The following is a 144179-nucleotide window of genomic DNA, read 5'->3' as shown; positions in this document are numbered from 1 at the left end:
ATCATGAGAGGTCTTGAATGAGTAGATGTGACTCAGTTATTTACACTTTCGAATAATAGAAGGACTAGGGGGCATTCCATGAAGTTAGCAAGTAGCACATTTAAGACTAATCGGAGAAAATTCTTTTTCACTCAACGCACAATAAAGCTCTGGAATTTGTTGCCAGAGGATGTGGTTAGTGCAGTTAGTGTAGCTGGGTTCAAAAAAGGTTTGGATAAGTTCTTGGAGGAGAAGTCCATTAATGGCTATTAATCAAGTTTATTTAGGGAATAGCCACTGCTATTAATTGCATCAGTAGCATGGGATCTTCTTAGTGTTTGGATAATTGCCAGGTTCTTGTGTCCTGGTTTGGCCTCTGTTGGAAACAGGATGCTGGGCTTGATAGACCCTTGGTCTGACCCAGCATGGCAATTTCTTATGTTCTTATGTTCTTAATGGTCTCCAGAAGCTGTGATTGCCTTCCAAAGACTCAAGAAGACGTTCCTTCAAGAGCCTCTGCTACACCATCCAGATCTCCAATGACCTTTTATCACTGAGGTAGATGCTTCAGTCGTCGGGGTAGGAACCGTCCTTAGCCCTCACGCTGACAACCATACCCTATATCCCTGTTCCTTCTTTTCTCGGCGTTTTTCTCCATCTGAAAGAAACTATGGAATAGGAGACAAGGAACTCTTAGTGATTAAATTAGCATTTGAGGAATGGCACCCATGGCTCGAAGGCACTCAAGATCAAATCATGGTTTACACCACCTTGAATACTTACATCATGCACAGCGTCTGAATCACAGACAGACTCATTAATCATTATTTTTCAACCGCTTCGACTTCCTCCTGAAGTACCGCCCAGCAGACAAGAACACTCGCATGGATGCTTTATCCCATTCCTTTTCAATGGAGGATGTTCCCGACATCCCGCGTCATATCATCAACCCCAATATGGTACTTCTCTCTGCTGCTCACAAGTTCCAGCCGGGAAAACAGTGGTTCCACAGTCCCTACAGAAGAAGATACTCTGATGGGCCCATGATTCTCTACTCGCAGGACGTCCCGGGCAATCTCGAACCTTAGCTACTCTACAGAAGTATTACTGGTGGCCCTCTATGAAAAAAGATGTTCAGGCCTATGTAGAGTCATGCCCTACCTGCGCTAGACAGAAACCACCGCCGGGTCATCCTTGGGGACTTTTTCAGCCACTACCCTCTCCAACTGAACCGTGGACACATATTGCCACGGACTTCATAGTTGACCTACAAGTGTCCAATGGCAATAACACCATCTGGGTCACAGTTGACCATTTTTCAAAAAGGCCTTTTTTGTGGTGCTACCCGGGTTACCTTTGGCTCCTGAATTGGCAAAACTATTTATATGTCTGGTCTTCCGTCTCCTTGGCTTGCCAAGCCATATTCTCTCCAACAGAGGGGTCCAATTTACAGCCAAGTTTTGGAAGGCTCTTTGCAGAAAATTTGACATCTCGCTGGATTTCACAAGCGCTTACCACCCACAGGCAAACGGACAACCTGAAAGAACAAATCGCACATTAAAACTATTTCCTCCGAGCTTGTTAATTCCAGGCAAAGCAATTGTTCCGAGTTGCTCCCATGGACCAAATTTGCATTGAACTCACATCCATCAGCGTCTACAGGGTCATCACCCTTTCAACTTGTCTATGGACGACAACCTTTACCTCCTCTACATTGTCGGTACCGTCTCCAGCAGCCCAGGTATCGGCACAAGAACTGCATCAACTCTGGCAGCACACCAAGGAGCTTCTTCAGAAGGTTGGACAGAAGGCCAAAAGATTCTATGATGCTCACCACTGAGCCACTCCACAGTTCCAACCTGGAGACAAGGTATGGCTCAGTACCCACTCCATCCACCTAAAACTGCCTTCTGCCCAATTTGCACCTAGATTCATTGGACCCTTCCCAGTGCTTCGCTGCCTGGGTCCCATCACCTACAGCTTACAGTTACCTGCCTCTCTGCGCATTCACAATGCCTTCCACATCTCCCTTCTCAAGCATCTCATATTATCGGAGTTATTGAAGAAGACACCTGAACCACAACCTTTTTTATCTGAAGAGGACATCACCTACCAGGTTGAGGATATTTTAGATGTGAGAAAGCACGGAAGACTCTGGGAGTACCTCATATCCTGGAAAGGATTTGGTCCCGAGGAGAATAGTTGGGAGCCTGCAAGCAACATTCTCAGCAAGGAGTTGATCCGGCAATTCCACGTTTCTCATCCTAGGAAACCAAAATCCCTGGGGAGGGGCCCTAAGAAGGGGGGTACTGTTGTACCCGTCGGTCACAGTCAGCTGCTACCTCTCCTGCTCACCTCTTTTTTCACTGCACCATCAATTCTGGGATGAGTGGTGGCCTCCACCAGTCACCCCGACCTCCCTGGCATTTCCAGGATGGCATGGGCCTGCCGACCACCATCTTGCTTCTGGAGCCACATAGACGTGCGTGCGCATGGGCCAGCTATATACACATCATGGCGGGAACCTCAGGGGCGTCCCCTCCGGATGACGTATCTCACTCCCTGTACTTAATCAGACTGGTCCTATGCACTGACAAGTTAGCAAGGAGTTTCCTCGTTGCTGAATCCACTACACTTGGACTTCCAGTTCCAGTTCCTGGCTTGCTGTGAATGCTCTGAGTACACGCTCCTCGGGGGCTCTTCCATGTTCCTAGGCTATCCGCTCCTTGGAGGACCTTCCTGTCTTTATACACCTGTTTGTTCTACTTCTCAGGACTTCCTTGGAACCACGTCTCGTGAGTACTTCTACTCTACCTAACTTTGCTGAGGTTCCTTGTGGTGTACCCTGTGCCTCGGGCCACTACCGCATCCTTCTCAGCAGGATTCGCTTCACCTTTCCCTGCGCTGCAGATTGCTGCTTCTACTTCATCAGGAACCTTCTGAGCTTCCATACCTCTGACCACCTCACCATCACCACCATTGTACAGTTATTCTCAGCATACCCCGTGCTGCGGGCCACTACCGGATCTGCACACCTGACGTAATTGCTTCATCATAGAGAGGATCCAGTAATGGCCCACACTGTGGGCCATTACTGGATCTGTTCATCTGAGGTAATTGCTCCACCATTGAGAGGGCTCCCTGGTGTACCTTGCTCCGCAGACCACTGCAGGATATTTACATCTGAGATATCACCCTGGGCATACCCCTTTCTCAAGAACTGTATCTCCACTGCAGTCCCCGCTCCATGGGTTCTGCTCCAGAACTATTCTTTGACTACAGTCCAAGCTCCATGGGTTCTGCTTCAGAACTATTCTCTACCTGCAGTTCCCCGCTCCTTGGGTTCTGCTCTTTCTCTCCTTTAATAAAGCCTCTCTTGCAGCAGTGTCCTAAGCCTCTGAGACCGCGCCTACCGACAGTGAGGCCCACAGGGCTCCTCTCTGTGGGTAGGGTTTCCACTTTGCCATCACAGCCCGTGGCGGCAAAGAGGAAACCCGACCCCGACCAAGGCCACCAGGGGAGCTCATTCCCGTAGTTGCAAAAAAAGAAGGCCCGCCGGAGGAAAGCTGCGGCGGAACTGGAGCCCATCCTTGCAGTGAAGGAAGAATACGTTTTTGGTGAGAGCGGTGTGTCTGTGTGTGAATGAGTGCCTGGGTGAGAGCAGGTGTGTCTGTGTGTGAATGAGTGCCTGGGTGAGAGCTGGTGTGTCTCTGTGTGTGAATGAGTGCCTGGGTGAGAGCTGGTATGTATCTGTGTGTGCATGAGTGCCTGGGTGAGAGCTGGTGTGTCTGGGTGTGTATGAGTGCCTGGGTGAGAGTTGGTGTGTGTGGGTGTGCATGAGTGCCTGGGTGAGAGCTGGCATGTGTGGGCGTGAATGAGTGCCTGGGTGACAGTTTGTGTGTGTGGGTGTGAATGAGTGTCTGGGTGAGAGTTTGTGTGTGTGGGTGTGCATGAGTGCCTGGGTGAGAACTGGTGTGTCTGGTTGTGAATGAGTGCCTGGGTGAGAGCTTGGGTGAGAGCTGGTGTGAATGGGTGCTGGGGTGAGAGCCTGGGTGAGAACTTGTGTGTGTGGGTGTGAATGGGTGCCAGGGCGAGAGCTTGTCTGTGGGTGTGAATGGAAGCCTGGGTGAGAGCTTGTGTCTGTGGGTGTGAATGGGTGCTTGGGTGAGAGCTTGTCTGTGGGTGTGAATGGAAGCCTGGGTGAGAGCTTGTGTCTGTGGGTGTGAATGGATACATGGGTGAGAACTGGTGTGAATGGGTGCTTGGATGAGAGCTTGTCTGTGGGTGTGAATGGAAGCCTGGGTGAGAGCTTGTGTCTGTGGGTGTGAATGGATGCATGGGGGAGAGCTGGTGTGAATGGGTGCTTGGGTGAGAGCTTGTCTGTGGGTTTGAATGGAAGCCTGGGTGAGAGCTTGTGTGAATGGGTGCCTGGGTGAGAGCTTGTGTGTTTGGGTGTGAATGGAAGCCTGGGTGAGAGCTTTTGTGTTTGGGTGTGAATGGAAGCCTGGGTGAGAGCTTGTGTCTGTGGGTGAGAATGGATACATGGGTGAGAGCCGGTGTGAATGGGTGCTTGGGTGAGAGCTTGTGGGTGTGAATGGAAGCCTGGGTGAGAGCTTGTGTCTGTGGGTATGAATGGATGCATGGGTGAGAGCTTGTGTGTGTGTGTGTGTGTTTGTGTGTGTGCCAGGGTGAGAGCTGGTGTGAATGGAAGCCTAGGTGAGAGCTTGTGTGTGTGGGTGTGAATGGATGCCTAGGTGAGAGCTTGTGTCTGTGGGTGTGACTGGATACCTGGGTGAGAACTTGTGTCTGTGGGTGTGAATAGATGCCTGGGTGAGAGCTTGTGTCTGTGGGTGTGAATGGTTGCCTGGGTAAGAGCTTGTGTCTGTGGGTGTGAATGAATGCATGGGTGAGAGCTTGTGTGTGTGGGTGTGAATGGAAGCCTGGGTGAGAGCTGATGTGAATCGGTGCGAGAGCATTTGTGTGTGATCAAGAGCTTGTATATAAGAGACCATGAGTGTGATTGAGAGAGAGAATGGTCAGGAAGATGACTAGTGTGCATATGTGTGAGAGAGAGAGACTGGTCAGGAAGATGACTGGTGTGAGAGAGACCAAGACTGGTCGTGAGGTCTAATTGGAGGTGTGTGTGTGTGAGTGACTGGTTGTGGGCGCTAAGGAAGTGGACAGAGCTTCAGCAGCCCTAAAGAAGAGGACAGAGCTTCAGCAGCCCTTGCTGCTTCTGGTGAGTGCTATTGGCCTGGAAGGGAAAGGAGTAGGAGAGTTGCTGGAGAGGGTAAGTAAAGGTGGCTTTTTAAATTTATTTTTCTTGATTGACTGCCATTTTAATTATTGGGTATTATGCGATGTCTGCTGTTTTGAAATATTTTATTGATATTTGGACATGTTTTAATAATTTTTATGAGTTTTTAATTATTGGATATTATTCTGTTCAGCAGCTGTTTTGTAACATATTTAGTATAGCTTTACAATTATTTCTGTGTGGGGCTCTATAGCAGCTTGCCTTATTCTGTTTTCCCAATAGGAAATGTATTAGTGTTTAGGGCCTGGTTTAATAGTTGTATTTCTTAGATAGAATTGTTACTTTTTTATTTATTTATTTAAAGGTGTTTTTTTTAACCAACATTTGTAGGTACATCTGTTTTAGTGTGTTCCATAATATAGGTGTAACTTTGTGCGGGTTAGTTTGAGTGCATTATTGCAGATCCTGAGTCTGTTAGGTGCTATATTTCTCTTTCCATTTCTCCAGGTTCGCACTGCGTGCAGAGTGGCTTTTTTGGTTTTCCATTCCAGTTTCTGTCTCCATATTTATAATTTGTGGTTTTTCTGTACTTGGTGAAGGGTGTGTGATCGAGGTGAGGTATTTAATTAACTAGCATGTAGGCATTTGTATCAATCTTATTTGTTGTGTTTTCTCAATAGGATATGCATTAGTGGTAAATTACTGTCTTTTCATAAGAAAGGCTATTTTGCCTGGTAGTAAAAGGAGTTTGTTTTACTTTTACTGGGATGTCATCAGAACCAGAATATCTTTTTTGTATGGCGAGTTGTACAGGGTATTGCCCTAGATCTGCTCTGCACTCATTACTCGGGGTTGAGGGGATTCCTGTGGATGCAGAGTGCATGTTTACATTTAGCCCCGTGATGGTCACATATTCAGTGAGTCTCACGTGTCAGAACCATCTGTCAGGTATGTCCAGGCCAAAAAAAGGTTGAGAACCACTGCCCTGGAGGAAAGGCAGGTAGGGAAGATATGAAAGAGACATTCAAATACCTTCAAGGTTTCCATGCAGAGGAGGTGATCCTCTTTCAAAGGAAAGGAGGCTCTAGAGGGTTATGGGATGAGGGTGAATGGGGTTAAACTCAGGAGTAATCTAAGGAAATATTTTTTTGTTGCGGTCTCCACCGCTTCCCCACGCTTAGGGCTCAACCCTGCCTACCTCCGCTTCAGGAATCGCCGCGTTCCGTCCGCTCTGGACCCCGGGGGCTTCTCTCACTCCACGTGGCGGCCGCCATTACGTGCCTGCTTCTCCTCCGTCTTGCGCGTGCGCGAGGACGTCCGTCTTGAGCGCTCAACTCCCGGAAGCCTGGCCCCCCCGTGTTGCTGACGTCACGCCCAAGTCCCGATATAACCGGCGCTCAAACTATCTCTCATTGCCTTGCAACAAAGTTCACAACTGCATAGTTGTTCTTAGTTGCGTTCCTGGTGATGTCCACGTTTCCTGCTTCTGACTCCGGTTTGCTTCCGACTCCGCTTCAGCCTGCTGCCTGCCTCTGACCCCGGTTTGCTTTCGACTCCGCTTCAGCCTGCTGCCTGCCTCTGACTCCGGTTTGCTTCCGACTTCCCTTCAGCCTGCTGCCTGCCTCTGACTCCGGTTTGCTTCCGACTCCGCTTCAGCTTACAACCTGCTTCAGCTCCGGTTTGCTACAGACTCTGCTTCAGCTTACAGCCTGCTTCAGCTCCGGTTTGCTACAGACTCCGCTGCCGCCCGCTGCCCTGTCTTCAGCTGGCCCTCGGCCCTGTACAGCCGGTTCCCTGCTTCCCGGGTACCTTGGACTTCCTGTTTACTCTGGTCCCGGCCTAGCCCATCTCTGCCTCTGGACTCTCTGCCTATTCTCTAAGTCCCGAGGTCCCAGTGCCCTACGGGCTCCTCCTGGGGGGTTCCTGGTTCCCGGGTGAACACCTCCTGCCTGTGGCTCCGCCTCCCGGCCTACCCTGTCACCCTAGGTAGGCCGGCCCAAGGGTCCACTACCCCGCCAGCAGTGCCCGATTGCAACAGTTTGCAAGGCCATGGACTCGGCGGAGGCCCCAAGCCTGCAGGCCATTCCAGGGATGGCACAACGCCTCCAGCAGCAACAGCACTGTATCAACACACTCGCTGCTACCGTGGAACAGCTGGTCTCCCGTCTGGAGGCCTCTCCTCCGGAACCGCCTCCAGCTCCCCTCCCGGCACCAGCATCCAGTTCAGCTTCAGTGACTCAGTTACCCACGCCTACTCGGTATGCCGGAGATATCAAGACATGCCGTGGCTTTTTAAATCAGTGCTACGTGCGTTTTGCTCTCCTGCCTGCGCAGTTTCCCTCAGACGCAGTTAAAGTAGCGTATATATTCTTGCTACTGGATGGTAAGGCCCTCGACTGGGCTTCACCCATGTGGGAGCGTCAGGATCCCTTGCTACAGAATCTACAGGAATTTGTCCTCAACTTCCGCCTCGCCTTTGATGATCCTGCACGCCAGACCACAGCAGCCTCGGAGCTCTTGCACCTCAGGCAAGGGACACGCCCGGTGGCCGATTACACCATAGACTTTCGCACGCTGGCCATGGAAGTTGGTTGGCTAGATGACTGCCTTAGGGGAATCTTCCTGGAGGGACTTGCTAGTCGCATCAAGGATGAGTTAGCAGGTCGGGACCTCCCGGAGGACTTAAATGACTTGATCGACATCGCTGGCAGGGTGGATCGTCGCCTTCAACAGTGGGATAAAGAGACCCGCTCCTATCGCAAGGCATCACCACAGTCGTCCACTGCCTCCAGAACCCTGGCTCCTAAGGTTCTCCCGGCCTCTGTCAGCAGTGGGGAACCCATGCAATTGGGTAGATCCCCACTGACCCCTGAGGAAAGGAGGAGAGGCCGCTCGCTAGGCCTTTGCCTCTACTGCGGAGGCAAGGGGCACTTCCTCGCCAATTGCCCGGAACGTCTGGGAAACGACCGTGCCTAGGTTATACCGAGGAGCTACACCTAGGCTCTACAGGATCAGCTCCTCTATGTACCTTGCCAGTAACTCTGAAATACCCCGGTGGGGAACTCCAGATCCGCGCTTTCATCGATTCTGGTGCTGAGGGGAATTTCATTGTGACCGACCTGGTGAATCAGCTATCTCTCCCCACGCTACAGAAGGTTCCTCCTCTGCGGATTTCTTCAATCCGGGGCACCCTGCTCCCTGGTGTCATCACCTGCTCCACAGGCCCCTTGACTCTCCAAACAGGCCTGTTCCATTCGGAGGAGATCTCCCTCCTGGTCCTGGAGCGAGTGGTGCATCCCTTGGTCCTTGGACTACCCTGGTTGCGACAACATTCGCCTGTAATACAGTGGGATAACTTTCAGCTGACCCGTTGGAGTCCCTATTGTTTTGAACATTGCTTGCATCTCCCACGGCCACCGAAACCCTTGCACCTCTGCTCCTCGCTTCTGCTGCCCGAGTAGTGGCCGGGCACCACGCCTCCCCGTGGCCGGGTGTACCCCTTGTCTTTGCCCGAGACTACTGCCATGTCCCAATATGTGACTGAGAACCTTGCCAAGGGCTTCATTCGCCCTTCTTGCTCGCCTGCCGGAGCCGGTTTCTTCTTCGTGGCCAAGAAGGATGGCTCCCTCCGTCCATGTATAGACTATCGTGGCTTGAATGCCATCACTAAACGAGACCGGTATCCGCTTCCTTTGATCCCTGAGCTCTTGGACCGCCTCCAAGGAGCACGTATCTTCACCAAACGACGAGGTTATAAACCACCTCCGAGGGGCCTATAACCTCGTCCGCATTCGCCCCTGGGATGAGTGGAAGACGGCCTTTAATACCAGGGATGGGCATTACGAGTACCTGGTAATGCCCTTTGGACTCTGCAACGCCCCAGCCATCTTCCAGAACCTCATGAACGAAGTTCTACGCGACATGCTCCACTCGCATGTCATCGTCTATCTCGATGACGTGCTCATCTTCTCCAAGGATCTGAAGACACACCGTCGCCACATCACACAAGTCCTACAGGCTCTCCGAGACAACCACTTGTACGCCAAGCTTGAAAAATGCGTTTTTGAGGCTGAGGCTCTGCCCTTCCTTGGGTACATCATCTCCTCCACAGGTTTCCAAATGGATCCCAAAAAAGTAGCTGCTATAACTAGGTGGCCTCAACCCAAGGGTCTCAAGGCCCTCCAGAGATTCCTAGGTTTCGCTAACTTTTACAGACATTGTATTCCTCAATACTCGCACCGAGTCGCTCCTCTTACGGCCCTGACCCACAAGGGAGCCAACGCCAAGAACTGGCCTGACGCTGCAGTTGCAGCCTTCACCGACTTAAAAGAAGCATTCCTCTCGGACATCTGTCTCCGTCACCCAGATCCCACCAGACCTTTTATTGTCGAGGTCGACGCTTCTAGTATTGCATTTGGAGCAGTCCTCAGTCAACACTCTGACTCCGGACAGCTCCTGCCATGTTCCTACTTCTCCAGGAAGTTTTCCCCCACCGAGATTAATTACTCCATTGGCGATAAGGAGCTGCTGGCGATCAAACTCGCCTTTGAAGAATGGAGGCAATGGCTCGAGGGGGCCTGACACATGACCACTGTGTATACGGACCACAAAAACTTGGAGTTTCTGTCTCAGGCTCAACGACTAAACCCTCGCCAAGCCCGCTGGGCCCTGTTTTTCAGTCGTTTTGATTTCGTCTTACAATACCGGCCGGCGGCCAAGAATCTCCGAGCTGATGCTCTCTCCCGAACTTCCTTCTCCGAGGAAGACCAAGAACCTCCTCAGTATATCCTCGACCCTAGTAAGGTTCGCCTGTCTGCCCTGACGGTCCTCTCCCAAGACAGGACCGTAGTTCCTCGACGAGATTGCTTAAAGGCTTAAAGGCACTATGCTGGGCTCACGACTCCCTCACTGGAGGGCACGCAGGACGCGAGAGAACCCTGGAACTCATCAACCACTTCTACTGGTGGCCCAACATCCGACAAGATGTGCGCACTTACGTGAGTTCCTGCCCCACCTGCGCCCGTCAAAAGCCCAGTCCTGGTTCCCCGTGCGGTCTCTTACAGCCTCTGCCGGTTCCCACAGAGCCCTGGACCCATCTCACTACAGACTTCATGGTGGACTTGCCCCCGTCTCGCGGTCAAATGGTTATCTGGGTTACCGTCGACTGCTTCTCTAAGATGGTGCACCTGGTCCCGCTGTCCAAGTTACCCTCTGCACCCGAACTAGCTCTCCTTTTTGCCCAGCATATTTTTAGGCTACACAGCCTTCCGCAGGACATTGTGTCCGACCAGGGACCCCAGTTTGTTGCACGCTATTGGAGGGCTCTCTGCAAGTGCTTCAAGGTAAAGCTCAGCTTCTCTACAGCTTTCCACCCACAGAGTAACGGACAGTCCGAAAGGATGAATCGGTCTCTGAAAACCAATTTTCGAGCCTTCACCAATGAAAAACAAGACAACTGGTTGGAGCTACTGCCCTGGGCCGAGTTTGCCTCTAACAATCAAGCTCATGCAGCCACCGGGCTATCACCATTCCAGCTAGTCTACAGAAAACAACTGAGACCTCCACTTCCTCTCGCTATCCCCAGCGCCTCACCAGCCGCCCAGTTGACGGTGCGCCAGCTACAGACATTGTGGCAGAAGACCCAGAATAAGCTACTCCGCTCAGCCTCTTCCACCAAACAGGCGGCCGACCGCCACCGACGACCAGCTCCTACTTACCAGCCAGGAGACCGGGTTTGGCTTAGCACCAAAAACATCCGTCTTCGCCTCCCCTCACGAAAATTTGCGCCCAGATTCTGTGGGCCATTTCAGGTCGCCAAGAGAGTGGGGTTAGTGTCGTATCGGCTGAGGCTGCCATCCTTACTTTGAGTCCACAATGTCTTCCTCGTATCCTTGCTTAAGCCCGTAGTCCTCTCCCGCTATCACCGCAAACCTCCGGATTCTTCATCTACCACCATCGACAATGACCCCACCTACCAGGTACGTCCTGGACGTTCGCTTCCACAACCGCAGATGGGAGTATCTACTGGCATGGGAAGGTTGCGGTGATGAGGACAACACCTGGGAACCCAGCCGCAACATTTTGGACAAGTCATTGTTGCAGCAGTTCCATCAGGACCACCCAGAGAAGCCCGGTCCTCTCAAGAGGGGCCGTAAAGGGGGGGGGGGGGTACTGTTGCGGTCTCCATCGCTTCCCCCCGCTTAGGGCTCAACCCTGCCTACCTCCACTTCAGGAATCGCCGCATTCCGCCCGCTCTGGACCCCGGGGGCTTCTCTCACTCCACGTGGCGGCCGCCATTACGTGCCTGCTTCTCCTCCGTCTCGCGCGCGCGCTAGGACGTCCATCTTGAGCGCTCAACTCCCGGAAGCCTGGCCCCGCCCGTGTTTCTGACGTCACGCCCAAGTCCCGATATAACCGGCGCTCAAACTATCTCTCATTGCCTTGCAACGAGGTTCACAACTGCACAGTTGTTCTTAGTTGCGTTCCTGGTGATCTCCACGTTTCCTGCTTCTGACTCCGGTTTGCTTCCAACTCCGCTTCAGCCTGCTGCCTGCCTCTGACCCCGGTTTGCTTTCGACTCCGCTTCAGCCTGCTGCCTGCCTCTGACTCCGGTTTGCTTCTGACTCCGCTTCAGCCTGCTGCCTGCCTCTGACTCCGATTTGCTTCCGACTCCGCTTCAGCTTACTGCCTGCTTCAGCTCCGGTTTGCTACAGACTCTGCTTCAGCTTACAGCCTGCTTCAGCTCTGGTTTGCTACAGACTCTGCTTCAGCTTACAGCCTGTTTCAGCCTCCAGTTTGCTACAGACTCCGCTGCCGCCCGCTGCCCTGTCTTCAGCTGGCCCTCGGCCCTGTACAGCCGGTTCCCTGCTTCCCGGGTACCTTGGATTTCCTGTTTACTCTGGTCCCGGCCTAGCCCATCTCTGCCTCTGGACTCTCTGCCTATTCTCTAAGTCCCGAGATCCCAGTGCCCTACGGGTTCCTCCTGGGGGGTTCCTGGTTCCCGGGTGAACACCTCCTGCCTGTGGCTCCGCCTCCCGGCCTACCCTGTCACCCTAGGTAGGCCGGCCCAAGGGTCCACTACCTTGCCAGCAGTGCCCGAATGCAACATTATTTACATGGAAGATAGTGGATACATGGAAAAGCTCTTTGGAGGTGGTGAAAACAAGGGCAGTATCTGAATTCAAGAGGGCATGGGATAAATAACATAGAGGATCTCTGAGGGAGGGGTAGGGATCATAAAGCTGAGTAGTTGGTATGGATAGGTAGATTGGATAGTACATAATAGTCTTTTTCTGCTATCATTTTTAATGTTTTTTTTATTTTGTTTTGCTTTGTTTTTTGTCTCTGTCAGTTTATTTTTTTTAATGTGCCTATACAAATGTATTAACAACATGTTTTCTGACTTTTAGGAGAACATAAAACTAGTACATTTTTTAAATAAAGGATTTTCTAATACACAGATTAGATTTTCTTCCTGCAAAATTGCCACTGTAACATATAATTGTAATATGTTATCAAGCAAAAAAGCAGGACAAAAAGTGGGAAGGAAATTAATAAAATTAAATGCATGTTTTAAGATTTTATTATATGGCATGAAAAGCTTGCCCCTGTGAAAAACCCTCTTTGAGTAGCTAATGTCAGATCGTCCTCTAAAAGAACTGAACATTACCTCCCTCTAGTGGCTAATATTATTTCTTTCTGCTTTTTTGTCTCTGCCCTTTAAAACTGATGCCCTTGAAACCAAAGCTGAATGTTGATTATTTCAAAATAAATATTCCTCGATAATGTTTCGATTTTCTGTTGCAAAATAAGTCTATTTTTACCGTTTCCTCCATTTTCTTATTTGTGATAATATTTACGGATTATTGATCATTCAGTGGAGACTACTGATATAATTTTAAAATGATTTTTTTTATTGGTAACTCCAGAATTCCTCGAATTGATTTTTCAAACATTAACTAGGTTTTGCTGACTTTTTGTAGCTAATGTTAACAAACGTGTTTGAAAGGAGGTAAACCAATCAGCTACTGAGTGCTTTTTTAACCCAGAAAAATGTCCAAAATTACATTTTAGTGTTAAAAATAAGCCTTTTCATCAAACTCTAAGATGCATACAATATGCATCTTAGGTTTTAAGATATACTCCTTTCCTGAGCTTCAGCATGAGTGCTAAAATAAAGTTTTCTCCTTTACTGCGTCTACAGGTTCGCTCAGTAACATTCACTCCTGCCTGCCTGGAGAAAAGGAAAGCTGATTTGCTTTTGGATTTTCACATGTCCATGTATACCTTTACCTTTTGTTCACATGTCAGAACGCTGACTCCGGCCAGTTAACGTTTATCTTTCATACATAGAAATTATATTGTTAAAAGCATAGAAACTGTTAACACAGTATCTTGACAACCGAGAGCGAATCAACGTTAAAGGTAAGTTCATGTTTCATCCCTCAAAAATTAGCTACAAATATGTGCCCAGTTACAACAGTTGGTTATAAATAATCATCTTATGATCATGTATGCTACAAGTCATTCCACTCTTAGTCGAGGTATACATTGCGTGGGTTCTCAGCACCTTGGAGAGCTCCCAGATCAGCTAGTGCGCATGCTTCCCAGACCATTCAGTGCTGGCTAGGGTGAATGCGACGGCGCTCAATGGGAAATATAAAAGGATTGAAATACTCCAATTCGAGTGGAAGCTCTCTCTTTCCAGAAGGCAAAGCAAAGGCAGCTGAAAAACGAAGCTCATTTAAGAAAAGTAATTGAACAAGTCAACGGATGTAATTATTAACCCTGATGCTTACTTGAGGGAACATGGGAAGTCATAGCACGGATAGTGATTTTACCAATGTACATATGCACTTATTGTGTGCGAACGAAGGGAGGAAACTTTAATTTCTGAGATTTTCAGCTGGAGTTAAAACATCCATTCGTGATTGCTTGTCAAGGACAGACGTCTGCAGCTACCGGCTTCCTTGTTGCTCTTTTTTTTTCTTTCTGTCAAAACTTTGCAAAGTTCATTTGTCAGTGCAATTGCAGACTACCACACAGGAACAAAAAAGTATCCTGATTTTCTAGAACATGGGATGGACGACAGCTGCAATCACAGTTATGGCTCACTAGTAGCAAGTATGCAAGAAGCAGAGAAAAGAGACTTATTTGGGATGTTGCCGAATTTCTTTGAAGAGAAGCATTTAAACAGAACTAACGATTCTCTGCAGGACTTTCTTAATTATGAAAAACCTGAGGGTTACGGAGACAGTTTTGCAGTTGTCCGGATCATCATTTCCATTGTATATTCAGTGGTGTGCGCCCTGGGACTGGTTGGTAACCTTCTTGTACTCTATCTAATGAAAACCAAGCAAGGATGGAAAAAATCACCCATCAATCTTTTTGTGACCATTCTTGCAGTGACGGACTTCCAATTCGTGTTGACTCTTCCTTTCTGGGCAGTGGAAAATGCCCTTGACTTTGCCTGGCTGTTTGGCGACACCATGTGTAAGATAGTATCCTATGTGACAGCCATGAACATGTATGCTAGCGTTTTCTTTCTCACTGCGATGAGTGTAGCGCGATACTATTCGGTAGCTTCTGCGCTGAAAAGCAAAAGGAGACCGATCGGATGTTCTGCCAAGTGGGTGAGTGTCCTTATCTGGGTCTCTGCCATCCTGGCATCCCTGCCCAACGCTGTCTTTTCTACGGCATCAACGGTATCAAATGAAGTACTGTGCTTGGTTAAGTTTCCATTCGACAATGAGAGAGCCCAGTTCTGGTTGGGACTTTACCATGCTCAGAAGGTCTTAGTAGGTTTTGTGATCCCCTTGATGATCATAACCATCTGCTACCTGATGCTGATCCGTTTTATCTCGGACAAAAATGTATGTACGTCCACCACCAAGAGAAGATCCAAAGTAACTAAATCAGTGACTATTGTTGTCCTGTCTTTTTTTGTTTGTTGGCTCCCCAATCAGGCTTTGACAACTTGGGGGATCCTAATAAAACTGAACGTAGTCCATTTCAGCTATGAATATTACACTAGTCAGGCATATATTTTCCCCATTAGTGTGTGCCTGGCGCACTCCAACAGCTGTCTCAACCCGATCCTGTACTGTCTTATGAGAAGGGAGTTCAGGAAAGCTTTGAAAAACCTCTTTTGGAGCATCACTTCTCCTTCTCTCACCAACATGCGCCCGTTCACCGCCACCACCAAACCGGAGCAGGATGAGCAAGCTCATTGTATGGTGCCCCTGCACCCAGCTGAACCAGATGTTACATATTACCCCCCGGGAGCTGTCATTTATAACAGCAGATACGATCTTCTGCTCCCTAGTAGCTCCACTGAACAACGATACTGATGCTCCTCCATCCCTTTCCCTATGTATTCATGCTCCACATCCTGACATCCGGACTTTAATTCCTGGAATCTAATGAAATTGGTCAGACCGCTTGTATGCCAAGTGTCATGTAACCCAGGCGTTAAGCAAGATGTAGATATGGCTATGCCAATTAAAAAAACAAAACAACAGCAACCTGTTATACTCATGAACATAAAAGCAAAAGTTAGAAATGCATATCTATAAATTTTAGTTTTAAGGTGTTTTTTTTTTCAGACGTAATCTATGAGCAAGTGCCGCTTGTTCAGTTTTAACTTTCGTCTTCTCTTGTGATCTAACTTAAAGACTATCTAAAGTTTGGATGATGAAGATCACTACATAGCATGCGTTAGAAGTTATTTTTATATTTCATGAAAAAAAGTTAATGCTGTCAGTCATAATATATTGTTGAGGACAATCTCTCCCAAAATTACATTTTGGGCAAAAACATTCAAAGTATGTGTTTTATTATTTGATTTTTTTAACGAAGTATTAATAGATAATGATTCTTTCCATAGAATGCTGTGAGACACAGAATAAAATAAATACAACTTTTTTTTATTTACGGCCCCTGTCTATATTTAAACGTATTCAGGGTTTTATAAATCTCAAGTCAGAATCTTGAACGTTACAACGTATAACATTTTAGGAAGCGTGTGGAAGAGTTTAATATACTTAGTACTTGCTTCTAAATTAATTTTGTTAGGAGGAATTAAAACTATGTGCGGTCTAGTTTCAAACATGACCATCGAAGGTAAACATCCCCTTAATGTCCTATTTTTGCATGCCAGTGTCCGCTGTTGATCTTTTTTATATGGAATTTCTGTGGTCTCTTTCATCCATACTTCCATTTGAAGTTTTCGAAGCTCTAAGTATTTCTATCAATACAAAAGAGAAACACTGTTTAACCGATAGAGTGAGGTCAGAAACACCCTAAGAACTTAACACTGGGTCTTTCTCCTTCAAGAGAATAAATACTCTCGGGATGCAATAAAGGTGAAACCGATAATGTGCCAGCGAGAGTTCTCGGAGGCTTTAGGGAGCTTTATAAAAGTAAAGACTGAGCTTCTGAGTTGGAGCCTCGATGGCCGTAGCCCTTCGGGGGGGGGGGGGACAACTGGTTGCATATCACTAGATGCAATTCATCTGACCTACAGTGACAAAAACTTATGCGGAGAGTTATAGCATTGCAGGTCACCTCTACACGGCGCTTTGATTTCACTCCGGTCTCACTCTCTGGTGCTCTATTAATATTATCAGATAATTTGCATGGAAAATGATTTTCTGTTGTCTAATGTGTTTTTATTTGACTAACTGGAAATGGTTTTGCAAGCTGCACTACTGAGGAGAGCATTTCTTCCTAAAGTCATGATCCAAAACATAAATTTCTCAAATTATATATTTCCTGAACTTTGTATTCTATTCCATGGACTATTTGTTAACAGCGCTTCTAGTTCCCTATCCCGGCAACACACCTCCCCACTTTAATTCCTGTCATACATACTGTAGAGTGGATGATGAGATTAAAATATTCCTATCTCTAAGGATTTTAATAGATACTTGTTTAGGTCAGATAACTGGTCTACTAAATTATAGTGCATTTGAGGGTCCCTCTTTCCTTTTCCCAATGTTATAAATGTTTTTCAGACTGAGGACTGGTGTTTTGCTTTGTTTTATGTTGAGTTGAACCACTTCAATTACATCAGTCTAGAGTAGGGATCTGCATTCGTTTCAAAATGAAATTACAAATGCAACAACATTTTTTATTTCATTTTGTTTTATTGGCAATAAAATGAAATAATAATGCCAAGAAAAATTGCATTTCATTTTTATTTTGTTTTCATTACATTAAAGTCTATGGGGTCATTAAAGTCTATGAGGGAACATTAAATAATGCATGTTTTGTTTTTCCACTCAACACAGCCTGGAGTCAATGGGGAATGGGGCAAAAGCAGGACCAATCACTTGTAAGCAGTTTTCCAACTAGCCTTTTCTGACTTGTCTCTTTCTTTCATTTTTTGGTTGAAAGTGAAACAAAAGTTAACCTTGAACAGACTCAATTTTGTCACTTGTGTAATAGATTTCAGATTTATAAAACAGGTTTTGACACTCCTTGCTTCAGAATGGAGCATTCCAGAAAACGTTTTTAAAAAGAATTGAGAGAAAGAAAGTATGCTATCACTCAGGGGTTCAGATTGCTGTGTTGCTACTTTGTGTGCACTTTGTGTGCACAGTGCACTTTGTGTGCACTGTGAACTTCAGTGTTACTGTAAACTACTGAAGAAGAACATAATATCAGGCACAAGCACCCAAGCACCCAAGCACCCAAGTTTTATTACAGAGGTTTCTTAATAATAACAGAATATAAAGTGGCACTTTAACCATTTTCCTGTGTAATTATTTCAGCACATAAAGGGACCTAATAATGTCACTGGACATAGCAGAAGCTGCACTTCCTCTCTCACAGTGAACAAGAGACACACAGTATAAACATTAGGGATGTGAATCGTTTTTTAACGATTTAAATTATCGTCCGATAATTTTAAAATCGTCATTAATCGGTAAGGGACTCGATACAATAGGAATTCCCTTGATTTACCCTGGAGCTTCTGGATTTAAGCTTTCTATCTAAGAGCCTAAATTTGGCTTCCAGAACCTCCCTCCCACATTTTCCTATGTCGTTGGTGCCCACGTGTATCACGACAGCCGGCTCCTCCCCAGCACTGTCTAAAATCCTATCTAGGTGACGCGTGAAGTCCGCCACCTTTGCACCAGGTAGGCATGTTACCAGGCGATCCTCATGCCCACCAGCCACCCAGCTATCTACATTCCTAATAATCGAATCACCAACTATGACGGCCGACCTAACCCTTCCCTCCTGGGCAGTAGGCCTTGGGGAGATATCCTCAGTGCGAAAAGACAATGCATCACCTGGAGAGCAGGTCCTTGCTACAGGATCCTTTCCTTCTGCACCAGGTTGATGCCCTTCAATCATGAGACCTTCTTCCTCCAAGGCAGCACCAGAGCTGCCAGTCTGAATTTAGGACTTGGCTACTATGTCCCTGAAGGTCTCATCTATATACCTCTCTGTCTGTCTCAGCTCTTCCATGTCTGCCACTCTAGCCTCCAGAGATCGGACTCATTCTCTGAGAGCCAGGAGCTCTTTGCATCGCATACACATGTACAACTTCTCACCGGTGAGTAAAAATCATACATGTGACACTCGATGCAAAAGACTGGGAAGCCCCCCTCTTGCTGTTGGGCTGCTGCCTTTATCTCAATTTTAGTTTGCTATAGGAGTAGGAATGTGTCTAATAAACGTCCTTTAAATGTATTTGTGAATTCACTATGTCTGGTAGTGGCCTACAAGGGACTGATCAAACTCTCAATAAAGTTTTTGTTGGGTTTTTTTTTTTGTTTGCAAGTGGCACCTGCCTATAAATTAAAGGATGAGCTAAGGGTGGGAGGGTTGGGAAATCCAAACAATCTAACTTCAGTTAGTCAGCCAGAGTGACTCACTGCTCTCTTGATTATCAAATGTTGGTACCTAATCAAACCAAATCACACTACCTCAAAACCTTTCCAAGCTGAGTAACTGACCTGAACTTTTCAACCTTTTTACTTAGGTATACACTGCTCCTAGCTTATTTCTAGCTTCTAGCTACTTTTTTTGTTTAATACAAACACTCAGTTCTGCTTACTAGTTGCCTTACAGACTTTTAAAAATAAACACACTAACTACTGCTTACTAGCTGCCTTACTGATTGACCATTTAAAAATACAAACAGTCTAACTTGTTTATTCGCTGCCTTACTGACTATTAAAAGCACAAACACACAAACATACTAAATAATATTCCCAAATAGTTAACTTTGCCCCAATACTATTAAGAAAGACAATGTCCCAAGCAAAAACTTACTGATTCCTTTCAGCCACCAGCAAGGTGATCCTCTCCTCTCAGTGCTCCCACTGACTTCCTTTGCCTGACTTCCTTTGTAGCTGAACGCCACTATATGCCATTTCACCTGATGTCCCCATATGTGTGTGTGCGTGCCTCTGCCTGCAATTTAAAGGGCCCGTGGTGAGAAAAGCCCCGCAGATCTCTTTGATGACATCATCACCTCATCGTGTCTTCAGCCCTATTAAAGAGCTTCCCTGCCAGTTCAGCTTAGCTGTCACAAGGATCTTCATGGTCATCCATGGTGTCTTCATGCTCCAAGGTCTTCCATGGTCATGCGTTTGTGATGATGAACTTCATGTTCCAGCCTTCTTGTTCTTCATGTTCCTGATCTCTTTGTTCTTTATCAGAGCTCCTTCATGTTGCCTGTTCCATGTTCCTGGTTTCTTGTCAATTCCTCATACAAATCTTCTGAGTCTTGCCTCATCCAAGTCTTCTGTCAAGTTCTGGATGTTGCAGTCCTTGTTCCCAAGTTCTGCCTTCCAGCTCCTCTCTCATCCTTCCTACAGGTATGCCAGCATTGTGGTCTGTGACCAGCCCATGGCAGGTTGTGTAGGGTGCCTCCTGGTACAAGGCCTGTCTTCAAGTCCATCTTCACTGGGTCAAGGCCTCGGAGTCCATCCTTATTTTAGAGTTCCAAATTCCAAGTCAAGTTCCAAATTTCAAGTTCCTAGTTCTGGTCTCATGGAGCTTGTCCTGCCAGTTGATCTCCTTGTTCCTCATTCCATGCCATTTTTCTCATTCCAAGCCATGTTCCATGCCATGTTCCTTGTTCCAATGGATGTCTTAGCTCTCATCCATGTCCATCTCACCCCAGAGCTTGCCTCGCTCCCGGCGTGGTCCATGACTAATACGTGGCAGGTTGTGTAGGGCGCGCAGTGAGACAGCGTGGTCTGAGACCAGCCCTTGTGCTGTGGTGCAGTACCTGTTGAAGCTGAACTCGAACTTGCACCTTGCCTTCATGTTCCACCTTGCCTTCATCCATGTTCCACGTCTTGTCCTCAGCCTTTGTCTGTCCTGGTGCACAAGCCTTTCCCAAGAGGCAGGTCTGAAAGCACTATCGAGTAGAGATGTGCAATTGTTTTTGCCGAATTGGCTATCCATTTCTCCTTCCATGTGACAGGGGCCGACCAATGGCATGGTTGCCCCTGTCACATAGTAAGGGCAAAGGGCCACCGGTGCCATTTTGTTTACTGGCTGCCGATGGCCTGAGAGCGGGAGATCGCTCTCGGGACCCCCTCTGGACCACCACGGATTTTAGGCAAGTTTTTTTTTTTTGGGGGGGGGGGGGGGTCTGGAGGGTGAGGGGTTGTAAATAACTAAATTTTAAGGGTTGGGTGTTTGTTTTTTTTCCAGCAAAAATTGCAGAGAAAAAAAACCAACCCAATGGAAAACGAAGTTTTCCATGGGTTGGCCGACACATAGCCCAACCCGAGATGCAAAAACGAAGCACATCTCTACTATTGAGTGGCCGGAGGGCTACCCCAGAGACCAGCATTGCATTGCTGGATCTCATTCTGTGCATGTAGGTTCAGCAGAGGCCTGAAAGCTACGTTCCAAGTCCAAGCTACATTCCAAGTCAAGCTATGTTCCAAATCCAGCCCATGCCTAGGTACATTTGCCTCCGATGGTGCTTATTTATTTATTTATTTTTTTCATTTTAACAATTAACAGCAAGATAATTCTTACTTTGAAAACAGAAATGCAATCTTAATGTAAATAACAAATACCACAAAAGGTTACCAAAATCCCAGCATTCCCCTTTAAGGTAATACAAAACCAGCCTGGGGGGTGAAATCAAGGAGAGAAGTTTACAAGGAAACAACAATTGCATGTAACTGGCATTAATGTGGATTACAAAGGGTTCATATCCATTTTAATGATCCTCTAACCTAGCACTATTTATGGAGGTTATAATAACCTTCCTAGCATTAATAAAGGATTTCCACTGCTTAGGATAAAAAAAAACAACAAAGCATTCCAACGCTGACTTCACGACACACTAACAAGGGTATCTCAAAATGAAGGAAAAACCCAAAGATATTATCTGAGCTCTCAGGGGTAGAAAGTCTCGCCTCCTATCCTGGGTAGCCCGAGCGAAGTCAGGACACATATATATCTGTAAACCATGGAAGTGAACTTCTAAATTCCTGAAATACCTCTTCAAGACTTCACTCACATCCCTTTCTGTAACAAAAGAGACCATTAATGTTGCACACTCATAGAACTCTAGTGTAGAGTCCTCAAGAAACTGTGTTAAATTATCCGAAACTGCTTCTCTGTTCTTAGAAGAGCTAGGCAAAAAGAAAAAAAACGTATTTATACTGGGGACTTCTCCCTCTTCAAATTTCAAATTCTCCTGGAAATATTTTTTTAAAGTAACATAAGGGGATTCACCCACTATCTTAGGGAACATAAGAAATTGCCATGCTGGGTCAGACCAAGGGTCCATCAAGCCCAGCATCCTGTTTCCAACAGAGGCCAAACCAGGCCACAAGAACCTGGCAAGTACCCAATTATCCTCCTTGTAAAATAACACAACCACCAGAACCACATCAGCCAGGACATTGGTCCATCTGCTTCCCCACACTGAAAGCGGAGTCATCTCCTTTCCCACGCTGCATGCAGGGCCATTGGGTTTTCCACCCTGCATGTAGGGCCCTCGGGTCCCCAATCTGCATCTACAGTCATTCGGTTAATTTGGCAGCCAAATGTCAAATGTCATAACCTCCATTAAAGTTTCGGCCACCTTAAAACCTTAGAGCCGAGTAAAATCCTCCAGGCGGGAATGAGTGAATGTCTCGTAATATAGTTCTCCATTTGTTCCAGTCTGCATGACACAATATTAAGGTCTTTTATCACTTTTGCATCACAGTCCAAGGACCTCTACAAATCTGTTCCCATTAATTCAAGATGCGGTTTCATCTCTCTCATCTGTGCTTCATGCAGTTCCATTTTTTTGATCCAAACAGTCCAACTTATTATTATAATCACCCATTGAATTCTCTAATGCAGCAACTAGGTCCCAGATTGCGTCCAGCGTGACTGTAGCTGGCTTTGGGGGCATTTGAAAATGGTGGTGTTGAATTAACTCACCCATTTTCACCACTGGAGATATTCCAGCCAGTGTTTCTTTCCTCCCTCCAGCTGCTGCTCCTTCCAAAGCTTCCAACTTCCTCTCCCCCGACATAGGAGGCACTGAAGTTAACCCATCAGCTCCCGATGTCTCAAGGAGTTCTCCAGGCTGTGTTAGGACTGCGGCGTCTCCTCCTCTCTGGCCCCCTCCCGGAGTCGCAGCTGTCGCGTCATAGCTCCTCAACCCGGCAGCCAGAGGGAAGTCTGAGGAAAGCGCAATCACAGGCATTCGAGGATCAGTGGGGCTGAGAGTAATCTCCCCAGTGAAACTGGTGCTCCCTCGTTGATACTCGCAGCGGGGGCTTCTCCCCCCATTTCTAGTCCCTTTGCAGGTACAAACGAAGTTATGAGCCTGTTGCGATCCCCCCTGCTGCTGCGCTGCAGGAGGTCTCTTACCTTCCTCCAGAGGCCGCTCTGAAGCCTGGGCCTCGCCTGCGCATCATCCAGGACTTGCTCCAGGGCCTGAGAGGCCTAGCTGTGCCTGTGGCTTGCATGCCTCAGCGTTTGGACTTCCTGTTGGGCGACGCCCTTCCCTAGGGGCTGGCCCGCAGCTCTCTACCCTAGTTATAGGACCAGCGGTGGGCGGTCCTGGCAAGCTCCTCCCAGGGAGTTGCCTTCTACCTCCAGTATTTAAGGACCTTCTGTTCACTGTGTCTTGGCCTTGGATTTGAGCATTACAGTCGCCTGTAACCTAGCCGATCCAGGTCCTCCATGTTTGATGGCGCCTTGTCCTGTCTCTGCTTATGTTCCTGATGTCCAGTGTCTCTGCCTTGATGCCTGTCTCTGACCCTGCCTAGATGTTTGTTCCTGTGCCTGCCAGCCGTAAGGGCTTCGGATGTGAGTTTCCCAGCATCGGAGTCCTGTTCGCCTGGGTCTTCCCCGCGCCCTCCTTCTCAGCGTGGTCCGCGACCAGCCTCCCAGGGCTGTGTAGGGCGCGTCTGGGACAGGGTGGTCCGTGACTCAGTCCCACGGGTGGGCTGAGTAGGGCGCCCTGATGGACAGTGCAATGTTCCCGTCCAGCCTTGTCTCCAGTGTCTGCTTCAGCCCTTGCCCGGATGTCTTCCTGTCTCTACCTTGACCTGGTTCCTGAGCCTTCTGTCCTGTTGGGCCCTGGAGTGGCCAACAGGAGGGATTCGTCCCACGGGCTCTTGAGCTTCTGCCAGCCGAGGGGGCTTCGGATGTGAGTATCCCAGCATCGGAGTTCCTGCTCGCCTGGACCTTTCCTGTGTCTCGCTTCAGCCCTTGCCCTGATGTCTCCGTCTTGCTTCAGCCTGCTTCTGCCCCGTCTGATGTCTTCAGTTTAAGGACTCTGTCTGCCCTCGCCTCTGTCCGGCCTGCTGCCCATTGCCGTTCTCTGCGGCAGGTCCGAAAGGGCCGGGAACAGTCGGAGGACCGTTCATTAGTCAACTTCTCCGTGTTGGCTACCATGGGCATGCAGGTCCGGCTGAGGGCCGGACTTCTTGCTTCTGTTCCTGCCTGCCTGGCTCACCATGCCTGCTCAGCTCACCTCCCACGGTGTGGCCTTGGGCTCCTCCTGGGGTCCTGCCGTGGCCCAAGGGCTCACCACCCGCCCGAGACGACCGCGCCCGCGCGCGCTCGTAACAGAGCCGATGTGTATTAGGTAGCTCCGGCTCTGAGGGGAAAACTCAGAGTTTTTCTGTTCTTTTAGCAGGCATCTTTAAGGAAATCTTTAAACAATAGCAGCCCAGCGTTTCGGCGACCTGTTCACACCACCATCTTGCCACCGGTCTTCCTGATGGTGCCTATTTTGGAGCCTCGCCCTGAGGTTGTGCCATGGTCTCGAGCAAGCTACCACACCCCACACGCATAACACTGGGATGAGGAGTTAGAGTTAGTTAAGGGAAACTTAAAAGGGAGAGAGAAGAGAAGAAGGTTGGGAAAAGAGCTGTGTGGGACAGAGAGTATAAGAACATCTTGCTAGTGGCTGAAGAGGATCAGTAAATTTTGCTTTGGGATATCTTAGGACTTAAAATGTTTGGAGAGAGGTGAAATAGTGTGGTATATTCTTGAGACTTTGAGTGTGTCTAAGATAATAAGTAAACCAGAATGAGTTAATTCTAGTGTCTGTCTTCCCTCCCTCCTACCCACCCCTAGCTCATCCTTTGATTTATAGGTAAGAGACACTTTCTCATTAAAAATCAATCAGGCTATTATCTAAATCATACTATTCCACCAGCCCTTATTGAGAAGTTACTCATCCCCTTGTAGTTCATTACCAGATTAAGGTTTGATTTTAAAAGGCTCGCAGAGGCTTCGATGTGCGCGTGCTTCTTGGTGTGCACATATGGACATGCTGATTTGATAGCATGCACATTTTGACAATTTTATATCGGCACGTGCATGCACGTGTGGGTGCTAATTCACGTGTTTAAGAGGGGGATTTTAGTTAGAAGCATGCGGCAACATGATCGGGCCTTCCCCAATTCTCTTCCAGTCTGCTCCATTATTGGAGTATATCCAACTTCCCTAACCACCTAACTACCCTTCTTCCCTTTTACCCTCTCTGCCCCGACCCCTAAACCCACCTCCCCAATTCACTTAAATTTTTTTATTTTTGAACTTGCCTGTTCTCATGAGCAGCAGTAAGTTCTGAGTGCTGGCAGGCTGCTGGCACGTGCTTCACCAGGACAGCGCCTAATGGCACCCACCCTGCCCAGACCCCATTCTGGCCCTTAGCTGAAACCCAATAGTGACAGGTAAGTGAAAGTCCAAAATTAAGAAACAACTTTCACAATCAAATTACACTAACAAATGTTTTCACATAATTGAGTAATATAATTTTTGAGAACACTCAAATTAAGGAGGAAAAAGACCTCAGAACCAAATATGCAAAAAGTTCTGTATGGAACAGCATATGTATATCTTATGGTAATACAGTCATAAGTCTAAGAAAACCTCTATGTATAACTTTATTATGATGTGGAAAAAACATTTTTATGTATATTTCTTTTTTTAATTTAAAATAAAAAAATGTTTAATACTGTGCAAATAGGGGCGGATTTTCAGACTCCGCGAATAGGCCTACTTTTGTTTGCGCTCCAGGCGCAAACAAAAGTACGCTGGATTTTAGTAGATACGCGCGGAGCCACGCGTATCTGCTAAAAACCTGGATCGGCGCGCGCAAGGCTATCGATTTTGTATAGCCGGCGCGCGCCGAACCGCGCAGCCTACCCCCGTTCCCTCCAAGGCCGCTCCGAAATCGGAGCGGCCTTGGAGGGAATCCTCTAACGCCCTCCCCTCACCTTCCCCTCCCTTCCTCTACCTAACCCACCCGCCCGGCCCTGTCTACACCCCCCCCTTATCTTTCTCCGGGGATTTACGCCTCCCGGAGGGAGAAGTAAATCCCCGCGCGCGAGCGGGCCTCCTGCGCGCCGGGCCGCGACCTGGGGGCGGGTACGGAGGGCGCAGCCACGCCCCCAGACCGCCCGGGCCGTAGCCACGCCCCCACACCCACCCCCAAAACGCTGCCGACACGCCCCCGAAACGCCGCGACGACCGGGCACGCCCCCCGACACACCCCCGACACGCCCCCCTCGGAGAACCCCGGGACTTACACGAATCCCGGGGCTCTGCGCGCGCCGGTAGGCCTATGTAAAATAGGCTCACCGGCGCGCAGGGCCCTGCTCGCCTAAATCCGCCCGGTTTTGGGCGGATTTAGGCGAGCAGGGCTCTGAAAATCCGCCCCATACTGTGTAATCATTATGGGGTAGATTTTCAAACTATGCGAATAGGCCTACTTTTGCTGGCGCATCAGGCGCAAGCAAAAGTACGCTGGATTTTAATAGATACGCGCGGAGCCGCGCATATCCACTAAAATCCTGGATCGGCGCGCGCAAGGCTATCAATTCTGTATAGCCGGCGCACGCCGAGCCGCGCAGCCTACCCCCATTCCCTCCGAGGCCGCTCCGAAATCGGAGCGACCTCGGAGGGAACTTCCTTTTGCCCTCCCCTCACCTTCCCCTCCCTTCCCCTACCTAACCCACCCACCCGGCCCTGTCTCAGCCCCCCCCTTACCTTTGTCGGGGGATTTACGCCTCCCGGAGGGAGGCGTAAATCCCCGCGCGTCAGCGGGCCTCCTGCGCGCCGGGACGCGACCTGGGGGCGGGTCCGGAGGGCGCGGCCATGCCCCCGGGCCGCCCCGGGCCGTAACCACGCCTCCGGGTCCGCCCCCGAAACGCTCCCGGCACGCCCCCTAAACGCTGCGCGGTTCGGGCCCGCCCCCCGACACGCCCCCCTCGGAGAACCCCGGGACTTACGCGAGTCCCGGGGTCTGCGCGCGCCGGTGAGCCTATGTAAAATAGGCTCACTGGCGCGCAGGGCCCTGCTCGCCTAAATCCGCCCGGATTTGGGCGGATTTAGGCGAGCAGGGCTCTTAAAATCCGCCCCTATGTGTATCTTCACTTATGAATTCCTGATTCCTCAAACCTTGAACAATGAAAAACTCTGATATCAGGTCAAAAAACTGAAAATCCAGCTGCCCAAAACTTTAAAGCTTGAGAATAAAAGATTTTTTAAAGCGGCATCTTAGGGCAGCTTTTGTATCTCATTAATTGCCCCACAATGCTTTTCTGGAGACTGCAATACTAAAGGTCTGATATAAGAGGTGACAAACTGAATCTTCAAAACTGACGTAAGCCAACGTTTCCCCCTCAGGCTGTCTCAAGCCTCTGTCCTGAAAAACCAATACACATAGGGGTAGATTTTAAAAGGATGCGCGCGGGTGTGCACGTGCACGCACTACATGACGTGCAGACATGTACACCCAATTTTATAACTTGCTCGCGCAGGCGCGTGCAAGTTATAAAATCGGGGGTCGGCGCACGCAAGGGGGTGCACAATTGTGCACCTTGTGCGTGCCAAGCCGTGCTGCCTTCCCCCGTTCCCTAAACCCCCCCCCCACCCCACCTTCCCTTCTCCTACCTCCCCCGCCCTTTCCCCCTACCTTTTTTTTTGTTTTCGTTTTTGTTCCAAAACTTACTTCAGCCCTGGGGCTGAAGTAAGTTGAGCGTGCCGGCCAGCTGCTGGCACGCGATCCCCAACACAGCAGCAAATGGGCGCTGTGCCAGGAGCCCCTGACTCTGCCCTGCCCCACGCGTTTGGACGCGCGTTTTCCATGCACTATTACTACCCCTTACTATATATCTGTGGAGCATGTGGTAAAATCATTTAACTGATATTGATGCTGATCCAGAGGGTTAATAAAAAAATCTGTTTGAAACATGTTGGAACAAAAAGAACAGTTACCACAGTGAAAATGACCTTGTAATCATGTACCTGATAAAGTGCCAATGGCACTTGATTTCAAATTTGCTAAAATTGCTGGGCTGATAGTTTCTTTGATATTTTTGGACCTAGTGTAGGATGTACAAATCATTATATCCTTAAAGCATGGATGTAAATGTAAAATGTTCAACTGTATTTTCATGATGCTGACTAAGGAGCTAAACTACTGTATCTTGTGACAAAGTTGACAACTTCATTAGAGGTGCTGCTGGATCTTGATCTTGATAACAAACTGTCTCTGTTTGTAAAGCGTGCTCTTTTATAAGAGTGTTTTAACAGTTTGTAAGGGTATCCATGTTCTAAAAAATGATCACACATACCTTGAGAGTGTTTTTTAAATTCGCTGATTTTGGTACAGTTTCTTCTGATTCTCCAAAACTGGGAATAAGGTAAACTGTCTTTGAGATGCATGGGTTGAAAACTGCTATATTCCAGAAAAGTGTTGCAATCAGTTGTCCTCCTAAAGAGCATGGTTTCTAGAGGTGTGCATTCGTTTGCAATGACATAGAAAATAAAGATGATATTTCCTATTTCGTTGCATTTCGGAAAATCCATGAAAGGAAAACCCACAAAATTTCATTTGGTTTTCCTATCATTTATTTGGGGTGAAGAAAGGGCACATTTATTTTAAAAACCCTCCAAACCCACTCCAACCATTCAAGTTTAATTAACTACAACCCCCCCCCCCAAAAAAAAAAACTTGCCAAAAGTCCCTGGTGGTCAGGCAGGGGTGCCAGGAGCGATCTCCTGCTCTTGGGCTGTCGGCTGCCAGTAATCAAAATGGCGCCGGTGGCCCTTTGCCCTTACCATGTGACAGGGGCTATCGGTGCCATTGGCCAGCCTCTATCACATGGTAGGAGCAATGGAAAGCTGGCACCATATTTAAAAAATGACATGGGGCATCCATTGCTCCTAGCATGTGACAGGGGCCAACCAATGGCACCGGTAGCCCCTGTCACATGGTAAGGGCAAAGGGCCACCGGCGCCATTTTGATTACTGGCAGCCGATGGCCTGAGAGCAGGAGATTGCTCCCGGGACCCCTGCTGGACCACCAGGGACTTTTGGCAAGTCTTGGGAGGGTCGGGAGGGTTGGAGGGTTGTAGTTAATTAAATTTGAAGGGTTGAATGGGGGGGGTTTTGTTTTTACGAAATTGGAAGAAAAAAGTTTTCCGATCCAGGGAGTCGACCGAAATGGCCCACCCCGGACTTGAAAACAAAACCCCAACGAAAAAAAAATGTATGCACACCCCTAGTGGTTTCTAAAATCCCATCTTCTAATGTATACACACGAACATCAAGAAAAGTGATTTTAGAAAAATTGCATGTCATGGAAAATTGAATTTCTTTTTCACGAGTTAAGCCATGTGTGAACCATTTCAAGTTCATGAACAGATCCAGACCATAAAACAAACACATCATCAATGTATCTCTTCCACATCCTGATGTTTTCCAAAAAAGGGGAACATGCAATCCACTCTTTCTCAAATCTCTCCATGTATAAATTTGCCAACGAGGGCACCATGGTGGTGCCCATTACTATACCAGAGATTTGTGGATATATGATCCCTTCAAAAATGAAGAAATGTTTTGTGAGGGCTAACCTGATGAGCTGCATTATAAAACTTGTGGGAACCTAGTGTGGATGAGGTCTCAATTGTAGAAGATCACCTATGATGTTTAGCAAATACCCCAATATTCAATGGGTAAATATAACATCAGTACATGCTAGAGACATAAAGTTCCTGAATAGAATAAAAGTCTGCTTCATGGAGCGATTGGTTCAGAAATCGACAAGAGAGAGAGCTATTTTAGATCTAATTTATTTTATTTATTTATTTAAAAACTTTTCTATACCGTCGTTTCGTAATACACCATCACAACGGTTGACAATTAGGCACGTACATAAGTTTGGTTTATAAATTTATCTAGAAGGTGCCAATCAATTTTTCAGTTACATGTTTCAATAATATATTCTATATGGAAAGTGGATTGGAATTTCCATTTATATGATTCATAGGATAATCATATATGTTTTATACTGTCTTTCTCATAAATTAATACTTAATTATGATAAAAATAATAAATAAAGCAATTACGCTTTTAGGTGACTTTCAGCTGTATGTAGGTGTTCTTACTCATCGACCTCATTGTGAAAAGCTTTTTTGAAGAGCCAAGTTTTCAAACTTTTTTTGAAGAGTTTTAAATCTTTCATCAATCTTAGTGGAATACAGGATTTAGTGAAAGATAGATCCCTGAGGCACTCCACTGTTTACCTTTTTCCACTGAGAAAATTGACCATTTAAGCCTACATTTTTTAAGATGGCGCCGGCCATCCATTGCTCCTACCATGTGACAGAGGCCGGCCAATGGCACCAATAGCCCCTGTCACACGGTAAGGACAAAGGGCCATCAGCGCCATTTTGATTACTGGAAGCCGATGGCCCAAGAGCAGGAGATCACTCCCGGGACCCCTGCTGGACCAGCAGGGACTTTCGGTAAGTCTTGGGGGGTTCGGAGGGCAAGTCTTGGGGGGTCGGGAGGGTGGGGGTTGCAATTAATTAAATTTGAAAGGTTGGAGTGGGTTTTGGGATTTTTTTTTTTTTTTACAACTCCCCCCCTCCTCTAGTTTCAGGCTTCATTTCAGGGGGCAGACGAAATTAAATTGGCCCGAACCACAGGAAAATGAAATTTCCCACGACGGGCTGATAACAAAGGCTGAACTAAATCACATCTCTATAAACCATGTTTATCTATATGTTTTATGATTTTATTCTTTGCAATCTTTTCCACGATGTTTCTTGGCATTGAAATCAGGCTCACCAGTAGTTTCCCAGGTTACCTCTGGAGCCCTTTTTAAATATCAGTGTTACATTGGCCACCCTCCAGTCTTCAGGTACAACAGATGATTTTAATGATGGGTTACAAATTACTTGTGAAGGGTCTGAAATTTCATTTCTGAGTTGTTTCAGAACCTTGGATTATAAACAATCTGGTCCTAGTAATTTTCTACTCTTCAGCTTGTCAATCTGGCCTACTACATTTTCCAGGTTCACCATGATTTGGCTCAGTTCATCTGAAACGTCACTCTTGAAAAATGTCTCTGGAATGGGTATATCCCCAAAATCCTCATCCATAAACTCCAAAGCAAGGAATTCATTTAGTTTTTCCATGATGGTCTTATCTTCCCTGAGTGCCCCTTTAACCCTTCGATCATCTAACGATTGAACCGATTCCCTCACAGGTTTTCTGCTTCAGATATATTTTTAAAAGTTTTGATTATGCATTTTTGACTATTTTCTTTAGCTGGATCCTTTTTTTCAATTTTTGAAGGAAGATCTTTTGGCTAAAATATCCCTTTTCACCTCACCTTTTAACTATGTCTGTCAATGAAGGGTTGCTTAACATGCTGATGAGAGTGAGGGATGGGAGAAGAGAAGGATGAGTGAAACAAGCCTGCAGTGGAGAGTTCCTCCTAAGGAGGGGTGATGAGGAACCTGCTGGGGAGAAGAGGGATGGAAGAGGATTTGGGAGGGAAACAGAGAAGGGCAGATCAATGGGAAATGGGGAGCAGAGCAGGCTAAGGGGTTGTAGATATTCAGCAGGCAGAATGGCATTTCCCCTCTATACTCAAATCTAAAAGTCAAAGTATGCCAATGAAGGAAAGGGAGGCTTAAAAAAGAGCAGAGGGAGTAAGGAAGGGAAAGAGAAAAGAGGACAAAACGAGGAGAGGCGAAAGAAGACATTAGGAGAATGCGAGAGAAAAGGGCTAAGAGAAAATGGTGTGGACAAGCAAGGGTGGGGTGAAACTATGGTATAAACTATAAATGGGCTGCAGAGAAGGTGAGGAGACTGGTGGGGATGAGCTGAGGTTGAAGAGAAGAATAATTGGGACTTCGAGTGTTTCCATAGCTTTTCTAATGGCCACATGTATATTCTCTATATCTGAATTACCTGCATCTCTCTGGACATTTAAAAGGCTGCTCAGTCACACCCCATTATCGGGCTGACGCAATATCAGCACGCATTAAAGGGGCGCTCATGATTGAGTGCCTGCTCCCTTAATGTGCGCCAATCCACCTCTCTGTGGCACCCAATGCTACATGCAATTGGGTTCCCGCAGTAAAAAGGAGGTGTAGGGGAAATTGCGTGCCCCTAATGCCTCCTTGGCAGTGGGCTTCCAGTAGAGGTGGCTGTTAGCCACTTAGGAAAATGGACGCTCAATATAGAACATCCATTTTCCTAACCTGTGGCTTTTGGCTGTGCACAGGGTAGGAAAACATACTCTAAAATTGAGTGTCCATTTTCCTAACATAATTGCTGGCACACTTTTTTTTTTAGGACATTTCTAGCATTTTATTTACTCCATTTAATATCGCCACAATATTAAGTTGGAGGAAGAACAGAAAATATGTATTTTCTGCTTTTCTGTACAATTTTTGGGCTCCTTGACACTTAATGACAGCTCCAGACGCACTTTTTTTTTTTTTTTGCATAGAGGGAAAATCGATGATAGCCTCATCAACATGCATTTGTATCTGATCAGTGCTATTATCTATGGTGCGATAGAACACACGTTTTGGACGCGCCAACCCCCGTTATGCATCGGGGGGGATATGGACACACATCCAAAACACACATCCAATCGCAGGTTAACCGTGCGCTGCAGCCAGCGCATGGTATAGCATTGGCCCATATGTTTTGGTTTTTTATTTGCTGTAAAGTTTCTGCTATTCTTAATCTTTGGCCCTACCTGCAAAATGTACCAAAGGATAAACAAAAAACAGATGTAATCCATGTTTGCCATAGAAAAGCTAAGACAAACACCTACACACAACACCCCAATGGAATAAAATGGCCATCAGAAATGTGCTTTAACTTTTACTCCTGCCCAAAGCCAGGCATTAAATTTCCCATGGTAAAAGCAAGCACTAAGATGTCTTCCCACTAATGTAGCTCTTAGCTAATACTCTCTTTTACATGCAATTTGCATCCACCTGAGCTAAGCGTACCATGGGTTTTTGCATTCATGAGCAAGGTTAACACCAAAAAGTCCATACTAAAACCGGAGTAAAAACCCATGGTAGGCTCAGTATGACTTATTACATTGAACCCTCCATGCCTTGTGGTGTTCATGCCAGTATTTATGATGTGTTGCTCTGCACCTATGGTTTGGTTTTAAAACCAGTGTTCCAGCTGCTCTGTGTCTTGGTTGGTACCTTTAGGAGTTGTGTCTTTGCTCCTATTGACTTCAAAGTTCTTTTCAAATTCCCTTACAGTACTTACTATTAGTTTATTCAGTATTTAGCCTTCAGTGGCTTATACCAACCATTTTAAGCTGCATTCCCAAGCAAACCAACTAAGAGAAGGCCTAATATCTTTGAGTCATGGACCACTATCGGCCTAAAACCATCCAAGATCTGAGTTTTAGTCTGAAGAACTTGGGCACATGATTGGCAATGAGGAGGCAGTTTTCTGTATGCCACATTGTCTTCACCCATCAGATGGGAAGGGATTGAAATTGGGCTGTTTACTTCAGCATAAACACAACAAAGGAGAATTGATTCCCATCTTCCCTTCCCCCTTGATACCATAAAGAAACTACATCAGGACCACTACACACCTCTTCCAGAGATTTCCTTTGGCTTTGTCCTGCCCAGCAATAGTAAGTTCACCACCTTCCAGCTTCTAGATGTTTTAATTAATGATTTTGCCCTATATATTTAGTTGTGAGGACCAATTGTTACATAAGAACTCCATGGACCTTCTCCAGAAATTGCCTCTGGCTATGCCCTGCCTTGAGACAGTAAGTTCACTATCTTCAGGCTTCTTATTTGTTCAATTAATCTTTTACCCTGTACCAAGGTCTGAGAAACTGTTTGCATGTTAGGACCACTACAGACCTTTTTTCTTTGGCTTCAGGTCACAATTACCCCTCTCACAGTGCCTTGAAGGTTCTAGCAGGTGTTGATGTCGTTTGCCCCTCTCAAAACGCCATGGGGTTTTGATGCCATTGTTTATACTTTTTTGAACCTTTATCAGTACCTGTCACTACTGGTGCTGATTTCCCCTTCTCACAGTGCTTTGGAGTGTTAATGCCACTATCGGTGCTGCTTTGCTGATTCTTTTGGTGCCTTGGGCTGTTCATGCAAGTATTGATACTTTTTTTTGTATTATTCTTTATTTATATATTTTCAAATATATTCAAGTAATACAATCTTGAAATAGAAAAAAGGAAAAGAAAATATAATTCAGTACAAACAATTGAAAAAAAAAAGTTGTATATCCCTTCACATCTATAAGTTCTTAATAAGGGATCCAATATTGAAACATTACAAGAAAAACATTTGAGGAAAAATTGTTAAAGAGCATTATTAATACAGCAGGAACTATAATCCTATAAATAGGGTACTCAACCTTCTGAAGGAGAAATGGGCTGAGCGAAATCAGAGCCCCCAGATTGAGGCACAGGTTTACCATAAAGATAATTGAGAACTATTGATACCTTTAATCTTCTTTTGGTGTCCTGGGATCTTTATGCTGCTGTTGTTGGTGCTCTATGCTTCTCTCATGAAGTGCTGGGGCATTCATTCCACTGTTTGTGCTACTTTGACCCTCAATCAGTGCCAAAGGTGTACCTGAAACTTTTGGGTGTGACTTTTCTCCTCCTATTGTGCCTTGAGGTATACACTATTGGTACCGCTTTGCCCTATTCACAGTGGGGTAAATTTTCATACCAACGTGCGGGCGTACATGTACATGTGCTACTTGGCGTGCACACACATATGCCTGATTTTATAACATGCATGCACAGGCGTGCACGTTAGAAAATCAGGGGTCAGCACACATGGCCTTCCTCTATTCCCTTCCCCCTAAACTAACCTTCCCAACCCTTCCCCTAACCTTTCCCCCCCAGCCCTACTCTAACCCCCCCACCTCAACCTCTGTCTTACCTTTTGTGACTCTCTCCGGGCTGCCTCTGGCCCCGCCCCTTTCCACCTCTGGACCGCCCCTTTTGTAAAGCTCAGGGACTTAGACGCGTCCTGGGCTTTACGCGCATCACCGGGCCTTTATAAAATAGGCTCGGCGCGCTTAACCCCCCCCCCCGCACGCACATTCTCTGGATTTACCGTCCCAGTGCCTTGAGGTGTTCTTGAAATTTTTGAAGTGCTGTTTTTCTGGTGTTTTGGTGCCTCAGGCTATTCATGCCACTATTGTTGATGCCTTCTGCTCCTCTTTTGGATCCTTGGGGATTTCTTGCAACTCTTGGTACTTCTGTGCTCCTCTCACAGTGCCTTGGGGTGTTGATGCTTATTTTTAGCCTGCTTTGTCCTGTCACACTGCCTTGGGCTATTCATACCACTCTTGATGGCCCGATAAAAAAAAACCCACCCCAACCCTTTAAAACTGACCCCTTAGCCTCCCCAACCCTCCCGACCCCCCAAAAAATGTTTTTAAATTACCTGGTGGGCCAGTGGGGGTGCCAGGAGCGATCTCCCGCTCTCGGGCCGTCGGCTGCCACTAATAAAAATGCCATTTTTAAAGATGGCGCCGGCCATCCAGTGCTCCTACCACGTGACAGGGGCCGGCCAATGGCACGGATACCCTGTCACATGGTAAGGGCAAAGGGCCATCGACGCCATTTTTATTAGCGCAGCCGATGGCCCGAGAGCGGGAGATCGCTCCCCGCACCCCCACTGGACCACCTGGTAATTTTAAAACATTTTTGGGGGGGGTCGGGAGGGTGGGGGAGGCTAAGGGGTCAGTTTTAAAGGGTCGGGGTGGGTTTTTTGTTTATCGGATCGGGCGCAGCCAATAAACAAAAAACCAATCGGGCCGGACGATAAAAATTATAAGATTTGAATCGGAACCGGAACCGAACTGATTCCGGTTCCGATTCACATCTCTACTGTCTTATATAGATCCAGGGACGGTAACTTTCAAACAGCCACGCGGGCGTTCATGTACACGTGTTGGCAGGCTCGCGCTAAAGGACGCGGCCATTTTATAACACATGCGTGTATATGCATGCATGATATAAAATTGGTGAGCATGCATACACGTGTGTGCAATTTTATATGGACATGAACATGTGCACGTAATGTGAGCTGTACCATGTAAGTGGGGGGATTTTATTAGATGTGCTTGCCGGCGCAAATACCAGTTTCCCCAGTCTGCTCCCAATTCGCCCAGGTAAAGGATAGGACTTCCTAACCCCCCCTAGTTAATATGCATCCCTTTTACACTTTTTGCCCCAACCCTTAAAAACCTGCTAATTAGCCTCATTTTTTTTGTTTCAATACTTACACGCTGTCCATAGCAGAAGTAAAGCTACATTGTAGGGGACCCCGGCCCGCGCTTCTGCACATAAATACTTCTGCGCACATTTCAAGTGACTTCCTGGAATGCCCATGCCCCGCCCATGCGCCACCCAGACCACGCCCACACCCCACCGCTTTTTAACTTTTTGATTTGTGCACATAATCATGCACTTTTTTAAATCTGTGCAGTGCGTGCTAGCCTGAGAGATGCACATATCTCCCGGATTTGGCGCAGGCCAAGCCTTTAAAATTCACCTTCAAGTGCTTATTAGTGAATGCTGTACAACAGTGGTTCCCAACCTCTTCTGTGTTGTGACAAACCTGGCACAGGGCTCGCTCCATCATGGCACACCATCATCCGCCCTGTCCTCTGCCACCAGACATCATCCCTTCACTCTCCCCACTTTCTCTTCCCTCTCCTCATTCCCTAACATCATTACCATCTCCTTCCCCTCTCTTCCCTCTCCTTCTACCCCTGCAATCATCACCTTTTCTTCCCTTCTTCATTCCCCCACTTCCCTCTCCCAGCATCTTCACCTTATTCTCCCTGCCCTCTCCCTCACCTCCAGCATCATTTCCTCCTACCTTCCATCTCCCTCACCTCCAGCAGCATCATATCCACCTCCTCCCTTCCTTTTCACCCACCCCTGGCATCATTACCTTCTCTTTCCCTCCCTTCCTTCCTTCTTTTCTGGCATCATCATCATCTTCTTCTCTTCCCTCTCCCCCCCCCAACCATGCCTCTCCTATCATTACCCTCTCTCACCTCTTCCCTATCACCATCGCCTTTACTTCCCTCCACCCCCTGCCATCATCTTCTTCTCTTCCCTCTCCCCCCCAACCATGCCTCTCCCAGCATCATCATTCCCCTCTCTCACCTCTTCCCTATCACCATCGCCTTTACTTCCTTCCACCCCCTGCCGTCATCTTCTTCTCTTCTCTTCCCTCTCCCCCCCCCCAACCATGCCTCTCCCAGCATCATCATTACCCTCTCTCACCTCTTCCCTATCACCATCGCCTTTACTTTACTCCACCCCCTGCCATCATCTTCTTCTCTTCCCTCTCCCCCCCAACCATGCCTCTCCCAGCATCATCATTACCCTCTCTCACCTCTTCCCTATCACCGTCGCCTTTACTTTACTCCACCCCCTGCCATCATCTTCTTCTCTTCCCTCTCCCCCCCAACCATGCCTCTCCCAGCATCATCATTACCCTCTCTCACCTCTTCCCTATCACCGTCGCCTTTACTTCCATCCACCCCCTGCCATCATCATCTTCCACTCCTTTTCCTCTCCCGCCACCCCTTGCAACCATCATCACCTTATCTTCCCTCTCCCAACATCACCTTGTCCTCTCTTCCCTAACCCCTGCTATAATCATCACCTTTTCTTCCCTTTCCTCCCCCCCCTCCAAATCCCTGACATCATCATATTTCCTTCCTTTCCCTGTCCCCAAAGTGATACACTTGAGAAAATGTATAGATATACAATACATAGATATGATTATGCCTCTACCTTGCTATGAAATGTGCCAAAAAACTTCAATGTATAATGAAAACAGCTTGCTTAAGAATGCATTGGGAAATTTTGTATCCATTTAATTATCTACCATTTAGCCATTTCAAGGGAATTTGCAGATGTTAGGGAATTGCAAGAAACACTAGGAGAACAGAATAATACAGACCACACCTGGGAACTTTGATATATTTACTCATCTACTCCACATATCTGACAAAGAAGGCAACAAAGCAGCAACCCAGGAATGACACAGCAGAGGCAGAAATCACAATAACTACCACACTCCCTGCAGCGCTGACCAGGAACCCAACACCCACTCCGACAATTATTTGTGCCAGCTGAACCATGCAAGTTAGAGCAGCACAATCCACTCCCTTCCCTCGGCAATCTTCTTTGTTCTCTCCATCCAGGAGTTTCTGTCTCTGCAAAGAAAACAAAAAGTTAAAAACAGACTGTAAAATACCATTGTACATTTATTCATAGAGTATACTTTGCATTCCCCTGCCTGGAAATATCAAATAGGAGCGTCTAGCAATGGATTCTCTGATGATCAATTTCTGAAAAAGGCTCAGTGCTTCATTTAGGTGCCTAATTTTTTAGGGTTTTTTCTAAGCTCAGCCCTTGTAAATTTTAAAAAGGGATGAATTTAAAGAGCCTAAACTTCCAAAGTTGGGCACCTAAATCTTTTGAAAATTGCTCCCTATGTTTCTCTAGAAGCAAACCATCTTGAGTGGGGAAAAAATGCTGCAGAACAAGCATGATGTTCCAAAGGGCTGGGAAGCAACATCAGGAAATATTTATCCGTAGAAAGGATGATGGATGTGTGGAATGGCCTCCCAGGCCAAATGGCACCAAAAAAAAGACATGAATGAAGAAAGCCTAGGATAATCACAGTTCATTTCTGGTTGTGAAGAAGTAAAGGCAAAATCAAAAATCAACTAGGATTTAAGGCAAGGGTATACTTTGGGGCCCTGTTATGCACCAGCCCCCCTCCCCCTGCCAATCAGGATCTCTCTAATGAATATGCATGAGATTATTTGCATGCACCTCCTATGTATGCAGATACTTCTCATGCATATTCAGTAGGGATATACTGAAAACCCAACTAGCTGGGGGAGCTTGAGGACTGGTTTGAACACCCTTGGTCTATGGCACTGCATCAGAAATGCCACTGAGCAGATTAGATGGATTTTAAGCTCCTTATTTGCTACAATATTCATTTTCTATGCTTGTAAATATGGGTGGATGAAGCACTTTCTGGGGGCTCAAGTGCCTAGAGGGGCCCCATATAAGATCAAATTAAGGATAAGGGTAAACAGTATTTGCATAAGTTGCATTGTTTATGTGGCGGGGAAGGATGGAATGTATGACCATAATACCACCCAGAACCCAAGACACCCTTCATCCATCCCTGAAAGAAATAACTTTCAGTTGAGACTGAGAAGTAGATAGTGAGAACACAATCATTTTTCACTAATGAGTAGAAAAAAAATGTTTTTCAACACTATTCTGGGTTGTGTGCATGCTTACATGGCCTGAAATAAAGTTCTGCTATATTATTCCCAAGCTCCATGAAAACAATATATTTTTCATCTCATAAATTTGATGAATGGGACTCTTCCACAGGGTTATCTGAATTCAAGATCAAATAAAACATCAAAATCTACTGTTTCAATGCACTTTTATACAAAGCATAACTGTCAGCAATAATACTTCCCATCCAATATTGATACAGTTGGTGGGTTTTTTTGTTTTAATTGGAGGAAGTCTCCATACACATACACAATTCAGATGAAAGAACTACATACAAGTCTCAACAGATCCATCATACCTTCATCTATTGGTTAATAGGCCACAATAAGAGAAAGGTCAGTGGAGCTTTAACTTGAGGTCTACATACAACATAAAACAGTTTTCAAGCTGCATTTATTTATTTTCTTTTACATTTCTTATTAACTGCTTCCCCGGTTGCAAAGGTAACAACACAACTGATCTTCAGTAGTCATTTACAGGGTCCTATGAACTATCTACTCACATAGACAAAGCCTTGTATGGGTCAAGGAACATGATCACAGAGAGACAGTAGTGGGGGTGAGGCCTTCAGTGTCTCTCAAGGTTTTATTTTGTTAGAGCTCTTGGGAGGATACACACAAGGGACATTTCTCTAACCTCTTGTGGATTTGTAGATAGGGCTCGAACTGGGGATGGGTGGTGGAATAGAAACATAAGCAATTATCTAGGGCCTGAACATCACATGGAACCCCATACAGCCATCAGTGCAGATGAAGATTGCACAGGCCAGATGGCCCTTTCCAATGTTCCAGGGTTAGATTAAAAGGCATCTTCCTATCCTAAGACCACATCTTGTGCCAAACAGCAAACTATATCTCATGCAGCCTGAGCCTCAACTTAAATAGAGAGTCCATCTGCATCTGCTGCAGGGTTTAAAAAAAAAAAAAAAAAAAAGTACCTACATTCCAGACACAGGCAGCTTTCACATTAATCCTCACATAGCCTAATTTCCATGCCCTGTGTTTTTAGTTCAGGGGTGGTTAACTCCGATCCTCGAGAGCCAGGTTTTTGGGATATCTACAGCGAATATGCATGAGATATATTTACATACAATGGAGGCAGTGCATGTAAATCTATCTATCTCATGCATATTCATTATGGATATTCTGAAAACCTGGCCTGTTTGTGGCTCTTGAGGACCAGAGCTGGCCCCCTAGTTTGTTAATTTATTTATGCCATTTTATGCTGCTTGTGTATTTTTCTGTAATCCACTTAGAAAAGTATGTTCGATGTATGCAGAATATAAAATGTTTTCAATAAATACATGTGAATGCACCTCTGCTTCATAGGAATCAATGCGGAAAATAGCAGTACTCAAACACAAATAACAGAAAAGGACAAAGTGCTGGCATGCATGGCCAGCCTGTATCTAAAAGTAAACAAAAACACATTCCCAGCCACACAATATTTAGACTGCATTTTACAGTTTTCCTTTTCACGAAGAGATGGTATTTACTGGACACAAGACATACACCATTCCCTTACACACAGCATGCAATCTATTTCTACATTGTTGGCATGACCTCACTATCGGCCAGTCCTCATCCACACAGTTTATCAAGGTTAGAGATGCTGACATCGAAGCCTCATCTGTCACACACAAGGGTTTCTAACACTCTACACTGCATCCTCAGCACTCATGCAAGAATACAGGGGGTGCTACTTATTAATCTACCCTCTGCAAGCACCCCTGTACTTTACTTTCACTTACACACACACATCCTTCTTGCCATGTCTTTCAAACATGAGTAGATTCACAGAGAACACTGGGGTACTGAAACACAGATATAAGGGAAAAAGCACAAAATTGCTTCTGCAACCAAGTCCATAAGCAAAGCACTGTCTGAATTTTCAAAAAGGCTCATCACCCAGTAAAAATGTTGCTTGCAGAAAATGTTTATGGATTATCATAAGGCATAGGGATAATTGCATGGAGTAGCAGTTGATACCCCTAGAAAAAAACATGGGGGTAACCTGCACAGCATGGCATATGCTGCCATGGGAAGACTGCTGGGCCGACTGGATGCACTATTTGGTCCTTTTCTGCTATCATTACCAGGTTACTATGGTTGCCAGTCAACTGTGTTAGGCATCATGAACAGCCCTGGCCCATTTAAGAACTGGAAAGGTGCCATTCTAGCAGCAATGCTGGAAACAAGAAAAAGGCAGGCATCATGTGCTCATACTCATTGCCACTTGGAAGACCAAGGCCACTAATAAGGCTCTTCTTTTCTGAATATCTGCAACACTGACCTAGGTCCAATGAGAAGGCTGTTACTCATCAGTGTGCTGCGGCAGTCAAAAAAGCAAACAGAATGTTAGGAATTATTAGAAAGGGAATGGTGAATAAAATGGAAAATGTCATAATGCCTCTGTATCACTCCATGGTGAGACCTCACCTTGAATACTGTGTACAATTTATTTTATTTATTTATTTATTTGAATCTTTTCTATACCGTCGTTATGAAGGATCCATCACAACGGTTTACAATAGGGCACATAAAATAAGGATGCTGAGATATATTAATTTACACAGGTGCCGTAATGATTCGGTACATAGTTTTCTAAATGATATAATTGGTTTGTGATACAATACTGTCCAGGAATTATCAGTTTAAAAACAATTCTAACTTTATAAGTGTCAATTTCTCTTCTGGTGAAGAACGAGAAGGTAGAGTAAAAACAGATAGAAATATAGCTACACACTTTATTTGTTCATACCTCTCACTTCGCCTGCCTCACTGTTTCCCCTTCTCTGTTTGGTAGGCTTGCTTGAATAGCCAAGTTTTTAAGCCTTTTCTGAAGGTTTTGTTGTCTTTTTGCAACCTTAACTCTAGTGGAATGGTATTCCACAGTGTGGGTCCTGCCAAGGATAGTGCTCTCTCTCTTACTTGAGTTAGTCTTGCTGTCTTAATTGATGGGATAGTAAGGAGTGCTTTATTCGCTGATCTTATGTTTCTGTTTGGTACGTGTACGCGGAGGTTTGTGTTAAGCCATTCCACTTTTTCGTTATGTATTAATTTATGTATGATGCAAAGTGTTTTGTATTGTATTCTCTGCTCAACAGGTAACCAGTGTAACTCGGCTAGGGTTTCAGTGATGTGGTCTCTTTTACTTTTTCCTGTCAAAATTCTTGCAGCAGTGTTTTGTAAAATTTGTAGTGCTCTGAGTGAGGTGTATGGTAAGCCTAGTAGTAGCACATTACAGTAGTCGGTGCTTGCAAAAATCAATGCTTGTAGAACTGAACGAAAGTTCTTTGACGTTAGAAGTGGTTTGAGTCTTCTGAGTACCATAAGTTTAGCGAATCCTTCTCTAACTTTTAAGGATATATGTTGTTTTAAGCTTAATTCGGTGTCAATTATAACTCCTAGGTTCCGTACTTTCTCCGCTAGTTCGATCTTTTGGTTGTTTTTGAGTGTGATAGTGTTTTGAATGATCTCTGTCTTTTTGCGTTCTAGATGTAGGAATTCTGTTTTCTCTATGTTGATTACTAGCTCCATTTGGTTTAGTAATTGTTTTATGATGTCAAGGTACATGTTAGCGATATTTAATGTTTTTTCAATAGTTTCATCTATGGGAAGTATTAGCTGTATATCGTCAGTGTATATATAGTGTGTTATGCCCAGCCCGGCTAGTAGGTGGCATAAAGGTAACAGGTATATGTTAAAGAGTGTAGCAGATAGAGCTGACCCCTGTGGTACTCCTGTTTGTAGGTGTATTTTTTCTGACATTATGTCTTTGATTTGAACTTGGAAATATCTGTTACTTAGATATGATCTGAACTATTTGATAGTAATGTTACTCAATCCTATTTCCTCTAGTCTATTTAAAAGTATGTCATGATTTACGGTGTCAAATGCTGCTGACAGGTCCAGCATCACTAAAATATAGTGTTTGCCATTGTCAAAACCTCTCATGATGTTGTCTGTTAGTGCTAGCAGTAGTGTTTCTGTACTATAGTGTTTTCTAAAGCCATGTTGTAATGGATACAAGATGTTATTATTCTCTAAGTGCTCCGCTAGTTGCTTTTGTATAGTTTTTTCGATTAATTTGGCAATTAGGGGTAGGTTTGATACAGGTCTGTAATTGCTCAGATTAAGCGGGTCGCTGTTCTTTTTCTTTAAAATTGGCTTAACAATTGCCCCTTTTAGATTATCTGGCATGATTCCTTCCTCTAACGAGAGATTCACTATCTTTGTTAATGTTGGGGATACTGTATTGGTTGGTATTGTGTCATAAGCATGAGGGGCGGGGTTTAGCTTTCTTAGCATAGACTCAATTTCCATTTCAGATACCATATCAAATGTCTTCCATTGTTCAACGTCTCTTTTTTTTCATTTTGATTTCCTGTTTTGTTGTATCTGGAATTTTTGTTTTTAGGTTTTTGATCTTGTCACTGAAAAAGTTGGCTACTTCATTGCAATTCTGGTCGCCGCATCTCAAAAAAGATATAGTTGTGATGGAGAAGGTACAGAGAAGGGCGATCAAAATGATAAAGGGAATGGATTCATGGAACAGCTCCCCTATGAGGAAAGGATGAAGAGGTTAGGGCTGCTCAGCTTGGAGAAGAGATGGCTGAGGGGGGATAAGATAGAGTTGTTTAAAATCATGAGAGGTCTAGAACGGGTTAATGTGAATCAGTTATTTACTCTTTCGGATAATAGAAAGACTAGGGGGCACTCCATGAAGTTAGCAAGTAGCACATTTAAGACTAATCGGAGAAAAATCTTTTTCACTCAATGCACAATAAAGCTCTGGAATTTGTTGCCAGAGGATATGGTTAGTGCAGTTAGTGTAGCTGGGTTTAAAAAAGGTTGGATAAGTTCTTGGAGGAGAAGTCCATTAACTGCTATTATTAAAGCTGATTTAGGGAATGGCCTCTGCTATTACTGGCATCAGTAGCATGGGATCCTCTTAGTGTTTGGGTACTTGCTAGGTTCTTGTGGCCTGGTTTGGCCTCTGTTGGAAACAGGATGCTGGACTTGATGGACCCTTAAGAACATAAGAACATGCCATACTGGGTCAGACCAAGGGTCCATCAAGCCCAGCATCCTGTTTCCAACAGTGGCCAATCCAGGCCATAAGAACCTGGCAAGTACCCAAAAACTAAGTCTATCCCATGCTACTGTTGCTAATAATAGCAGTGGCTATTCTCTAAGGCAACTTAATTATAGCAGGTAATGGACTTCTCCTCCAAGAACTTATCCAATCCTTTTTTAAACACAGCTACACTAACTGCACTAACCACATCCTCTGGCAACAAATTCCAGAGTTTAATTGTGCATTGAGTGAAAAAGAACTTTCTCCAATTAGTTTTAAATGTGCCACACGCTAACTTCATGGAGTGCCCCCTAGTCTTTCTATTATCCGAAAGAGTAAATAACTGATTCACATTAACCCGTTCTAGACCTCTCATGATTTTAAACACCTCTATCATATCCCCCTCAGCCGTCTCTTCTCCTTGGGCTGACCCAGCATGGCAATTTCTTATGTTCTTATGTTCTTACTGATGATTTTATAGATCTCTATCATCTCCCCCTCAGCTGTTTTTTCTCTAAGTTGAAAAGTCCTAACCTCTTTAGCCTTTCCTCATAGAGGGACTTTCCATCTCCTTTATCTTTGAGCTTGCCCTTCTCTGTACCATTTCCAGGTCATCTTTTTTTAGATGTGGTGACCAAAATTGTACATAGTGCTTTGGGAGCAATACAGAGATATTATGACATTCTTCATTTTATTCTCCATTCCTTTCCTAATAATTCCTAACATGCTGTTTACATTTTTACAAACATGGCACACTGAGCTTAGGATTTCAAAGTATTGTCCAAGATGATGCCCAGATCCTTTCCCTGAGTGGTAACTCCTAATATGGAACCTAACAGTGTGAGTTATTTTTCCCTATGTGCAGTACTTTGCATTTGTGTCCATTAAATTTTATCTGCCATGGAGTCCTGCAGTTTCCTGCAATTTCTCACAATTCGCTTTTGATTTAACAACTTGGAATCATTTTTTTTGTCATCTGCAAATTTGACCGTCTCTCTGTCTCCCTCAGCTCCTCTAGTTCTGCCACTCTAGCTTCCAAAGACTGGACTCATTTTCTGATATCCCGGAGCTCTTTGCACCTAGTGCACACATACCACTTCTAATCAACTTGTAGATAATCATACACCTAGCATTTGATACGTAAAACTGGAAGACCCTCATCGTCCTGCTGGAGTACTGTCTGCACCTTAATGCTGTTAATTTAGTTTGCTAAGAGAGAAGGGATATGTAAATTTAAGTCCTCTAAATTTATGTGGTGTATTTAATGTTAATTTGGCAATAACCTGCAAGGGAACATTAATCTGTTGATAAATTCTGGGTCACTCCCATGCTTTAAATAAATCCCTGATTGATTTTTTGATGTGAAAATGTCTCTTGTCCTCTTATATGAGATAAGATTCTAAAAATCAAAGAATATGCTTAGAGGTGGATGGGAGGGAAAGAAAGATATCTTTCCTCTCTTTTTATCGGGCACACACAAATTATATACCTAGTGACATGATGGAATTAGTTAAATCGGATCACTAATGGGTAGGGGTTTTTAGTGTAGAAATATTTGTACACCCTCGTGTCGACACACACACAGACAGCAGACCAGTTGGTCATTTTTGTCACAGTCAGAGCACTGTGAGTGAACTGGTACGGCTTGCTCAGTAAGTATGCAAACAAAAAAAAATAAATAAATAAATCAAACTTAGTGCAAGGGTCAAACACACATGAATTAGTATCCTGCCACGCTGACTCTTTTACACAGGTAAATCAGTAAGATGCCTCTACGTCAAAAATGTCTCCAAATGAGTTTATTTTGCTCATACCTTGACAGGAATGAATCTCATTTATAAACCAGATTATGTTAGGAATGATCTCAGTCTCTCAGCTTTACAGCTAATGCCCTTCTTAATCCTTGCATTGTGTCAAAGAGGTTTTCCTTCTGGAGTTCATAGGTGTAATCTTTACAGGCAACATATCAAGGTGCGCTTGGAAATGCTTCTTAATCAAGCCAGTGGCACCCAATATAGTTGGGACTATTTCTGTATCTTTCTGCCAAATTTTCTTGGTGTCTGATTGCCTCTCTGGGTACTTAAAGGTCTTTGCTTTCTCCACATCATCCACAGAATAGTTGCTGGGTACTGACACCTCTATCAGCATTGCCATTCTTAGGTTTTTCCTTCACCGCAATATCTGGTTTTCAAGTATCAGTCGTCTTCTTGGTTGGAATAGGAATGTCCCTGGTTATCACAGCTTCTTTATTCTCTTCTATTCTGATAGGGTTGTGCTCTCAGTGGGGTTTCTTTTTTTTGGTACATTGATGTTATCACACTTTCACAGTTTCCAGTGAGTAAGTCATGGCCCCTTATTGTGCCTTTCTGTACACAGGCCTTCTGACATCAACACATCACATCTAATGATGAACTGTATAACTGTTTCCAGTTCTGTTTTTCAGAGTCTGCATTTGTCTGTTTTATCTTTTTTTTTTCTATTCTGGTTGTGAACCATCATGTTCAAAGTCTACTATGCTGTGCTGCAATTATCAATCTCTCATCCATAAGTTTGAGTTCATCTCTCCTTAGCCACTGCTGTGTCAAATCTTGATCCACCTTGAGTTTCTGGAGTAGTTCTCTATACTTCCCACTATGTTTGTGCTTCTGCCAGTTATCTTTGTTTGCTGGTCTAATTCTTTAAAGAGATTTTTCTCTTGCTTTGCAAATTCTCTTGCTTCTTTCTCCTCATGTGCTGTGCAGAAACAGTCCACATGCTGCAGGAAGCAATTTCTCTGCATCTTGCCTGCAGCCTCTGGCATGGTGTCGATTCACACTGTAACTCTGTCATAGAGGTTACAAACTTTGTCCTGCTAGTAGGTAGCTCCCCAAACCATGCCTAGGCTTTCCCCTGTAAATTATCCTTTTTTTCTAATCTTGGGTAGCCATGACCAGTTGTCACAAATGGGGGGGGGGGGGGGGGGCGGTGACAACAGCTCTCATTCACACACTGCCAAAACACCACAAAGACCAACTATGGGCAAAATTATAAACATACATACAACAATACCTATATACCCGAGCCATAACACGAGTCTATCTAGAGCCCCTTGTGGCACCCGCCTCACCCAAGCAAGGTGACTGCCCAACCGAAGGGAGTGTCCGGTCTGCCACTGCTCCAGGGCCAATGAGCCCTGCTGGCAGATAACCCCCCTAGCTATGGTGGTATAAACAGTTAGCTTTCTGGAGAGTCTCTACAGACTTTCTCTCTCACAAAGTCTCCAACGCATACATGCAGAAGGGATATTTCAAATGGTATGCATGTGTACTTCTGTCAATCATAAAGGGACTCTCGTTCCTATTTCCCCCACCATTATTCGACGTAACATCATTTAGACCGTCATAATAGGCATCATGGTATGGTATAATTATACCGATGTTACTCAGCCTTATGTTTAATCATTGGTCTGTGCGTACATTATATTTTTTTCTTTTTTCTTATGCGTGATCAATTGTGAAAATATTAAAAATGTCCAAGTGATATACTTTCATAATAAAGTTTAAGATGAACTTATCTATGTATCGCTGTTACGATGACTCTTATTTTCTTTAGTCAATCTCGCAAGCTCAGATGCCCTTAAATTTGTCAGCAGTATGTTCGTTCTGGATACCGCTGAATTTTGCCCGACATTGCACAATGTTTCGGACTTGTGTTCAGTCCTTCTTCAAGGGCTAGAATCTACGTCAAAGAAACACAAGTATTAATCTCTACTATCATAAAGTTTTCACAATTTGTCATCCCGTTTTTTTACTCACTTCTCCGATAGCATGGCAGCTCACAGCATATTTATTTGGCGTTCTTTTCCGGTTAACTAACACCGCCCAGATTTAAATGTCCCGCGGAAATGACGTGCAGTCATACGTCATTTTGTGCTTACAACGAATACCATTCAATGGTGTTGTTTAGCCCTGCCGGCATTACTGTGTGCATTCTAAAAATCCACTGTTGTTCTCTAAGGTTTAAACAAAAATTAGGGTCACCCCCACGTGGATTAACAGGTACTACATCCATGACTCTCCATCTTAACTGTTGAAAGGAATGTCCTTTTTCCATACAATGAATAACCATAGAGGCTGCTACTTTCTCTGTGGTGATGCAGCTTTTATGTTCTATTAACCGTGTTTTTATCTGGCGTTTGGTACGTCCAATGTAGTACAATTCACATGGGCAGATAATTAAATATATTACATTTGTGGAAGAACAGTTCGTGGATTGCCATAATTTATATGAAATCCCATTTTTATCTGACCATGTTGTGCCTTCAATTGTTTGAGCACACATGGAACAGTGATTACACTGCCAGTGGCCTTGAGGTCCCGATATATCCCTCTGCGTTATTGATGTTAAAAATGAATGTACCACATTATCCGCTATATTTTTACCCCTCTTATAAGCTATAATCGGCGGTTCTACTAAAGATTCATGCAATTTCAAAACAGGCCAATGATCGCGAATCACTGAAGCGATTTTCCCTGCTTTATCTGGATACGGGATGGTACAAGCTAAATGAGACTCATCACTAGATGTTCCTTTTTCTAATAGGAGCCACTGACGTTCAGCGTTGAAGGCGCGTTTATACGCTAATTTTATGCATTTAGACGGATATCCACGAACTAATAATCTCTTTTTGAGTTCCTCTGCTTGTACTTGGAATTCAACTTTCGAATCACATAATCTGCGCAGCCGCAGAAACTGTCCTACTGGTAGATTTCTTCGAAGATGATAAGCATGAAAGCTTGTATAGTGAAGCAGAGTGTTCTTATCGCCTGGACAGATATATCCGTGGCAACGAAAAAAGAATACACAACCAAGAAAAGTCGCCTTTGCCGGTTCATCCGAGGACACATCATCATCAGAATCTGATGAAAGTTCGGCACAAACTGGTAATATACCAGAACAACAGCAATTTTATTATCGAGGCAGAGGCAACTCTCGTATGAGTAGATCATCAAATAGACGTTTTTTTCGCACGGCCAGACAGCCACAAGCGCCGGATATACAACAAACACGACCTTGGAGAAGATCACAAGGAAGGAACCAAACGTCATAAATTTATCGCAAGTTCAACTGACACCTGTACAAATTCAGGTATTAGACAAAGGTCTTTCCTTTGTGCCATATTGTTCATATGATGCTTTTCAGTGTCGTAGGTATCTGTATAAATTTTTCAGAAAATTGCAATTAGTTGTGTTTTTTTCTAAATATCCTAGTACCATTGATATATCTATTGTACAACCCAAGTCAAATTGGTTACCTCCGGGACCTATTGACCCAATAGTGAAAACATACATGGAATTAGTTTTAAGGGATATGGTATCCATTGAACAAATGAGGATCACACCACAGTTTAATTTGAGTCGAGAAGAATGGGCGGCTTTACAAACCTTAAAAAGGGATAACAGGGTGATCATTAAAAAAGCTGATAAGGGAGGTTCGATCGTGGTGATGGATCACCAGAAATATGTAGAAATGGTTGAGATGCATGTCCAAGACCACTTCAGCTATGAAATATTAGCACTGATCCGACTGAAAATCTTCAAAATAAGATTAAAATCATTATCGAAGAGGCTCTTGCATTAGGTTTCCTAACCGAGAGAAGCAAGGTTCTTGCAGGTCAAACATCTGGTGTCTCCCACCTTGTACATGGTGCCCAAAATACATAAAGATGCTAAAAACCCTCCGGGACGCCCTATAGTGAAAACCATAGGTTCACTGCTAGAACCTCTGTCGACGTTGGTAGATGCAGTTATACACCCGATGGTTAGTACAGCGATATCATATTGTAAAGACACCAAACATATGTTAACTTTATTACAAAATATACAGAATGTAGAATCAGCACTGTTAGTGACCTTTGATATAAAAGCACTTTATACTTCGATTCCCCAAGTAGCAACATTAAACATTTTGAGAAATGAACTGGACAATCGTCCACGACCTCAGCGGATTCCTACTGATTTCCTGCTAGTAATAGCCGAGCTTGCTTTATGTGAAAATTTTTTTATTTTTCAACAAATTTGGTGCAAACAAATCAGTGGAACGGCTATGGGAGCCACAATGGCGCCTAGTCTGGCTAATTTATATGTAAAGAATTTTGAAGAAACATTGTTATATCCAGCAGTAGAGTTCCAATTCGTGTCCAATTGGACGAGATATATTGATGATATTTTTTGTTTATGGCATGCTGACGTTGAAAGTCTTTTGTTATTTTTCAATTGGCTGAATTCATTAGATCAACATCTTCAATTTACTATCACATATCATAATACAGAAATTAATTTTTTGGACATCCTAATTAAGAAACAAGGAGGAAGTTTGTCGACATCAATATATAGAAAAACATGCGATAAGAACACTCTGCTTCACTATACAAGCTTTCATCCTTATCATCTTCGAAGAAATCTACCAGTAGGACAGTTTCTGCGGCTGCACAGATTATGTGATTCGAAAGTTGAATTCCAAGTACAAGCAGAGGAACTCAAAAAGAGATTATTAGTTCGTGGATATCCGTCTAAATGCATAAAATTAGCGTATAAACGCGCCTTCAACGCTGAACGTCAGTGGCTCCTATTAGAAAAAGGAACATCTAGTGATGAGTCTCATTTAGTTTGTATCATCCCGTATTCAGATAAAGCAGGGAAAATCGCTTCAGTGATTCGCGATCATTGGCCTGTTTTGAAATTGCATGAATCTTTAGTAGAACCGCCGATTATAGCTTATAAGAGGGGTAAAAATATAGCAGATAATGTGGTACATTCATTTTTAACATCAATAACGCAGAGGGATATATCGGGACCTCAAGGCCACTGGCAGTGTAATCACTGTTCCATGTGTGCTCAAACAATTGAAGGCACAACATGGTCGGATAAAAATGGGATTTCATATAAATTAGGGCAATCCACGAACTGTTCTTCCACAAATGTAATATATTTAATTATCTGCCCATGTGAATTGTACTACATTGGACGTACCAAACGCCAGATAAAAACACGGTTAATAGAACATAAAAGCTGCATCACCACAGAGAAAGTAGCAGCCCCTATGGTTATTCATTGTATGGAAAAAGGACATTCCTTTCAACAGTTAAGATGGAGAGTCATGGATGTAGTACCTGTTAATCCACGTGGGGGTGACCCTAATTTTTGTTTAAACCTTAGAGAACAACAGTGGATTTTTAGAATGCACACAGTAATGCCGGCAGGGCTAAACAACACCATTGAATGGTATTCGTTGTAAGCACAAAATGACGTATGACTGCACGTCATTTCCGCGGGACATTTAAATCTGGGCGGTGTTAGTTAACTGGAAAAGAACGCCAAATAAATATGCTGTGAGCTGCCATGCTATCGGAGAAGTGAGTAAAAAAACGGGATGACAAATTGTGAAAACTTTATGATAGTAGAGATTAATACTTGTGTTTCTTTGACGTAGATTCTAGCCCTTGAAGAAGGACTGAACACAAGTCCGAAACATTGTGCAATGTCGGGCAAAATTCAGCGGTATCCAGAACGAACATACTGCTGACAAATTTAAGGGCATCTGAGCTTGCGAGATTGACTAAAGAAAATAAGAGTCATCGTAACAGCGATACATAGATAAGTTCATCTTAAACTTTATTATGAAAGTATATCACTTGGACATTTTTAATATTTTCACAATTGATCACGCATAAGAAAAAAGAAAAAAATATAATGTACGCACAGACCAATGATTAAACATAAGGCTGAGTAACATCGGTATAATTATACCATACCATGATGCCTATTATGACGGTCTAAATGATGTTACGTCGAATAATGGTGGGGGAAATAGGAACGAGAGTCCCTTTATGATTGACGGTGTTTGCAGCGGGACCTAGGTTCCAATAGGTGATATACAAGCTTCACTGAGTAGTATACGTGTGATGCATGTGTACTTGCCACACGATATAAAATTGAGCATATTTTTTTTGCATGTCCAACTTAAGCATTTGTGGATGCAGACCCGATCCTTTTAAAATGTACTTTCTAGTTTGTAACTCAGAAACTATATAATGCTTGAAAGAACCAACTATCTGCTACTGTTTTATGCCTTTTATCTTGCTTAGAAAGACTTAAATAATATTTATTTTGCTAATGTCAACAAGAGTCCTCCAGGGATCTCTTTCAGTCTAGAATTAAAGTAATACTAATTGGTAATCAAATTGAATACAGATCCATGGCTCTAAACTTTACATACAGAAAACCACTTATCTGATGTTGCAGAGGTTAGTGGAGTAACAGATATCTACGTTCCCGTAGCACTGAATTTTTTTAAAAAGGCCTTATTTATTTAGTCTTAAAGAGGCCAATATTCAGTAGGCTATTTAATGGAGAAGTTATCCAGCTAAAGTTAGCCAGTAACTTGTCCTGTATATTCAGTGGGATAAAAGAAATAAAAAGGACAGCGGACCAATCCCCTCCTTCCCTCTCAAAGCATAATACGAATGCCCTGTGAAAGGTGTTAGAGATGCACAAAAAGCCTTTTCCACTGGAAAGGAAACTGAAGAACTAGGGGACATAATATCAGACTCCAGGTTGGGAGTGGGGGACTCAGAACCAACATCAATAAATGTTTCTTCACAGAGAGGTTGGTGGATGCATGGGATGCCCTCCCGGAAGAGGTGGTGACATTGAGAACGGTGATGGAATATAAAAGGGCATGGGCTAAACACCGAGGAACCCTTCAGGCTATGAAAAATGAAAAAAAATGGGGTAATAAAATGAAATGAAAAAATAGGGTAACGTTAACTTTTGGTTAACATTTCTAGATGGGGTAAACTGCATGGTGTGGCAGTTACTACTCTAAACAGTGGACAAGTGAGTAAGCTGCAAGGAGTGGCAGATACTAGCAAAAGAAACTCACTGAGCAGAAGGGATGGACCTTTGGTCTTTATCTGCCATCATTTACTATCAGGCCGATACAGTACAGTGTGCTCCGACGGAGCACACTGTACTTGGATGCGCATTTTCCCTTACCCCTTATTCAGTAAGGGGAGGAAAACGCGCGTCCAACCCGCGGCACCTAATAGCGCCCTCAACATGCAAATGCATATTACGTATGCGCGCGGGATACAGAAAGTAAAATATGTAGCCAAGCCGCACATTTTACTTTCAGAAATTTCTTCCGGCACTGGGAAAGTGCACAGAAAAGCAGTAAAAACTGCTTTTCTGTGCACCTTCCAACTTAATATCATGGCGATATTAAGTCGGACGTCCCGAAGAGTAAAAAAAGTTAAAAAAAAAAAATTTGAATTTGGCCCGCGCTTGTCAGGCCGAAAACCGGACGCTCAATTTTGCCAGCGTCCGGTTTCTGAGCCCGTGGCTGTCAGCGGGCTCGAGAACAGACGCTGGTAAAATTGAGCGTCGGCTGTCAAACCCACTGACAGCCGCCGCCCCTGACAAAAAGGAGGCGCTAGGGACGCGCTAGTGTCCCTAGCGCCTCCTTTTGCCTGTTTTTACCGCCGGGCCTAATTTAAATACTGAATTGTGCGCGCCGGCGCTCTCCCGCGGACTTTACTGTATCGGCCTGTATGTTTCTATGGTGGAGAAGGCTTAGAGGTGCTATGGCCAGTATCTTTTTTTTATTTGGAGGACTGAGATGAGGGAATAGGGTGTTATGCTGACATATTTTAGTGGCGAGAGGTGAGTTGGCTGGGGTATCAGGCCTGCAAGGGTTTTGTTTTTTTTTTTAGCTATCTGGCTATACTCTGAGTAAACTCTTAAACAACCAACAGAGGACTATAGAATATAATGTATACTGATGTTTGGTATCACTTATATGAGCTGAAACCATACATTGGTTATAGCTTCAATGTTTGTGTGTACCATTTTTAATTTTTATAGATTTTCAATTGCAAGTGTTCCCAGTTCAGTGGTGTTTGTTTAATATGAGGTTTTTTTTATCATTAAAATCATTTGTGAACATCTTTTTTGTGATGAAAATCGTCTAAAAATCACTGTCTCCTGACAGAGTGCTAGAAGTGAACATGACATCATAAATCTCTCCTAGTCCCAGGAGAAAATGGTTCTCGTCGAAACACTGTTGCGTCCGTCGGTCTCATATGGCTTCGACCTCTGTGCTTCACCTTTCTTCCTTCTCTCTCCTCAAGCCTTGGGAAGCTGGCTGCCACCGTGTCTGCATGCCGCTCTCACCGGCGTCCCCAGGTCGGCAATGGCAATGGCATTCGCCATGTTATTCCTAAGGGTCTCCTAGGTTGCGTGCGCACACGCCACCCATGTCATGGTGGGAACCTCGGGGGTGTCCCCTTCTAGTGACGTCAGCACATCCTGGTATTTAGCTTGCCCTTATTTTGCTAACAAACTGATTTAGCAAGTATTGGAATGCTCCGGTCTAAAGCTGCCCTGCCGCTTCCCAGCAGCCGCTGGAAGCTCTCTCTCTGCCCTTCGGGGTAATTCATCACTAACCTGGGTACCCTCTCCTCGGGGGCCCTTCTTCTCTCTTTCAGGTACCTATCTAGGAAACCGGGTACTCGCTCCTCGAGGGCCTGCATTCCTTACTCTGGTGTCTGCATCTGATCTGCTTCTGCCTGCCAGGATCTTCTTCAATACAGTCAACTGCTCAGTGAGTACTAACACTCTCAGTCTGTCTCACCTTCAGCTTCAGCGCTTGGAGTCTACATCCGGGTCCTGCCTTTCATCTACCAAGTGTGGGACTGGTTTCCTCTGCCGAGGACCCCTGGACTGTTTCTACTGAGTACCTTCACTGCTGTCCACCCGGGCAATACCATCAAGCTGTATAATATATACAGCTGTGTCTGCGTGTATAGAGTCTAACCTAGTACTGCAGTTCCTCACGGGGCTCCTCCCCATGGAAGTGGCCATCACCACAGTACCCAAGAATCCACTTCAACACCTCAAAACGAAAACAAACACTGGCAGTGGGGCAGACTGCACCATTTTCGCAGAAGTTGCATGGGTTCAAAATGAGATGATGGCATCCTATGTAAAGACTAGATAAGTGTAAAAAACATTTTGGATAGGAATACGCAAACTGGGGTGACCATGTGGGAGAGAGCGGCTAACTCTGTATATCACAGTTATATCTGGGTATGTTTTCTAGAGAACTTCACCTCACACTGAAAAAAACCCAGAATACCTCCATTTTATCTGCATACATTTTAATCTAGTAATGACATCCAGGTAAAATTTAGCTGGTTAGAAGGATCAGAACTTTAAACCTTGAGGCTTGTCTGGAAAAACCTCCATCTGTATAACAATCCAAAACAATACCAGTGCGAGAAGCAACTGTATATGCTCTATTTTCTGTAAGAACACTAGACTAATAATAGTCAAAGCCATGGATTCAGTCCTTATTACAGTTCTGTATACATTCTGGTCAAATAAAAATTTTGTAGAATATTTTACCCTGAACTGTATAATCACTAGGCAGAAGAGCTTACCCTCTAAAATAGAGTGGAAATAGATTAGACAAAATATTGGTAGCACGACCAGTCAGAGGACTGAATACATTGAAGATAAGAGAAATATAGGTTTCAGTCTAATCTAAACGTGGTTTCAAAGACACACAATGTCAGCATCTCAAGGGAAAGCTAATGCACCATTCTGGAAATCTGCTGAAGGAAACAGGTAACCAAAGAAGAGAAAACACCTTCAAGAGCAGCATGAAACTTTTTGAAAGCTTCCATGACAGTTGTAGCAACAAACCTAACAGCAAAGGATAATTCTGTTACTCATTTTCTTCACACAATTAGTATGCGGGCTGGATCCATGATGAGGACACTCTAAAAGAAATGCCTGGAGAGTGTCATTATTTTCTTAAGATGATGTATATGCTATAACAATATGTTGAAACTATTGATAGAAAAGGGACTGTCCATGCCACAGTTATTTATTTATTTAAAATCTTTTCTATACCTTCGTTCAATATATTCCATCACAACGGTTTACAGATAGGCACGTAAAGTAAATTTAAGAGTTAAATTGGGTAATATCAATTAACATAACATAGTGCCAGTAAAATCCGGTTACATAGTTACATAATAAATAATATTTGATGAGTGTCATGAAACTTGTCCATTTATACATGAAGGTTTACCTTACATGTATAATACTTTTGTACTGTAAATTTTATTAAATTAGCAGTGACTTAACACTAACAATATGTACATCTATTTAATTACGTTCTGAGAGCTGATGCTTTTTTTTTCTGCCAGCTTAATCAATCTTTATTCTAATCTCCGTTCTCTTTGTGAAATGCTTGTTTGAAAAGCCAGGTTTTTAAACTTTTTTTTAAAAGTTTGAAATTTTTCTGCAGTCTAATGCAAAGAAACAGTTCTATAGCCTTAAAATAGAAAAATATGCAAACAACCCAAGAACTTTATTCACCATAGTAAGAAACCTCACCAATGACACACCAGAGTCCTCACAAAACCTTCCAGAAAATAGATGCAATGATATTGCAATTTTTTTTACGAGAAAATTAAAAACCTAAAAACAAAAATACCAAATACAACAAAACAAGTAATTAAAATGAAAGATAGAGACGTTACTCAATGGTCGACTTTCGATGAGATATCAGAAATAGAAATAGAATCCATGCTTAAAAACTTAATCCCGCACCCCATTCGCATGACACAATAACAACCGTAGACTTAAAAAAAGTAGGCAACACTGTAGCTCCGACACTGGCAAAGATTGTTAATCTATCCTTAGAGGAAGGATCCATGCCAGACACTAAAAGGAGCCATCGTAAAACCAATTTTAAAAAAGAAAAACAGTGACCCACTGAACCTGAGTAACTACAGACCAGTATCGAACCTACCCTTAATTGCAAAACTAATAGAAAAAACTATACAAAAGCAACTAGCAGAACACCTAGAGAGCAACAACATACTATATCCTTCACAACATGGCTTTTGAAAACACTATAGCACAGAGACACTTCTGCTGGCACTGACAGATAACATTATGAGAGGTTTCGATAACGGCAAACATTACATTCTAGTGATGCTCGACCTGTCAGCAGCCTTTGACACGGTAAATCATGACATACTTTTAAATAGACTAGAAGAAATAGGTCTAAACAACAAAACAATCAATTGGTTTAGATCATATCTCAGTAACAGATATCATCAAGTACAAATTAAAGACGCAACGTCAAAAAGAATAAACCTTCAAACAGGAGTACCACAAGGATCCGCCCTTTCTGCCACACTTTTCAACATATACCTGCTACCACTATGCCACCTACTAGCTGGTCTAAGAATCACACACTATATATATGCCGACGATATCCAATTAATCTTACCCATCGACGATACAATTGAGAAAACATTAAGCATTGCCAACATGTATCTAGATATCATCAAACAGCTACTAAACCAAATGGAATTAATAATCAATATAGAGGACAGAATTCCTACACTTAGAACGGAAAAATACAGAAATTAAACAAAGCCCAATCACACTCAAAAACAACCAACAAATACTACTTGCAGAGAAAGTACGGAATCTTGGAGTAATAATTGACACTGAACTAAGCTTAAAACACATATCTCTGAAAGTAAAGGAAAGATACACTAAACTTATGGTCCTCAGAAGACTCAAACCACTCCTAACAACTACTAACTTTCGATCAGTACTACAAGCGTTGATATTTGCAAACACTGATTATTGTAATGCACTTCTACTAGGCCTACCATACACCTCACTAAGACCACTGCAAGTTTTGCAAAACACAGCAGCAAGAGTTTTAACCAGCAAAAACAAAAGAGAACATATCACGGAAACATTGGTTGAACTACACTGGCTTCCGACCGAACAAAGAATCCATTACAAAACATTGTGCACCATACATAAATTAATACATAACGAAAACGCAGACTGGTTAAATACAGCCCTCCGAGTACACGTCCCTAACAGAAACCTAAGGTCAGCAAACAAAGCCCTCCTGACTATACCATCAGTCAAAACAGCAAGACTAACACAAGTAAGAGAGAGGGCACTATCATTGGCAGGACCCATACTATGGAACTCCATGCCCTTGGATTTAAGACTACAAAAAGACAGCAAAACCTTTAGAAAAGGTTTGAAAACCTGGCTATTTAAACAAGCCTTCCAGAAAGAGAAGGGAGAATAGAAGCCAGGGATGGGCAAAGCACGAACAATTAAACAACCATACACACTGCAGAAATTCACTTAGGGGGTAATTTTCAAAGGAGTTACACATGTAAATATGACATACTATCGTAGCAATTTTCAAAAGCTATTTACTCGAGTAAAGTGCACTTACTTGAGTAAATCCTATGGACAATTCAATGGCATATATTGTAGCAATTTTGAAAAACCCACTTACTTGAGTAAAGTGTATTTACTCGAGCAAAAACCAGTTTTGCTCTAGTAAATGCTTTTTAAAATCAGGCCCTAAGTGTGTAGTTTTTAAGATATAGCACACCATTACTAATGGATAAGTTACATTTGTAAAATTAGCTCTGTAATTAAAACTGAGAAGGAAAGACATGGACATGATTAATCACATTTAACAACTAACATTGATAACAAACTATGTTACCGAACCTTATGGCACCTATGTATACGGACAAATTGTAGTATCATTACTTTTATGTGCCTTAATGTAAACCGTTGTGACGGTTCCCACCAAACGACGGTATAGAAAAGACTTAAAATAAAATAAATAATAATAAATAAATAATCTCGAGAGGCATGGTGTTCCATAGTGTCGGTCCTGCTAATGATAGAGCCTGCTCTCTAACTTGAGTCAGTCTTGCTGTCCTAACTGAAGGGATTGTTAGGAGGGCTTTGTTGGCCGATCTAAGATTCCTCTGTGGGACGTGCACATGCAGTGCTGTGTTCAGCCACTCCACTTTTTCTTCATTAATTAATTTGTGAATTGTGCATAGTGTATGTAATGTACTCTTTGTTCTATGGGTAGCCAGTGTAATTCAGCTAGCGTTTCAGTGATGTGGTCACTTTTCCTTTTGCCAGTAAGTATTCTTGTGGCCAAGTTTTATAAGATTTGGAGTGGTCTTATTGTTGTGTATGGTAATCCCAAGAACAGTGTGTTATAGTAGTCCATGCTAGCAAAAATTAGTGCTTGAAGTACTGTTTGAAAGTTTGTTGGTGTTAATAACGGTTTTAGCTTCCTGAGAACCATCAGTTTGGTGTAACCTTCCTTTACTTTCAGTGATACATGTTGTTTCAGGCTGAGTTCCATGTCAATTATTACACCGAGGTTCCTTACCTTCTCGGCTAGTTCAATTTTCTGATTTTTTAGCATAATTGGAGTTTGTATGATCTCAATATTTTTATGTTCTAGATGTAGGAATTCAGTTTTTTCAATATTGATATTTGGTTTAGCAGTTGGTTTAGCAGTTGCTTGATAATGTCTAAGTACATGTTTGCTAGATTTAAAGTTTTTTCAATTGAGTCAAAGAGTATAACTAGTTGAATGTCATCAGCATATATGTAATGAATGATTTCTAGGCCTGCTAGTAAATGGCACAAAGGAAGTAGGTAGATGTTAAAGAGCATCGCGGACAGGGCTGATCCCTGTAGCACTCCTGTTAGTAGACCAATTTTTTCTGACATTACGTTATTAATCTGTACTTTAAAAAATCTGTTATTTAGATAAGATCTAAACCAGGCAATTGTGTTGTTTTTTAGTCCTATTTCCTCTAATCTTCTTAAAAGTATGTCATGATTTACTGTGTCAAAAGCTGATGACAGGACTAATAGCACAAGAATGTAATGTTTTCCGCTATCAAATCCTCTCAAAATGTTGTCTGTCAGGGATAGCAGTAGTGTTTCTGTGCTGTAATGTTTGCAGAATCCATGTTGTGAAGGGTACAGTATGTTATTGTTCTCTAGATGTTCAGCTAGCTGTTTTTGAACAGTTTTTTCTATTAGTTTTGTGATTAAAAGTAGGTTAGAACAGGTCTGTAGTTGGTCAGGATAAGTGGGTCGCTGTTTTTTTTCTTTATTATTGGTTTGATGATTGCACTTTTAAGTATATTTGGCATTGTTCCTTCCACTAATGATAGGCTTATGATCTTTGTTAGTATTGGGGAAGCTGTGTTAGCTAGTTTTTTTATGTCCATTGTAGGTAAGGTGTCAATTATATGCGGGGCAGGATTTAATTTTTTTAGCATGGATTCCACTTCCAGATTTGATATCTTGCCAAATGTAGTCCATTGTGTTAAGTCTCTTTTGTACATTTTGATCTCTTGTTTTGTTGTGTTTGGGATTTTGGTTCTTAAGTTTGTTATTTTGTCACTGAAGAATTGCGCAATTTTGTTTCACCAATTTATTGCAGGTTCTTGGGGGACTCTATCATTGGTGAGATCTTTAACTATGTTGAATAGTGCTCATGGGTTGTTTGCAAATTTTTCAATTTTTGAGCTGAAATATTGTTTTTTGGCATCAAGAATTACTTGTTTGTAACAAACTAACGGGCGGATTTTCAAAGCCCTGCTCGTGTAAATCTGCCCGGATTTACGCGAGCAGGGCCTTGCGCGCCGGCGCGCCTATTTTCCATAGGCCGCTGGCGCGCGCAGAACCCCGGGACGCGCGTAGGTCCCGGGGTTTTCGGAAGGGGGCGTGTCGGGGGCGGGACCCGATGACGCGGCGTTTTGGGGGTGGGGCGCGGTGCCGGCCCGGGGGCGTGGTCCAGGCCTTCGGACCAGCCCCCGGGTCAGAGCACGGCGCGCCAGCACTCCGCTGGCGCGCGTAGATTTACATCTGCTTCTCTCAGGCGTAAATCTACGGACAAAGGTAAGGGGGGGTTTAGATATGGCCGGGGGGGTGGGTTAGGTAGAGGAAGGGAGGGGAAGGTGAGGGGAGGGCGAAAGAGTTCCCTCCGAGGCCGCTCGGAGGGAACTCGGAGGGAACGCGCTTTTTTAAAAAATCTACCCCTAAATGTTTTCTGAATTTCGTCAAGTTTTCTATTGTTTTGTGCTTTTTCCATGCTTTTTCTTTTTTTCTAAGATTTCGTTTTACTTCTTTTATCTTTTCGTTATGCCAAGGGTTTGATTGACGAGGTTCTTTGATGTGTATATATTTAGTGGGGTTTATTTCATCTGCTATTTTCTTGGTCGTTTCCAACCATGCTGTTGTTGCATCAGCTTTCAGAATACAGCAAGACAGAATTTAGAAGAGAAAAACAGAGATTTTCCCATCCCCTTCCACAGGAAGCTAAGAATGCTCACTGCTACTAGTTTAAATAATGGAACCATACAAAATAAGACCATGAAAGACAAGCAACCCATTTAAACCACTGTATAATGACAAAAGCTCTGTCATCCAGTCAACCGTAAAATTTGCATTCTAATTGATATTACATGGATGATATCACTGGCAATTAAGACAGGGAAGCTTGGAATTTATTTATATTTATTTATTTTATTTTATTTATTTATTTATTTATTATTTTTGATATACCGAGTTTCATGATAGGAATCACATCAACCCGGTTTACAATTAACAATGTGGGTAAAGGCAGAGAGTAACAAAGTAGAGAACATTTCCCAATACAACAACAAATATAGTATGAAACTTAACAAAAATTAAAACAATATTTTGGATGTGAGAAAGTTACAAAAAACATGGACGAATAACTTGGAAATGAAAGGGGAGGAATTGTAGAACGACTATTAGCATTTTAACCAGCTGTATCAATTAATAAATAAGTATAATATTATAAAATATAAAATATAGATGTGTAGCAAAATGATCAGATATGATATTGTTGTGAAGTATAATAAAATGTTGCTGTGACTGCGTGTGAAGTTAGTGGGTTTTTTTTTGTTTTTTTTTTTTACAGTTCCTAACTTTTGTGTTTATGCTGATGATGAGTGGGGAATTTAATCCAGATCTGGGAAAGCTTTTTTAAAAAGCCAAGTTTTTAGTCTTTTCCTAAAAGTTGGAGCGCATGGTTCTTGTCTTAAGTCCGGTGGGATGGAGTTCCAAAGGATTGGACCTGCTGATGAGAGAGCTCTTGAGCTGTAGGATTTATGATGGTAGGTTTTGGCATGTGGAACCTGTAGTGATTCTTTGTAGTGTTCCCTGATGGGTCTGTGATATGTGTTTTTTAAAAGGGATTTGTAGGTCGAGTTGAGTGTGTTGATGGATGTTCTTGTAGATAATCATGATGGTTTTATACATAATTCTGAAGTGGATCGGTAACCAATGAAGGTCTTTGAGGATGGGGGAGATGTGGTCGATTTTCCTGGAGTTTGTGAGGATTCTGGCTGCTGTGTTCTGTACCATTTGTAGAGGCTTGGTGTAGGAAGCTGGGAGGCCTTTTTTGTTTTGTTTTGTTTTGTTGGGTCAACCTCCCCAACAGAAATAACATATACCACAGATAAACGAGTCTGCAACATTGAAAAAAACAGATATTTTGTGCAGTATAATTCATACTGCTTTTGTATGCATGCTTTTCTAAATTAAACTAGGTTGTCCTTTGCTAAGATTTTAACTCACCTCTTCTTCCCTGTGATACTCTGTAATTAGGTTAAAAGGCACTGTGTATAGGGTGCTGGACATTACACCAAACAGTGAACACAATGCCAGTGTAGAATAGACATTGAGAAACAGTCCAATCAGTCCTGTACCCAGTCCAAAGAGAAGGTATCCAATGAAATAAAGTCCCTTTAATCCTGTGTAAGGTAACAGGCCTTTCTGTAAATCTGTAGAAGAAAACACAGGTCAACAGAGCAAAGAAAGTTCCAAAGAACAGCATATTGGAAAATCTATTCTTTTAGAAGTCACATTCATGCAAAATGCAATTTTTAGAAATAATTACATTGGCAGCGATTCAGACATATCTGGGACTCAAAATATTTATGGGCAAAAGTTATTTACCAAGTTAGATGAACGAAAATAATCATATCCTGTGTTAAATAAATATGGCTCAAAGTCCCTGTATATATTGGCACTCTTACATTAACCGACTTGGTAAGTCTTTTTATATTAAGTCCTACATATAACTTTGTTATTAGGGATGTGAATCGTTTTTTGATGATTTAAAAAAATCGTCAGATATTTTTTTAAATCGTCAAAAATCGTTAGAGTCGCGATACAATAGAAATTCCCCCGATTTATCGTGAAAAATCGTAAATCGGGGGAGGGCGGGAAAACCGGCACACCAAAACATCCCCTAAACCCACCCTGACCTTTTAAAACAAATCCCCCACCCTCCTGAACCCCCCCAAAATGTTTTAAATTGCCTGGTGGTCCAGTGGGGGGGTTCCGGCGCGATCTCCCGCTCTCGGGCCATCGGCACCATTTTGGCTGCCACTAATATAAATGGCGCCGATGGCCCGATAAAAAAAAAAACCCACCCGACCCTTTAAAATTACCCCCTTAGCCCCCCCCCCACTCTCCCGACCCCCCCAAAAACTTTTTACACATACCTGGTGGTCCAGGGGGGCCGTGGGACCGATCTCCCGTTCCCATGCTATCAGCTGCGCTAAAAAAATGATGCCGTGGCCCTTTGCCCTTACCATGTGACAGGGCAAAGGTAGCGCTGGCGCCATTTTGAATATTGGCAATACAGCCGGAGGGCAGAAGATCGCTCCCGGACCCCCGCTGGACCCCCAGGGACTTTTGGCCAGCTTGGGGGGGCCTCCTGACCCCCACAAGAGTTGCCAAAAGTCCAGCGGGGGTCCGGGAGCGACCTCCTGCACTCCGGCCGTATTGCCAGTATTCAAAATGGCGCCGGCGCTACCTTTGCCCTGTCACATGGTAAGAGCAAAGGGCCATCGGCGCCAGTTTTTTAGAGCAGCTGATAGCGTGGGAACGGGAGATCGGTCCCGCGGCCCCCCTGGACCACCAGGTATGTGTAAAATGTTTGGGGGGGGGGGGGTCGGGAGAGTGGGGGAGGCTAAGAGGGTAATTTTAAAGGGTCGGGTGGGGTTTTTTTTTTATCGGCGCGGGCCTCATTAGTGATGTGAATTGGAATCAGAAACGATTCCAATTCACATCTCGTATCGATCAGATTCCCCCCCCCCAATTGAACCCGATCATTAAAATGATCGGGCACACGATTCACATCCCTATTTGTTTTATAATATTACTTTTAATTGTATGATCTTCATTATCCCTTTCTTTATCTACAGAGGTGCTCTGTTGTTGACAGATACATCTGTCAATCTAGAACTGACCAGAGTACATGCACAGAACATGCTGCTGTGATGTCAGCTTGCACAAAGAACATGGTCCTTCTTCTATAGCACAAAAGAAGGGATGACGTGAAAAAAAATCAATGCAAATGGAAAACTGGTTGTGAAAAATTCTGAACAAATTGTTTAAGAAGAAATGGTCTACAAAGCTAAGAAATATAGTTCCTCTAAAAGTATTATAGTATTTAGCTTTGTAGACCATTTCTTATTAAAGAAAAGTGTTCCACAGAACAACAGAAGTTCTATCTGAAGGGAAGGGAAGTATGACTAAGGATAGGGTTTCCCAAACTTTTATTCAATATGATCCCATTTTAGCACTTGAAAATTCACATGAATGACCAAATAATGAACAAAATAACTAACAGGGGTATGATTACCCCTTCAAAAATCACTCCATTCTCAATCTGTACTAGAGATGTGATTTGGACGAAACTTTCGGTTTGGCCTTCGTTATCGGCCCGCCATGGGAAATTTCATTTTCCCGTGGTTTGTGCCAATTTTAATTCGGCTGCCCCCGAAATATCTGAAACCCACCCCACCCCTTCCAATTTAATTAATTAGAATTGGGTTGTAAAAAAAAAACAAAAAACCCAAACCCACCCCAAACCTTCAAATTTAATTATTTGCAACCCTCCACCCTCCCGACCCCCCAAAACTTGCTGAAATTCCCTGGTGGTCCAGTGGGGGTCCCAGGAGCGATCTCCCACTCTCGGGCTGTCAGCTGCCACTAATCAAAATGGCACCGAATGCTCTTTGCCCTTACCATGTGACAGGCTATCTGTGCCATTGGCTGTCATATAGTAGGAGCAATGGACGGCCAGCGCCATCTTAAAAAATGGCATGGGCCATCCATTGCTCTTACCATGTGACAGGGGCCGACCAATGGCACCGATAACCCCTATGGTAAGGGCAAAGGGCCATCGGTGCCATTTTGATTAGTGGCAGCCGATGGCCCGAGAGGGGGAGATTGCTCCCGGGACCCCGCTGGACCACCAGGGACTTTCGGTAAGTCTTGGGGGGGGGGGGGGTCAGGCAAGTGGGGGGTTGCAATTAATTAAAGTTGAAGGGTTGGGTTTTTTTTTTAATGTGCCCTTCCCCCCCCCCCCCCAAATGATAAGAAAACCCCATGAAATTTTGTGGGGTTTTCTTATCATTTCGTCGCCCCCCAAAATGTGATGAAATAGGAAATAGAGATGATATTTCCTATTTCATTGCAAACGAATGCACATCACTAATCTGTACACACTCCAACTGACTCCCTCTCTCAACCTCCACCCGCTCCCAAGGACTCCCTCTTACATCCTCCAGGTCCTCTTATCTTCCCAGCCTATTACCTCTCTTTCACCCCTCCATCCATTTTTGCATTGCCACAGCTGATCCTCTCTCCCTGAGCTCTTCTTATAACTCCCAAAAGATCCTCTGTCATCTCCTTCATCCTATCCTCCATGTCCTCCTTACCCTCTCCTCCTATTCCCCTCTCTCTCTCCCCTCTAACCCTTCATTCACATTCCCCTAACTGATCCCTTTCATTTCATCTCCTCTCATATATCCCCCAATTGATCTATCATTCCCTATCTTTCACCATTCATAGCCAATCCAGCTTCATTCGATGCAGCCCTTGAATCCATCCTGCATCTGAACCCTCCCTTCAAACAGCCCCCTCCTCCAAAAATCTTCCTGACCAGGGTCAGCATCAACATTTTCCTTTGGGCCGTGGGGCAAAGGTGGATGACAATTGGTGGGTAGAGAAGATAGGCCGATTACAGGGGTACTATTTTGGATAGGTGCAGTGATGGGTGGGGAGAAAGGAGCAGTGGCAATCTCCACTTGCTCACTCACACTGTTTCTCTTCCTCTCATGGCCAGTCCCAAGCCAGACCATGATCTGCAAGTGACAGCAGCATTAGTAACAAAAACTCAGCATGGAGCCTCCAAGACAATGCAAGCTCAAAGTCCCTGCAATGGTCCCAATCCCAATTCACACACAGCTTCCTATTACTATAGAAATTCATGTGAGTGCAATCAGATTTCCAGGCCCATGGCTGACTTCCATACTAACGTTGCTGCTGCTGGTGCTTGAAGAGTGTTGCTGTTTGTGACACTTGTGAACTCAGATGAAGTCTTTATGACCTCATTTGGGGTCCTGACCACAGTTTGGGAAGCCCTGACATAGTTGATGATCAAAACAGGCCATAAACAGTAGTAAAATGTAGGAAATGCTATGGAAAAAAAAATAACAATAATGATATCCAAAGTATGCAAAATAGAAACAAATTGTGAAATCTTTCATTTAAGATCAGTTTTAAAAAAAAATTGGTACTTACAAGAATACGTAGAAGAAGAGATTGCATTAATGCACATCCCCCAACATCCCATCTCTACTCCTCTTTCATACATAAGGTATGCTGCAGAATTATGTTCTGCGTATGGATTACCATGGTATATTATCTGAGAAATAACAAACAAAACCAAAGAAACAACTGTAACAGCAGCAGCGAATTAGATTCATATTATAAAGACCAGAGTTACAAAGATTCCTCCAGAACTTACACATCATCATCAACATTTATTTATTTCATGCTTTTTCAACTAGAGAAATGTTAGCCAGACGCATTTTGCAGAGCAAGTGAAGGAATGTAGGAGGTGAACTGTGAAGGTGAGCAAAGGATGAGAATTGGCACATCTTACAATACAGGGGAGGGATGGGAAAAAACTGTTCAGTGCGGAAGAAAATCTAATATAGGAATAAACTGTCTCTGACAGATTCTGATAGGGTTGAGAAGAACAGGAATGATGATAGCAGTGGAGAGGACCAAAAGGTCAATAGCCTGGGCATTCCTATTGGTGTTGGTGGTGATCAGATGAAACTGAGGAGGAAGGTAAAGTTTGAAAGATGTGAGATGATGGTTTGAAAGGGTAAGAGCAGTAGTGGAGAAGTCTGAAAGAGCAGCTTGTACTAGTGAGGATAAAAATGTTAAAGTTTCCAAGGACAAGGGAGGGAGATAACAGATATAGATATATAGAATATATATTTCATTTGGCACTAATTCTTGGTCTCTGTGTTGGCACATACTGTCTGTAAAACTGGCATCTATACTGTATCCTAATACTCTGGCGATTAGGTAGTGATTTACATAGTCTGTCCACACTGTCACACATATAGAGGAGAATTTTCAAAACCATTTACCAAGACAAGCAGTTTGAAAATTGCCCCCATTAATAGTAATATACAATTATTTACTTGAGATGTGAATCGGAACCAGAATCGGTTCAGATTCCGGTTCCGATTCACATGTGGTTTTTTTTTCATCGGGCCCGATCGCGGTTTTGTTTATCAGCTGCACCTGAGCCGATAAACAAAAAACCCACCCCGACCCTTTAAAACTAGTCCCTTAGCTTCCCCCACCCTCCGACCTCCCCCAAAACTTTTTACAGGTACCTGGTGGTCCAGTGGGGGGCCCGGGAGCGATCTCCCATTCCCGGGCCGTCGGCTGCCACTAATCAAAATGGCGCCGATGGCCCTTACCATGTGACAGGGTATCCGTGCCATTGGCCGGCCCCTGTCACATGGAGGGAGTACTGGATGGCCGGCGCCATCTTTAAAAATGCTGCAGCACCGATATATCTTGGTGAGTGCTGGTCAGGGCAGGAGCTGGTACAGGTCTACCCCCTCCCCCACACCCTTTTGGCACAATAGGGAAACCCCCCTTCCGCTACAGAGGTTGAGGTGCGATAATGAAAATGGGTTTCAGATGTTATTAGAGGTGTCACCCTGTAAAGGGACCAAGAAGGTGAGGGCAGAAAGGGAATTTTCCTTCCAATTGAGACTCCCTTAAAATGGAAAAATGGGTCCAAAACCTACATCCCTCAGGAGTAGAGGGGGGAGGCAGAACTCAAAATACAAATGCAAAATTTAAATATAACCAGATGAAAACCCTTAGAGCATTCCAGATTGTTATGTATCGGGTGGTTTAGTGTGCCCATGGGCCTCAGCCCGACCCAGGCTGTCCAGGGCCGAACCAGAGGTTGACGGTGGCTCCGCGTGGCTGGACACTCTACCCTCTGCCAGGCCGGCAAGCTCCCATGGCCAAACATCCGAGGATGTTGGAAGGTGAATGGTCCTCCAACCGTTCCGGGCCCTTTCAGACCTGCTGCGAGCAGCATGGAGCAGCAGGCCTGGCCTGAGGTTGAGGGCAGATGGGCCTTGGCATGGAAACACTGGAGTTGATGCAACGGCATCACATGACATGAAGACACTTGGCAGAAGACGTGACACCAGGGCTGTGGATACAAGACACCAGGATCGATGCGGACGGCATCGCAGACGAGACACTTGACTAGGTTGATGCAGACGGCATCCAAGACGAGGATTCATGGCTGGGATGATGCGGACGGCATCCGAGGCAAGACACATGGCTGGATAAGGCAGACGAAGACACATGACATCAAGGCAAGACACAAGGCAAGGACATTGGCACTGTCTCTCAGGGCGCCCTACTCAGGCCACCCGCGGGACTGAGTCACGGACCACCCTGTCCATTACGCGCCCTACACAGCCCCAAGGCTGGTCACGGACCACAACGGGAGCGAGACAGCACAGGAAGACACATCAGGACCAGACGGCTCAGGAGCACAGGACAACCGTCCACCGGCAGGCAGCCCACCCAGGAACTACATCTGAGGGACTCCCGGCCTACCGGTACCAGAAGGCTCAAGAGCAGAGACAAGGCATGGCATGAAGGCAAGAATATCAGGAAGGCAGGAACACCAGGACGAAGACGAAGAAACCTGGACATAGACCTCAGGCATGACATGGAACATGGAACAAGACAAGGAGCTCCTTGCAGACGAGAAGACCTTACAAAGTCTCTGGCAGGCTGGAGCCTCCAGAGCGAAGAGTGGAACACAATGCAAGGCAATGAAGAACTGACGGAGCAGCCCCTTTATAGGGCTGGAACCAGGAAACAGTCATTAGGTGGGGCCCAGACACTTCCTGTGTCTGGCCCTTTAAATCTTGTAGAGAGACGTGGCCCCGCGTCTAAGCAGGAGCAGAGCAGCGCTGTGCAGGACTCTGGACAGCGGCCTGCACAGCGTTTGCACGTCGGCAGCATCAGACGCTGCAGAGAAGGCAGGGGAGAGCCTGAACGCAGGCTCCAGCCGCTGCTGGAGGCCCTGGGGGCGGCTCCAGTCGCCAGGAAACACCGGGGCTTTTGCGGCCTCCAGCCGCGAAGATCAAGATGACGTCGGGGGCGTCCCAGCCCCGAAGACAGCCGCGGCTCTGGCCGCGGAGGCTGAAGAAGGTCCAGGGCGGCCTCCGGGCCGCGTGGGAAGGCCGAGGGTGGCGTCCTGCCGCCTCGGCGAAGATTAGCTGCATGGTGAGTTCGTGCCTGCTCGCGGGGGGACCCGCGGGCAGCGCATTCATAACACAGATACTTCAAAACTGAGTAATTTTATTTTTAATCAAGAATTATTAATGTTGCATCTACCATAAATAATATCTTAACAACAAAACAGGATAACAGATGTTCATATAAATGATAACTGATAAGAACTCTTTTCTTATTTTTCTTAGCTCCAGAAACTAACAGAACCAGTTCTGAATGTAAACCAAGATAACTATCAGATAAGTCCTCTGTTAGTCCTCTCCTTTAACAATGGACTATTAAAAATGGAATTTTAAATCAATAGTTGTTAAAAAAAAAAAAAAAAAAAAGCAGCTCCCTTCTAGACCACATGTAAAGACAACATACCTGAATCAACAAACTCATCCCACCACTGTAACCTAACTGGAAGGGAAAAACCTTAAACTGTTCCCTGCCCACCAAATCTCTCTACCAAGCTAAACCGCCCACTCAGGTCAACAAGTGAAAAACTCAGTTATTAACTAATCCTACAAAACGTTTCCCATTCAATGGCCTGATTGAGGCCATTGGGAGCCACTGTTTGCCAGGAAAAGATAAAGAATTGCTCTGCTCTCCTTAGCCTTTCATCCCTGATTAATAGATTAACTTATTAATAGAACTTTAGCCTGTGTTCCTTTGCTCCTTCTTGTGTTTTTATACATTTTTTGGTGAAACATGGTTTTGAGAAAAAACATTTTTACTGTTCTTTTTGCATCTATATAATAAAAGAACAAGAAGATATACACATGATAACGACTTGTTTGTTTTATGTTTAGCAGGGGCAGCTCAAGGCAATCTGCTGCCTGAGGCTGGGGAAGAGATTGCGCCCTCCCACCTTTAAGGCACGGTACAGGTCAAATTACCAAGAAGGGCAAGGGGAGGTCTTTTTGTAGTCTGGGCCTGGTAATTTCAATTGCTGGGGAAAGCAGGGGTCAGAGTTCCCAGAGGAGTGGCATGTAAGGTATCAGTGATAATGTTTCCAGGAAGCTGGCAACCCTGCCACACTCCCAGGAACCCCAAGCCCTGCCTCCCACCTTTTTCTGAACATTTTCCCCTGGAGAAGTGGGAGATGGGTGAATGGCGGGGGATCTTTGGCAAACTCTCTCCGGGCCAGTGCAAGGGGATTACAACCTTTTGCCTGTGTCCCTCTGCCCTCATCACACACAATTAAAAATCCTGCATTTATTATAATCAATTTAACATGAAAAAGCACATTGAGAGTACAGACTTCTGAGGTAAAAATATCACAAAATATCATGACCCACACTCAGAATGTTTAAGGGATTAGGCCTATAGTAATGCATGTTGGGTGTGGGCTTTGCCCTCAGAAAGCCCAGTATAAACTGAATTACAAATACACTATAGTACACCTCCCATACTAATAGACCACTAACTCCAGCCCTCAAACAGTAAAAAGCCTAACTAGGGAAAGGCAACATTGCATATATTATACCTGGCCCTAAACACCAATACACCTCCTATTAAGAGAACAGAACAAGCTACAGATCTCTACACAAACTATACTCTAGCAGGATACCTCACCTCAATCACACATGCAGAACACAGATAGACCTTCACCAAATACAGAATAAAGAGACCATAAAGTAGAAATAGAAATGAACTAGAAACTTCAACAAGCCAGACTATATGCAGAGCAACAATGGAAAAGTAGAAATGCCATTCCTCAAAACAATAAAATCAAGGAACATGAAACATCAATCATAGTAATGAAAACATACTAATAAAAAGAATATTTCAAAACGATGGATGAATAAAATAACAGCCAATAATTAAAAACTCATAAAAACGATATAATTTTCCAAACATCAATAATATTTCAAAATAGCAGACATCAAAAAACACCCAAAAATGAAAACTAATAAGGATTAAAAAAAATCCCTGCTTTCCATACCTGGGAACTTTTGATTTCCAGTCACCCTGAGGTTGTCCTGGATTAGTGGGATTCAGGTGCACCAACTTTCTCCTCTCTTTCATATATATCTACACACACAAACATATATATGTTCACTCACATGCTTTCTTTCTCACACACACCTGGGCGACTCTAGCAATTCTTTGGTTGGGATCCACCAGTAGCCCTGGGCTTTCCTCTTCACTTTGGCTGCTGGTAGGTTTAGGTTAGGATCTGCTGGCAGACCCATTCTCTCTCTCTCTCTCTCTCTTACACACACACCCACACACACACACGCAGGCTCCAATGCTCTCTCACACACATATACACAACCCAAGCAGAATCCAATGCTCTCACATGGGCACCCCAGGCAGGTGCCCATGTTATCTCTCTCTTTCTCTCTCATACACCCAGGCAAACTCCAATGCTCTCTGATATATACACACACACACACACACACACACACAACTCTGGAAGGCTCCAATGCTCTTACACACACACACACATACTTACACTCACACGTCAACAACCCCACCGGTGCCTGTCTTACTCCTCCACTGATGCTGCTATCTCCTCAATGAATATGCAAGAAGAAAAGAAGATGCCCAGACGACCGCCAGTGAAGCCCATCCCATTGGTGTCAGGAGGAGGAGGAGACCAAACCTTGCAATGAAGAAATGAAGCCCGGGTGGATGCTTTTGGACCCCATTCCATTAATGGTGAAGAAAAGAAGAGGCCTGTGCATGATTTGACCAGGTATGGCTTGTAAAATCAAAGCATAAGCTCTCTGAGGTGGAACCCTACAGACAGCTGAAAAGCATAAGCTCCCTGGAGAAGGCAGGTACAGTTGAACATTACACCAAAGTCTGGATGCACAACGACAGTGTACTTTTCAGTTGTAGGTGCCCGCCCCTAAGAGCTTGCACTGGAAATTAAACTCCTGTGCCCAAGGTTCTGGTGGCTAAATTTATTCTATGGCTGTATCCAAAGTGGTAGAAGCAGCTAGACCCTACTGCAATGGGCACAGCAATAGTATAACATGGCCAGCAGAAATGTGAGTTAAGTTTTACTTTTGCTCTGACCTAGGAGTTACATTTCCAGCATTAAGAAAATGTGCTTCAAGCTGTCTGCCCTTTAGCGTACCTCTCTGCATTGATGGGAAATAGCTAATGTCTTCTTTTACAAGGGATTTGCATGCACTTGAGCTAATCTTAGCACTGGTTTTTAGTTCTGTTTTAGTGCACATTGTTTAGAAGTTAAAAACCCCTGTCAAATACCAGGGTTAACTCACTGTAGAAAAATATGTATTAAAACAGGGGTTAAAACCTGTGCTAATGTCAACATCCCTTATTACATCGGCCTGCCTCAATGTGGAAATGTTGTGTCTGTGGACCTTTGGGCTGAAGTGAGATTGGCTCTACCTGCAGGGAGGAGCCCTGCAGGTTCTCACCATCAGCAGGCAGGCCCAGATGAAGCAGAGACCAGTCAGGAGCTCCACCTTTACCAGCTCACGCTCCTCTTGGGTTGAGTCTTTGGGTGCTAGAGCTGGCAGCACCTAGGCAAGGGTCTCTGCTGACGACTGAAGACATGGTCCAAGGCCAGGCTAGGGTCATAGGCAGGCAGTGAATAGGCGAATCGGGAGTCCATGCAAGGTCAAAACCAGATAGCCATCCAAAGAAGAGGAAGAGGGGCAGATAGGCCCGAGGCAGGCTTGGAAGGCAAGGATTGGAACAGGATGGGCAGACGAAGACTGGAACAGGTGGAGACAAAAACAGGAAGCAACACACTACCACAGTAGCTGGACTTGTTGATGAGGCAGGGAGCATCAGGGGAACTGCCCTTATATAGGGCAGTGCTGGTGATGTCGTCAATAGGGACCACGGGACTTTCCCGCTGCAGTCCCTTTAGATAGTTAATTTTCCAGCAATTATACAAATGGATATATATTTTTTTTATTGCACACCACGAAAGCAACCAGCCACAATTACACAGTGCCACAACAGAGTTGCCAAGGGGAAGCAATATTTAAGAAGCTGATTTTTAGCACATTATACTGAATTTCGCCGCCCCCTCCTCGTGCACCTCCTCCCCCCATCGACATCACCACTGCCAACTCCCTCACCTCATTCCGACAATCAGTCCTTCTGTACAGACATGGAGCTACTGCCTTCGCTCCTGGTGCTGGGAACCCTGTGCCCTCATCACAACCTAATCCCAGAGGTATTCCACTAATGATCTTCCTCCATTTGGGAAGGTCATTAGTGGAATACCAGTCATTATCCAGTCACCAAGCCACAAAAGGTCACTGCTTTCTATCCCATGACTTTTTTATTTCCTGAGGAGTCTTTCATGGGGAACATTTTCAAATGCCTGCAGAAAATCCAAATATACTATACCAACAGGATCATCTTTAACTACACCTTCAAAAACGTCTACTAGACTTGCAAGGCACAATTTTCCTTTGCTAAAACCATGCTGATTCTTCTCCATTAAGCCATGTCTATATCTATATGACCAGTATATTTTTTTTAGAAATAGTTTTTACCATTTTGCCCAGCAACAACATCGGTTCACTGATCTATAGTTTCCCAGATCACTCTGGTGGCCTTTATAAAAATCAGGCTTACACTGGACACTCTCCAGTCTTCAGGTATTGTGGCTGTTTGAAATGTTATTTATTGTTCAGACAGGAGTAATGTGTTGACTGTACATTTATTATAACAGCATGAACACCAGGAGGATAATTTTAAAACACCTGAGTGAGTGCCCATATGTGCCTGTATAAGGCCGAGCGCAGATCTACCCCGGTATTTTACAACATGTGCATATCATATACACACGGGTTATAAAATATGCATAAATCTACCCCTCAACATTTGTGCGCATTATAAGATATGGGCAAATAGATATTCAAGTTAGCTGAATAAATTCCAATTTATGCAGCTATGGGGCGGTTTTGCTGCTACTTAGCCGAATAAGTCTTAAAAGCACTACTTATCTGGCTAAGTAAGATAGCCAGTTAAGTTTTAAAATGCTACTTATTCAGCTAAGATAGCCAGATATGTCTAAGTCTTAGATGGATAAGTAGAGCTTTTAAGATTTATCTGGCTAAGTGGTGCTGAACTGCTGTACCTGCATATTTTTATCTTCAATTTTAAAAATATACGTGTGGAGGATTTACATGCATATTTTAAATAGCACTTACCCCCCCTCCCCATAAGTCACTTTAAACGCATGTAAGTCAGTAAATTTTGTTACGTGTAAAGGAAATTACCCGTTTTACCAGTTAGTCCATCAGTTTGCCCAGTCCATGGCAGGTCATCGAGACCCTCCTGGCTCTTCATCTTGAACTCCCCCCAGTTCTCCCAGACCCCCACCTACCCACTCAGTATTTTAAATTAAAGATATTTAATATCACTTTTCCCAGATAATAAGCAGGAGTAAAAATGTGAGTAAGCTGTCAAATCTACATGCATAAGTCTCTTAGAATATAGCAATTCACATGCATAACTGTTGGCCCACCCCTGAACACCCCTAGACCATCCCTTTTTTACAGTTATATATTTATGCGTGTGCCCTATTTACATGTGTACAATTGAGCTTTATAAAATAGAATATAGGCAGGTATATATTATTTACATGTATATATGCTAATTTTTCCAGACACAACCTTTTGAAAATTCATCTTTTACTGTGCACATTATAAATGCAAAACTTTAGCAGGTATGCTATTTTGTGGTTCACTCTTTAAGAGCAGTTTTATCATGCAGGCAAAAAAAAAACAAAAATTGCTGATGCACATTTTTAGTGCATAGACTTCTTAATACAAAGGAAAATGAAGCTTACAGGAGTTTATAAACATGTTTTTAGCGCATTTAAAAATATTTGAAAAGTATCTTTTGAAAAGTAACTTAACTTTGATGTGGCCAATTATCCAGATCATGGCACTGAACAGTAGTGAAGAGGGCACTAGCCACTCCTGAGATTCAGAGGGTCACTTTCAGAGAGCCCATGCAGGCTAGAGTCTGTAGGAACTTTCTGCTTGCAGTCTTTAGCCAGGCGGATTTATGCACACCTATCCGCTTTAAAAATGTGCATGTGTGTGCAGAGCATGCACCAACATGCACGAACAAAGTTACACCTGTGCGTGCATATTTACGCACCTGCTTTCTAAACTTGGAAGCTTGCAAACAAGTTGTAACTCAGTCCCAACTCCATCCTCCAGAATGCCTCTTTGCACTGTGTGTGAAAGTATACACCAATGGACTTTTGCTCATATTTTTACTGCACAATGCCCCCCCTCCCCCCGGGTAATTTTCAAAAGGCCCATTTATGCACATTAAAACCAAGGTCGATGCATGTGAATTCTTTTGCAAATCACCGCCTGCTGGATCATTCTTGTTTCATTTGCGTGTATACATGTTTGCGGCCCTGTTTCCATTTGATTCTACAGTTGAAAGTGTTGTGTTCTGCATCTGCAGGCTTTGTTGAGCAGCTGTGTGGTATAATGATACTTTTTTATTAGTAGTAATGTTATGGAGTTACAACTAAAAAGTCGGGCATTTATGCCCTGCTGACACAGAACAACTATAGTGATGCCTTCCGTGAGCGGCTGTCCCAGCTTCCCCCATCACTTTCAGCAGATTCTCTGCATTATTAATGAACAAGAGGAAACTTCTCATTAATATTGTCCTATTCATCTGCTGCCCTTGCATGTTCAGCTTTGAAAAAGAAAAAGGAAATAAAAGATGTAATACATGATGAATGCTACAAAAATCACACACTATTGTGCACTGTTCCACTAACGTTCTATACATAACCTTCATCTGAATACGGGCCATGATCTCCCAGCTGCTCTCAGTTTGAGTAGTCGCTATAATACAGCCCCCTCCCACTCCTTTGCAGGCTCTTCTGACACCATGTATAAATTCAATAAAACAGAGGCTGAAACTAAAATAGTTTGTACATATGGAGAGTATTGCGTAATGATAATTCTACTTTGAAGAGAAAATTCTACACTCTTTCCCCGAGTCCCTCTTTAAACAAATGGATTCAAAGGAGGACTAACACAAAATATTTTATGGATATTACTGTAAGTGGAAACGAAACTGAAAATACACGCATACTTTTGATGATTATAAAATAGCATGAATGCGAGTACAAGTTACTCTAAGATGGTAACTTTAAAACAAGCATATGGATGCCCAAACACACAGGTATGGGTGCATGAGTGAACATACGCTGTAATGTTAAATTATGTTAATTGTGCATATGATTTAAAATATGCCTACCGTATGTATGTGTTCTCCTAATTTTAAGTAGTTATTTAAGCAAACGTAAATCACAAATTTTCCTTGTTGGCTTTAATGCAAGCAGGGAAACAGATTTTAAAACATGCTTGAGTGCAGAACATTCCCAGTTTTACCAATTAGTCTACTGGTTTGCTCATTCATCCTGAGATCATCCAGACCCCTCTGGTTCTTTAGCCTGCCCTCCTACCAGTTGACCCAGACCCCTCACTCAGTCGATTTAGGCCTAAATAAAGATTTATGAAGACTTACACCTCATCAGAAGAAAACATACGCAGCTAACAGCCTTCTGCAGGCTGCAGCGGCCAGTTTTAAAATATGGAGTTATGCACATAGCTGCTGACCCTACCCATGCACTGCCCCCAGCTCTACCCCCTTTTTTTGCTTGAGCATGCTCATATATGCACATAATTTGCGGCTTTTAAAATGTCTTGCTCACGTGTGGCCCAGATATTTGCATATATGGTCCTTTTAGTGCTATTATATAAGCGACTTATGCAAATACATTATACAACTTATTCATGCAGTTGTACTCCTGTTAATTTTCTAGCACGACTGATATCAGTCTTGGCTATCGTCTGCTATTTCTTGGATGGGAGGTGTGGGTGAAGTAGGGGGAGCTCAGGTTGAAGAACCATCAAGGTCTCGATGTCTGGAGAAAGTCTGGGAGGTATCGGCAAACTGGGGATTTCAATTATATACACATGTTTTAAATTATACCGACTTCTGTGTATAAATCAGGGTTTTTACGCAAGCAAGTTATATTTTTTTCACAAGTAAAATAAACAGTACATGCATATGTTTATAAAATAGGTAGGGAGGGTAAGAACATAAGAAAATGCCATACTGGGTCAGAGCAAGGGTCCATCAAGCCCAGCATCCTGTTTCCAACAGTGGCCAATCCAGGCCACAAGAAACTGGCAAGTACCCAAAAACTAAGTCTATTCCATGTAACCATTGCTAATGGCAGTGGCTATTCTCTAAGTGAATTTAATAGCAGGTAATGGACTTCTCCTCCAAGAACTTATCCAATCCTTTTTTAAACACAGATATACTAACTGTACTGACCACATCCTCTGGTAACAAATTCCAGAGTTTAATTGTGCGTTGAGTAAAAAAGAACTTTCTCCGATTAGTTTTAAATGTGCCCCATGCTAACTTCATGGAATGCCCCCTTTTCCAATGCACTTTAGGTACTCACATGTAACCAAACTTATGCGCATATGTTGGGAGGTAGACATACGCATTGGGGCGGATTTTCAGAGCCCTGCTCGCCTAAATCCGCCCAAAACCGGGCGGATTTAGGCGAGCAGGGCCCTGCGCGCCGGTGAGCCTATTTACATAGGCCTACCGGCGCGCGCAGAGCCCCGGGACTCGCGTAAGTCCCGGGGTTCTCCGAGGGGGGCGTGTCGGGGGCGGGCCCGGTCGTCGCGGCGTTTCGGGGGCGTGTTGGCAGTGTTTTGGGGGCGGGTACGGGGGCGTGGCTACGGCCCGGGGCGGTCCGGGGGCGTGGCCGCGCCCTCCGTACCCGCCCCCAGGTCGCGGCCCGGCGCGCAGGAGGCCCGCTCGCGCGCGGGGATTTACTTCTCCCTCCGGGAGGCGTAAATCCCCGGAGAAAGGTAAGGGGGGGTGTAGACAGGGCCGGGCGGATGGGTTAGGTAGAGGAAGGGAGGGGAAGGTGAGGGGAGGGCGTTAGAGGATTCCCTCCAAGGCCGCTCCGATTTCGGAGCGGCCTTGGAGGGAATGGGGGTAGGCAGCGCGGCTCGGCGCGCGCCGGCTATACAAAATCGATAGCCTTGCGCGCGCCGATCCAGGTTTTTAGCAGATACGCGCAGCTCCGCGCGTATCTGCTGAAATCCAGCGTACTTTTGTTTGCACCTGGAGCGCAAACAAAAGTAGGCCTATTCGCGGAGTCTGAAAATCCGCCCCATATTTTATAATCTGCTTGAATCTGATGCACTCAGGTTATAAAATACTGCGCAGCCATATACATGTGTATAAGGGACTGTGCATGAACTATATCACAAGCATATAAATAAGTAAAACTTTCAAAATGCATTTCTTTTTGCCTCATCATACAATTTGGTGATATTTCTGAATTTTCTGAATCATTTTTAAAAATATGAATACTTTTTTTCTTATTTAAGAGCTTATTTACTAAAATATGTTAATGCATGGTTAAATTATACAACGTTAAACCAGCACTTATGGGGAACCCAATATTTCTCAATGGATTTAAATCTTTTTTATATAACATATGGGAATTAGTATTAGAAAATAATGTGCTGTCAACAAATACAGTCATCTGACTTTTGCCCACAAAGGGCTGCAACCAGTTTCGTGTATGTAGCATGTGAGATCACTTCATTTACCTTTTCCCAATGTTTTTTTTAAAAAGCTTCAATCTAGCATGTTAAATACCTGCATTCGGTAACACAGGTTCCAAAGGCGCATTCAAAGTTTAAAACGGAGATAATGCTCTTCAGGCATACACTTGCATTACTTTTAACAAAAAAACTGTGGCAAACAACAAATATTTAAATGAGCTGCATAACAAACAACGCATGCTAAGCAGCTCAGTAATATTCATATTCAGTTGTTAGGGAATGTCAGTTTAGTGGACCCTTGGGCCGACCTGCAGGAGACTGGGAAAGGTATTCAAAAGTCTCTAGTATACCACAGGCCGGGAGGCAGATGTTCAGGCAGGACGTAGAGGTGATCTTCACCCTGGAAGCTGGTGCTCCCCCGGGAGGAGCCCGTAGGAGCCCAGCCGCTGGGACTTAGGTGGCTTCACCCTTGGAAGCCGAAGCCCCCCCGGGAGGAGCCCATAGGAGCCCAGCTGCTGGGACTTAGGCGGTAGTGGATCAGGACTGGGAACTGGATCCAGACTAGGACAGTAGGTCAGTACTGTAACGGGGCTCGGGTACTGGAACCAGGCAGGAGCTGTAGCAAGACTCGGGTACCGGAACCAGGCAGGAGCTGTAGCAAGATTCGGGTACTGGAACCAGGCAGGAACTGTAGCTGGTAAACAGGAACCAAGCAGGTACTGTAGCCAGCAAGCAGGAACAGAGCGATTAGCAAAGCAGGACGCTCCGGGGCACAGCGCAACAGGGATCCGGTAGGTAAGCCCGTTGCAAGGCAAAGACTGGGTGGCCGCGGCCAGCTTATCAAGGCCGCGGCGTCTGACGTCAGGATTTGGGCGGAGTCACCACTGGCGGGAAACGGCCTAGAAAAGAGCCCAAGTGGCGCGCGCCTAGAGACAGGGCGTCCATAGAAGGCTTCCCAGCGGCGCGGCCCTCGCCGGGATGCCGCCGAACAAGACAGGAACTAGGCCGGTGAAAGCGGGAACAGGACAAGAAACACGGAGGTAAAGGTCTGGTCGCGGCGCTCGCGGCCAGAACCGCAACATCAGTTAGTATAAATCGGGCTAAGCAACACGATTCTTAGTGTTATGATTTACGACTGATTGTAATCCACGCTGAACACATGCCATGGACGTGGTGGAATATAAGTACATCTAAATAAATAACTAAATAAATGATTTACGCTAACCTGTAAAGATAGCAAAAATTTAACTACAACTCTCAAGGTTTCTTTTTTTTTTTTTATTGCCTCAGCAATACAGAGTCATGCAGAAGAGCCCTGGAGACCTGATGCTCCACTTCCCCCAACCAAGTGCTCCCCAGCCAAGCCATTATCCTGAAAACAAGCGATTAGGTCTATACAATGACAACATTAAAATGGCTTTGTCACACTGTTTACCTGCCCCATAAAATCGGTGAAGAAGAGCATAGTGGAAAGGAAAGCCGTCCATCCAATTAGGTGACTCACGCACAACCAGCGATAGTGAGAGGGCATGCTTGCAATTGCCTTCAGTAAGGATTTTATGGTCATCCGTTTCTGAATCTGGGTAAAATAAAGCATCAAGGTATTAAGAGAAATAACAGTGTTGAAGAAAAGAACATGTCTGGGGTTTTATTTCCGATAAAGTGTGTTCCCCATTTTAAATGTTTGTGTAGATACTCGGCTATGGAAAGGTAAAGTCCTGACTGAGGCTGACATGGGGGCCGATGCAATAAAAAGCGCGGAGAGCGGGCGCTGAAAAGTCAGCGTCTGCTTTCTTAATGTGCGCATGGTGCCCGCAAGGGGGTGAGGGGCACCGTGCTATACCCAAATTAGGGGGTCGTGCTAGCAAGGTTAATGTTACCGTTATTTCTCTTCTCTTCTACTTCTTGTTATCCACCTCCCAGTTTTGATTCCCCTGTTAAAATGTAATTTCCAAGTTTAACCAGTTTTGCTGTAAACCGGCATGATGTCCACAACTAATGCCGGTATATAAAAATGTTTAAATAAATAACAAGGAGCCGCTAGGGTCGCCTGCGCTGATACTCGGCGTCCGTTTTCATTACTGGCAGATGGCCGGTTATGAAAACCGATGCCGAGTTTACCGGCGTCGGTCTTCATAACTCGGTGGTCTGCAGAGAATTTTTTTTTTCAGTAAAAAAAAAAAAAAAAAGTACAGAAAAGCAGTTTTTTCTGCTTTTCTGTACTTCTTTTACATGCGGTCAGCTATTAACGCCTGCTCCAGGCAGGCGTTAATATCTGAGAGCTAAATGTGCATCTAAGACTCAACTTTTTTTTTTTGAATGCGGAGTGAATGAGTAATAGCCTCATTCACATGCATTTGCATTGATGAGCGCTATTGCATTCACTCCGCGTCGGACGCGCATTAAATAGGCACTAATCCCCCTATTGCATTAGGGGGTGGATTACTGCCTAGTATTTAACCTGCGTCCGACTTAGGGTTATACATTGCATCGGCCTCATAGTGTTTTTGTTACATCCGCTGGCAGGAATGGCTGCTTTTCCATAAAAGAATGCAGATGTGATCCCAGGTCAAGCAGGTGCGATTCCAGATGCCAGAAAGCATTCAGTTTTTGTCCTGAAAAACTGGAATGCCGGACAGCAAATCCTATGTCAGAAACATAATTTCAGGTTACTTAGGATAATACCTGCCTGCCTTCACACAGCTTAATATTTTTAGAGAACCACAGTCTTTGTTTTCTCTGGGTTGAAGTTTAACAATTTATCATTTATAATTATTTTTTTCTAAAACAGGATCATTTCGCTTTTATGACTCCCTGTATAAGTATCCTGCCAACCACTGTACCATCAACAGACAATAGAGGAAGACGTGAGCCCTATAGCTAGATTCAGTAATGACCAAAACATAACTTAAGTACCATTGGTTCCTTCCCCCTGTACCTGCAATATTTGGTCTCACACATGGGGTGTGTGAGCTGTGTGATGGCAGGTATTATCCTAAGTAACCTGAAATGGTAACTTTCAAAGCGGTGCACACATTCGTTGGCCCATGCCCAGGAACATGGCCATTTTATAAAATAAGCGCGCATATGTGCACAAATGCCGCTTCTATCACCTAAGTGAGGGGATTTTAATAGATATGTGCGCTGATGTCATTCCCAGTTTTCCCAGTTCATTTCCAGTTCAGATAGGTAAGGGATAGGATTTCTACCCCCCCCCCCCTCAGTTTACCAGTCCCCCTTCTCCCCTGTTAGCCCTGACCTTTAAAACCCCGCTGCTCTACCTAGAGATTTTTGTTTTACAACTTACACATCATCCATAGCAGAAGTAAAGTTACGCGGCAGGGGACTCTTGCGCGCGCCTGTATGCATAAGCATTTATGCACTAATTCCAAGATAAAATCCAGGCCCATGAGCGCCGGCACGACTTATGTATATATCTCCTGGTTTTGACAGGTGCCGGGCTTTTAAAATTCACTTTTAAGCATTTTCCCCATAGACACAAAATAGGAAAAATCCTTGACGACCAGAGGCGGATTGACGCTAATCACGTGGTCTGCCGAGTGAGGCCGTGACGGAGCCAAGCTCGGCAGACCATGTGGTATCTCCTGGGCGGCGAATCCCCGGGCCGGACTTCATCGGGAATCCGCCGCTGTTGACTACATACCTTAGATCCCTTAATTCTGCAGCTAGCTGTTATTTTTAACGAGGCACTTCAGGCAGTGCACAAAAAACATATATTAACATAATTTTTGTGTCCCAGCATTTAGCCTGTAAAGCCAATCTGACTCCTCTCTGCAGTCCGTAACAAATGTAGCACTGGTGTTAATCATCTGTCTCGTGCTTTTTGGGGATGCCCTCTTATGCAAATATTTTGGCGGAAGATAGTGTCCTGTTTGGAATGGTTGATAGATCATTCCACCCCACTATCACTGCTTACTTTGCTTTATCGGTTCGGGGTTACTGTACCCGATTATTGGTCAGGAAAGCTGGAGTGGTGGGGAAAAATCTGATTTTAATATACCGGAAGGATTCCGAGGTGCCATCTTACTGGCATTAGAGGAATCTTTTTCATAAAATGATGCAGATGGATAAGTTTGTATCTCGCCATTCTTTTAAGCATCAGAAATAATTTCTGTTGACTTGGGAACCTTAGATACAATCACTTTCCCACAGAGCAAGAAGTATAATATTGAATGGTTAGAAATGTCCTATTATGAGTTACCCTGTCATGCTGAGGTCAAGACATATGGGGGGAAGGGAGTATAGGGGATGGTTATTTGTATGTGGCAATATTGAAAAAGCGGTTATTGTTTTGATTGCTTGTTATAGCTCAGTCACAAGTATGCCAAGTGTTTTACCCTGGGTTTCTCTTTTCAATAAACATGCCGCTCGCATGTTATAACATCCGGGGTCGGCACGCACAAGGGGATGCACACTTGTGCACCACGCGCGCGCCGAGCCCTAGGGGAGCCCCAATGGCTTTCCATGTTCCCTCTGAGGCCGCTCCAAAATCGGCCGCTCCAAAATCGGAGCGGCCTCGGAGGGAACTTTCCTTCCGCCCCCCCTCCCAATTTCCCCTCCCTTCCCCTACCTAACCCGCCCCCCCAGCCCTACCTAAACCCCCCTGACCTTTGTTTTTAAAGTTACGCCTGCCTCTGGGCAGGTTTAGGTTGCACGCGCCAGCCAAGTGCCGGTGTGCGATCCCCCGGCCTGGAGGCCCTACGGAGGCCTCTGGCCACGCCCCTGCCCTGCCCCGGACTGCCCATGCAAACCCCAGGACATACGCGCGTCCTGGGATTTGCATGCGTCGCCGGGCCTATGCAAAATAGGCTCAGCGCACGTAACCCCCCTGCACATGGATTTATGCGCGCAGGGCTTTTATAATCTGCCCCTATATTATTAACAATTCAAAATGCTGAAGCCATTTAAGTAAGTTCTAGCTCGTTTGCCTCTGCGGCATTTAAAAATTAAGCAGTAAACTCTGCTTTTAAAACAGCTGGTGCATGTCAGTTGCAAAGCTGTGCAGGACCCTGACTGCCTTCACTAAGTGCCATGCATGTACCTGGGGAGGCTGTGTGCCAAAGGAAAGAGATCAGCCACTGACACTAGAGGATGGCTGGGTTCCTGGGTCCTGTGGTGCTCCATAATTGAAGACGATGGGTTCATGGCACTTAAACACAGGAAAAGAGAATATAATGGCAGATGAAGACCATAAAGCTCATCTAATCCATGTTACTCTTCCCACTGCAGTACCATAGAGTCCCCCCATATTTGGCTTTATCTTCAACTTTCTTTACAACTAATGATACTCTATCTTTATTCTATCCTTTTTTTATAACACTTTTTCTCCTGCCATTTCCCCTTAGGAGAGTATTCCACCTTTTTTTGTGAAAAAAAAATATATTTCTTTATGTTGCTCCTCAGTCCCTTGGAGCTTCATATTGTGCTCCCTTTTTATAGGCATGGTTTTCTATCCAAGTCCATTTGCTTCTTGGGCATTATTTATAACTCTGAGTTATTTTAATGTCTCTAGTATATTTCCTCTCTCTCCTTTCCTCAAGAATACTCTTTTTCCATTGGGCTTATGGGCTAGGCCCTGCACATGTTTGATAGCCTTTCTCTGATCTGTCTATAGGCTGCTGGCACTATCTTTAAAATGGAGATTGCACAGCTTTTAAACTAGATGATGGGGGAAAGCTGAGAGTCACTCAGAAGCGCATGGTGTGGAATGATATATCTTTGAAGGATACAAGAGAACAGGGAAAATAGGGCACCCCAGTAGAGAGGTTGCAATAAATGCCAAAGGGGATCAGGTGCCTTTAAGTAAAGTGCAGAAAGATTCCAAATTACCCTTGTCAACTGATGAGCAGGTTGTTAATACAAACAAGAAACATACATTGAAATGTCTATATACAAATGCTAGAAGTCTGAAAAATAAGATGGGACAGTTAGACTTATCCAAAAATGCACATTTCCTACTATCCCATATCCTATCAGTTTCCAAAGTAACATGTCAAATGCCTTTTTAAAATCCAAATACACATTGTCAACTGGTTCACCATCATCTATGTACCTGTTACAATTTAAAAGAATTCTAAGAGGTTTGTGAAATATGAGTTGCCTTCCCAAAATCCATCCTGGACATTCCTAATTATTCTATATTCTTCTATGTGCCTAACAATTCCGTTCTTGATAACTGTCTCCACCATCTTACCCAGTATTAATGCCAGGCTTACAGGTCTATAATTTTCCAGTTCCACCTGGAACCCCTTAAAAATTAAGTCACATTGGCCAACTTCTAGTCTTCTGGTACAGCAGCCGTTGTTCGTGTCAAATTGCAAATCAGTGTAATTGTGTCTGCAATTTCTAGTTTTAGTTGTTTTAGAACTCTGAGGTGGAGTTCCATTCAGCCCTGCGTACGTGTTACTATTTAGCCCATCTATAATTCTTATTACTTCTTCCCACTCTACAATGATGTTGTATTCCATTAATCTATCAAAGATGTAATATTAGATGCAGGTCTAGGCATCCATAAATAGAGAAATTCTGTACATAAGTACTCCTGCGGTTTGGATTATAAAATGCAATTGTGTGGCACTGTCTCAGACGTAAAAGGAAAAGCCTCATGCTGATAGCTGTCAAAAGAGCAATTTTCTAAATGATTTTAGGCAAAGCATTTCTATATTTCAAAACATATTCTTTGTTTAATTATTCACCCGGACACCTGAGTCATGCCACGTCCATGGCAAAATCTGCTCTCCAGAAGCAATAACAGAGCCATTATTACTACTTCATTTCCAACAGAAACTGAAGTGCCTTGCTAGCAGCTGAGGCATGAAAGAAATGATTGGGACCCAAAATACTATAACAAAATTAGGATTTACATCAAGAAATAAGATTATTATGAACAGAAAGTAAAGTGCATTACGCAAAATATTCATAATATCAAATGGTGATAGCAGAGATGTTGTAGGAATTAAAGAGACAGAAAGGAATTCATATACATCTTTTAAAAAAAATCATATAGTGTAGAATACAACCATTTTTTTAAATCTAAAATGTGTGTAATTGTTACTAAAAATTACAAAAACTAAAGAAATATTCTCATTGAAAACCTTTTCTGCTTAGATGCTTTGGGGTAGATATTCAAATGTTATGCTCAGGCTTGTGAACCCTTGGGCCAACGGGAGGATGGTGTACCTTAGGAGGGAAGATCCATAGGTTGTCCCGTCGGGTGGTGAGGCAGAACAGAAGATGCAACCAGCTGACCCTCGGCACTGGAGACTGAGGCGACTGTGGAAGCAGATGAAGAGTCATGATGTCAAGGAGAAGAACGGAGTCTTCGCCACTGGAAGTCCGCGGTCCCCCCAGGAGGAGCCCATAGGAACCCGAACCGCTGGGACATAGGTGGACCTTTGAGAGGTCAAGGAGTCCAGAGTTCAGTGCAAGGGCTAACTGGAGCTTCACCCCTGGAAGCCCCCGGTCCCCCCGGGAGGAGCCCGTAGGGACCCGGGCCGCTGGGACTTAGGGTGGGCCCTTGAAGACGATGGTCCAGAAGTAGTCCGAGGTCACATGCCAGAGGGTCGTCGCTTACCAGTCCGAGGTCGTATACCAAGGGATCGCCACTTGCCAGTCCGAAGTCACACACCAGGAGTCACCGCTTGCCATTCCGAAGTCAAACACCAGGAATCACCACGTGCCAGTCCGAAGTCAAACACCCGGAATCACCGCTAGCCGATCCGAAGTCAGGAACCAGGAACACCGAGACAAGACAGGAACAAGGATCCGAAGTACAAGAACTCAATGAAGCAAGCAGATCTGACTACGTAGGATGTTGCCAAGTCAAGGAATGAGCAGAGGAAGCCTCCTTTTATACTTCCTCTGCTCTGGCTCATAGGGAACAGGTGAGTGTAGTTAAAGGGATCAGGTCCCTTTAAATCTGAGGAGGAGGCACGACCTCACGCCTAAAGATGGCGGTGGCCATCTTGGATTCTCTCCGTGGAAAGAAACGCTGCTGGACGCCGCGAGGGAGGAGCAGGGACGGCTCCCCCCCCCCCCCCCCCCCGATGACCGTCACTGGGGCCCGTGCTAAAGTGACAGGCAAGGATCCGAGACCTCCCCCTGAGCTCCCGCGGCGGGTCGCCACCGCAGGCATGGTAGGGGACTGCGGAACACAACATCAAAGCTGGTCGTGTAAGTAACTTAGCTGGTTAGAATGTATCTGACTAAGTTATAATGTATATTTAATGGCATGGCAAAGTTGCTGAATATACATGCATATATACACATTTAGCTGGATAAGTCTACCCAGCGAAATTTAGACCTGCTCTTAGGATGTCTAAGCTTACATGTGTTCTTATACAGCTAACTCTGAATATCAGTAGTTAGCCGTATAGCATATGGTTAACTCGCTCTGCCCCCGATCCACCCAGTACATGCCTACTTTTTGTGCATGTAACTTTTAGCTTTATAAGGGACTGCTACCGCCTCATAAGTCCTGCTTATATGGCTAAATAGCGCTGAATGTGCTTTGAATATCGGGCCCTTTGATACATGGTACGGGATCAGACACACGATTGACATTACATTTAGACACTTAGTAGCCCTTTGGAGATCTTGTTCACATGTTATTGATGATGTTAAGTTCTTTGTGATTAAACGAATAGTGGGGGATAGGGCAGGTGATCTCCCAAGGAAACTATGGCAGAGTGAACAAAGGGTTATTTATTCTTGGAAAACTTTGGCACCTGATGGCCTCAATAAGAATATAGATGTTGTTCCTACAAATATTAATTTCATGATGGTGAGTTCAGAGATGGATCATTCAAGTAGTATGTGTTATTGGTGGGGTATTTAATGATGAAGGTCTATTTATTTATTTTGAACTTTTATATACCGACATTCATGTGCAAACAGTACATATCATATCGGTTTACAGTGAAACGAGGGAAGCATAAAACGATAGCCTTACATCAAACAGGGTTACCGGAACTGGGATCAAAAATAACATATGGATGGTATGGGCTTCCTGTTATAAATCAGCCTTACATTAAACCATGATATAGGACCTGCAATCAGGTCTAAACATATAAAAACTCAGATAATAAGATACTTAATTGAAAGAACTTGCATGAAAAACATGATGTTAGAACGAGACTGAAAAACTTGAAAGAGGCAAGACCTGTCTACAGGTAGAGTCTGGTTGGAAGTTCGGGAGGCTTGACTGAGCAGGTAATTCCTGTTGTACTAGGAAAGGCAGACGGAACCTAAGAATTTATTGAAAGGCTTGAGTGAATAGCCAGGTTTTGAGTCTTTTTTTAAAGGTGGTCAAAGATCTTTCTTGCCGGAGGTCTGGCGGGAGAGCATTCCAATGTGAAGGACCAGCTGAGGAGAGGGCTCATTTCAAAAGGGAGGATTTGATAGGGAGGGAGTAAAGCGTATCTCTATATGCAGATCTGATCGGTCTGGTGGAATTGTGTAGACGAAAGGGGATATTTTGATCCACGGGGGTGAAGTTGTGTATGGCTTTGTGTATGATCATAAGCACTTTATATGGATAAGGAATTTAATTGGAAGCCAATGAAGGTTGCGCAGAATGGGTGTAATGTGCTCTCTTTTGTTGGTCTTGGTTAAAATCCTCGCTGTAGCGTTCTGCAGCATCTGCAGGGGTTTGATGGTATTGGCTGGTAGTCTATTTTCGAAAAAATGATGGTTTGAAGAACAGAGAGGAAATCTTGGAAATGTAGAAGGGGTCTCAGTTGTTTTAGGACTTGTAGCTTCAAAAAACAGTCTTTTGTGGTGTTATTGACACATTTTTTGATGTATCGTCTAGATGTATCGTGTAACTGTTGACGTGATTGACATTCATTGGTGTCTTTAGATTGAAGTGTTTTTGAGCAGCAATGCAGTTCAGCAATCACTATTTAGATATTAAGTTTTTCTTAATATCATCATGTTAAGAATGTTGTTTAAAATTTATAATGATTTGGGTTTAAGTCGTGTTGTAAAAGGATTTTAGATTATTCTAAGTATGTTATATGGTATGTATTTTTCAGGTTCACTGTAGCTGAAATTGGCATCTATATAGAATTCTGATGTTTAAGATTGGGAAGTGCCAGTTGAGTAACAATCAATAGTTAATAAGTTAAGCATGGACAGGTATGAGAAACAGAAAGTTGGTTGTTTGGATACCAGTATTGGAGTTATTGTTAGGAAGATGATGTAAAGTTCTCATGTGTGGGAAAAATGAGGGACCCTTGTTGGAGCTTTTGATGGATCAGAATAGTTTCACTAGAGCACCTAATAAGAATGTCTAACATGAGAGAAGAGCAAGGATATTGAAGAAATGAAGTGGAGAGTTCATCTGTGATTAAGGACGTCATAAGAATATAATTATTGCAGAAGAAATCAAAGGAGAGAACATTTTTTCAATTAAGAGAATATTCTTGCAATAAATGATTAGAGAGATATTTGATTTGTGAATGCGAGAGGGTGTGTGCAATATATGATATCATTGGTAAAAGGAGAGATTTTATGTATTTATTTATTTGCATTTTAAAGCCGCTGATGCATTAGCCTGAAGCGGCTCACAAGTTAACACACATAATTCAGTGTAAACACATAGGGGCAGATTTTTTAAATTACGCGCGGGGGGGTACATTTGTGCGTGCTACCCGGCGCGCACAAATGTACACCCAATTTTATAACATGCACGCGCTACCGCATGCATGTTATAAAATCCGGGGTCGGCGCATGCAAGGGGGTGCACACATGTGCACCTTGCGCGCGCTGAGCCCTAGGGGAGGCCCGATGGCTTTGCCCGTTCCCTCCAAGGCTGCTGCGAAATCAGAGCAGATTGGAGGGGTTGTTTTTTTTGTTCCCCCCATCTTTCCCTCCCTTCCCCTATCTAACCCACCCCCCAGCCCTACCTAAATCCGCCCTACCTTATTTTGTTGAGTTACGCCGCTGTGTCGGGGCACTTGGGGTGATAGTGTCTAACGATTTGAAGTCGGCGAAACAATGTGACAAGGCGATAGCTAAAGCCAGAAGAATGCTGGGCTGCATAGAGAGAGGAATATCTAGTAAGAAAAGGGAGGTGATAATCCCCTTGTACAGGTCCTTGCTGAGGCCTCACCTGGAGTACTGTGTTCAGTTCTGGAGACCCTATGTCAAAGGAGACAGAGACAGGATGGAGGCAGTTCAGAGGAGGGCAACCAAAATGGTGGGTGGTCTCCATCGAAAGATTTATGAGGAGAGGTTGAAGAACCTGAATATGTATTCCCTGGAGGAGAGGAGGAGCAGGGGTAATATGATACAGACCTTCAGTACTTGAAAGGTTTTAATGATTCATGGTCGTCAACAAACCTTTTCCATTGGAAACAATTTAGTAGAACTAGGGGTCACGATTTGAAACTCCAGGGAGGAAGACTTAGAATCAATGTCAGCAAATATTTCTTCACTGAAAGGGTGGTGGATGCCTGGAGTGCCCTTCCAGAGGAAGTGATGAAGATTGAAATTGTGAAGGATTTCAAAGGGGCATGGGATAAACACTGTGGATCCCTAAAAGGCTAGAGGATGGGAATAAATAAAAAAGCTAAATTGGCACGGAGCAGCAGTTACTATCCTTAAGAGAATCATAGGGGTAACCTGCACGAAGCGGCAGTTACTACCTTGGGAAGCTGGCTGGGCAGACTAGATGGACCATTTTGGTCTTTTTCTGCCATCATTACTATGTATATTCAGACAACAACCAACAAGGACTGAATTGCACAGTCTAGATAAACAAATAAGCGTGGGAGTAGCTTGCATATTGCGGTGGTTACTACCTCTAACAAATTAAGCCTGATACTTCACTTTGAATGCATATCTAGTGCAGCTCTCTGCTTCAACGGCAGGGGGGATTTATATTCAGAAACAACAACCAACAAGGACTGAATTGCACAGTCTGGGTAAACAAATAAGCGTGGGAGAAGTTTGTTTATTGCGGCGGTTACTACCCCTAACAAATTACACCTGATACTTAACTTTGAATGCATATGCAGCACAGCTCACTGCTTCATCGGCAGGGGGGAATGAAGAAATAAGATTTACATCCAGCCAACATCTAACAAGGCATTCATCTGAGCAGTATGAGTATACAAACATCGGGGTAACTTGCTCGATACGATGGATACTTCCCTCAAACATTAAGCCTTATACTTTACTTTGATACAGCTCCAACACTGCTCTCTGCATCAATGGCGAGGGTGGATGGAAATTAGAATGAAAAAGCTACCAATAAGGGCCCTGAACTCTGCGGTCAGAGTAACAGATAAGTATGAGAAAATAAGTGTGATAGCTTGCTGGGCAGACTGGATGGGCCTATTGGTCTTCCTCTGCCGTCATTTCTATGTTTCTATAAGACAGATAACATCATATAATAAAATCGACCATAATAATATAGGGGTAGGTTTTCAAAACTTACGTGCGCGCATCCATGTGCGCGTGCTACCCGGCGCGCACATATGGATGCGCAATTTTATAACATGCACGCGCTGGCGCGCACATGTTATAAAATGCCGGGTCAGCACACGCAAGGGGGGGAGGGGTCGAGTTAAGCAGTTACATGCGGCGACGCATCGGGCCTTCCCCAGTTCCCTCCCAGTCCACTCCAATTAAGGAGTGGACTGGGAGGGAACTTCCCAATCCCCTAGCCTAATCTCCCTCCCCTTATCCTCTGGTAATACCAGGCTGCCTTGGATCTTGTAATCCATTAGATTCCAGAACCTGCATTCTCCTTTGTTTTAGCAGTGATTCTGTTGATTTAGTCACCACCAATATCAAACTAACTGGTCTATAGTTCTCAGCTTCCTTTTTATTTCCCTTTTTGTGAAGAGGAACCACATCCTCCTAGCACATCATAGAATATGCACAAGGATCAAATCATTATCAGATAGGAATTACAGAACATAGGACTGCCTAATAGCAAATTCATGCAAGCAGCATTGAAAAATTCTAGAACTAAAGGAATCTACTTTTCAGGACGTGAGCATGCATGCAACCTCAGTCCGCAAACAGATATAGATCTAAAAAAAAGCCACACCCCTATCAAGGTCTTTGTGTACCTTCTAACTGTCCTGAAAATTTGGAGTAGATAAGATGCCAAAGGTGCCGATGCAAAAAAATGCGCTGAAAGCAGGCACTGTGTGTTCAGCACCCACTTTCCTAATGCGCCCCCAGGCATCTCTCCTGGGGGCGCCATGCAATATTAAAATTATAGGTTGCGCTGGCAAGGAGGCGCTATGATCAATTGCAGCTCCTTGACAGCAGGCGCCTGAGAGAAGATGGCTGTTCGTAGATCTCCACCGGTTAAGAAAATGGACACTGAATTATCAGCCTCTGTATTTCTCATTGACGCATAGCCACGGGTTTGGAAAACAGATGCTGGTTAACTGAGCGCCCGTTTCCCGAACCTGACCGCTGGCACTTTAAAAAAATATATTTTTTAATCTTTCATTTCGCCATGATTTTATTGCTATGATATTAAGTTGGAGGATGTACAACTTTTTGGGGGCGCTCAGAAATTAGCACCTGCTCTGGGTAGACATTAATTTCTGAGTGCAAAATTATGTGTATTAGACACACATTTTTTTTGTATTTGGGGTTGACTAACTAAAAGCCTCATCAACATGCATTTACATGAGATGACTGCTATTAGTTTCATAGCGTGTTGGACATGTGTTGTAGAGGCACTAATCTCCTTTTAGCATAAGGGGCTGTGGACGCACCTACACAACCCACATCCTAACTGTGGGTTAAAAAGTGCACTCAGCTGAGCGCACTGTATTGCATCAGCCCCAAAGTTACTAAGAAGACACATACAAACACAGAGATAGTGATCACATAAGCCTTTTTTTCCTTCTGGTAAAAATCTAAAGAACTTCTCATTAAATAATTGTTTCACACTGCTCCCACAAAAGCCAGCAGCTATATATCTCCAACCATGTGTACACGCCCTTCGCCAAGCTAACTGGTACCCTGGGAAATCAAAGAGGGGCATACTAGTGACCCATCTGATGACACAATCATTAGTATGTGGTTGTGTCATTGGAGGGAGACTTTGGCTGGCCACTAATGTGAGGCCAAATCATCATACAGGATCCTCCTGCAGCCAGAGCTTGTGTCAGCAATGACATGGAGTACTGGCACCATGTCCTCTGACAAGGTGTACTGCCCCAGGCAGTTACCCATCTCATCCACCTTTTCTGATGCAATTGCATATAAATATTGTTCTCCAAAAATATTATTTTACTTATATTTTTAAAAATGAATACATTTACTGTACATTGGAAGACACCATATTTGAGCACTAACTAGGCCAGGTCAAACAGGCTAAACACAAGATTTAGTACTGGCAAGGCATCAAGGGGCACAGCTTTCACTGAAATGATTAGAGGATGTACTGGACTATGTTTGTATATGGAGGATAATGCTTGGTATAACAAAATCCCAGCACACTCGGAGAGACCATAAATTAGTTTTTTTTTAATGCAAATTTTTGTCTTGAGTTGACAGACTGGCACCTGTGCCACAATCTCTGATGTGGGATGGATGGCAAAATAATTTTCTTTGCTTTATCAAATTCTGCAAACCAATACCACAAAGTACAGAACCAATCAGAAAGAGTGAATTTTTTTTCCTCAAGATTTGAGGCAGGACAACAAAACATGTCTTTACCATTAAGATATGGACTCTAAGAAGAGCTTGGACTTTAGGCTGCAGAAACTACAAAATTATCCTCTTCATTTGGCTACTAACTCTCCCTTGTCTTTTTGTTGCCAACAGGATGCTTTCTGTTAACTGACTGTTGCCTGCTTCTGAGACAAGGAATAAACTGTTCCATTCATTGGAGGCATGAGAAAGCAATGTTTTACCCTGTTATAGAAAGTGTTAACTTGAGATCAAGAGGGAATGGGGTAAGCACAGATGATCCTTAGTTGGTGAAAGTGGAGAGAGCAGAAAGCGTGGCCTGGTGACATGCATTTAAGAATTCATAACACAGTACTCACCTGATTAAATAATGGCTATTAGGGCTGCCAGAATGTATGCAAAAGAGGTTAATGTGAAATATTAGAAGTTCTAGCTGTAGCATAGGCATCCACGCAGCTGGGTTGTCTGACAGGCTGAGATGATAGAATCAACTAGTAGTTGGGTCTCTCTGGCAGGCTGCATGTTCTGTAATAACTAGAAAACTTAATGGAAATGCAGGTGATCATATAATCGAGTCTGTCTGGCATGCTATGCCAGGGAACTGGGAGACTTACTAATAATGGTAGCAATTTAGATCATACTGTAATGACAGAATGAAACTAGCAGCTGGGTTTGTCTGACAGGCTTCAAGTTTAATAATTAATTAGAAGTCCAAGGAAGAGGGAGGGAAGAGAGCCCTGTAAGCAGCGAGGTGCCCCAGAGAGACTTACTTGAAGCGGACAGTGAGTTTTCGCTGCAGGACTCCGAGACGCCGAGGGAGAGAGAGAGAGGGGTGTGTCCACTCTTGACAAGGAGCTGACATCATTGGGAGGTGCCCAGAAGACCCAATAAGAACAGGGCCCGGCGGCGCACAGGGCAGGGAGGGAAGAGAGCCCTGTAAGCAACAAGGTGTCCCAGAGAGACTTACTTAAAGCGGACAGTGAGTTTTCACTGCAGGACTCCGAGACGCCGAGGGAGAGAGAGAGAGGGGCGTATCCACTCTCGACGAGGAGTTGACGTCATCGGGAGGTGCCCAGAAGACCTGATAAGAACAGGGACCGGCAGCACACAGCCACCGGTGCACAGCCGAAGCCGCGCGCCAAAGGGGCGCGCCCCTGGGAAAAGAAATGGGGAAGAAGAGGAAATCAAAAACCTGGACCTCTTCCCCTTTGCCCTCAACATATGTAAAGATTGGGCCGATGGAACACCACATATTTCATCTGGGTGAGTCATCCATGAGGAACAATACCAAGGCTAATTCACCCGCGGAAATTTCTTTAAGTCCCAGGACCCAGCAACCTCCTCTTCAACCAGTATCATTGCATATGGACATTGGAACATTATCTAGGGCAGTAGGGGGAATTTCTCCAGTTTCCATTAGTAACTCACAGTGTATAACTGGGAAAGGTTCTGGTGGAAAGGAGAGACATATGGGATCTATCGTAGGACCTTTAGAGGCTAAAACCCTGGAGGTCAAAGATAGCAATATGCTAATATTATCTCTTCCCTCTATAATCCCAGACATGGTAGATTTACCTGAGAATTATATAGATCCAGAAACTGTCTCTTTAAAGGATGTGTGGAAACTTGTTGCTAAAGTAGATAAAAAAGTGTCATCCTCTATTTCTCAAATACATAATTTCTCAGTACAGACTAGAACTAAATTAGAGGAACATGACACAAGGATAAGGAATGTAGAGGCCTCTATTTCTAATCTAAGCTCTCAATTATCACCTTTACAGGGTGTTAGTACATCTTTTATAAAGGACAAGTTAGTCCTTTATAATCAAATTGAAATGCTGGAAAATGAAATAAGGTCGGATAACTTACAGTTTTAAATTTCCCCTTAACTAGGCTACTATCTTCGAGAGAATTATTTAGTAAATATATGACTGAGATCTTGTCCTTTGAAGAAGACAAGATACCAGCCTTGTCAACATTTATTATATTCCTAATAAAAAGAAAGTGGTAGTTTAAGAAGGGGGAATGGATGTGTTAGTGAGTCCAGGAATATCAACTAGAGATGTGAATTGGAACCGGAATCAGTTCCAATTCTGGTTCCAATTCACATTGTGAATTTTTTTCATGCGGCCCGATCGGGTTTTTTTTTATCGGCTGCGCCCGAGCCAATAAACAAAAAACCCACCCCAACCCTTTAAAACAGCTCCCTTAGCTTCCCCCCCCCTCAAAACATTTTAAAATTACCTGGTGGTCCAGTGGGGGTCCCGGGAGCGATCTCCCGCTCTCGGGCCGTCGGCTGCCACTAATAAAAATGGCGCCGATGGCCCTTTGCCCTTACCATGTGACAGGGTATCCATGCCATTGGCCGGCCCCTGTCACATGGTAGGAGTAATGGACGGCCGGCACCATCTTTAAAAATGGCGCGGGCCATCTAGTGCTCCTACCATGTGACAGGGGCCAGCCAATGGCACGGATACCCTGTCACATGGTAAGGGCAAAAGGCCATCGGCGCCATTTTTATTAGTGGCAGCCGACGGCCCGAGAGCAGGAGATCGCTCCCGGGACCCCCATTGGACCACTAGGTAATTTTAAAATGTTTTGGGGGGGTCGGGAGGGTGGGGGAAGCTAAGTGAGCTGTTTTAAAGGGTTGGGGTGGGTTTAGGGGTTGTTTTTGTGTGCCATTTTTCCCGCCCTCCCCCAAAACGATGGACCCCATGAACAATTTCGTGGGGTTTTCCTATCAGTTTCGGGGAGCCCCCGATTTCTGACTACTTTGAAAATATTGTACGATATTTTAAATCATCAGAAAAATGATTCACATCCCTAATATCAACCTTCCTGGAAGATTCTATTCATAATATAGCCCCAGAGCTACTTTGATAGTGTCCTTTTCATTGAAATGTGATAAGGATTTAGTATTTCATATATATTTCCTAAATAAACATCTGATCTTTTGGGGTCATAGAATACAGATTTTCCCCGATGTTTCTCGAGCCACTCAGGCACGGAGGAAACTTTTCTTGGAATATAAGCAAAGGGTTCTGAATTTGGGAGCCAGTTTCTATCGTAAGTATCCCTGTAAATGCTTGATAATGCATCGTAATAATAAATTTGTGTTTTATGAACCATTACACTTAGAGCAATTTATAAGGGATAAAACTGTAGCATTGTAATGTTACGTTGAAGAGTGTAATAGGTTGCAAAAATTAATTAGGATACTGCTTTACATGATTACTCTCTCCCCACTCTCTAGATGTAGACTAGATTAATATATATGTGGTATGATATTTTTGGATTTCTTTTTTTGATTTGATTCCTTTAAATACCTGAATATTTCATTGTAATCAATGTTATAAATTTAATAAACAGAAAAAAAAAAAAGTCAGAGGAAAAATGTAGGGACTCACATAGTTGGATTTGTCTGGCAGGCTATGCAGTGGACCTAAGAGACTAAACTTGTCAGCAATATGTGGGCTTTTAGCCACACTGCGAGGAGGCATTCCTGGGATCACGTTTAGATCAGGGGAGCAAAAGAACACTCATAGATTGAATTTGCAAATCTACATGCATATTTTACAGGCAAAATTCTACCTACAGAAAAAGCAGATGCAAATGTCTGCACATAGGGCCGGATTTTCAAAGTGTTACGCGCACCGGGCCTATTTTCAAAAGGCCCGGTGACGAGCATAAAGCCCCAGGACGCGTGTAAGTCCCGGGGCTTGCAAAAAGGGGCGGTCCAGGGGCGTGAGGGGCGGTCCGGATGTGGGGCGGAGGCGTGGCCAGAGACCTCCGCACGGCCGTTGTGCAGGGGATCGCGTGCCAGCTGCAACTTACTTCAGCCCCAGGGGTAGAATATAGCAAGACATTTCATATGATCTGTGTTGGAATTTAGTCAGAACACCAAGATTACCATTCCTAATATCATCAGAAAGCATGGGCTCTGAGTTTAATGGTTCATCCGAAGAACATTCCGCCAGCCACACAATGTCCCTTAACATTATACTGGGGATTTGATTCAGTACTGCCTCAGAAAGAAGGCTACGCCACCACCACTGCTGGTCTGCCATCCAAGTACTAGCTAGACCCAACCCTCACTATCCTTCAGAGATATTACTGGATCAAACTCAAAGTGGAATGACTGCAGGCAGGGCCGGTGCAAGCATATTTTAGAGCCCTAGGTGAACCTTTGGTCATTCATACACATTCACACCCCCTTCCTCCCCCAATTAAATGAAGGCAGCTCCAGCACAGCAATGCCCCCTACCGGAGACAGTGGATCCAGCACAGTGCTCCCTTCTTTGGCGGTATTGGCTCTGGCACAGCACCGTTCTGGACCTCACACTGGCAGGAGTTTGCCACCCCCAAATTCTTGGCGCTCTAGGCGATCGCCTGGTTTGTCCAATGGAAGCACAGTTCTTGACTCCAGGTAAGACAGAGATGCTTCCACTGAATACTGTTCATCTCTATCCTTATTCAAACAAACTGTAGTCCATAGATTTAAAGAAAGTTCAGAAGCAATTTAATAATTACCTGTGTATCTGACTGCTCTGTTTCAACTTCTCCCACCAGATAACCGGACTTTGGATTCTTTTCTTGTTGTTTTACATCACCATTTTTGACTTGCTCTATGGAACCATATTGATAGAGTTCGTCCTGTTTGAAGAACAGTTTGCGTTCCTGGCTGCTGCCTTTAAGGGGAGTTTCAGGAATGCTGCACAAATGTAAAGTGATACATAGGGCAAAAACCAAAGCAGCAAAGAAGAATATGACCTGGAATTCTGTTCCTAGTAATTTTCCCAGAATGGAAGGACCCCAGTCTATGGCACCTGTAAGGTATCCAAGAGCTCCCCCAAGACCTGAAGCAAAATAAAAAAAAAAACCAAAACAAGAGAGGAAAACAGTAAATGTAAGCAAAGCAGGACTACTGTATTAACTATATATATATATATAGGCTTCTGATTTTAGGTGTTTATAAATTGTAAATTTAGATATTTATTTTCTAGCTAATTAGGGGTTCTTGGGGGCATTAAAAATTAGTATTTATAGGTGTTTTCACAGCACAGGTACTATTGTTCAATACCTTTTCCGGTTGAATCAAATACATATAATTGTGCAGCTGTGGAGTCGTTAGCATGGAAAAGGCACAAAAACAAAGCAGAGGAACCAGGGGTGGGCAAAAGAGTGATGAGATGTGGTATTTTTCCACTGTTTATCAGATAAACACCTTTTATTTTCATTGAGGGTGTTTTACCAAGGTTTATCAGTTAAAACCTAAAATCAGAAACCCCAATTATACACTAGATACATGTCCATTTCTTTTTTTTTTTATTCATATTTTTATTGAGTTTACAGAAAATTCAAAGGTAAAAAACATGTAACATTTATCATTTTAACACATCCTTGTACACCAATTTGGCTCCGTAGGGCAACCAGTGAACAGAAACCAGTCAAAGGGGTAACATGCCAAATCATGAAAAGATACAATGCAATGATGAAATAAATGTGGATGCAATTGATATTAAGATCAGCCAGATAATCTTGTGTATCATTTGAATCTTCTCCTCCTTTTTTCCCCGTTCCCCTCCCCCCCTGCCCCCCCCCCCCCGAAGACGTCTTTGTAGTCTACAATTACTACATACAACAGCATGAAAGCATGCAACATCTAGTGAATGTATTCTCTCGTCATATATCCCGTACAGCCAACACTAAGAGTATATAAGTAAATGCAATTACATAAAATGAAATAGAATTGTAGTATGTTTTGGTAAGTAATGCCTTCATCTACTAACCCACCAATCGCTCAAGGTTAGGAATTATGGGGTTTCAGACTACTAATGCGTTGGACTACTTCACGGGGTTGGCGCTGCAGATAAGTAGACCATATTTCCAAGGTATCCTTCCGTTTCTGGGCATTTAATGTTTGAGCAGTCATATGCTCAAATGTGGCTATCTGTAAAAGCTTCCTATGCCAGTGCAGAAGGTTTGGAGGATCCGTAGAGATCCAATGACTTACAATTGTGTGTTTGGCAACAATACCCGCCTTAGCAATGAATGTTAGATGCGTGTGTGGTAAAGGGAGATGAGTACTGTTAGTAACATGTCCATTTCTTAAAGAGTAATAATTCTGAATCCAAACCAAAACCATTGCTCCAACTAGTTGTGCTCCCTTATGCCATAGGATGAAAGTATCAGAAAATGTGACATTTTAATTCCATCCCCGAACTGACACTACACGGACTGAACAATGATGTTTCAATACCCCATTTCTCTGGATAGACTTTCTATAACCCCACCCCGGGGTGAGGCCATAAACTTATTTGTTGTGCTCTTTGGGGCAGGAATCCAGGCTAGCTGTCCTACTTCCCTTCCTTCCCAGAATGCAGGTTCAATAGACTTAGGGACGAAAGGAGTCCTCTCGGTTCCCAGTGCGGGGTGGCTAATACTCTCTTCCTGACTTCCTTTGGTGATGCAATAATTAAGGTAACGATGTGCGCTGGGATGCCAAATAAAGACTGGAGTCACTGTATTAGTGTTCAAAAGCAATTCTTTGCTGATAACAATGCATGGAAATGGCACAACTCTTAGTCCACAGCAGCACAGTCTTGTAATAATTTCTTCCTCAATCTGTGCAGGAAAGTCTAACCCCAGACTGGGGGAATCCTACCCTCCAGGGCATAGAAAAATAGGGTCCCCCGGGTAGGCAGGGCATGCTTTGAATGTGTAGAACTACTCTTTCCAACTGGCAAGGATATAATGTTACTGTCTCTACACAGAGAGATAAAACTCTCTCTCTCTCCAGCATTTTTAAAGAATCACCAGATGAGGGACCTTTTGAATGTTAGGCTTTGCCTTTACTCACTGTTGGATGATTCAAATCTTCTTTGCTCTTATGCAGTCCTTTGTGCTTTTATTCAAATCCCTAATGGGAGGGAGCCCCTGGAGCTGGACTTTCAGGATGGTGAAATTAATCTTCTCAAAAACTGGAGAGTACCACCTTCCTCATTGAGGGTATGGAGGGCAGGTCTTCCCTCACCTGCCCAGGCCCAGACCCAGGGTTCCCTGTTCTCTGGGTCCAGGAGCCGAGCACGCTCCAGTAAAGCTCCTATCACTTAAAAGGTTAAATTCCAAAAAGATGCACTCAGAGGGAAACTCCCACCAGACAGATTGTATACCAGCTGGACAGAAATCCTCCCGACCCTGGCCAGGACCACCAAACAGGGCTCCCCTGGCTGGGCCTGTCTCATAACAAAAACTAACCTCTCACTCTACCTCTGTACTTTGTTCTACCCAAAAGGACTGCTTCCCGAGCAGTAGCTGGGGATCTGTTATATACTATTACAAGTGGGACGGCCAATCCAGACTCCACAGAAGGAGGGTCTGAATTAGAATGGGACCTCATTAACCATCCTACTGTAAATAGAAGGCTGATACTAAACACCCAGGACTCAATGATAACAGAACGGAGTGTCTGTTACACAGGAGACTGAAGATACTTATTTCTTGATATATCATTTTTTTTATGATCCAATACCCCACATTATCTCCAATTTTTATCCATAGCCCCCTAAACATGTCTCAAAAAATAGATGCTGGATGTAATAATAGCACAAAATGTGTGCTAGATGTAAGAATAGTACAAAGACAGTTCCAATAAATACATAGGAATAGTTGAGAACATAAGGCTGACTGTACAACCTAATAAGTACATTTTTAAAGTTGAGCCCATAAACGCGCGTATTGGGCATGCGAGCAAATACCCTCAATTTTAAAATATCTCTATCGAGAAAGAGAGAGAGAGAGAGCCTCTTTTAAAAGGCCAATATGACACTCTATATTGCACTGTAATAGGGGGAACTTTCATCTCAAAGTAGGTTGGGGGGGGAGGGGCAGTGTTACAAGGGTCTACAGAACCTTGCACCCTAGGCAGAGCAATGTAACACTGCCTCACCCTAAAACCCAGCCTGAGCTGAAAGTACCCCTCTTACAGGGGGGGATATATAAAGTGTCAGATTGTCTCTCTAACAGAGGACCTCACTTTCTCTCTCTCCCTCCCCAGTGTTCAGGATGCCTCTGGCCCTAAATCTCCAGTCTTGCACATCATCAGGACCAGTAGTAAAGTCATGCAGGTAACATGGCGCACATTGCCATGGTCAGCCTTGCAAAATTCAGGGGTTACGCGCGTACATCTTGGCCCCACCCCATTTCTGCCTCCTTATTCCTGACGTAGGCACGTAGTTCCCGGCTTCTTAAAAATTAGTTGCTCACGCGCGGCCCACATACACATGCATGGGGCCTTTTTTGCACGAGCAACACTTTTAAAATCTACCTGTAAAGTTTCCCAAGATTGCACAAGACATTTAATATGTACACTATTGGCAATTATCATATTAAAAGACACGAAATTTAAATATAATAGTTCTGCATGAAGTGAAAAAAAAAGCTATTGAGGTCAACCAGATCAGATGAACTCTAGTAGTGTCAAGTAAGAGATTAAAACCCATGACCCAGTTCAAATGTCATTATGTTGGCTGGCCAAAGAGCTCTGATTTAACAATCCAGAAGCTTAGACCTTGAACATCAGGTTTTGCTGAATATCTATCTGGCTGCCATTTGTATTTTTTCAAGCAATAAGAAAGCTATTCACCTCTATACTTACTTGGTTTTACTTTATTTCTTGATTCACTACAAATTCACTAAAAGCACCAGTGAAGTTTACATAAAATAATTCAATCAAAACAACTTAAAAAATATAATGCACTCAATACGATAATAAATATAATCTATTTTAAAATAAGATTGAATAAAATATTAGCTGAAATTAAAACTATAAATACATTAACAAAACATTCAATAGGAGGTAAATAAAAAGAACAATACCGGGCAGATTTTAAATGCCCAGTGCACGTAAATTCCGGCCTTTATGCGCGTAGCCGGGCGTTATGCAAGCCTGGCAAATTTTCCAAGAGGCCCGGCCACATGCGTAAATGCCGGTACATGCTCAAGTGCCAGGCCTCTTGGAAGAGGCAGGCCGGGGGCGTGTTCTGGGTGGGGAGGGCGGGAAGAGGCGGGGCGGGCCAGGACAGCGCCATTGTTCACTGTCCGGAGCATCGCTGTCCCAGCGTGCACATCTTACTTCAGCTCGGGAGCTGAAGTAACTTGCTGAAGAAAGGTAAAAAAAAAAATTGAATTTAGAGGGTGGGGAGGAGAGGGGAAGGGTAGGGAAGGTGAGATAGGGGAGAAGGAAAGGCCAAGATGCATCGCCGTGCAGGAATTTCCTAAGTCCTCCCCTCCTTGCATGTGCCGCCTACACATGCGTGCGGCCCCCGGATTTTAGAACATGCGCGCGCATGTTATAAAATCGGCGCGTCCATGTGCACACACCAGGTAGCACGTGCACATGGACGCCCATGCGATACCTTTTAAAATCAACCCCTATATTAACATAATAAATTTAAAACAGACAAGCCTAACTCTCCACAATTTATCTATCACAATCCAAAAAGAAAAAAAAAATGACTGCCTTATTTTGAAAAGAATTTACTTGCTTAAAATTGGGTTTTACATGTATAAATGCACTATATTTTATTTATGTATTTGTTTATTTATTTATTTATTTAACATGTTTTGTATACCGTCATTCGGTTTCGCCATCATAACGGTTCACAATAGTTATATTAGTTAAACAAACGTTGAGTCATATTAGAGAACATTGTTACATCATATTTTTATAGACAGCATTAACATCATGGTTATTATATAGTTTAAGTAGTTATGCCAGCCCATTTGCATGTGGCTATGTGCATTGTCTTGTAAGTTCTTGGGTTGTCTTAGATGCTTTTATGATTCGCTGAGGCTGTGGACTTTTCTTGGTGTTTTCCTGAGTTGTCTTAGATGTTTTTATGTTTCTTTGAGAATGTGGACTTTTCTTGGTGGAGGTTTGTGTGGGATTCTTGTTGTGTTGATGGATGAGATCATTTGCATAGGCTCTGGTGAACAACCAGGTTTTTAAGTCTTTTTAAAGGTTTTGGTATCAGGTTGCGTTCTTATTTCGCTTGGTAATGCGTTCCAAAGGGCGGGGCTGGCGAGGGATAAGAACATAAGAAAATGCCATACTGGGTCAGACCAAGGGTCCATCAAGCCCAGCATCCTGTTTCCAACAGTGGCCAATCCAGGCCATAAGAACCTGGCAAGTACCCAAAAACTAAGTCTATTCCATGTAACCATTGCTAATGGCAGTGGCTATTCTCTAAGTGAACTTAATAGCAGGTAATGGACTTCTCCTCCAAGAACTTATCCAACTTATCCAACTCCAACTTATCCAACTTATCCAACTCCTCCTTTCCAACTCCTCCAAGAACTTATCCAACTCCTCCAAGAACTTATAGCTCTCTCACGAGTTGTGTTCTGATGAGTGGATCTTACATGAGGTATTTTGAGGAGGCCTTTGTTCGTTGATCAAAGGTTCCTTTTTGGAGCATGAGGTATGATGTGTTTGTTCAGCCATAGATTTTGTTGTCCTGTGATTATTTTGTGAAGGATTGTTAGAACTTTTTATTCTATTCTGTATTTTATTGGGAGCCAGTGTAGAGAGATGAGGGTTGGTGTGATATGCTCATGTTTCTTTGTTCCTGTAAGAATTCTGGCTGTCAGAGGTAGGATGAGAAGTAAAGCATTGCAGTAGTCGATGTTGGAGAATATAAGTAGTTGTAGTACTGTTCTGAAATCTTGTGTGAGAAAAGGTTTAAGATGTCTGAGTGTGAGTAATTTGTGGTATCCTTCTTTGATTTTATTTGTTATGTGGGTTTTGTAAGATAGCTGTCTACAGTTATTCCTAGGTTTCAAGCATGGCTAACAGGAGAGATCAGTGTTTTAGGGTCTTCCATTTTGAGTGGCTGCATTGGAGCTTCACTGACTTTTTTGTCTAGGATTATTAATTCGGGTTTCTCAATGTTTATTATGAGTTTTATGGAGGATAGGCGCTGTTTGATTTCTGCGAGATAGCTGGTTATTCTCTTATAAGTTTCTTCAATTGTATTCTGTATTGGGATCAAAATTTGGATGTCGTCAGAATAAAGGAAATGGGTTATGCCTAGACGATCCAGTGGGTGGCAGATCGGTAGAAGATAGATGTTGAACAGTATTGCAGACAGGGCAGATCCTTGTGGGACTCCTGTACTTAGCTTTACCTTGTTCGATAGGCTATTGTTGAAGATTACTTGGAAACTTCTGTTTGACAAATAAGAGGTGAACCATTGTAGTGTGGTTCCCGTTGCTCCTATGTCAAAAATTGGAAGAAGGATCCATCTGAAGAAAATAGGAAATGCATAACCATTGTCAACTTAAATGTAAAACATTGATAAGATAGGCTAACAGAGAATTTGAAATGAGGTTGGCCTTAGAGGCAAAAACTCCTAATAAAATCTTTAAAAAATATATCTGAAGCATGAAACCTGTGAGGGAGTCAGTTGGACTGTTAGATGATTGAGAGGTTGAAGGGGCTTCTTAGGGAATTTAAGGCCATCAAGGAAAGACTAAATGAAATCTTTGCTTCCGTGTTTACTAATGGAGAAATTATTTACCTAATAATTTCATTTTCCTTAGTGTAGACAGATGGACTCAGGACCAGTGGGTTATGCTCCCCTGCAAGAAGATGGAGATGGAGCAAGCTGATGTCACAGTATATATATTCCTGCAGTGATCCCAGCCTGCCAGTATTCTGTTCAAAAGCAATTGTGGACAGACTAGCAAAAAACTTGATTAAAAAACAAGCAACCATAACTGTACTCAACCACCAAGAAACACTGAACTCAAGTAAGAGCATAGGTACCCCAATCTGGGGACTGGATGAACACTTAGCAGTAATCCCTGGGACCCAGAGCCCCACAGGAGGACTATTGGCACAATCATTCAGCAGCCCCAGGCAGGAAGCTGAGTCCATCTGTCTACACTAAGGAAAATGAAATTATCAGGTAAGTAATTTCTCCATGTCCTAGTGTGTAGACAGATGGGCTCAGGACCAGTGAGATATACCAAAGCTACTCCTGAATAGGTTTGGAGGCTACCCACAGTCCTGTCCACACCGCACATGCAAAGGCTTCATCCTCCCAGGCCTGCATATCCAGACAATAAAACCTGGAAAAGGTATGTAAGGATGACCATGTTGCAGCTCGGCAGATATTGACGGGAGACAACAATCTAACCTCCGCCCATGACACTGCCTGAGCCCCAGTGAAATGAGCCCTAACTTGAGTAGGAAATAGCTTATCAGCATACACATATGTGGCCATGACCACCTCCTTAATCCAGTGAGCTATTGTCGCCTGCGAAACTGTTTCAACCTGCTTCCCTCTGCCATGTAGGTCAAACAGATGATCCAACTTCCAGAAAGATTCAGAAACATCCAGATACATCACGAAAAGCCTCTTGACATCCAAGGGATGTAGAAGACAATGCTCCTCCTTGTGTAACAGTCCCTGTGCTAATCACATTTCGCAAGGCAAGCACTTCCTCTATGCTGATCTCGTGAATCGCAAAATCAGCATAGAACATGTGCTAGCTGCACGTGTTTTGGACAGCGCATGCTGGCACCAAGAAGGAGCAGGAGAACGGGCTCCTTCTACTATCTTTGGCTACCGGTGGGATGGGCTCTACTGGTGGCCTCATGAACCTCTTCCTCTTCTGGGCTGCTGGTGGGATGAGGTCTATTGGTGGCCTCATGGGCCTCTTCCTCTTCTCAGCCACTGATGGGATGGGATCCACCGGTGGCCTTGTGGGCCTCATCTTCCTCTGGGCCATCAGTGGGATGGGGTCCATTGGTGGCTTCATGGACATCTTCCTCTTCCAGGCTGCTGATGGGATGAGGTCCACTGGCGGCCTCATGAGTCTCTTCCTTTTCCATCCCACCAGTAGCCTTGCAGGCCTCATCCTTTTCCTGGCTGCCAGTGGGATGGGGGTTCACCGGCAGCCTTTGTAGGCTGCCTCTTCTTCTGCCGCCCCCCCACTGGGTGTACCACCCTGTCCAATTGCACAGTATGTACACCCGGTGGTGCAGGCCTGGCTCAGTCTCCTGTTCCAGCCCTGTCTCCAGCCCCTGCCTACCTTTGGGTCCAGCTTGTACCTCTGAGTCCAGCTTTGTGTCTCATCGCCTGTGCCTGTCTTGCCTCTAGACCCAGCTTGTCTCCGGTTCCAGCCAAAGTCCTGCTGGCCACCAGAATCTAGAGGCTCAACCCAAGAAGGAGTTGGCTGGTAAGGTGGAAGACCCTGTCTGGCTTTGCCCTAGAGTCTAGTCCTGCTCCTGTTGGGGAAATCCTCCATCCAGCTGATTCCCTACTCTATGACAAGGAAAAACCACAAAGAACACTAAATGCCATCTAAAAAAAATTGTAATTAATATAGGAAAGTAGGAAGGAGGGCTCCAGGTTTCTGGATGGATTAGGGTATGAAGGTTCTCCTTCTGCTTCCAGAGATGAGATGAATGCTTCCTCCTCCTCCTGCTCCTGGAAATATAACATGAGCATGACCAGACAAGACTGAGAGAAAAAAAAAAAAGGAAAATCACTACGAATTTCTCACATACAACAGAGAAAACTGCATGTATCAAGTAGGAAAGAGGGCAACATCTTCGAATATTGGGCATTCTCTTCATCTCCAGCTCAGACCCCAGGGAATGCATACAGTATATCCATCCAGAGGTAGCATACCAGGTCTGCAGGACACCAACATTTTGGAGAGGCTACTGTATGCTCAAGAAAGACAGGGAAACAAGAAAAACTGGGCAGAAATTCAGATACAAGGCACTAAAATTTACATCAAGAATCAAGCACCAAGAATATAAAGTCAGAAAGTAAAGAAGAGAAGCTATATAAAGTAGGGATGTGAATCGTGCTTCTGATTATTGAAAATATCATACGATATTTTCAAAGTCATTAGAAATCGGGGGCTCCCCGAAAACCGATAGGAAAACCCCACAAAATTGTTCGTGGGGTTCTCTTATCGTTTTGGGGGAGGACTGGAAAAACGACAAACAAAAACAACCCCTAAACCCACCCTGACCCTTTAAAACGGATCCCTTAGCTTCCCCCACCCTCCTGACCCCCCCCCCAAAACTTTTTACAAGTACCTGGTGGTCCAGTGGGAGTCCCGGAAGCGATGTCCCGCTCTCGGGCCATCGGTTGCCACTAATAAAAATGGCGCCGATGGCCCTTTGCCATTACCATATGACAGGGTATCCATGCCATTGGCCGGCCCCGTCACATGGTAGGAGCACTGGATGGCCCGCACCATTTTTAAAGATTGTCCATCCTCCCTCGCAGCCGCAACCAGCCCCTGGCGTCCACGGCATCCCGCGGCCTATCAGGGCCTTCAACCTCACACTGCTCCTCACGTCGGGGCTCGGCATCCTCGCTGGCGTCAGGTCCGCCCCTAGGCGTGCATGCGCATGGAACACCCGACCCTTTAAAGGGCAAAGCGCGGGAAACCCCTCCGCAGCATGCGATGACGATGTCACCTGAGCCCTGTATATAGGCAGGGCTCAGGCTCCAGTTCCTTGCCTTGGCAAACGGGTCGTCTCGTTGTTGAGAAGGTAGTTGCCATCCTGTGTTCCTGCGTTACTTGTTCCTTGCCTGTTCCTGTGTTCCTGTGTCTTCCAGTGCTCCTGTGTTCCTGTGTTCCCATGATCCTTTCTGTGCTCCAGCGTCTGTTCCTGTTCCGCTTCCCAGGTTGTACCTTCTCGGACTGATACTTGGTACTGACCTCAGCTTGCCTCTGACCACGCTTGGACTGATTCACGGTATTGACCTCTGCTTGCCTCTGACCATGTTTGGACCGCTGCCTGGAACTGAGCTCTGCTTGCTACTGACCATGCTTGGACTGATACCTGGAACTGACCCTTGCTTTGGCTGACCACCCTTGGATGGATACCCTGGCTTTGACCCTTGCACTCCACTTGGACACTCTATTTGCTTCTCCCGTGACCACCAGGTCTGCCTGCTTGGATGCTAACTGCGGCTTTCTACAAGCTAGACCACTAGGCGCTGCCTATCCTATCCAGTTCCGGTTCCCTTCCAGTGGTCTCCAGTATACTCTGCTCCGGTCTAGCTCACCTATTCTCTACTAGCCGTGCACCCTTGCTCATGGTGGGCAAACCTCTCTGCTACCTCTATGGGAGACCCTCCGAGGCCCACCTAAGCCCAGGCGGTCCGGGTACCCAACCCGTGGAAACCCTGGACTGTTATTGGTGAAGCTCCAGCTTGCCTCTGTCTCCTCATGTGTTCCGCCTCCTGGCGTCAGGCGCCCTCTGGGACCTCCCTGAAGGCCATACCAATCCTACTCCAGGCCAAGGATCCACCTCCAGCACAACAGATTGCCAAGGCCATGGACTTGGCGGAGTCCTCTGCCTTACAGGCCATTCCAGACATGGCTACATGTGTCCGGGAGCAGCAGCAATTCATCGAGGCATTGGCCACCTCGGTACAGAGACTCCAGCACAACTCGAGGAGTCCGCCCTGGCCAACCCAGGGACTCTTTCCATCGACGCCCTCATGGGCACTGCTGGCCCTTCCAGCTCCTCCATGTTTCAATGGGGATCCTCGTCTCTGTCGGGGTTTTCTCAACCAGTGTTACATGCAGTTTGCACTTCAGCCTTCTTTGTTCCAGATGAAGTGACGAAGATCACTTTTATCCTGTCACATTTGGAGGGAAGGACCCTGGCATGGGCCTCCCCACTTTGGGAGCGTTCTGACTCTGTACTCCAGCAGCTCCCTCAATTTATTTCCACGTTCTGGCACACCTTCGATGACCCAGGCCGACAGGCAGTTGCCGGCCACCATCTTCTCCACCTTTGTCAAGGATCCCATTCCCTCTTAGAATACACTGTGGAGTTCTGTACTCTGGCTACGGAATTGGAATGGCAGGAAGACTGCTTGTGGGCACTCTATCTCGAGGGCTTGTCATCCACCCTGAAGGACGAATTGGCAGCCCGAGAGATCCCCACGTCATTGGAGGACCTCATCACTTTAGTTGGGCGGATTGACCACCGCCTCCGGGAACGGCACCAGGAGGTAAGACCCAGCTGACAACCAGCCCTGAAACCACCTCAGTCTGCTAGCCTCAGATCAAGGGCACCATCAGCGGCTTCCCCACCAAAAGAAGAATCAATGCAAATAAACCGTGGTCGTCTTACTCCCGAGGAACGCCTCTGAAGACGGACGTCCCATTTCTGTCTCTATTGTGGAGGTCCTGGTCACCTTATCCAGACATGTCTGGTGCGTCCGGGAAACTCCAAAGCCTAAGCCTGGTAGGGGTCCCGAGCTTGGGCACAACAGTCACTGGCCCTCAACTCCTGTTACCTGTCTCCCTCCTCAGGAGGCAGACTCCTTCTCCACTACCGCCCTCGTGGATACTGGGGCTGGTGGGAATTTCATTCTTGAAGAACAAGTTACTCTACTTCAAGTCCCAACTCAACCCCTTGAACTGCCATTGTGTATTGCCTCGATCCAATGAGAACCTTTACCTGATCGCATCACTTATCACACTCTATCCATCCAACTGACCATAGGGACTCTCCAAAAGGAAGAGATAACCCTCCTGATCCTCAATGTTGTGTCCGTCGGTGCTAGATGGCTTCGCTCCGTTTGCCTCACCTTATTCACGGCTCCTCCCGCTTACCTAGGAAAGATGGCTACTGCAGTGTCTACAAGCCGACCTCTCCAGTGTCCCCGGAATGGCTATGGTGCAGCCTCCCGCCATTGCTCCTCCCAGGTACCTACTAGGGTGCGTGCACGCGCACAACCTACATCTTTGTTCCATCCTTGGTGCAAACCTCGAGGGCGTTCCCTCATGCTGATGTCACGCCATTCGGGTATATTGCCTTCACTAGTTTTCTAGCTCTTTGAGTTAGCAAGGACTTGAATTTGTTCTTGTCTATGCAACTCTGCCGCTTCCGTGCTGCCACTGGAAGCTCTCTCTCTCTGCCCTTCGGGGTAACTGCTAACCTGGGTACCCGCTCCTCGGGGCCCCTCTGCTTTATTTCAGGTGCCTTTCAGGGAACAGGTACTCGCTCCTCGAGGGCCTGCTCTCTGTGCCTCAGTGCCTGTACCTTCTTCAACATACCTGGTGGAATCGCATACCAACAGCTAACACCTAGTGAGTACTCTAACTCTCAGTCTATCTCATCCACAGTATCTCCTAGCTGGGAAACCTGCTGCGGAACCTCCTATCGTCAGCAAGGAGAGAAGGGCTCCCTCTGCCGAGGTCCCTGAGACTGCAACTACCAGACTGCCTCACTACTGCCACCTCTGGTGGCTCTCTTCAAGCTGTTTAATAAAAGAACTAACTGTGTTTTGTGCATTACGAGTCTAGCCCAGTGCTGTGGCTTCTCATGAGGCTCCTCCCCAAGGGCATGGTCATCTCCCACAGCACCCAAGGATCCACCAAAACACACTAACCATAACACTCAAGCGGTCAGTAAACCCTATTGTCCTCGGTCTACCATGGCTACAATTTCACTCCCTACACTTTAATTGGAAGTTGCTTCAACTTACCCAGTAGGGTCCTCGATGCCAAACCCACTGCCTACAGCGGGTGTCCCCTTCCATTCCAGTGCTCACATCCACGCCCCTTCCAGGGCTACCTGCACCCTATGTGGACTACCAGGACGTATTCTCCAAGCAACAAGCAGACATCTTACCCCCTCTCCGGAAGTTCAACTGCCCAATCAAATTACTACCCGGCAGTACACCTCCCAAGGGTAGAACCTACCTGCTCTCACTTCTTGAGACCCAAGCTATGTCCGCATATATTAAGGAGAACCTAGTCAAAGGTTTCATTAGACTCTCGACATCCCCAGTGGGTGCCGGGTTCTTTTTTGTGAAGAAAAAGAACGATACGTTAAGGCCATATATTGATTATCGAGACCTGAATGCCATTAACCGCAAGGACCGGTACCCACTTCCATTCATCAGCGAGCTGTTTGATCAGCTCCAGGGGGCTTGAATCTTTACTAAGTTGGACCTTCGTGGGGCCTATAACCTGGTCCGCATACAACCCGAGGATATATGGAAAACCACGTTTAATATGCAGGATGGACACTACGAATATGTAGTAATGTCCTTTGGGCTATGCAACGCCCCTGCCATCTTCCAGAGGATGATGAATGAGATCTTCCGAGATCTCCTATACTCCTTCGTCATAGTCTATTTGGATGACATCTTGATCTTTTCTAAGGACCTGCAGTCCCATCGCTCTCATGTTCAGACCATTCTTCAGTGACTCAGGGACCACCATCTCTATGCCAAACTTGAAAAATGCCTTTTTGAGCAGCTAGTCTCCCATTTCCAGCCAAGGATTCACCATGGACCCAGATAAACTCCAAGGTATTCATGACTGGCCTCAGCTGGTTGATCTGCGGGCCTTACAGAGGGTCTTAGGATTCACAAACTATTACCACCACTTTATCGCAGACTATTCCACACTGGCAGCTCCACTCACTGCCAAGACTAAGAAAGGATGTGATCTCCGGGAGTGGAGTCCCAAAGCCCAGTCCACCTTCCAGGCACTAAAAATGGCCTTTCATACCAGCCCATGTCTTTGCCATCCAGACCCAAACTGCCCCTTCATCATCGAGATTGATGCATCTGCCATTGGCGCCGGGGTGGCCCTTAGTCAATACTTTTCTAAGGACCCCCTGTTCCATGTTCTTTTTACTCTCACAAGTTTTCACCCACTGAACGTAACTACACAATTGGGGACCGCAAACTCCTGGCCGTGAAGTTGGCCCTCCAAGAGTGGCGCCCCTGGCTCGAGGGGGCCCAGCACAAGTTCACCATTTATACCGATCATAAAAATTTGGAACATCTAAAGGAGGCCCAACTACTAAACGCTAGACAGGCCTGTTGGGCTCTCTTCTTTGCACGTTTCAACTTTGAACTGCGCTACCAGCCGCTTGAGAAGAATCTCCGGGCTGATGCACTCTTGTGTTCAGTAGAGCCAGAAGATACTCCTGAAATACCAGTGCATATCATTGACCCCGCTTGTATTTCCATCGCAGTTACCACCACCGTGCCCGCGGGTAAGACAGTGGAGCCTCGCCGTCTCTGAGAGCGAGTTCTCTGTTGGGCCCATGACTCCCGTTTCGTCAGCCATCCCGGCTGGCCTGACCCCTCGAGATGCTCCACAGATACTTGGTGGAATACCATGGCAAAGGACACTTGAGACTACGTAGACCCTTGCCCTGTCTGTGCACAACAAAAGACTCCCACTGGACATCCGTGGGGGCTTATTCAGCCTCTCCTGGCTTTGACCCTTGTGCTCCACTCGGACACTCTATTTGCTTCTCCCATGACCACCAGGCCTGCCTGCTTGGACATTAACCACGGTCTTCTACAAGCTAGACCTCTAGGCACTGCCTATCCTGTCCGAAGGACCTCCAGTTCCGGTTCCCTTCCAGTGGTCTCCGGTATACTCTGCTCCGGTCTAGCTCACCTATTATCCACTAGCCGCGCACCCTTGCTCGTGGTAGGCACACCTCTCTGCTATCTCTGCGGGAGACCCTCCGAGGCCCACCTAAGCCCAAGTGGTCTGGGTACCCAAGGGTCTAACCCGCGGAAACCCCAGACTGTTATTGGTGAAGCTCCAGCTTGCCTCTGTCTCCTCGTGTGCTCCGCCTCCTGGTGGCAGGCACTCTCTGGGACCTCCCTGAGGGCCGTACCAATCCTGTGCCAGGCCAAGGGTCCACCTCCAGTGCAAAAATTTATCCAGCTACATAGCACCTTGACCATGGATAGCCATGCTGCTGAATATCCCTTATAACTTAGCCGGATAAGGCATATCTGGTTAAATTACTTACCTGGCCAGCGCTGAATATCGGGCCCAATAATTTTAAAAAATAACAATGTCATTGGAAAATGTGATTGTAATTGCTGGTAATAATGATTCACAGTGTGCAAGATGAATGAGAGAATGAAAAGGCAAAAGTGCATTAATGTATCTGCACACTACAAAGGCTACAAATTATAATGCAGAATTGCTGTTCAAAGTGTTATTAATAATATTATTCAAAATGTCAGTCATGTAGACACAAAATCTGACTACGATATTACAATAAAAGGTGCTAATTTATTTTATATACTCTACCTGCCACACAAGAATCACAGACTTGCTGTGTTCTGCCAGTGGCTCATTATTTCGGTACTACTGTTGTCAACAAAATTATCAGTCAAGGACAGACACTATAATAAATATGCCATAACCAGGTCTTCAACCAGCAAACCCAAGACTCAGATGCAGGAGGCTTAGGTCTAAGCCACTGGGAATGCTCTTTTGCTGCTCTCATTTAATATGTTATGTTATTAGACACAGCTTCAAACAGTATTAATTCACAAAGTATCAGATTCTATCAGCTGACAGTGACTCTATAGCAGGAGAAATGTTACAGATGCAGAAAATCTTAGACTAAGTTGAATGAACTGTTGCTGAAGTTTTTGAAAACCACAGTGAGGCCAATATTCATTCGCATTTAGCTGCATAACTCAAAAGTCATTCAACTAAATGCTGATTTTATAAAATCGCTGGTACTAATCCAGCTAACTTTTAGTCAGATGAGTCATTATCTGGATAAAAATTAGCCAAATATGTTATAGGCATAACAGGGGCGTGCCGGAGCAGGGACAAGTTAGCACAATAACTTACCCAGCTATCTCTGATACTAGGGGCTAGCTGAATAAGTAATTCAGCTAACTCTAAATGTCCTGAAGCAGGATTAAAGTTATCCAGTCTCCTGTAGCTGGATAACTTTAGACTTAACTGGCTACATTCAAAGGGGTAGATTTTAAAAGAAGCGCACGTGCGGCCTACATGTGCACGCGCTATCCGGGGCGTGCACATGTACGCCCGATTTTATAACATGCGCGCGCAAGAGGGTGCACAATTGTGCACCTTGCGCGCGCTGAGCCCGTTCCGAGCCGCGCTGCCTTCCCCTGTTCCCTCCTAGGCCGCTCTGAAATCGGAGCGGCCTGAGAGGGAACTTTCCTAACCCTCCCACCCCACCTTCCCTTCCCTTCCCCTACCTCCCCCGCCCTTTCCCCCCACCTTTGATGACTTCTTTTTTTTGTTTTAAAAGTAAGTTGTGTGCGCCGGCCAACTGCCGGAGCGCGATCCCCAGCCCAGCGGCCGTGCGGAGGCCTCTGGCCACACCCCCGCCCCACCCCCAGACTGCCCCTTTTGTAAATCCCTGAGACTTGCACGCGTCCCAGGGCTTTACGCACGTCGCCGGGCCTTTTTAAAATAGGCCCGGCGCCTGTAGCTTTTTGAAAATCTGGCCCAAGGAATCCATCTGATTAAATAGCACCATATGGTTTAATATATTCAGTAGGCCGGTCAGTGGACAACTTATCTGGCTAAGATTAGCTGGATAACTTTTCCCGTGTAATCAGTGGGATAAATATCCCACTTTAAAACCTCACCGGCTATGTTTTGCATACAGCCAGCCTTGTGTGGACAGCTAAGTTGCTACTTTTCTGAATAACTTCAAGGATATCTAGGTAAGCAGCATCTGTTAAAATTTTTAAGAAAAGACATTTGCGGGCCAGGGCCCACTTCCTACTCCCCTTCCCAGTTTGTCCAAATTGGCCCCGAAGGGCCGAGCAATGCCAATTTTCTGAACATGCCCCACCCCCAGAATAAAGGATTTTGGCAGGGGGAGAGGGGATCACTGATCGCTTGCACCGCTTCCTTGCCAGGCTTGTTTATTTATTATAAGGCCACCCTGCTGCCCTCCCTCCCCACCTGCTACCCACTCACAACCACTAATGTGATACCCCCATACCCCACCCTGCCCAGAGCATTAAATGTTGCGGAGGTGGACCCTTAGCCCGAGGTGGAGTTGACGATACCCATGGGGGAGCCCCCACGGGTCCCCACCGTCGGGAGACGGAGCGGAATGGGAAGCGAAGGCCGACTGGAGCTTCGCCAACACCAGCCCTCGTTCCCCGCAGTTTGAGCCCTTGGGTGCCGGGGCCGGCTGGTCTTAGGCGGGCCTCCGCACAGTTGATCCCATGAAGGATGCTCGAGGCAGGGAGCCAGGAAGCAACGGAGACACAGGGTCCAAAGAAGCTGAGTTCAAGACAGGGCCTGGATCCAGAAGCCTGGACAGGCTGAAGCAGGCTAGAGGTCAGGAACATGTTAAGTCCGGGCTTATAAATAGGAAAAGAGCCTAAGAAAGGCCAAGTCCAAGAAGTCAGCTGGAGGCAGAATCAGATTTAAGCTGGAGTCAGGGCAGGCGGCTGGAGACAAGGTCAGGTACAAGCTGAAGTCAGGGCAGGCAGCTGGAAGCAAGGTCAGGCCCAAGCAAGGGTCAGAGGCAGAGAATCCGACCAAGGCGAGGTCAGGAACAAACGAGGGTCAAAGCCAGGAATCCATCCAAAATGTAATCAGGAACAAGCGAGGGTCAGGAACAGGAAACTGGAACAGAAGCACAGGAACTGAAACAGGAACACAGGACTGGAACAGATCAGGTACAGGACAGGAGCAGGAACACGAACGAGTAGCAACTAAGCACACTACTGGAAGCATGGAGACCTTTTGCCAAAAGACCGGATGGCAGAGCCTCCCTTAAGTTTCCCGTCGCGGCCCCTTTAAAGTCAGGGAAGGCGCGCATGCCTAAGGCAGACAGCCTGGAACTACGTGGTGGTGGCGGCATCTCCCCTCGACGCACGTGGGGAGACCCTACTGAGACCGGAGGAGGCCGCGGAGCTGCCGGAGGAACCTGGGAGCATAGCAGGAGCACGAGCACGTAGGAGACTGCCTACCACTGCCAAAGAGGAAGGGCCAGGTCCGGGTGTCAGGGGTGAGTAGGGATGGTCATGGGCCTGCCGCGGCCGGGATACACAACATTATAATTGCTTCCTGTGTTCACAACGCTGTTCTGAATGACAAGCGCTGGAACCATAAGCTGTGAAAGTTGGCACTGCTTGGCCCCATTGGAGCCAATTTGGAAAATCTGGGGAGGAGAGAGGAATCATGCCCCTGGCCTGCAAATGTTTTTATTTTTTTTATTTTGTGAGGTGCTATTTGCATGGATATCTTTGAGGATGTCTGGATAAGTAGCAAGTTATCTGGACACACAAGGCCTGCTGTGAAGCAGATCTAAAGTTATCTATCTAATCTAGCCAGATAGAAATGAAAATAGGCTAAGTTGTCTGGATAAGAACATAAGAAATTGCCATGCTGGGTCAGACCAAGGGTTCATCAAGCCCAGCATCCCGTTTCCAACAGAGGCCAAAACCAGGCCACAAGAACCTGGCAATTACCCAAACACTAAGAAGATCCCATGCCACTGATGCAATTAATAGCAGTGGCTATTCCCTTAGTAAAATTGATTAATAGCCTTTAAATATATCCAAAGCAAGAAACCTGTGAGGGAGTCGGTTAGACCATTAGATGACTGAGGGGTTAAAGGGGCTCCTAGGGAAGATAAAGCCATTGCAGAAAGACTAAATGAATTCTTTGCTTCCGTGTTTACTAATGAGGATGTTGGGGAGATACCAGTTCCAGAGATGGTTTACAAGGGTGATGAGTCAGACGAACTGAACCAAATCACTGTTAACCTGGAAGATATAGTAGGCCAGATTGACAAACTAAAGAGTAGCAAATCACCTGGACCGGATGGTATGCATCCTAGGGTACTGAAAGAACTAAAAAATGAAATTTCTAATCTATTAGTTAAAATTTGTAACCTATCATTAAAATCATCTATTGTACCTGAAGACTGGAGGGTGGCCAATATAATTTCAATATTTAAAAAGGGCTCCAGGGGCGATCCGGGTAAATATAGACCAGTGAGCCTGACTTCAGTGCTGGGAAATTTAGTGGAAACTATTCTAAAGATCAAAATCGTAGAGCATATAGAAAGACATGGTTTAATGGAACACAGTCAACATGGATTTACCCAAGGGAAGTCTTGCCTAACAAATCTGCTTCATTTGTTTGAAAGGGTTAATAAACATGTGGATAAAGGTGAACCAGTAGATGTAGTATATTTGGATTTTCAGAAGGCGTTTGACAAAGTCCCTCATGAGAGGCTTCTACGAAAACTAAAAAGTCATGGTATAGGAGGCGATGTCCTTTCATGGATTACAAACTGATTAAAAGACAGGAAACAGAGAGTAGGATTAAATGGTCAATTTTCTCTTTGGAAAAGGGTAAACAGTGGAGTGCCTCATGGATCTGTACTTGGAAAGATGCTTTTCAATATATATATAAATGATCTGGAAAGGAATACGACAAGTGAGGTTATCAAATTTGCGGACGATACAAAATTATTCAGAGTAGTTAAATCTCAAGCAGATTGTGATAATTTACAGGAGGACCTTGCAAGCCTAGAAAATTGGGCATTCAAATGGCAGATGAAATTTAATGTGGACTAGTGCAAGGTCTTGCATATAGGGGAAAATAACCCTTGCTGTAGTTACACGATATTAGGTTCCATATTAGGAGCTACTACCCAGGAAAAAGACCTAGGCGTCATACTGGATAATACTTTAAAATCATCGACTCAGTGTGCTGCAGCAGTCAAAAAAGCAAACAGAATGTTAGGAATTATTAGGAAGGGAATGGTTAATAGATCGGAAAATGTCATAATGCCTCTGTATCGCTCCATGATGAGACCGCATCTTGAATACTGTGTACAATTCTGGTCGCCTCATCTCAAAAAAGATATAGTTGCGATGGAGAAGTACAGTGAAGGGCAACCAAAATGATAAAAGGAATGGAACAGCTCCCCTATGAGGAAAGGCTGAAGAGGTTAGGACTGTTCGGCTTGGAGAAGAGAAGGCTGAGGGGGGATATGATAGAAGTCTTTAAGTTCATGAGAGGTCTTGAACAAGTAGCTGTGAATCAGTTATTTACACTTTCGGATAATAGAAGGACTAGGGGGCATTCCATGAAGTTAGCAAGTAGCACATTTAAGACTAATCAGAGAAAATTATTTTTCACTCAACGTACAATTAAGCTCTGGAATTTGTTGCCAGAGGATGTGGTTAGTGCAGTTAGTGTAGCTGGCTTCAAAAAAGGTTTGGATAACTTCTTGGAGGAGAAGTCCATTAACGACTATTAATCAAGTTTACTTAGGGAATAGCCCCTGCTATTAATTGCATCAGTAGCATGGTATCTTCTTAGTGTTTGGGTGATTGCCAGGTTCTTGTGGCCTGGTTTCGCCTCTGTTGGAAACAGGATGCTGGGGTGGATGAACCCTTGGTCTGACCCAGCATGGCAATTTCTTAAGTTCTTATGTTCTAATGATGGAAGCTAGTTTGTATTGAATAAGCTATTGTATTGGGAGCCAATGTAATGCATATAATACTGGCATATTAGAGTCGTGGTGAAAGATAAGTCGAGCAGCTGAATTTTGATAGATTGGAGAGAAATGGTTCACTGGGAGACTTGTAAGGAGCCGATGATACAGGTTCACTCTGTGAGTGTAGTAAAATACAAGGACTAAAAGGGCTGGTGTTCCTGCAAGCTCCCCTTCTTACAGTACTCGATACTCAAAACACAAAGCCACACTCACTTTGAGTCAGCATGACTGTAGTAGATTCCAGGATAATTAATTTATTATTTGTGCTCAGTTATGCTTAAGAAAAGGAATATAGTAATGATAATGCATGAATGTAGAAAAGCAATGATATTAATGATAATAGTGCAACGCTTTCTTTACGATTGTTAGAAGGGCAGCTCTGTAGGGACAATTCAGGCCAACATTTTCTGAGTGTATCTTAAAGAAGCTTGTTCTCTCTTAACTAAAGAAAGTTGAAGATAGACAGCAAAGCATTTTGGACATTCTTCTATAGAAGACAGAACTGAGAAATGCAGGCCTTGTAGAAGGAATGCCTAGGTTGTAAAACCTATCCTGCTCTGGCATGAGCACCAGTCTGTCTCCTGTTAGTTCTACCTGAAACAAAGAGCTTAGAAACTGATTGGAGGATCCTTCCTTATCTCTAATGTCAGTTTGAAACCATGCAGTTCTCTATGCTAACACGAAGTCTTCACTTTTACTAAAAAAAAAAAAGGGGTGAAACTCCCAGTTGGAGAGCTGTGCTTGGCCCTCATCCATGTGCATTGACTGCACATGTATTATGCATATTCACTTCTATAAAAATGAGTGAAACAAAAGAACTGGAATTCTCATCAAGATTCCAGCGATTAAGAAGTCCATCAGGGAGCTGACCATCGGAGGGCTTCCACCGAATACCAACAACACTACCCTTGAAACCAGAAAAAGCCTGCCTACATCCCTGTCTGATCTCCAGGATGAAGAAATGCTGACCTGAGATGCCTGTGCCCAGCTGCTAAGCCTCCAGACCTGCACATGGAAGGATACAGAGAGGTTTTCACAGAGAGAAACTGCTTATCTCCTTCAGCTGCGGTTTGCATGCGTAGTGAGAGAACACACTTTAATCTTTAATTAAGAGGTCTGAAATTACCCTTAGTTTGGGGTAGATAATTATGATTCCTCTGAATTAAATCTGTGCAAACTTGCAATCAATAATCTGCAGTGCTACTTTAGAAACTGTGAACTTGCCTATAACTTTCTAAATCACCTAAATGATCATTATATTAATCATATTTTAATTGATAAAACTCCCAATAAAACTTCTAATATTAGACAAACTGAATGATCCCTTGTTCTGATTAAAATTAACTCTGATTGACCCTAGTCTGAAAAATAATAAATTCATAAATACTGTGCATTATACAATTGGATGTTCCAATATAATAATTACTCTATATTTGTGCTGCAATTTTACCTACAGATCAGGCAGTTTGGGACAGCAAAACTCCTCTCTCTCTTTCCATGACACAGCCTACTGCTTTTAAAAAAAAAAAAAATTTCTGTGAAGCTTTTGAGTCTGATGATTCAGAAGGGGGGAGGGGAAGGGGGAGGGTGCCCCTGTTCCTCCCTCATCCTTAGAACAGTTTATCTTTTACTCAATTGCAAATACATGTTTATTTTGATTTATATTATTCTACTTTTCAGGCACTTCAAAGCAGATTATGTTCAGGTACTATAGGTATTTTTGTTGTTGAAGCAAAAGCAGTTAATCTTCTTGTGAGGTCAGGGATGACTTCTCTGCGGCCCTGTGAAAATAGGTCAGCCTACTCTGAGTTCAGCCAGGCCCAGATCAGGAATCCCCTTACAGCAGGTTAAAGTAGTCTAAGTGTGAGGTGATGAGAGAGTGGATAAGAGCTCTGAAAGTATGTTCAGAAAAAAAAAAAAGGGACAGATTTTGGTGATATAGAGAAAGAAAGGATATGTTTTAGCAGTTTTTTGGATATGTGTAGAGAAGGAGATTCGTCAAAGATGACCCTGTGGTTACGGGCTGATGATACTGGGAGGATTACAGTGTTGTCCGCAGACATAGAGAAAAGAGAAAGAGGGGAAGTAGGCTTTGTGGGAAAGATAAGGAGCTCTGTCTTGGCCATGCTGAGTTTAAGATGGAGGTGGGACATCCAGGCAGCAATGTCAGCCAAGCAGGCCAAAATCTGGAACTGGATTCCTGATGAAATATCTGGTATAGAGAGGTAAATCTGGGAATCAACAGAATAAAAATGGTATTGAAAGCCATGAGAGAATCAGGGCACCAAGGAACTTAGTATACGGAGAGAAGAGTAACCAGGACAGAACCCCAAGGCACACCAAGTGATACTGGAATGGCAGTAGAGGAGGATCCACTAGAGGATACATAAAACATGTGATAGGAGAGGTAAGAAGAAAACTAAGACAGGATGGAGTCCCAAAATCAAAGTAAGGACAGAGTATCAAGGAATAGATGGTGATCAACAATGTCAAAACCAGCAGATAGGTAAGAAGGATAAGGATTAAGTAAAGGCCTTTGGTTACAACCAGAGCTATAGCCAGGCCATTCGGCACCCATGGCCAAGTGAAAAAGTGCAACATCATGAGCTGGAAGACTCTGTTACATGTAAGAGGTTTTTATTTGTATTTTGACCCAGATGTTTCCTCCTGTTCCTTTGGGCTGTCAGCTCAGTCAGAACCAGTATGGGGATCCTGGAGCCATGAGCCATAATTCACAACTTATCCAAGATCTTTTTTTCCCTTTTTTTTATATTTCCTCCCAACTTAAATGTATTCCAGTTCTTACGATGACAGTCCTAGGCTACAGGACATGCAAGCAGGGCTTGCTTTACATCCTTGCAATCCTGGGCCTATTATCCAACCACTAGGTTATCTTAGGGTATAACCATGACTCCTTCCTCCCTGGGGCTATGAATGCAGCCCCAGTCCCAGCTGAGCTGGGGAGCATAAGACCTGACCCAGGGATCAAACCAAAGATCATCTGTATGGCATTGCGCAACACTTACCAACTGGGCTACTGGGTCATTGCTGGATTTTTTAAATTTAAACATAACACTATTCTTTTTTATAATCTATAAATGTGCCCTAGATCCCAAATGTATGACCCTTTGGTCTCTGGAAGCAATCCTTAATTTTTCTATTAGACCTGATCATTAACTGCTGTTCCAACTGATTAGTAATCTCTACCTTGTTTATATTTATTTTAAACTGTTACTCGCTTCCTCAAATGTACATTTACCATTATACAGTGTACATACATCTGGTAGTGTTATAAAAATGATAAACATTATTAATACAGCTGACCCTCAGAGTTTAAAATGCAATTCATAGTGTTCCAGATGGGATTGTATAAAAGGTCATTTATGAAAATAATGAAGTAGATATGGTATATCTATGTACTTTATCAATACTTGTACATTATCTATATTTGTATTAACTATAATTATCTTGTACGCTAATTATAATTGTATTTAACTATGTTTTCTGTTAACCTATTTGTACAGCATAACCTTCGTCTCCCGTACACCCTAATCCCACCCACCCCCTCCCTCCTCTCCCCCTCCCTAGTTTATCTTATTAGGTTCATTGTAAAGCCCTGTTGGCTAATTATTGTTCCATGGAAACCGATGTGATGTTTTCTTAACGAATGTTGGTATACAAAAACTTTCAAATAAATAAAATAAATCAATCAATAAATAAATCTACTGTGGGAAGTCCTTTTCTTCTTTAGTTGCCAGAATTAAGTACAAGACCGTTTGCTGAAAATTCTGGTATTATAAGTTTATTTTGTATGATCCATGTTTCAACTATCCTGACAGTAGTACTTTAGAAGGGAGACCAAAATGATAAAGGGCATGGAACGGTTCCCCCATGTGGAAAGGCTAAAAAGGTTAGGGCTGTTCAGCTTGGAGAAGAGATGGCTGAGAAGGATTATTATATTATTATTATTATAAAATCTTGAGAGGACTAGAATGGGTAAATGTGGATTGGTTATTCACTCTTTCAGAAACCACAAGGACTGGGGGCACTCCATGAAGTTAGCAAGTACCATATTTAAAACAGATAGGAGAAAATTATTTTTCACTCAATGCACCATTAAGCTATGGAATTCATTGCCGGAGGAGGTGGTTAAGGCAGTTAGCATAGGTGGGTTTGAAAAAAGGTTTGACCAAGTTCCTGGAGGCAGGGTTGCCAGATGCCAAAACTTTTTAAAGCCAATCAATCATCAAATGGAGCCCAAAACTCAAAACTTGCAAAAATGATTTTTATTATGTCCGACTGTACACAAATTCCTGCATTGCATGCAGACAAATTTACAGGAGGAAGGGGCAAAGAGGTAGTCTGGCAGAGAGTGATCCAGATTAGGGGCAGGGGGTGTTCAGGCAGCAAGGAGACTGGATCGTGGGGAAGAGGGGGGGCAGCATGGTGGTCAGTATTTTGGGGAGGAGGAAGGTTGCGATGAGCGGTCAGGCAGCAAGTAGCCTGGATCATGGGGTGGGGGGTGGGGGGGGAGAGCAGGGGCAGTGAGGCGGTTGGATAATCGAGTGGTCTGGATCTCCTGGAGAGGGGAGTGAGTGGTGTCAGGTGGTTCTGATCACAGGAATAGGGGGACAGCAAGGCAGTCTGGCAGCAAATGCTCTGGATTGTAGAGGGAGTGGCAATGAAGCGGTCGTGCAGAAAGTGGTCCAAATTGTGGGGGGTGGGAGCGGTGGCAAGGCGGTAGGGATTCGTGTGGGGAGTAGGGGGAATGCACTAGGTGGTTGGGCAGCAAGCGGTCCATTTCTTGGATAGGAGCGGCACGAGGCGGTCAGTAGCGAGGGATCTGTTGGGGGATGAGGGGGGCGAGGCAATCCGGCAGCCAGTGATCGGTTCATGAGGGGTGCGCCAGGCAGATGGGCAGCAAGCGAGTGGTCCATTTCTTGAATTTGTGGGCGGTGTAAGGTGGTTGAGCAGCGAGTGGTTCAGTTCATGGTGGGAGATGCGGGGGATCGGCAAGGCGAACGGGCAGTGAGTGGTCCGGACACGTCGAATAAGTGCGCCGGTTCAAGGGGAGGGAGGCAGTCGGGCAGTGAGAATCTAGAGGAGGGAGCCAGGCAGCGGCTTTCTGCCCATGTGCCCCTGTGATGTCGTGCCTCCATGTGTGAGCCCCGAGGATTGGCGGTGGTGATGAGGGGGTATTCTTGCAAGAATGGCAGTGGAGGTGGGGGAGTCATCCCTCGCCGACCAGCCTCCACTCTTCTTATATTTTCTGCTCCCACACCCATGTAAAAATACAAGCAAGAGGGAGGAAGGCACGAGTGCTCAAGCTTGTTCTCACTCATTTCGAGCCCTGCCATCGCCGTCTGTCCCCCGTGCAGTAGCTTGATGCATTAGCAAAAAAGCAACCGCTTCTGGCTTTAAGGCCGTATGCCCCTCCCCACTCTGCTCCCCTTCTGTCTAGATGCCCAAAATCCCGCAGACAAAAAAAAGCAATAAATTTCCCGCACACGCTCACAAAAAGTAGCCCAATTGGGCATGAAAACCGCTCATCTGGCAACACTGCCTGGAGAAGATGTCCATAAACTGCTGTTTATCAAGATGACTTAGGGAACAACTACTACTTATTACCGGCAATAGTAGCGTTGGATTTATTTACTGACTGGGTATTTGCCAAGTACTATTAACTTGGATAGGCCAGTATTGGAAAAAGGATGCTGGGATTGCTGGACCATTGGTCTGACCCATTACAGTAACTGCCTTAAAATCTGCAACATGTAAAGGGAGTCAATATCTCCAGTAATGGAGAAATTACTTACCTGATAATTTCGTTTTCCTTAGTGAAGACAGATGGACTCAGGACCAGTGGGTTTATGCTCCCTTGGCCAGCAGATGGAGACGGAGCAAGCTGACGTCACAGTATACATAACCCTGCAGTGACCCCAGCCTGCCAGTATTCTCTTCAAAAGCAATTGTGGACAGACTAGCAAAAAACTTGATTAAAAACTGTACTCAGCCAACCATAAACACTGTACTCATATACGATTCTAGGTACCCCAAGCTAGGGACTGGATGAACACTTAGCAGTAATCCCTTGGAACCCAGAGGCCCACAGTAGGACTATGGACACGCTCATGTGGCAGCCAAGGGTGGGAAGCTGAGTCCATCTGTCTACACTAAGGAAAACAAAATTATCAGCTAAATAATTTCTCCATTTCCTAGCGTGTAGATAGATGGACTCAGGACCAGTGGGATGTACCAAAGCTACTCCCCAACAGGGTGGGAGGCTGCCCATGGTCCAGTCAACATCACATGTGCAAAGGCTGCATCCTCCCGGGCCTGCATATCCAGATGAAAAAACCTGGAAAAAGTGTGTAAGGAGGACCACAGTGCAGCTTGGCAGATATCGATGGGAGACAACAGAATAACCTCTGCCCATGACACTGCCTGAGCTCTAGTGGAATGAACTCTAACCTGAGTAGGCAACGGCTTTCCAGCATCCACACATGACCACCTCCTAAATCCAACGAGCTATGATAGCCCGCGAAGCCGAAGTGCCCTGCTTACTCCCCCATGGAGAACAAACAGGCAATCCGTCTTTCAAAAAGACTCAGAGACCTCCAGATACCACACAACAAGATGCTTAACATCCAAGGAGCTCAAAAGGTGAAATTCCTCCGCATCCCTGGCTTTATCCAGGGATGGCAAAAAGATGGACTGATTCAAATGAAAGTCAGAGACTACCTTGGGCAAGAAGGATGAAACAATACTCAGCTGTAAACCCCCCGGAGTCACCCGAAGGAATGGCTTCCAGTAAGTTAATGCCTGCAGCTCAGAAATCCGACACAGAGAACATATAGCCACAAGGAACACAGTCTTCAAAATCAACAACCGTAAGGAAAGGCTTTGCAGTGGTCGGAACATAGGGCATGCCAAAAAGTCCAACACCAAGTTAAGACTCCTCAATGGAACCAGAAACCTCAAGGCAGGCCTAAGATGCTTCACTCCCTTTAAAAAATGGGCCACATCAGGATGAGACGATAAAGAAACAACAATTCACCAGGCCTTTGAAACAGGCAAGTGCTGCATCCTGCAAGGAATTAAGGGCCAAGCCTTTATTCAATCCATCCTGCAAAAAATCCACAATGAGAGGGATCTTAACTGAATGAGAGAGAACAGCCCGCTCCTCATATCAGGTCTCAAAAACTCTCCAAACCCGCATATAAGCCAAAGAAGTGGAGAACTTGTGAGCATGGAGTAAAGTGGCAATTACCACAGAGGATTAACCACACTTTAACAGGTGAGCCCTCTCAAGGGCCAAACCATAAGACAGAATTGAGTCAGATCCTTGTGAAGAACCGTTCCCTGCTGAAGCAGATCCATGTGCAGCAGAAGATGAAGGGGGGCCTCCACCATGAGTTGTCGCAAATCTGCATACCACGGACACCTGGGTCAGTCCGGCTCCACTAAGAGTACTAGCCCCCTGCGACCTTCGATCTTGTGAATTATCCTGCCCAGCTAGGGCCACAGAGGAAATGTATAAAGCAATCCTTCTTCCGGCCAGACCTGTATGAGAGCACCTATTCCCCCGACTTTAGAAGTTAAAACTTCACATTTTGAGAAGTCACCGGCAGGTTCAGGAACGGAAGGCCCCAGTGATCCACAATGAGTTGAAACACCTCGGCTGACAACACCCACTCTCCTGGGTCCAGACTCTCCCTGCTGAGAAAGTCTGCTCTTACATTGTCTTTTCCTGCAATGCGAGAAGTCGAGATCATCTGCAGATGACCTTCGCCCATTCCATCAGCTGGTCTATTTCCTGCAACACTTGATGGCTCTTAGTTCTTCCTTGGCAATTGATATAGGCCACCATTGTTGCATTGTCTGGCATCACATGAACTGCTTGATTCTGCAGCCTGTGGCTGAACTGCAAGCATGCCAGCAGTACCGCCTGGGCCTTCAGGCAATTGATGTTCCAGCAGGACACTTCGGCATTCCAGCACCCCTGGGTCATTAACTCCAGACAGTGAGCCCCCCAACCATGGAGACTCATATCTGTCATGAGTACCAACAGGCCAGAGAGGACAAGGGAACTCCCTTCCTCAGATAATCCATCTGCAACCACCACTGGAGGCAGGAGCAGATTTCCATCAACAAGTGGAGCCAAACCGCATAACCCTGAGATTGCAGGTTCCAACAAGATAGCATAGAGTGCTGAAGAGGATGCATATGCGCCCTTGCCCACAGCACCACTTCCCTGGTAGCTGCCATCAAATCGAGTACCTCTAAGTAGGACCACACTGTCGGACATATTGTGTTCATCAACTGATGCACTTGAGACATCAATCTCTGGATCCAAACTTCCGGTAAGAAAACTCTGTCCTGTCCCATGTCCAATTGCCCCCCCCCTCCCCCTCCAGATACTCCAATGACTGGGATGGTTGAAAATTGCTCTTGGTCAGGTTCACCACCCAATTGAGCTCCTGTAATAAGGAGATCACCTTGTGTATCACCAGGCGGCTATCTTCCTGAGACTTGGCTCAAATCAACCAGTCGTCCAAATACGGATGCACCAGAATTCCTTCTTTTTGCAAAGCCACCGCTACAACCACCATAATCTTGGAAAATGTTCTGGGAATGGTGGCAAGACCAAAAGGCAGTGCCTGAAACTGATAATGGCGCCCCAACACCACAAAGCGTAAAAAGCATTGGTGTTCCAATCAGATGGGAATATGAAGGTAAGCCTCTGACAGATCCAAGGAGGTCAGAAATTCCCCTGACTGCATCACCATTATTACAGTGTAAGGTTTCCATTCGAAAATGAGTCACCTTCAAGTGATGGTTGATCCTTTTGAGATCCAAGATGGGACAAAAGTAGCCCTCCTTCTTGGGTACAACAAAATAAATGGAATATCGCCCCATACTTTCTTGAGACATGGGCACTGGAACTACAGCCCTTAGTCTGAGGAGCATTCGAAGCGTGAACTCCACTGCCTACTTCTTCTGCCGGGAGTGGCAAGGAGACACCATGAATACATCCTGAGGAATATTGTGAAATTCCAGTGCATACCCTTTGCATAGCACCTCCAGGACCCACTGGTCTGACGTGATTTCGACCCACCTCCGATAAAAGCGAGAGAGAGCCATCCCCCTATTTCCTGTTCTGGAAGGTGGGTCAGCAACCTTCATTGGGAAGCTTGGGAAGGTCCACTACCCAAGCCCACTCTTTTCTTGGACTGAAACCTACTGAAAGACTGAGTCTGCTGAAAGGTTATACCTCTGAAGGGATGAAAATGCCTGGAACTGTGGAAATGACCCCTCATACCAAAGGGGCGCTGTAACTGTTTCTTATCCTCCGGTAACCAAGGCACCGGAAACTCGCCCCACTTACTCGCCAGTTTCTTCAACTTGCTCCCAAACAAGAGCGAGCCTTTAAAGGGCATCTTGGTAAGATTGGCTTTGGACGCTGTGTCAGCTGACCAATTTTGCAACCAGAGTTGATGCCTGGCCGCTATTACCAAAGCCATTTCTCTGGTTGAGGTCCAGACCAAATTACAGCCTGTGTCTGCTAAAAAGTCTGGAGAGAATTCCATAACCACTCTGGAATTCCCTCCAGACTCATCAACCTCCTGAGAGAGAAGCAGACAAGATCTCTCCACTAGGATGTAATAGGAGGCAATCTGTAAATTCATTGCCACTGCCGTAAAGGCTTGCTTAAGAATAGCTTCAATCCTTCTATCATGTACATCCTTCAAGGCTGCTCCTCCCTCTATGGGGATAGCCATATGCTTAGGCACATATCAAAACATCCGCTTTGGGAAAATGCAAACACTCTCTCACAGCCAGATCCAGGGGGTACAGGCCTTCCAATGTCTGACCCCCTTTAAAATTTGCTTCTGGGGCATCTCATTCCAGATAAATCAATTCCTGGATGGCATCCATCATTGGGAAAAAAACAAGAGGCTTTACGTAAGAAACCAAAATGGGATTCTTCCTTGGCTCTGACATAGCATCTGAACTAGGAGCACCCAGCTTTTTCAAGGTCTGGGAAATCAGGGCTAGCACTTTATCTCTATGAAAGAACTGCAAATGGTTCGATAGGGCTCCAGCCCTGGAGGAATTTCCCCATCTTCCTGGGAATCTGGATTAATCTCATCAGTGCCATCCAGATTCCTGTCAGGTACACCGGCAGGAAGCCGGAGCAAGCTCTGGCACTTAAGCATAGAACTGGAAGAGGGAGGAGCCACTGGCTGAAGGTCTGACTAGACAGAAATAAGGAAAGTGGAGGACTGCGCCTGAAGAAAGGTTTGTAAGCCTTGAAAAAATTCCACCCACGAAAAAGCAGCTGGGTCCAGACCAAGCCCAGAAGGAACTAGAGCTGGTCCCACAGAACTGCCTCACCAGTGGAGGAGTCCATCAAGGGAAAACCAAGATCTGGCATCCGCCCAGTCAAGGCTGTGACCAATCCATCATCAAAATGGGAAGAGCCAGGCTTATCAAAATCTGAGGAAGACAGCTCTCCCTGAGCATCTCAGCAGCGCTGACACAGGTTAGAAGCCAAGTTGGGCTGAGAAGTTCGAATATGACAGGCAACACAAATAGGCATACACTTAGGCTTCTTGTTTACCGGCACCAACGCTGCAGTATATGTGCTTCGGAATGGTTCATGCTCATAAATGAAATGCACCCAAAAAATAAGCACCTAGAAGAAAGCGTGGCAAAGTGCATACACAACCTCTGCGCCAAGTTACGCGCATAAAAAGGTTTGAGTGCATAAAAAGGTTTGAGCCGACACACTGCACTCACCGATGGCCTATAGAGGGCAGCAGAACACGTACAAGAGTGCGTGAAAATGGCCGCTGCGGCCTATCACGCAAACTGAAAGAAAAAAGCCCAACAGCCCAATTTTAAAAGGGCCACGTGCATAAAAATGGGGGGTTACGTGAATGGCTGGGCCTTGCACACACTGCATTCATTTTTGGAAGGGCCTGGCTATGCGCATAAACTCCGTTACGCACCAAAATGCCAGGCCTCTCAAAAGGGGCAGGCCAGGGAGCATGGTCTGGGCGGGGAAGGGCAGAGCAGGGGGCAAGCCTGGACAGAACCATTCGACACTATCCCAGGGAAGTGCGTGCCAGCCAATACTTCTGCAGGGTTATATCTATACTGGGACGTCAACTTGCTCTGTCTCCATCTGCTGGCAGGGGAGCATAAACCCACTGGTCCTGAGTCCATCTGTCTACATGCTATGAAATAGCTAATGCCATTATTAGCATGGAATTTCCATGCAAGAGCACTAACTTAAATGCACATTGAGTGTACATTTTTTGTATGCAAAATCTTGCTGTATCAGCAGTAATGTTTGTGCACAAAAACTATGCACATGAGTGTGGGATAAACTGTGCTCTCTGCTGAATACTCCTTATTACATGGTCCTTGATGTTAATTCTACTCAAAAACTGGTGAATTTTCAGAGGAGTTACGCATGTAAATTTAATATACTATCCTAGCAATTTCCAAAAGCCATGTATGTGCAAGTAAATCCTATGGAGAATCCAATGGCATATATTGCAGCAACATGCTTAAAGTGCATTTACACAAATAAAACCCATTTTTAAGCGTATACATGCTTTTGAAATCAAGTCCTTAGTGTTGGGCAAAGGAAAACAGAAAATAAAAAGTACTATGCTAAGAAAACAGAGAGTAGTCAAATCACTGGATTACAAAGGATTCTCTTGATACATCCTGTATTTTACAGAGCTAACCATAAGCTAGCACCTCCTCCCCATAAATAAACTACAAAGACCAAGGGAAATATTTATTTCTATAGAAGCTGGTGGCCAGTTGTTAAAGGTGTTTATTGAAAGACAATGACATTCTAGTTAAAAAATAAATATCTGCATGATCATACTTGATAATAAAAGCAAAGATACTGGAAATTATAAGGTGAATTTTCAAAAAGGTTCCGTGGGTTAAAACAGCATATACATTTAAGGATTGATTTTAAAACGTGCGTGCACGCGCTGAGGTTGCAATCTGGCGCGCATTTTCCAAAGGGCTTGGCCACGCACGTAACTTCCGATACACATTGATGTGCCGGGCCTCTAGAAAGGGTGGGCCAGGGGTGGGGTCTGGGTGGAGAGGGGCGGGCTGGACAATGCCATTAGCCGCTATCCTAGGGAAGCACGCCGGCAGCCGGCTGGCACATGGAGTCCACTGCTGCTCTGAAGGAGCAGTAAGGTAACTAAAACATTCTAATAGATAGGAAGGGGTTAGGGGTCGAGGAGGAGAGGGGAAAAGGTAGGAAGGTTAGGCAGCAGTATAGGGAAGCCCTACTCACGTCACCGTGCGTTGCTTTGTAAAATTCCCCCCCCCCCTGCGTGCGCGAGTCGTGAGCCACCCACATATGCACGCTCGGATTTTAAAATACAGTGCACATGTGTATGCGGCCATTGGGTTTTATAATATGAGTGCGCTGGCACGTGCATATTATTAAATGGGCGCGTCCATGTGCGCGCGCTGGGAACCACATGCACATGGACGCGTATGCATTTTTTAAAAATCTACCTTTTAGTCTAGTTTATTAAAATGTAATTGTACACGCATAAGTAGCACAGACATGCGTATATGCTATTTTATAAACATTGGGAGTATGTGCATATTTTCAGATTTGCATGCATTTTTTACCAGAAAAAGTGGGGTGATCTAGGGGCAGGGTTCAAAGTACACGCGGTAGGTGCTATTTTGTACAAGATATACACATATATAACGAAACTTATTCGTACACTTTTACACCTGCTAACTGATTCACATAAGTAAAATCAGATTTGTTTTTTTGTCGTTCTTTTGTCGTTTTTAGATGGGAAGTCTGGGTGAACTGGTGGGGATTCAGGGTGAAGTCTGAGAGGGCTCTACGTGAACTGGTGGAGATATCGGCAAATTGGTGATTCAAAGTATGCATGCAAGTATTTTCAAAATGTTATACATGTGCAGTTTATAAAATATCTGCCTCTGTGAATAAATGACGGTTATTATGTGTGTGTGCTATTTTTTGTTTATGTGCCTATAACATATGTGTGTGTTCAGTATGTTTACAAAATGGGTAAAGAATGTTTTCTTGCATTAGAAATATTCGAACACACTGACACACGCACATACTTTTGGAGCAGAATTATGCGTTATTTTACCAACTTTCAAACCTATTTAATGTAGGGTTTACAAGTTTTTATTTCCATATACCGGGCCTTTTTCATCTACAGCACTTCCCTCTTTAATTGCATAGACCTCCCTCTGAAACCAAAAATGATCACCCAAGGGTCCTGAAGGATAGTTTTGCTGCAGTTAAGATAGAAAGCCCATGAAGGAACATAAAGAACACTTGTGCCTTTCACGAGTGCCTCTCACTATTGGCGAGCTCTCCTGCCACTTGTGAAGCTATTAATATATTGAAATGCACATCTCAAAGCCAAAACATCACAGAAAACAATAGATGAATGTAATTAATATTTTTTTTTACTTTAGACTGCTGGGGAAATGTTCTTAAAATACTCAAACATAAAGTTGGCTTGATTTATTTTCATTTTTTTAAAATGCTTAACCACAGATTCGTCTGTCTAGATCCTTCCTCTCTACTAATGCGTGTTTCATAGCTGCTGCACCACTTTCTATAAGGGAGAAGCAGTACTATAACCACCACAATGCCCTGAGATGTAATTCGAAAACCGGGGCTGCTCTAAATTTTCCCTCCAGCAACTTCATTATTTAGCAGCTCTAATTTAACATTATTAACTAAAAATGAAATGCGTCAGTTAATAATATTAATTTCTCACTGTGACCCGTGGTGGAAACTGGCAAAGGTTTTGTAACCAGCCATGTCAGAGTTTTTGCCCTAGTCCAGTTTGCTTTTAGATGCTTTCCAGTGTGATTTGAGCTGAAAGGACGGGAAATACCGTTGTGGTATGTAAGCTATTTCTACCACAAGATACCCCCAGTAACATCAGTATATTGTTTCAGGGGCTTCACTTATTCTTCCGAAAATGTAAACGTTCTCTTTATTTGCTGCTCTGTGATCATGAGCTGAACTTGTGCATAGTGAGAAAAAAAAAATCAAAACAAAAAAACCCCCCCAAAACAACCCACTTGTGACTGAGGCTTAGTCGTCTCGTGATCAGATGATCAGTTAGGTCACAATTACATAGCAGGAGCCCCTCCTGCTGGGAGCAACTGAGAGGACTTTCATTGCTAGAACATGGACAAAAACCTACCAGTGAATAGGGCATGGTAATGGAGCCCTCGTTCCTTGTCCTGGTGGGAACAAACATCAAATAAATAGGCTTTGATCGGCCCATCAATGAAATCAGCAGAGAAATCAAAAAGCACCACTCCCAGCATAGTAATGACGATAGCCCAGGTCTTCTTCTTCTCCCGCTCTTTGAATATAGCTGTAGAGATAACAAATTGCTGATCATATAACAGGAAGCACCACTACTGCTATTAGTCATTTCTATAGCCCTACCAGATAGGGATGTGAATCGTTTTTATGATTTCTTAATTTGTCATATATCGGTAAAATTGATAAACAATTGCATTTTCCCCGAATTTTTGTGAAAAATCATTTTTCGGCTTAGTGCTCGATAACAGGAGTTAGCGGACACTAACTCCCATTAGTGCGTGCTAACTCCCGTTAACGCGCACTAACAAAAAAACGTTAATTTTTGTTACTTTTTGTTAGTGCGTGCTAACTCCCGTTAGCGCGCACTAAGCCGAAAAATGATTTTTTACTAAAAAAAAACTGCCGATCCGCGGGAAAACGAGATTTTCCCACGGCCACACGAACCCAAAAGCGCAAACGATCGGGCACCCGATGCACATCCCTACTACCAGATGTCCACAGCGCTGTTCAAATGCACAAAAGAGAGAATCCCTGCTCTGTGAGGCTTGCAATCTAGTCAAGACGCGCAGTTAAGACAGATAGAAGGTTGTCGATTAAAATCAAGAAGGGAATATCATCAGGACCATTTTAAGCCTCTATGAGGCCCTGGGCAAACCATTTATATTTACATTTATTAAAATTTATGGATTGCCCAACACAAAAAGGCCTAGGTGATGAACAGAAAAACATACACTATATAAAATTTGTGCGCAATTTATGAACCATGGACTCCTCCAATCCTTGTTAGATCATAACAAGGCTTAGGAGGGACCCAGCTTGACCACAAAAAAAATTAAAGAATAAAATAGTAAAAAAAAAACCAGTAGAGAAGGTACAATAAGATTTCTAACTAACATGCCATATTATCTTCTTTAGATCATATGGCATGTTAGTTAGAAATCTTATTGTACCTTCTCTACTGTTTTTTTTTTACTATTTTATTCTTTAAATTTTTTTGTGGTCAAGCTGGGTCCCTCCTAAGCCTTTGGGTCCTGGGCAAGTGGCCCATTTGCCCTATCAATAAAATGGTCCTGGGCGTAACTGGGTTGGACCAGCACCAGTTGAGTGAGTAGGTGGAATTGAGGAAAACTGCAAGAAATCGGGCCTCTGCCTTCTACCAAAAAAAAAAGTCTCTATATGAAACGTAGGGAGGGCAGGACCCTAAGACAAAAAGTTCACAGTGCCAGCACTCAAGTTGTGGAGCTCATGTATGATGATCTGTCCCAACTGAGCCGAGCAAATGTTTGGCCTAAAATGTTTAATTTCTTTCCAATGCTTTTGCTGAACAAGTAAATGAAGCGATTTAATGATTATTGATAGACAGTGATTCTCTTTAAAAAAAAAAAAAGATACCAGGTGGGCACCAGCAGCTGCTTCCATCTCCCACCATCTGCAGCAGGGGAAAGGAAGCATCTGCCACCAGTCTGAAAGGTTCCAGGTCAGTGACCTGGCAGGAAATCAGCATGGTTGAGAGAGAACAGAGCAGGCGACAGTAGTGGTTTTTGTAGGGTTACTCTTAGAATGCGTGATGTGTCTGTCATAGATATTTTGTACATTTAGGGCCTGCCATTATAAGCTATTTATGCACATAAAATCCAGTTTTATGCACTTAAATGGATGCTCTGAAATGACCCGGGCTCAGTGCATATAAAAGTAACCCAGATTTACGGGTGCTTTTATGCACACTGAGGAGAGATCTTCCAAAGGGCAGAGTTGCATCATAAACGCATACGTTTTACAAAGTATGCACATAAGTTCACCTGCACAAGTTAAACCCTCATAAGAACATAACATAAGATATGCCATACTGGGTCAGACCAAGGGTCCATCGAGCCCAGCATCCTGTGTCCAATAGTGGCCAATCCAAGTCACAAGTACCTGGCAAGTACCCAAACATTAAATAGATCCCAAGCTACTATTCCTTATTGATTAGAGGAGATTCGAATTTGTGCTGGTGGGACTGTGCACATAGTATGACACTTAACACTCAAATTGTCAAAGGAAACTTATGTACATATGTTCACTTTGAAAATTTGGGGAAACATCTGCTTATAAATGTTTGAAAATTACTTCCTTAGAGAGTAATTTTGTAACATCCTGCCTAAATTAGTCAGCAAAAACACATCCAGGTTATGCCAATTTTCAAAGCCAACTTTTGCAAGTAAGTCCACTTTGAAAATGATCCCACCAAATTTTCCCGCACACATTGTCACCTGCTATTATGTGTGCAGAAAACGTTCATGGAATTTTACGCATGTGCATTTGAAAATCCAAAAGGTTTAGTCCAAATCCCTCCCTCCATCCCGGTAGATTTACGGACGAATAGGACGTACACATGTATTTTTACCCACATATAGGGCGGGCAAATTTGTAAAGCTCCATTTCTACAACTAATTCACCATTTTACCCATGGAAATGCTTTTGAAAATAACCCTCTAAATGTGTGCACCCTTCAAACAACAGAGAGATATAAAGGAAGTCACTTCAGCAGCAGCTAATTGCAGCATCTTAAGCCTGCTTTGCCTTTGGATTCTCTGAGGTTTTCTGCTACAGTAGGTTTGCAATGTTCCAAAATAGAGATTTTTTTTTTCACTGAATAAATGCCCTGGCATTAATTATTTCCAGAAATCCAATTAGCCTAGCTAATATATCTTGCAGAGCAGTAGCAGAAGAGCTGCAAGTACCTGATATCCAGTGTAAACAAATTGTGGTTATCAAATTTAACTAAATCATCCGAATCCTTACTAAACATCATTTAGCAAACTTTAACACATCTCATGAAATGCAAATGGCCCAAATTGATCTGTCTGTCCATTTACTTGCCTGATACCACAGTGTCTCCATTAAGGTACAAGACCATGCCCAGAACTATCATGATCCCCAGGGAAAGGATGTAAGGTCGCCGCCTCCCCCAGCGAGACCGGCAGTGATCGCTGGCTGATCCTACCACTGGCTGGAGCACAAAGCCCAGGATGGGGCTGAGGAGCCAAACCAAGCTGTACAAGCTCTTGGGCAAGCCCACACTCAGCAGCACCGGGGTCACAAATGAAGCCTCCACGGCATAGCAGAATTCCCTTCCAAACATCGCCAGGCTGTGCATGATCAGTCTTCCTGCTGGTCTCTTGGGGGGCTCCACACTCTGGAGCACAGCCCCCAGCTGACCATGCATGCTGCTGTGGAACTCGGGGCTAGTCGGGGCCTTGTGGGCGGCTTCAGCAGCTAAAGTCATGGGGGGCAGCAGTCTGGCTCCGAAGGCTCCTGCACTGCTTCTCAGATATTCCTCTTCCCTGGGTCTAGAGGGGCCTCTGGCTTTCACCGAGAAATCAGATGATCAGGGAGGGCTCACATTCTTTGGTCAGATCACAAGTTGGGAAGTGTATTGGGGGGGGGGGGGGAGTGGAGGGAGGAATTCAAAAGTCAGTGTGATGCAGATTAACAGGATTTAGCCTCCAGCTTCCTTCTGTGCTTCATTCCTCAACACAAACCATCTCATTTAAAGGAACTGGTAAGGAAAGAATGCAAGTAAAAATCTGGCACTTTCTGCTGTGAGCAGACATCTCTAATCCACCCAAGTCTGTAAGAAAATTGTATACACAGTTTCAAACTGGCAGTGGGGTTTTTTCAGCAGCCACTTTTTGAATCCCAAAATAAGTTGTGGAAGAATCAGCTAAAAGGGTTTGTTTTAATGCATTAGTATAGGTCTTCCCAAACTCTTAACCAATATGTTCCCATTTTAGCACATGAAAATACACATGACCCCAGAGGATGACCAAAACAATCACTCCATTCTTACCTTCTTCTACCTTCAACTGATCCCCTCTCTCAACCTCTGCCCTCTCCAGTTGATCCTTTACCTTAGCCTCCATCCCCTCCAGAAGACTCTCTCTCCGGCTGATCCCTTTACATCCCACAGATCCTCTCACCTTCCCAGACCATCTCTCTCTCTCACCCCCTTCAGCCTTTGTTGCTTCCTCACAGCTGATCCTCTTTCACAAGCACACCATTTTTATAATCCCCAACTGTCATCCCCTCCTTCACCTCTTAGTCTCACATTCTGCCCTCCAACTCTTCTTCTACATCCCCCCAACTGATCCTCTTTCACCACAATCCTCTTACATCCTCCAGCAGATCTTCTATCAATTCCATCTCATTCTCCACAGCCAAACCCTCTCCAGCTGATCCACCCCTCAAATCCCTTCCTGCATCTGATCCCTCCCTTCAAACAGCCCCTCCTCCAAACAATGCCATGGTCAGGGTCAGCAGCAACATTTTCCTTTGATCTTTGTCCAAAGATGGATGACAACTGGTGGAAAGAAAAGGCAGGCTTCTGTCAAGGGCATTGCTTTTCTCTTAGTTAGGTTCAGTGGTGGATGAGGAGAGGTGGCAATCTCCACTGGCCTGTGCACGCTCAGCCCTCCCTTCCCCTCATGGTTGGTTCCAAACCTGTGATTTGCAAGCGGTATCAACATTAGTAATGCAAGTCAATGCGTGGCCCGTGAGCCAGTGCAAGCTCATAGACTAGGCATTGTCCCCAATCCCTCCTCAGGCAGGGGCACCGCAGTGTCCCCAATCCTTCCTCATGCAAGGAATGTGAGTCTATGCTTGCACTGAACTCCACTACTAATCTTGCTGCTAGTAGCTGAAGAGCACTGTTCTTGAAGTACTTGGGACCCAGCTGAAGATTTTGTGGACCAATTTAGAGTCCCGACCTACAGTTTTGGAAGCCCTGGTGTACAGTGTAATAGTTCAGAAATACACATTTTGCTGATAATTGTTTTTCAGACTGTTCACAGATCAGATTGGTATCTGGAAAACAAATGTTCTACAGTAAGAGTATTTTCATTTTATCGCAACTTTCATTTCAATGAAACATGGAAAAATCCTGTTTTATAAGAACATAAGAACATGCCATACTGGGTCAGACCAAGGGTCCATCAAGCCCAACAGTGGCCAATCCAGGCCATAAGAACCTGGCAAGTACCCAAAAACTAAGTCTATTCCATGTTACCATTGCTAATGGCAGTGGCTATTTTCTAAGTGAACTTAATAGCAGGTAATGGACTTCTCCTACAAGAACTTATCCAATCCTTTTTTAAACACAGCTATACTAACTTCTCTAACCACATCCTCTGGCAACATATTCCAGAGTTTAATTGCGCGTTGAGTGAAAAAGAACTTTCTCCAATTAGTTTTAAATGTGCCACATGCTAACTTCATGGAGTGCCCCCTAGTCTTTCTATTATCCGAAAGAGTAAATAACCGATTCATATCTACCCATTCTAGACCTCTCATGATTTTAAACACCTCTATCATATCCCCCCTCAGCCATCTCTTCTCCAAGCTGAAAAGTCCTAACCTCTTTAGTCTTTCCTCATAGGGGAGCTGTTCCATCCCCTTTATCATTTTGGTCGCCCTTCTCTGCACCTTCTCCATCACAATTATATCTTTTTTGAGATGCGGCGACCAGAATTGAACACAGTATTCAAGGTGCGGTCTCATCATGGAGCGATAGAGAGGCATTATGACATTTTCCATTTTATTCACCATTCCCTTTCTAATAATTCCCAACATTCTGTTTGCTTTTTTGATTGCTGCAGCACACTGAACCGATGATTTCAATGTGTTATCCACTATGACGCCTAGATCTCTTTCTTGGGTTGTAGCACCTAATATGGAACCTAACATTGTGTAATTATAGCATGGTTTATTTTTCCCTATATGCATCACCTTGCACTTATCCACATTAAATTTCATCTGTCATTTGGATGCCCAATTTTCCAGTCTCACAAGGTCTTCCTGCAATTTATCACAATCTGCTTGTGATTTAACTACTCTGAACAATTTTGTATCATCTGCAAATTTGATTACCTCACTCGTTGTATTTCTTTCCTGATCATTTATAAATATATTGAAAAGTAAGGGTCCCAATACAGATCCCTGAGGCACTCCACTGCCCACTCCTTTCCACTGAGAAAATTGACCATTTAATCCTACTCTCTGTTTCCTGTCTTTTAGCCAGTTTGCAATCCACAAAAGGACATCACTGAATAGCCACTTTAAGTTTACCGGGTAAATTCATCCCAGACCGCCTGAGGCTATATATGGACCTATATGTGTTTAATCTTTTCTATTTTCTCTAAATGGGAGTTTTAATTATCCAAGAGGAGTCTGGAGGATGTAGGGTAAAAAATTTTGCAACTGCCTTGAATGGGGGTCTGCTCTGTTTGGGGCTGGATATAGGCAATTCTAGTCCTGAAGTGTCACACAAACAGGCCTGGTTTTCAGGACATCCACAACGAATATGCATGAAATATATATGCATGCAATAGAGGCAGTGCATGAAAATATACCTCAAGCATATTTGTGGATATCCTGAAAGCCACACCTGTTTGTGGCATTCCAAGACCGGAGCTGCCTATCCTTGGTGTAGAGCCACAGAATGGCTCTAAGAAATCCATGATCAGACTACTGATAGTCTGGCATGTGGCCCCACCCAAGGATCTGGATAGGTCCTCAGGGGATTCCAAAGTTATGCTGGGACACCTGGAAGATGTTCCTGGCATTTAGGAGTCTGCAACTTGATTGAAGTTACATGTTTAATGTCTACAGTACATCATAAGTTAAGAAATGTGTTGCCTTATATATTAATAAACCAGCATTGAGACACCAGTCCCAGCATGGTTTCTATTGCAAGGGCTTCCAATCTGTCAGTGGCATATCATGAACTTCCTTTATTAAATATGTTCTGAATCTCAGCTTAAAAGCCAAGAAGGGACTTGTCCTCAGTGCATGATTTATCTTGGCTAAAAAGGGCCTGAGAAGTAATGATTATGGTGTCAAATCACCCATTTTGAGTCTGGCAAGAATGCAAGGTGAATAGCTACTTGAGAGAGTGGGGTAAATTTTATTCACTATCCCAAACTTGAAAAGCCACTCCTTGTGTGCCCAAATAAAGGAGAATATGCTAACAATAAGGGTGTAAGGAGGGATTTTATGTAAACCCATTTCCATGGCATGGAACGCATTATCTGCTTCATTAAAATATGTACAAGTCATTATTCTTTTTCAAATATTTATTTTTCCAGCTCATTGGAAGCTTGCTGCTATGAGCCTTCATTCTCAACCACCCAGGAATATCTTGCCTATTTTAATAGACCCTCTCACTGTTCCTAGTCTAGTCAGGATTACAAAGGGAGCATCGACAATCCTCTGCTCCTTCTATAACATTGTATCATGGGCTTAATGATTATGATTCTGCCTTTCCCCAGGGATATGAACACTATCCTTATAGCATCCCCAGAAATCAAACAGGGGACCTTCTTGGAAACATAGAAATGACGGCAAAAAAGGACCAAATGGTCCATCCAGTCTGCCCAACAAGCTTATGGTAGTATCTGCTGCGCCATTAGGTTACTCCCATACCTATCACTTTCCCAGAACATAAAAGTTGGGGCCCTCAGTTGCTGTTCAAATCCAATTCCCCTTTTACCCCTACTGTTGAAGCAGAGCCATGATGGAGATGCATCAAGAGAATGAAGGCTTATTGGTTAAGGTTAGTAACCACCAGCAAGTTACCCCCATGCATTCTTTTCTTCATTTCCATCCTCTAGCCCAGCGGTTCTCAACCGGTGTGTCGCGACACACTAGTGTGTCGCCAAGCACTGGGTAGTGTGTCGCGTGCTCCGGGTCTCTCCCGCTGCTCTTTCTTCCTTGCTGCCGTTGCCGCCGGGCTATCAGCACGTTCAAGCCCAGCGGGAACGGCAGCGGCGCTAAAAGAAGCTGTGGCACTTGTGGCTGGGCCTTTTCTTCTTCCCGTGCCCCCCCCCCCCCCCCCGTGACCCGGAACAGGAAGTGATACGCGGTGCGCGGGAAGGAGAAAGAGCCGGCCCGTGCCGCGTGATAAAGTAGCAGTGGCAGCAGCAGCAGCAGCGTCATCGGCCCCCGGGCAATCGAAGCAGCCGGTAATCAAGAAAGGAGAGAGCAGCTTGAGCCTCCCGCGGTCGATGGAATTCTACTTTCTTGGCTTGCGGGGGCTGGAGGAGGAAGCTGCTGCAGTTTCCATTTGTGCTCCGGGGGGGGGGGGGGGGGGGGGGGGAGGAAGTGAGTGAGAGAAAGAAGCAGCCAGCCTGCATGTGATTGAGAGCACGTTTGTGAGTGAGAGAAACTGATCAGAGAGTTGATGTGGTGTATATGTGAGAGACAATGAAAGTGACTGCTCAGGGAGATGACTGATGTGTATGTGAGAGTGTGAGACATTAGTCAAGGAAGTGACTGATGTGTGTGTGTGTGAGAGAGAGAAAAAGCATGGAAGTGAGAAATCTGGGTATGTGAGAAAGCAAGGGCGTAAGAAGCCTGGTGTTGGGGGGGAGGGGGTGTATGTGTGAAAAAAAGCATGGGAGTGAGAAGCCTGTTTATGTGAGAGAAAGAGCATGGGAGTGGGAAGCCTGTGTGTGTGTGTGTGCATGCATGAGAGCGAGAGACTGGTTGGTAAGGTGACGGGGTGTGTGAGAGAAAGAGACTGGTGTGTGTGAATATGAGAGAAAGAATGTGATTCAGGGAATGAGAAGCCTGTGCAGTGGAGAGCGAGCATGGAAATGAGAGAGAGACTGGTTGTGTGTGTGTATGTATGTGTGTGTGTATGTATGTATGTGTGTGTAACAGAGAGAAAGTGATTATGGGAATGAGAAGCCTGTGCATGTGAAGAGAGTGAACATGGGAGTGAGAAACCTGGGTGTGTGTGAGACACAGCATGTGAGGGAGAAGCCTGTATATGTAAGACAGAACATGGAAGTGGGAAGCCTGTGTGTGTATGCATGAGAGAGATCAGGTGATTGGTGTGTGTGTGTGTGTGAAAGAAAGTGATTATGGGAATGAGAAACCTGTGCATGTGAAGAGTGAGCATGGGAGTGAGAAACCTGGGTGTGTGTGTGAGACACAGCATGGGAGTGAGAAGCCTGTATATCTGAAAGAACATGGGAGTGGGAAGCCTGTGTGTGTGTATGCATGAGAGAGATCAGGTGACTGGTGTGTGTGTGTGTGTGTGTGTGTGAGAGAGAGAGAGAGAAAGAAAGTGATTATAGAAATGAGAAACCTGTGCATGTGGAGAGAACAAGCATGGGAGACTGGTGAGTGTGTGTGAGACAGAGAAAGTGATTATGAGAGTGAGAAGCCCGTATATGTAAGTAGAACACGGGAGTGGGAAGCCTGTGTGTGTGTATGGCATGAGAGAAACTGTTCAGGAAGGTGACTGGTGTGTGTGTCAAAGACTGGGAGATGATTAGTGTGAGAGACAGAAACTGGTCATGGGGGCATGACTGGTATGGTGTGTGTGTGTGAGAGACATGGGCATTAAGGAAGAGGACCATGAGTATAGAGCTTAGCCTCTACTGCTGCTTCTGCTGTGTGCTACGGCCTGCATGGAAGAGGAGCAGGAGAGCTGCTGGAGGGGGTAAGTAAAGGTGGCTTTTTAAGTTTATTTTTCTTGATTGACTGCCATTTTAATTATTTAATATTATGTGATGTGTCTGCTTTTTTTGAAATATTTTATTGGTGTTTGGAGAATTTTTTAATAGTTTTTAATAGTTTTTAATTGTTGGATGTTATTCTGTTCATAGCTATTTAGAAACATTTATTCTGCTTATTAGTATAGTTTTACAATTATTTCTGTGTGGGGATCTATAGCTGCTTGCTAGTTCTGTTTTCCTAATAAGAGGTGTATTGGTTTTTAGGGCCTGATTTAATATTTATATTGTTGCCTTTTCATAGATAGGGTTGCTCCTATTTGAGTGTATTCCATAATACAAGTGTAAATGTGTGTGGATTAGTTTATGTGCATTACTACAGATCCTGGAAGTATGTTAGGTCGGTTCTGTGTCTGTTACCGAGATGAAATATTTTACTAGCATGTAAGAGTTTTATCAGTCTTATTTGTTGTGTTTTCTCAAGAGGACATGCATTGGTGGTAAACTGCTGTCTTTTCATAAGTAGGGCTATTGAGCCTGGAAGTAGAAGGAGTTTGAGTTGCTGTTACTGAGATGACACCAGAACCAGAATATCTTTTTTGTAGGGTGAGTTGTATGGGG

At 44.5% G+C, this 144179-nt stretch overlaps 2 protein-coding genes across 2 annotated transcripts; one reads left to right on the top strand and one right to left on the bottom strand.

The window, feature by feature from the left end:
• The first annotated feature begins 13957 nt into the window (after positions 1–13957).
• On the top strand, positions 13958–16123 carry RXFP3 (relaxin family peptide receptor 3). The gene has a single exon (XM_029586477.1). The coding sequence runs from the start codon at positions 14317–14319 to the stop codon at positions 15583–15585; it is 1269 nt and encodes a 422-aa protein (XP_029442337.1). The 5' UTR covers positions 13958–14316; the 3' UTR covers positions 15586–16123.
• Positions 16124–37987: 21864 nt separating this feature from the next.
• SLC45A2 (solute carrier family 45 member 2) lies at positions 37988–137365 on the bottom strand. The gene is made up of 7 exons (XM_029579111.1): positions 136921–137365; positions 133931–134107; positions 98852–99177; positions 81069–81212; positions 67008–67131; positions 62985–63190; positions 37988–38258 (listed from the first exon to the last, which is right to left on the bottom strand). The coding sequence occupies exons 1-7, from the start codon at positions 137324–137326 to the stop codon at positions 38034–38036; spliced, it is 1608 nt and encodes a 535-aa protein (XP_029434971.1). The 5' UTR covers positions 137327–137365; the 3' UTR covers positions 37988–38033.
• Positions 137366–144179: the final 6814 nt, after the last annotated feature.

Source organism: Rhinatrema bivittatum, chromosome 1 (assembly GCF_901001135.1).
Source record: "Rhinatrema bivittatum chromosome 1, aRhiBiv1.1, whole genome shotgun sequence".
Classification (NCBI taxonomy): domain Eukaryota; kingdom Metazoa; phylum Chordata; class Amphibia; order Gymnophiona; family Rhinatrematidae; genus Rhinatrema; species Rhinatrema bivittatum.
The sequence above is the reverse complement of the archived record's forward strand: the minus strand, read 5'-3'. Positions and strand labels throughout refer to the sequence as shown.

Excerpts from the sequence above, each read along its gene's own strand:
- RXFP3 (XM_029586477.1), top strand. The coding sequence starts at position 14,317 with ATGGACGACAGCTGCAATCACAGTTATGGCTCACTAGTAGCAAGTATG.
- SLC45A2 (XM_029579111.1), bottom strand. The coding sequence starts at position 137,326 with ATGACTTTAGCTGCTGAAGCCGCCCACAAGGCCCCGACTAGCCCCGAG. Across the intron at positions 67,132-81,068 it reads TCACCGATTTTATGGGGCAG|ATAATATACCATGGTAATCC; the intron begins GTAAACAGTGTG and ends GTTATTTCTCAG. Across the intron at positions 38,259-62,984 it reads AGTATCACAGGGAAGAAGAG|AGACAGAAACTCCTGGATGG; the intron begins GTGAGTTAAAAT and ends TTTTCTTTGCAG.